The 123,474-nt window shown below is 39.6% G+C and overlaps 3 protein-coding genes and 1 long non-coding RNA gene across 8 annotated transcripts; 3 read left to right on the top strand and 1 right to left on the bottom strand.

The window, feature by feature from the left end:
* Window positions 1-4,281: 4,281 nt before the first annotated feature.
* On the top strand, window positions 4,282-34,711 carry LOC103179134 (mitogen-activated protein kinase 14). 2 transcript variants are annotated; one of them, XM_007894255.2, is made up of 12 exons: window positions 4,282-4,472; window positions 15,638-15,767; window positions 15,893-15,951; window positions 20,011-20,122; window positions 20,894-20,923; window positions 21,353-21,400; window positions 21,664-21,778; window positions 23,493-23,564; window positions 27,518-27,597; window positions 32,127-32,205; window positions 32,753-32,926; window positions 33,826-34,711. In XM_007894255.2, the coding sequence occupies exons 1-12, from the start codon at window positions 4,357-4,359 to the stop codon at window positions 33,897-33,899; spliced, it is 1,089 nt and encodes a 362-aa protein (XP_007892446.1). In that variant the 5' UTR covers window positions 4,282-4,356; the 3' UTR covers window positions 33,900-34,711. The 2 variants fall into 2 exon arrangements, with proteins under 2 accessions (XP_007892446.1, XP_007892447.1); XM_007894256.2 differs by lacking the exon at window positions 27,518-27,597 and adding an exon at window positions 28,218-28,297 and having other exon boundaries at window positions 4,292-4,472.
* Window positions 34,712-37,406: 2,695 nt separating this feature from the next.
* On the top strand, window positions 37,407-59,470 carry LOC103179136 (mitogen-activated protein kinase 13). Of its 2 annotated transcripts, XM_007894260.2 has the most exons (13): window positions 37,407-37,539; window positions 37,997-38,140; window positions 38,436-38,565; window positions 44,717-44,775; window positions 45,658-45,763; window positions 46,602-46,631; window positions 47,627-47,674; window positions 48,378-48,492; window positions 51,164-51,235; window positions 52,005-52,084; window positions 52,351-52,429; window positions 57,190-57,363; window positions 58,586-59,470. In XM_007894260.2, exons 2-13 carry the CDS (start codon window positions 38,025-38,027, stop codon window positions 58,660-58,662), a joined length of 1,086 nt encoding a protein of 361 aa, XP_007892451.1. In that variant the 5' UTR covers window positions 37,407-37,539; window positions 37,997-38,024; the 3' UTR covers window positions 58,663-59,470. The 2 variants fall into 2 exon arrangements, with proteins under 2 accessions (XP_007892451.1, XP_007892449.1); XM_007894258.2 differs by lacking the exon at window positions 37,407-37,539 and having other exon boundaries at window positions 37,726-38,140.
* Window positions 48,841-51,685, bottom strand: LOC103179135. Its single transcript, XR_487943.2, has 3 exons — window positions 51,630-51,685; window positions 50,801-50,937; window positions 48,841-48,863 (listed from the first exon to the last, which is right to left on the bottom strand). It is a non-coding gene; the product is annotated as an uncharacterized LOC103179135 (long non-coding RNA).
* Window positions 59,471-63,804: 4,334 nt separating the features above from the next.
* On the top strand, window positions 63,805-91,635 carry brpf3b (bromodomain and PHD finger containing, 3b). Of its 3 annotated transcripts, none has more exons than XM_007894262.2 (13): window positions 63,805-63,964; window positions 68,377-69,769; window positions 76,789-76,945; window positions 78,420-78,551; window positions 81,578-81,706; window positions 82,232-82,544; window positions 83,080-83,343; window positions 85,992-86,525; window positions 86,762-86,870; window positions 88,345-88,445; window positions 89,192-89,289; window positions 89,890-90,044; window positions 90,621-91,635. In XM_007894262.2, the coding sequence occupies exons 1-13, from the start codon at window positions 63,943-63,945 to the stop codon at window positions 90,802-90,804; spliced, it is 3,591 nt and encodes a 1,196-aa protein (XP_007892453.1). In that variant the 5' UTR covers window positions 63,805-63,942; the 3' UTR covers window positions 90,805-91,635. The 3 variants fall into 3 exon arrangements, with proteins under 3 accessions (XP_007892453.1, XP_007892454.1, XP_042197961.1); XM_007894263.2 differs by lacking the exon at window positions 63,805-63,964 and adding an exon at window positions 64,480-64,817; XM_042342027.1 differs by lacking the exon at window positions 63,805-63,964 and adding an exon at window positions 65,280-65,326.
* The last annotated feature ends 31,839 nt before the right edge of the window (window positions 91,636-123,474 follow it).

The following is a 123,474-nucleotide window of genomic DNA, read 5'->3' as shown; positions in this document are numbered from 1 at the left end:
GTGGAGTAAGGAAACTTGCCCAAGGTTTCGCCCTCTGCCTGGAATTGAACTCAGGTCTCTCGCTTGCGAGTGCTCTAACCACTGAGCTACAGGACTCCATCTGAATACTGAACGAGAACCATTTGAAACAGCAAAAGTTCAGTGTTGGCAGTGTACTTGGCGGGTGCTGAATTTTCTTGGCTTGGATGCCTCCCAGATGCTGATGCGTGGAATTTCCATTGGAACCAGTTGCTGGTGGTTCTCATAGTTGCTGACCTGCTCCAAGCTAAAAACGAAAGGGTGGATCTCAACCCTTGTAATCTCACTCGGAAGCTGCAAGAATAATGAATTAATGAGAGTGTGTCAGTGCAAGTAAGTGTGTGGTAAGTGTGGTAATCTACTCACTTAATCCACGACTGTCTGTGGGACACTGCTGTGCGCAATTGTCTGCCGTGTTTCGCCCCAAAAACACAGTCACTGCACTTTACAGTACATTCTGCGAAGCGATTTGAGAAGTGGGCATTGCATTTTTATAGCACCTAGACCCGTGAAACTCCTCCACATGCTTTATTGTAATCACAGTCAACTGTGTTGACTTTTTATTGTAGAAAAATGCAATAGTTAATTTGCACACAGCAAGGTTCCTCAAACAGGCGTGGAGTGCAGGAACAGCTCATCAAAGAACAAACTTCCTTCTCTTTTTGAATAGTACCGTAGAATCTTTAACGTCCACCAGAAAACAGGTAGATTTGGTTTAACATTGTATTTGAAAGGTGGCATATCTGAAGTATGACAATTCTGCGTGCCCCATGAGTGCAGCATTGCAGTGTCAACTTAGATAAACGAGCTCAAGTTCCAACATGGGCTTGAACTCACAGCCCTTTGACCCAGAGATGAGAGTACTACCCACTGGGTCAGGCTGACATCTGTTTCTTCAGTACTGAGACCAGATAATTCCAGTGAACTTGTTCTTACTTTTGAGTCACCGTATTCAAAGCGATGAATAAAATGTCAACATCAAAAGCTGTTACGTCCCCGCTGACGTAGACAAAGAAGGTCTCGGGCCACAAACAAGACGCTTTACTTTCTGAAATTCTCCGGCACTTTGGCATTAGACCTGTAAAACTCACACCTGATGATCTGGTGTTGAACATTTCTAAATAAGGGCATCCTGCACTCCAGAAAGGAATCCAGAGAGGTTGCACCAACAATACAGACCCCACTTCACTGGAAATAACTCCTTCAAAATGAACTAGTCACTATCTTCTATTCCTATTGTTTTGGGGTTAAGGAGACAGCACAATTGCAGTAATTATCTTTGGAGAACCGGGTAATCCTTTTTCAGCTTTCAAAATATCTTTGGCTTTAACTGTTCCTTTGGGACTGAGATAGAATGATTTAAACAGGTGTAGCTTTCACACAACTCCGTGTTCTGCAGAGAACAAATTGGACTAAAAATAGTACATGAAAGATGCAATAGTTTTCTTATCCAGAACCTCGGGATTTATAATAGATGTGTTTTTTTTTACAAGACATTCATTTCTGTAGTTCCCCAACTGGAATAAAGTCCCATTTGCAATTATTTAGCGTGAATAAACTGTGCAAGTAAAGGTTACAAATGCTCTCGTGGAGTCATAACATTATTCGAAGCGGTAGTTGTGTGCTGGTGATCAGGTTTATGATGATAATGCTTTGTTGATTAATGATTTAATTTAAAAGCTTACAAAAAAATAAATAATCCCAGTTTGAATATATAGTTTCCACGATATTCACTTGCATATGGAATGCCTAATAGATTGGTGGATTTCTATTGTGAAAATTGCTGAATTTTGCATACTGCATTGAAATTCAAATCGAGTTTAGATTGCTCTATCGACATTCAAGGCACAAATTAGCATACTTTTCATCGTTGCAAACAGTAAATTTCAGTGCCGCAAAGACGTACACCATACAATCTAAATGAAATATGGAATTTGAACAAGAGATATTACTGCTAAACTTTTACTCAATAGTATACAAATTGGCGGAGGCTGTACACACACAGACTCGAGAGGAAGGAGGCGAAACAACAACAAAATTACATTTATAGAGCGCCTTTCACGTCGGGAGGACGTCCCAAGGCGCTGGGACATACAGTAGGGGAGGTGAGCACGTGGAGTAAAGGAGATGCCGACAACAACTTGCATTTATATAGCGACCTTCATGCGGGGTAGCGTCCCAGAGCGTTTGGGCATACACTCCCCATGTAAAGGCATAACATGCAGGGAGTAACACAGTAAAGGAGTTGCACGCACACGCGCACACACATACAAGCGCACAAGGGTAGGAGAGCTTCTTGCACAGGGTTGCAAAGGAGTTGCATTGCATAGGGAGTGACACAGTAAAGGGATTGCATCTACAGGGAACAAGAGAGTGAGAGATTAAAGCAGCTACACGCACGCAGAGAGTTGCAAATGAATTAGGAGTGGGAGTAAGAGAGTAAAAGAGTGAGGGATTAAAGGCATGGGAGTAAGAGAGTGAGAGAGTAAAGGAGAGAATAAAGGAGTGGGAGTAAGAGAGTGAGAGATTAAAGGATTGAGAGAGTAGCATTGCACAGAGTCACAGAATAAAGGGGTTGGAGTGAGTCTTAGGGTGACAGAGTAAAAGGGTTGGAGTTAGAGAGTGAGAGAGTAAAGGAGCTGTATGTGCACATAGAAAATGAGAGAGTAAAAGGAGTTGGAGCGAGGGAGCGGGAGAGTATATGGAGTGAGAGAGTAAAACGAGTGGGAGTGAGAGAGTAAAGGAGTGGGAGTAAGGGAGTGAGAGAGTAACAGGAGTGGGAATGAGAGTAAGGGAGTGAGAAAGAAAAACGAGTGGGAGTAAGGGAATGAGAGAGTAAAGCAATGGGAGTAAGCGAGTAAAAGAGTGAGAGAATAAGGGAGTGGGAGTAAGAGAGTAAAAGAGTGAGAGAATAAAGGAGTGGGAGTAAGAGAGTGAGAGAGTAAAGGATTGAGAGAGTAAAGGAGTGAGAGTAAGAGAGCGAGCGAGTAAAGGAGTGAATAAGGGAGTGAGAGAGTAAAAGGAGTTGTGTGCAGAGATAAAGAGTTAAAGAGAGTTAGAGCTGAAGACTCAGCACAGAGAGCAGGCGGAGGGAGAGAATGAGAGGAGGGAGGGAGTGAGAGGAAGAGGGTAGGAGGGAGTGAGAGAGAAAAAGTGGGAGAGAGGAGAGAGTGAGAGGGAGTGGGAGAGAGAGTGAGGGAGGGAGTGAGAGTGAGTGACTGGGAGGGAGAGTGAGTGAGTGAGAGGGAGGGAGTGAGAGGGAAGGAGGGAGTGAGAGTGAGTGAGAGGGAGGGAGAGTGAGTGAGGGAGAGAGAGTGAGTGAGAGGGAGTGAGGGAGAGAGAGTGAGTGAGAGGGAGTGAGAGTGAGTGAGTGAGTGAGTGAGGGAAGGAGGGAGTGTGAGTGAGTGAGAGGGAAGGAGGGAGTGAGAGTGAGTGAGTGAGAGAGAGGGAGAGTGAGTGAGTGAGTGAGAGGGAGGGAGAGTGAGTGAGGGAGTGAGAGGGAGGGAGCGAGAGTGAGTGCGAGGGAGTGAGAGGGAGGGAGTGAGAGTGAGTGAGTGAGAGGGAGAGTGAGTGAGTGAGAGGGAGGGGAGGAGGGAGAGAGAGTGAGTGCGAGGGAGTGAGAGGGAGGGAGTGAGAGTGAGTGAGTGAGAGGGAGAGTGAGTGAGTGGGAGGGAGAGTGAGTGAGTGAGAGAGAGGGAGTGAGAATGAGTGGGAGGGAGTGAGGGAAGGAGGGAGTGTGAGTGAGTGAGAGGGAGGGAAGGAGGGAGAGTGAGAGGGAGTGAGTGAGAGTGAGTGAGTGAGAGGGAGGGAAGGAGGGAGAGAGTGAGGGGGCGGCCTCTCAGTCAGTACCAATGAGCCGCCGCCTCTCTCTCTCTCTCTCTCCCGTCTCTCTCCCTCTCGGCTTTAAACCCGCGGTGGCGGTTTGGCGGCGTCGTCGTCGTCGACTTTTTCCCCTGTGGAGAGATTCATACATTTTATATATATATATATATATATATTATTTTCCTGTGAGTGTGTGTGTGTGCGCTGTTTTTTTTTGGAAAAAAAACCGTCACCGACGACCGTTAAAAAATTTTTTTTTAAATTTTTTTAAAAAAAAACCGAATAATCCCTCGTGAGGAGAAGAGAAGAGAATCCGTTAGTGATTACTATTAGTAGTAGTAGTCGTCGTCGTAGTTGTTGTTGTTGTTGTTCCCCCTCCGCCCCTCACCCACCCACCCTCCCTCCCTCCCTCCCCGCCCGCCCCGGCAGGAGGAGGAGGAGGAGGGGGCGGCGGCGGCAGCAGGAGGAGCGGTCGGTCGGTCGGTCGGTCGGTACCTGAGGCCGAGGCGCGGCGCCATGTCAGACGTCAGGCCGCACTTCTACAAGCAGGAGCTCAACAAGACCATCTGGGAGGTGCCGGACCGTTACGAGAACCTCTCGCCCGTCGGCTCCGGGGCTTATGGCTCCGTCTGGTGAGTGAGGAGGGTGGGGTGAGGGGGAGGGAGGGAGGGAGTGGGGTGGCAGTGGCCACTATACCCAGGCTTCGCTAGGCCTCAGGTGGCTGGGTAGTGCTGATTGATGCTGACTACTGTTTTTAGTGATCACGAAAAAAAATATCCTGGAGGGAGAGAGAGTGTGAGTGGAGTGAGAGTGTGTGATGTGAGTGAGTGGAGAGAGTGAATGTGTGAGGAGAGTGAGTGGAGAGAGTGAATGTGTGAGGAGAGTGAGTGGAGAGAGTAAATGTGTGAAGAGAGTGAGTGGAGAGAGTGAATGTGTGAGGAGAGTGAGAGAGAGAGAGTGAATGTGTGAGGAGAGTGAGTGGAGAGAGTGAATGTGTGAGGAGAGTGAGTGGAGAGAGTGAATGTGTGAGGAGAGTGAGTGGAGAGAGAGTGAATGTGTGAGGAGAGAGTGAATGTGTGAAGAGAGTGAGTGGAGAGAGTGAATGTGTGAGGAGAGAGAGAGAGAGAGTGAATGTGTGAGGAGAGTGAGTGGAGAGAGTGAATGTGTGAGGAGAGTGAGTGGAGAGAGTGAATGTGTGAGGAGAGTGAGAGAGAGAGTGAATGTGTGAGGAGAGTGAGTGGAGAGAGAGTGAATGTGTGAGGAGAGAGTGAATGTGTGAGGAGAGAGTGAATGTGTGAGGAGAGAGTGAATGTGTGAGGAGAGAGAGAATGTGTGAGGAGAGTGAGAGAGAGAGTGAATGTGTGAGGAGAGTGAGAGTGAGAGAGAGTGAATGTGTGAGGAGAGTGAGAGTGAGAGAGAGTGAATGTGTGAGGAGAGTGAATGTGTGAGGAGAGTGAATGTGTGAGGAGAGTGAATGTGTGAGGAGAGTGAATGTGTGAGGAGAGTGAATGTGTGAGGAGAGTGAATGTGTGAGGAGAGTGAATGTGGAGAGTGAATGTGTGAGGAGAGTGAATGTGTGAGGAGAGTGAATGTGTGAGGAGAGTGAATGTGTGAGGAGAGTGAATGTGTGAGGAGAGTGAATGTGTGAGGAGAGTGAGAGAGAGTGAATGTGTGAGGAGAGTGAGAGAGAGTGAATGTGTGAGGAGAGTGAGAGAGAGTGAATGTGTGAGGAGAGTGAGAGTGAGAGAGAGAATGTGTGAGGAGAGTGAGAGTGAGAGAGAGTGAATGTGTAGTGAGAGTGAGAGGAGAGTGAATGTGTGAGGAGAGTGTGGGTGAGAGGAGAGTGAATGTGTGAGGAGAGTGAATGTGTGAGGAGAGTGAGAGTGAGAGAGAGTGAATGTGTGAGGAGAGTGAGAGTGAGAGAGAGAATGTGTGAGGAGAGTGAGAGAGAGAGAGAGAATGTGTGAGGAGAGTGTGGGTGAGAGAAAGTGAATGTGTGGTGAGAGTGAGAGGAGAGTGAATGTGTGAGGAGAGTGTGGGTGTGCTGTGTGCATACTTGTGGCTTCCACACTTCCCCCACCACCTCCTCCCTCCAGGCCAACTTTCTTTCCACAGAGTTTCTTTTCATCCTAAAACCAATTGCAATTAAGAGTCAGCAGGGGCTGTTTGCGTCTGGCTCACTTAACTTCTTGCATTATATTATCTCCAGGGTTTTCGTGCCAGTGGAAGGAGATCACTTACTGTATTTGGTGCGTGGATGCAAAAAAAAACACAACCATAGTTCAGTGGCTGAAGTTTTGGGGGTTTTCTTTTGCAAAAGTTTTGCTTATATTTAAAATAAAGCAATCCGGCTCCAGGGAGGGGGAGAGAGAGAATGGGCTATGGCCAGATTTTTACAATATTATTCATATAGAGTATTATTATATATTATATCTATGGCTTTTGACATAACCCCGTTTCCCCTGCCAATTGGTTGGTTAGTTACACAGTTTGTTTATTAGGCTTTAATGCAAAAGAAATGACAATGGCTGCATTTCGTCAGGACATTTATCGACCCAGAGGACAAACTGGATTCTGTTACGAAATCTCTGCCAATGCCTGCTATGCTGCCCTGATCTCCAACAGGAGTTGCTCAAAGTTGTGTGAGCCATTCCAGTTTCCACACGGGGGTGGGGTGGCGGGGAAGAAGCTCCCGTCAACCCTTGCCCTCAAGGGACCAGACTAAAAGATTGTTAACTTGCTTGGCGGAATGATGTGTTTACAGGGACATATGTTATTGCAACAGATGTTCTGTGGCATTAGATTAAGTGATGCTTTTTTTTCTTGTTCATTTTATATTGCTACCCGGTTTTAGAGTTTTTGCTAGTATTGAATCTTTTACAAACACCATTTACTGTGATTTAGGAAAAATGTGCATCGTTAAAGGTTGTTGGCCAATCTCGTAGGGGAAATACGATTTGAAATTTGGGGCAGTTCTTTTAATTTTTCCAAGTTGACTTATTATTTCCCAGTTTACAACGCTATATATTCTGTTGATGGACAAGGTCGCTGCAAATATACGAATATAAATATCTTTTTGGTGGCACTGGGGATCCTTTTGTTGGTTGGTTATACTTGGACCTCTGACAACAGGGCTGACTGACACTTTTGGTCTAAATGCAGGTAGAAACAGAAGTGGAAAATATACCAAGATCCACTGGATAGCTAGACCACACCTGGGGGTGGGGGAAGGAAATTGTTTCAGCAAGTACCTGCATGAAGCTTCCCAAGGAATTGGAGAAGTTCTGGGAGGTTGAGTAAATATGTGTTTACGCTTCTCGTTCCCTCCTCTCTTCAAACACTGGGGATATTCTGCGCACCACAAAATGATGCTAAACCACTCTGCAACCTTTACTGAGGAGAAGGAGGAACTGGAAGTTGGATCAGCCAAATTGCTTTGTGATGCAATTTATAATCATAATAAGTGGGGTGTAAGAAACCTATTTCAATCAAATGTGTACAAATTGCTTGTTCAATATCTGTTTGGATTGTATTCAACATGATGTGGAATGAGGGCGTGTAGATTCATCCTTAACAATTTCCAAATTCCGTGTGTTCCTCTTCTGCGACCATTTTATTGGGGGCGGTGACAGATTTGGAGAGTGGGGGCGGGTGGTGGGTGCGAGAAGTCTTGAGTGCACAGTTCCCAGTTTCTATTATACATTTCCTCATAGTTCTGTTTAAGTTTGGAGACTGATGTAGGCTTTTGGAAATGATTTTTCTGTTAAAAAAGAAATTTGGCCAAGTATCCTTCTTTGTTTGTATATCTTGGGCTTGTTCCAGAGATTTGAAATGAGACTCTTCCTGAAAAATCTTTCTCAGTTTGAAGAACTTTTGCTCAGTTTTTTTTTAATCCACACGGAGCCAGCCCTGCAAGATTGTTACAAAGTTGAGTTTATAAGATTTGCACGTGATTTGTACATGATTCATCTCTGTTTAATTTTTAAAAACGTTGTGTTTTCATGCACTAACTCTTTGAAGGAGTCAGTGAAACTGATGACAAAAAAAACATTCTCACTTTAAGGTGGAACTGATTACATGTAAACTGTTACGGTTATCATTTGTCAAAACTTAGTTCCTCATTGGTCTAAACGCAGGTTTGTGTAACTGCTTTTAGAATTATGATCTTTTGTGCTCTCCTTAAGTTAGCTTTTTGAATGATTTGAGGTAGCGTATTTGCGTTAGTTACTGAAAATGGCCTCAAAGGTTGAGGTAGTCAAATTAAGCATCAAGTATATGTTCAATCATTTTTTTGCATGTGGTTGGGCTTAGAACAGTTTATATAAGTCAGCCTTGTTGTTTAAATAATGGAACATATTGAAAAGGATATTGATCATTATTTGTAACTGATTTTTTTTAAAAATTGCAGCTGGTGGAAAGGCTACTGTTAAAAGAAACTAAATCTAAACATGACGAAAGGTTTTTTTAATGGGCGATTTCAACACGCGCTGGAATCTTTATTCTGAGATGCTAATAAATCTGTTCAATTTGTAAAACAGCTTAAAACGATGCACCTCATTTACTCATTTATTCAAATGTTAAAAGAGCAATTGTTTTTTGAAATCTGGTGTTGCACTTCTGTGCATTGCCCTAAAATCCTTCATAATGTTGTGCTTCTGATATTGCAAATTGCTGTTTTTGTTTCAGAGTACCTTTGCTGCAACACAGCTGGTTATTGACAAATGAAAAGTTGAATCACAACAATTTGCTTTTCACGTGTATAGTGCTTTTCATGTGGGAGACCGTCTCAAAGCGCTTTACAAAACAAAGTGGAAACCAGAGCTGGGAGGGCGATGTGGGGGAGGTGGCTGAAGGTGCAGTCAAAGAGAGGTATTCTGACTGGTTTTGAAAGCAGAGAGGGAAGCAAATAAGGCGGAGACATTTCAGAAGAGAGCACTGGAAAGCAGGGACAGAATGGTTGTCGATGGTGGGGTAGATGTGGGCAGGGAATAGGATCATACAAGATCGAAGAGTTAAACTGTGAAGCACTTGATGTAATGCTGTGGAGCACTTGATGTAAGGACCAATATCTTAAAGTCGATCAATTGAGATAAAAGGGAGACATTGTTGCTAGAATGGGGATGATAGGGGATCTGCCCCATTGACTGATCTGCTCATTCAAGTTTTCACTATATGCCAAGCCACTGTCATCAACAGTGGCTTGCAATATAGCGAACACACCTTCATGGCTCAGGAATTGGGCTACTGAGAACTGTTATTGAGGATCGACTCAACTGATATTCTATTGCTAGATGCTGGCATTACTTAGCTAAAGCTTATGGAGGGTAGAGTTTGGGAGGCCAATAATCCCAGCAGAGTGGGGAACTTGCCTGGAGGTGAAAAAGGCATGGATGAGGGTGTTGGGGTGATGTACAGACAGGCAGGCGATGTGGAGTTGGGGAAAATGGATTTAGTTGGAACTCCACAAATGGTTAAGTAGAGACTTGATGGTGGAACAAGACGAGGAGAAGAATAAGGTTCCTTACAGGCTCTGTGAGGTGGAGTGAGTAACCGGTGAGATTAATGTTGTTGGCCTCGAAGTTGAGGTGATTTTATGAAGCGAGCTGCAGGAGAAATAATTGTACATGCCTTAATATTGTATTATGTGCTGAATGCAATATCATCATCATTTTAAAAAAAAAAGGGTAGTTGTGTTCGTGTATGGACTTGAATAAGTGTAAATCATAATTTTTTAACATTCTTATGTGTATAAGTTTCCAGTCTACTGAGATATCTTTGCAAGCGTGCTTTTTTATACAGTTTTTTTACATTGCCAGAACCTTTTGCAATCAGTATACACATTGACAGTTTGTTGTAATCTTTTAATGATTATTTGTAATATTTGTTTTGGTCAAGGATTATGACTACTGTTAGATCAGCAGTCATGATCCTCGTTGTGCAGGAATTAATTTCATACTGTTGGTGTGTAAAATTGCTCTTGTGCTCCAATTATATTGTCAGCACCAGACCTTCTAAGTTGAGTAGTTATTTTCTGATTAAGCGCTTTGGGGCATCCTCCTGACATGAAATGAGCTATATAAATGTAAATTGTATTTGTATTGTTCAAATTGAGGAAAGCCAAGTTTTGCTAGTGATATTTTTAATTTTAATTTTAGTAGTGAATTGGGTTTTCTGTGAAATGCCTGATCAAAACTTCACCATTTTTAAAAAAAAAAATAATCGGCAGAACCTTTAAAGTTTGTACAGATCAACCAGCATATTTGTCCCTTCCCTGAGTGATAAAGTACAGCTTTGATTACACCATTTTCTAATGAAAGATTATATGTATATGAGCATATACCGTAGACATAAGAGTTTTTGTTGACAATATGGGAGATGCTTGTTAGTTCTAAGTAAATGGCTTTAGATGCTTTAGAAATGTGAATGAATGCATGTAGACCTTTGCAAATCCACACTTGTCTTTTAGAAATGGTTGTGTTTGTAACATTTGCAGTTCAATGTGGTCTCGATTTCCTTGTGATTGAGTAGCTCTGATTACACCATTTTCATTATTTGAGCAAAGTTGTGCAATGATGTGTGGTAAGTGCATTGATTACAGGGATGTGCTGTCTTCACGAACAACATGTATAGAATAGTATCCTCTTTGAACATTGCCCTGGACTGCTAATATTTCATTGCAATCCACCACAGCAAATCTGTACTGCTTGAGGCCAAAGACCATCTGGATTAGTGGTTTGTTTGGACCGGAGATCCCTTAAGGTCGATTCTCTTTAACACTAGTACATTTGAAAATAGTGATCAGTGTTTTTTGCTAAACATTAACCATTTTAAATTTTCAAAGTGACATTTAACATATGGCTGCCTGTTTGCTTGGGCTAGTTAAATACTTTTTTTTATTGTTCGTAGATCATTGATTTGCTTAATTACTGGTATTCAGATTTGTGGTGTGGACCGTATCTAAAACTAACTTGGCAAGCCGAGTAAGTGAATATTAGGATTGAAAACCTAATTTAAATGGTCTCAACGTAGGAAGAAAATGTCTAGGTTGCATCAAATTATATATTTTTAAAAAAGGTTAAAACAAAAAACAATCAAACTAAGATAACTTTTTGAAAATGTGCTTTAACAGCTATTGTATGTAAAGTACAGTACGATTGAATAGCTGTGTTGGAAATTTTATTATTGCTAAGTTACATTTCGTTAGTTCTACAGTCCGTTCTCTTTGACTGATTCTCTTTTCCCCACTCCTGCAATACTGCATGCCCCTCTCCCAAAATAACCAATACCCCTTTTCCAGTATACATCACCTCTAGACTTTATATCTAGTTCTCAGTTGGCCTTTGTAGCTCACCTCCCCAAGCTCCAACTTGTCTAGACCTCTGCATCCCATATCCTTTCCTGTACAGGTGGGAACCTGTGGGTCAGAAGATTGTGGATTAATTGCCTACATTAGGATTTTGTATTCACATTCTAGGTTGCGCTACATTGTTGGAGGTGCCAACTTTCGAATTAGATGTTAAACCGAAGCTCTGTCTGTCTTATCTGTTCAGGTGGATATTAAAGATCTCATGGTACTATTCATAAAGAGAATGGAGTTTCTCTCGGTGTCCTGGCCAACAATCCCCCAAATAAAAAATTGTCATTCACTTTCATGGCTGTTTGTGGGACATTGAGGTGCACAAACTGGCTGCCACATTCACCTACAAATGCACTCACTACACTACACAGTAAAAATCCTGTGATGCACTTTGTGAAGTCTCCTGCAGAATAATGCTTCCTCTTGCATTGTATAGTTGACAACAAATCAGATGTCTGTTGCTGTGTTTTTGGGAGGAGTGCAGACTGAGGTGGGAAGTATTCAAATGCCTTTGGACTTTTTAAGATGTCTTCTTGTCTTCTGCTATGTTCAATATCTGTTCTTAATTGCTGAGATTATTCTAAACTAGTCTGCAATTGTTTACCGTCAGATCCTCTCCAGTGGATTGAGAAAAGTCCCCTCAAGCAGTTTTGGTGCTTGAGTCATGAGCTTTGATTGCAAAGTTCTTCAAACCAGTTCTTTGAATATAAAGAACTGCTAATATCCTACATGTTCATTCCTGAAGATACTGAGTAGAAGCCTTTCAAAATATGTGGTTGACTGCATTTCACAGAGAGATTTTGTTTAACTTTTTTTTACTTGCGATTAAAAATTGTGGAACATTTTGTAGTTCAATGTACCCTTTACGTTCCAAGGCCTATTTGAGCTGGCTTCAAGGAAAGTTGGCATAAGGCTTTACATTGTGAGGAATTAGTGTTAACTGATCAACAGTTTGCTATCACAATAAGAATTAATAAATCACTCACGGCCATCATTTTTGTGAGTACCCTGAATGTTGAGGAAATACGGTAGCTTCTGCTGGAATGTAGAAAATTATTTTGTGCATGGCGAATACGATTCCCCTTATTCTTACCTCGAAATGAAGACTGTATTTAAATGTGTTGTACATGTAACCTCATGTTAGTCTAGTTTCATGCCATATCACAAATGGCTCTGAGCAAAGAGAGATTAACCGTATGCAGACCTGATATTAAATTATATTGTATTTGACTGCTCCCTTTCAGGCTTTCCCTACAGCTCTGATATTCTTGGGAATAAAAACTAGCAGATGCTCCTTCCCCAGGGTATTTCTTCATCTGGATTTTGAGAATTTACCAAAAGAAAGGGTAAATTCTGTGTAAATGCTTGTTAGGCAGTTGGAAAGAGCAGAGCTAAACTGCATGATTGTACATCCGATTTCCTTCATTGGCAATGTTTGTCCTTTGAGGAAATTACATATTTGATCCAGCAGCTCGCCAGACGCTAGTATGCGAGAATGCTAAGCACGGTATCCAACTTCACAATAAAGTTGGAATGCTGTGGAAAAAGTGAGTGCTACTCCTTTGACCTTGTGCTGAACAATGTGAGACCGCCCAGGTCAGATTTAGCAGAGATTGTGCTTTAGTCACACTGTTGGAAAGTACAGAGGATGTTTACCCTGTATTTAGCCTGGAAATCTTTGGCACTGACAAAATGTGGATGAATGTTTTTCTGCCTTGAGCGCAAAGGAATTATCTGAAAAAAAAATATTGTGGCTATTGTGGTAGAGTATAATTGAAAAAAAACATGGTTTGTCCAAGGTTCCTGTTAATCAGAGCCAGAAGTAAAACTCCATATGAGACCTTATATTAATCGTTGTATTTGATATACCGTTTTCACGTCTTATGTACATCTCAAAGCGCTTCACAGAATATACTGTAAAGTAAATTGACTGTATATTTGTGGGCGAAATGTGGCAGCCTATTGTTCACAGCGGTGTCCCACAAACAGCCATGGATTGAAATGACCAATTTTTTTTTGAGGGATTATTATTGGGCGTGTGGAGTAAGGAAACTTGCCCAAAGTTTCGCCCTGCTGGGAATTGAACCCAAGTGTCTCACTTGCAAAGTGAGTACTCTAACCACTGAGCTACAAGACTCCATGATAAGTGAGAGCTGGAATTTGCAGGGGTGACATCTCTGTCCTCTGCATACATAGTATAATACATTTTGCATTTGTTGTGATGCCTATAATGTCAAAATGTCTAAATGTTTCACAGGGAATTGTTATCAAGTATAGCAGGTGCATATTTTCAATATTTGGAACACAGTCATTTTGTACTCGGGAAGGTGCCATAAATTGTCAACGCGAATGACTAACTAAATACCTTAATATTAGAAAGATAATAATCTCAATCTTGATGTGGCCAGTGAAGAGAGAGAACATTCGAGATCTGAAGAAGTTAAGTTGGGTTGTGGAGGTTGAATAGGTTTAATAATATGCATGGAACATGTACAGCTGGATGGCTGTTCAGTGGCAAAAGTGGAAAATGGAATGACTGACGTTATTAACCATGGAAAGTGTCCAGATGACAGACAAGGATGCAATGAGCCAGACTGATTCGATCCTGGAATGCATCTCTTGGGAATGAGGTGGTTATCTTAAGTAAGGAAAGAATGACACTAACCAAATCATCACTGTCCTGCCCCATTGATAAGGTGTTCTAGAAACCTAAAGCAACTGTGCTTTGTATACTCCTTGCATGTAGCTGATTTTGTTGGGGGTCAATTTGAAGGACACATGAGTAAGGCTAATCAGATTCTATATTTAGAATTACCATCTCAACTCAGCTTTATATTAGATTGGTGATTCAACCACTTGCATTTATCAAACTACATTTGTTTTTCTTTTTCAAAATGTGCAGGAAATGCAATAATATGCTGCGTGACATTTTTGTAATCTGTCAGATTGAATTTTTTTACTATTTAGTTTCTTTAACGACCTGCATTTCTAAACCACAAAAATGCAGATTGTAGTTTAGACTGTGTTCATAATCACTGTTGAGTTGGGCGCATTATTTCCTTTTTACGTTACAAGTTTGTGTGAGCTCTACTGATGTCTGTCCCCCCCCTACAATAAAACTAACCGTACAAAATTGGTGACCTGCAGCAAACATCATTTTAATATTTGTTCCCCTCTCAGTACAGTCGTGCTACTCAAAAGTAACTTTGATTCTGTAGATGGCATTTACCTAAATCTAAGCAAACATTGGGTCTGGTGATGGAGCCACCGAGATCCATTGGCTCTTATTTACATTGTGTAAAATTAACTGCTCCATTATGATTTGAACATTATCTTAACCAAATAAGTGTTTGTTTTGCTTCCATTATGAGTCATTGCTCAACGCTAAACTTGAATAAAACAACTGGGAGATCTTGTACACAAAACTACGTTCCATGGATGAAATGCTAGTCAGTGCAGGGATTTATACAAGTGTGTAATTTTAGGTTAATTATTAAAGAATTTCAAATTACTGTTCCTAGTGGATTGAACTTGTAGTTCCCAGTTACGAGACACATAAACTAGTTTCCAGTTAAACTTAGCAATGAAACTGTTGCTTTAATTATGACATGGCATCTACTTGTAATTACTGTATTATCCCCAAGAGAAAACTGCTTTTGTGTGACATTAATTTTAAATTTTGATGTTTTTCCCATTTGTTGCAAACATGACTTTTTCTTGGTTTGAATACTAATGAACCCGTAGTGTTTAGGTGTCCTTAAGCATAATTCTTCATCTGCCTTCAATTTGCTGAGCCAATGTCAAATGGGAAACAAAGCTAATTCCAGCATCACCAGTACGAATGACTGAAAATTGTTGTCCTTGCCAGTTTGGTGAGGGTTGTACATTGCAATGAGTGGCCATGCCACATAAGTTGTCTGAGTTTCTTATCACCAGAGAAAAGAATGGGGAGGTTTTTAGAATATTTTATACTTAAGGAAAGTCTCATCATAAACTGGTATTGAAGTTTTGTTTACAATGCTATTTAAAAAGCAGATGCACAGCTAAATGATGCTTAGTTTTTTTAAAGCAATAGTAGAATTGGGCGGAAGGAAAAGGCATGATATGGGCCAGATCCGGTGGAAAGATTAAACTGCTTGGTCTGAGATCTATTCACAGATCTGGTCTGTGTAAAGGATCAACCCTTTACATCATTGAGTGAAATGAAATTTTAAAATGTATTACACAACTACTGAACACTTTATTCAATTTCAAATGCTTTTGGAAGAATTTATTTAGTAGTCGTAAAACTTTTCTTTTTGATATTTTTGTACCAATGTTGTACTGCTTGAAAACTTTACTATCTAAACATTATTTTGTTGATCTACTCTGAGCATATACAATTATACTAATGGTAACTATAATTAAACATCGTAGTTTAATGTGACTTTTGTTTTGTAGCTCGTCTTATGACACAAAAACAGGTGTTCGAGTAGCAGTGAAAAAGCTGTCCAGGCCATTTCAGTCCATTATTCATGCAAAACGAACATACAGAGAGCTACGATTGTTGAAGCATATGAAACATGAAAATGTAAGTTCCATATTGAGTGTAAGAATTGGACTGAATTCTTGCTTCCAAAATGCTTTTCTATTGGTGTTTTTAAGTAGCAGCAATTATGTACAATGAATGTACTTTAACTCTACCAATTTTCATAGGTCATTGGCCTGTTGGATGTCTTCACACCAGCAACAACTTTGGAAGAGTTTACAGATGTGTGAGTATTCCGTTTTGTGAGTGCAGATTCATTGTAGTTAGAGCCATACTGTGCACAAATTTTATTCATCGACACGTTGTTTACTCTGCTTGTTTGTGTGTGTGTGTAAACATCAAACCAATGTCAAATAGCACTGTGTGCATTTAACAGCTCATCACTCAGGATTGATGATGCATAGAAAGGGGACACTTCAATGGCGATCTGAACCCTACAATATTGTTGAATCTGTCAGTAGATGAGGAATATTAGAAATGGGTTAAAATCACTCTAGAATATTTGTTTTCAGAAACTAGTCCAGTTCAATTTACTTACTGTATAGTAAATGTCATGCTAGATTTATCTGACAGTCTTATCTTGCTAATGATAGCTTTACTGTTCCTGGCATTGTTAAATTAACAGGTTGTGCTCTTGCCACTGCTGGCTGAGATGGGTATGCAACCTGCTTTTTAGATGCTCTGGATATCAGAGAAGCTCTTCAGCGAGATAACAGTCCTGGGCACAGTCCATATTGCTGCTGGTGCCTTGGATTCCGTTCCAAAGTATCAGCTGGGTGAAATACAAGTTTCTTGTAAACCATATTCCGGATAAATCAATTCTGACTTGTCCAGAAATTTACCTGTCTAAACACCCCCTCCCAGGATGGATTCATTTAAATTTGACATCTTTGAAATACTGTATATCACTTCCAAATGTAGTTCTGAATACATTCAAACTTTTGAATTATGGAGACTGGTGGTTACACGGAGTCCTGTAGCTTAGCGGTTAGAGGACTTGCCTCACAAGCGAGAGGCCCGGGGTTCGATTCCCGGCAAGGCAAAATATTGGGCAAGTTTCCTTACTCCACACACCACCTCTGTTTACCATTGCAGTAAGTAGGTACACAGTCGATTGGCAGATCGCTTTTCCGGGGGTAATAATTCCTTTAACAAAAATAAATAAATTGGTCACTTCAATCCACGACTTTTTGTGGGGCACTGCTGTGCGCAATTAGTGCCCGCGTTTCGCCCACAAAATATATCTGCCTCAAAAATATAAGTGCCTCAACAGGACTGTAATCTCTTGATATCTTGTTGTATCATTGTGACTAAATTAAGTTCGGATGTGCTACTTCTTGCAAGATTTTATTTCAAAGGAAGTGGTTTATGGTTTTTATTTGAGCAACAACTTGGGATTTCAAATGGATATGCTTGATTAGTGGTATGGTACATTTTGGTGTCCAAGGTAAATTGTATTTTGTGTGATTAATATACAGGTAAGTGGTGAGCAACATAAATACTGTACTTTTAGGTTTTGAGTACTACAATGTGAATTTCAGCCATAAAAAGTATGAATTGTTCAGTTAAAAACATCACTGTTAGAACCGATCACTTATAACTGTTGTTTTCTTCAACTTGGAAAGTAATGAATTTGGCTCACCTTTCCTTATTGCAATGTGACCCACATGGAGGGTTTAAAAACTGTTCAGTCATAAATTTGCAGAGTTCCATGACCCAAGTAGTTTTCACTTCTGCTGTCTGGAAATGTAACCAGATCAGTATATTTGCCACCTTGTGCAATCTAAAATGTCAGTGGCTCAGTTGATAACATTCTTGCCTCTGAGCGAGAAGATTGTGGGTTCAATCTAGGTCAGTGGTTCTCAAAAAATTGTTTTTTGGGGCCTCATTGTGTGGTTGAGGTGCCAATTCTTCCTAAAAATATTTAGTTAGTATACAAAAAATAAAGGTAACATAGGCATACACACATCTCAAATTGTTCTCATTTGTTCAAATTGTTCTATGCATTTCATACATACACTTTTTTGTGGATTTGTGTACATTTAACAACTTTTTTTGCACAAAATCTTGCACAGATAGTAACAAGATTAGAACAGCCCAATAAATGAAAACACATTTTTCGATCTGTACATTTTCTGTACAAACCACATCTGAGAATTTTTTTAAAAAAAAAACGGAAACCTTGAACAGACCATAACAAGATCAGCACAAATGGGGAGAGAGGGGGTGAGGCGAAGGGATTGATGGAGAGAGAGTTCCACAACTTCGGGGCGTCGTGGCTGAAAGCACGGCCGACTGTGGTGGGATGGAGGGTGCGGGGGACAAGGAGGAGGCCAGAGCCAGTCGAGTGGAGGCAGCGGGAAGTGGTGTGAGGGTAGAGAGCAGGTTGGAGAGATGGGAGGGGGGGGGGGGGTCGTGGTGCCAGGGCGTGAAGGGATTTAAATGCAAATGTGAGCCAATGAAGTTTGACAAGGACTGGGGAAATGGACGTATGGAGTTTAGTGCATGTGACAATGCGGGCGGTTGGAGCTGTGAATTAGTTGAATATTGTGAATAATGGAGCAGGAGAGACCAGCGAAGAAGGTATTTTGAGTAGTCGAGACGGGAAGTGCTTTGTGAGCATACAAACATAAGATTAGAGCAATGATGTATAGGAAGACAACACTTCCTTAGACGTCACATTTGTGTGGTTTGCACTCATTGCAGATACAGTAAAGCTTCATCTTGATCTTGATTTAAACCTTTCCTTCCATTGCTTTGAGCATTTGATGAGTGCCCTCTGTTGGTCAGGATTGCTTTATTTTTCTATTTTCAGTCATTCTAAATTCTAATCTCCCAGCTTTCAAAAGCCAGGTGTGATTGATTAAAATCTGGGATGATGGAAAATAGTTTAGATTTCTTCTAACCACAGTAGTTTTTAAGACCAGAATAGTGAGTGATCTGTCATTCTCTGGTCTCAGTCTATTTTAACGTTTACCTTGTAGTTTGGTGACTGTATTAATAATTAAGAGTGTAGTCCTCCCCACAAAGTTTGCAACAAAAAATGTCTAATTTTTGTTTTGAGTAAAAGAAAAACTTTTTAAAGAGATCTAATTCTACAGTTGTCCCACACATAACTGAATGGAAATTTCATTACTTGGATTAATGTAGAGATTTTAATATGCAAAGACGGTTTGGTTTCAGGGTTAGAAGTAGCTTTTGGGAAGAGGAGAAAAAGTGTCCTTCCTCGTGTGAAGGGGAGGTCAGTGGTACATTGTGAGCTCACTTTAGCACAAGAATATTGGAATTATTACTTTCTTAGCAATGTTGTCAAAGTTGCCTTTGTTTAAACTCCACCCCCCCAGTGCATACACAGAATCTACCGAAACAGGCCATTACAATTTAATCACGGCTCCTGGCACTGAGTTAGCTCCACATTCTCTCCACTCTCTGTATAAACGAAGTTCCTGCCAAACTTAAAACCCTCCTATTCTATGACCTACTTTGAAAGATCTCCAGTGGTTTGATGGTGAAAGATTTAATGAGAAGTTTTGGATAAAGAAAGCCATTTGGCCCGTTTGATTTTAAAGCTACACGTTGCACTGTGGGAATATTTGTGTTTTGGAAAGGTTACTGAATTTCCTGGTTGCTCAGGTCTTGAAGATCGGTATTTGATCTCGATCCAGTTTTATGTAATGAGGGATGTTTGGTATTCTAGTCAGACTTGATGTCCAGTATTTGTGCAATTCACAAATAGCATTCAATTTTGCAACTTTGAGGCTTAAGTTCACTAACCATAGTTGGTATTTTTTTCGATTTTAAAGAGGGCATAGTAATTTGATTTCATGATGATTCAGCAAAAACTTTATACAAAGTTTAGAATTTATTTTATAGCAGATGGTGCAATCAAAAATTGTTAGCCTTTTGTTTACTGGCATTAGCTGTGATCACTATAGTGCCAGATTTGGCCAGTATTTTTATAGCTTTCTTGATATCCCACACCTTTATTAAGAATTAGGTACAAAAGTGCTTATTCAAGAGAACATTGTGCACATGCTGGATTTATTCGAAGCTTCAGCAGTGGAATTCTGTTTGAGGTGCTCAAAACGTAGCTTTTTGGCTGAACTCTGGAACTCTACCCTGCGTGAGGGGAGCTATATAAATACAAATTGTTGTTGAACTATTTGTCCCTGTATTTGTGTGTGAAAGATTCAGGGGAAATGTTTATTAGTGTTAACTTGCGCTGAGTAAGATTTGAGAGAACAGCCTTATGGTTGCAGCTTATTTGAGTTTATTTTCCTTCCAGGTACTTGGTGACTCATCTAATGGGAGCAGACCTGAACAATATAGTAAAGTGTCAGAAGCTGACGGATGACCATGTACAGTTTCTCATCTACCAGATTCTCCGGGGCCTTAAGGTAACATTGTATTTACAATGCTGAATTATTTAATTTGTATGTTTTAATAATAATAATTTTTGCATTTGATATACTGCCTTTTCACGTCTCAAAGCCCTTCACAGAATATACTGTAAAGTGTAGTGACTGTGTATTTTATGGGTGAAATGCGGGAGCCAATTTACTTTAATATGTCATGGTTTACATTCATATAAAACTAATGCTTATTGTGAAGTGTGAGTGATTTGACCAAGTGTCCTACAAATGTTCTGGGTACCCATTAAAAGGTTTCTGTGGCTGATTTTAAAGTTAGCTTGAGGATAAGATGTCTTGTAATTTCTGTGTTTTTAAACACAACCGTAACTGAGGACTATGTTTTATATTTAGAGTGCATCATCTTGATTGTTCTGATGCAATAAATGGTAGCTGCTTAATTTCAGTACATGTTTGGTATCTAGCACAATAACGTTGATCACGTCAAACAAATACCAACTTGCTCAGATTAGTTTCCAACCAATGCAATTGCATGCAAAGCTTAAAAACCCAAATTACCTTTTAAGCAGGCTTAATGAATGAACTGGGCCAATATCAGATCACCCAACCACTAGCTAAATTACTCTTAATACTTTGTAACCATATAGAATAAAACTCACCAAAAGCCTTGTGATCATAAGTGAAATTAAACTTTTTTAAAAATTATATAAAATCTTTCTCTGTTTACATGTTATCCAAATGATCTTTTACTGTGACTTAAAAACTCAGCAGTATTTAATTTTGATTTCTCTTTGACAGTATATCCATTCAGCTGGAATCATACATCGAGTAAGTACTATTATTTGCATTATGGATATGTCTAATTTGTAAGCAAGGTCGAAGAGGAATGTCTTCAGGTGAAGATGGGGAAGGAGGGGGCAAGGCAGAGGGATTGAGGGAGAGTGTTCCAGAATTTCAGGGGGTAGTGGCTGAAAGCATAGTCTCCAATGGTGGAGCGGAGGGCACGAGGGAGACAAGCAAGAGGCTGGAGCCAGTTGGGTGGAGGCGACAGGTAGTGGATTAGGGAGTAAGCAAATCGGAGAGGAAGGGATGTGGCAATCCATGAAGGGATTTGAAAACGAGTGTGAGGATGTTGAAATCAAACACATTTTTAGAGCAAGTATGTTTGAAGAAGGCCCTGTTGAAGAAAGTGCAGCAGTTCAGAGCCAAGTGTGGAAAATCACAAGGAAGATTCTGAATGTCTTGTTTTTCCGATAGGATCTGAAACCCAGCAATCTAGCAGTGAATGAAGATTGTGAATTGAAGGTATGTTCCAGAATATAAATCTTGATTACTGAACAACTTAATTAGAACTATTACTAGAATCAAAGACAATTTTATCATCTTCTGTAAGTGGTTAAATGGGGGAATATGCAAATAGTAATGGCCGCCTTCTAAAGGGATGCCTGTTGTATTGCTGATCATTTCCTTGAAGGGACGCCCCCTGATTATTGTGTCCTTATAATGAAGTTCTTATCAGTATGTTTTGGGAGTGAAAATAACCTGATATTGGGTTTCTGGCATTTTAGATCCTGGACTTTGGATTGGCCCGTCATACTGATGACGAAATGACTGGATACGTCGCCACGAGATGGTACAGGGCTCCAGAGATAATGCTGAACTGGATGCATTACAACCAAACAGGTGGGATATGAGCATAACGTATGCCCCTCAAGTGCTCTGGGACGCTACCCAGCGCGAGGGGGTGCTATATAAATGCAAGTTGTTGTCCCTCCAGGGAGAGAGTGCTCACTCCATTCCATTCCAATAAATAATTGGAATTTTCATCTATAGCTGGGAGTCAGGGAACTCTTGTTTGGTTTGGATACTCTTTAAGCATGGTGTTGAGTACCTCCATGTGTTAAACATCTGGCCAACCAAAATAATTATAATAAATTCTGCAATATTGAAAAAAAATGTTTAATACAGTATTCGTTTTAAAAACAATTATTTGCAGATCCCCTTATTAACATGGTAACATGCCTGGATTCACAGGCACCAGCAAACTCAGGGTCCCTTACCCAACTGGACATCATGTGTGTGCAATAGGTGGATCTTGCTGAACGTGATCTTACCCATACGAACATTAACACTAGGAGTTGCAGGATTGCAATTAAGAACACATCCCCCTTTAAACACACGTTTTCCAATAATTAACTTAGACTTCCTGTTCCTTGTGCCTTAATTATATACTTGTGTCCCTGGACGTGGGTTTGACTTAGATTTAATGTTCAAATCGATGCACATTAATGATGAAAAACGAGCTTCAGAATAGTTTTATAAACATGGGATTTGTTTTGTAATTCTATCTGCTGTTTACGTTCGCTATTTAGGAGTTTAGGTTAAATGGACTAAGGTGAAATGGGATTTGAATATACAATCCTGCAGCATCCTGACTATTTGGTTTGGTCAAATGTCATTTATTTATATATGAATGCAAGTTGTTGTAATAATGTTTGTAAATATTTATCAAAGCCAAATGCTTTATTGGGGCAGATCTATAGACTGAAAACACTTGATTTGAAATGTAAAGCCTTCAGATGCTTGGTGTGAATCTTTGCAGGGTTAAACATTGCTCTCCTTGATAGCAAAGAAACCTGACTATTTTAGTGAAACTCTGGCGATTTGCCATAGTTGAGATTATAATAAAGTCTGTTTTCTGGTACTGGAATAAGTGGGCAAATAATGAATGAAGGCATGAGACCCAATATACACTTAAACCCCATCTTGCCGGACTAATGTAGGGGGTGGGGAGATCTGATTTGGCGACCTGGAATTTCCGACTCAGTAGTTACAATGCTGGTAGCGAATCTATTTTCTGATCACGGGATTCAAACAATCTGAGTCAAAGTCGATATCTCTGATCACTGAAGGATGCTTGGAGAATGGCTGGTGGCAGGTACACTGAGTCCGTGGAAATTAAAATAAAAAAATTAGGTTTGAATTCCGGAAACACGACGTCCGGTAATCGTCAGTGTTTCTCGAAGGGTGAAAACTCGGCTAATCAGGCACCTCTTGCACACCTTTTCAAGTCTGCATCATTTAGGTATTTTTATAAATACCCTAATCCAGCACCACACCAACTTGTATGACTTTGAAGACTCTTACTGTCTTTACAACTGTATTTTGGGAAGGAGTCTTGTTGCCTCTACTTACCATATTCTGTATTGCATCAAAACTTAAATGTACAATGGGTTTGGAAACCATGTAGAAGTTGCACGATAAGTAACAACTGAGTCTTTTTTTAAAAAAAAATAGTTTTTGTTATTTGAGAGATTTATCGTGAGTGAAAGTGTCATTTTAAAAAAAAATGTGGACTTGGTATTAATACAAATGTCGTTCTTTCTTTATCTCCCAGTTGATATTTGGTCTGTTGGGTGCATCATGGCAGAGCTGCTGACAGGAAGGACATTGTTTCCAGGCACAGACCGTATCCTTGATTGCTCTGTTTTTAATGAATTCCAGTATCTCTAGAAAACCGGGGGAGAGGGGAGAGAGGAGGCACAAAAATGGGCATTCTTCCGGTGCGCATGTTCTCACCAATATAGATCAGCTTCATTTCCTTCAAATCGTTCATTGTAGCTTTTTAAACCAACCAAATTTGTTAAATGAATTATTGAACAGGTAAAGATGCTTTTTTTTAAAAAAAATGGAGAGCTGCTCTTTGTCTTTGCGTCCATCAAATTTACTCATTGCCAGGTGTCAAATTGACTTTGTAGCTTGTGTGTGGTCTCTCATTCGATGAGTTTTCAGAAAGTGGGGGCAATGAGAATAGCTTTCGCAATAATCCCATGTTCTGCCACAAAAGAATGTTCGAGATAGTTACCAAAAATAGAATTATTTATGTAAAATTTTTGTGGAACTGTTCATATACCTGCAGAAGCTGCCATGCCAGTCTGTTTAAATAAGTGACTGACTAAAACTTTCTTGAACAAATGAGTTGTTGAATTATCTCTCACATGATTTAAAATAAAGATTCTGGGTTCCATTTAAAATGTTAGTACAAATGTCAATTTTGCAAGAATAGTTCTCTGCTTTATCAGATTACATGGTACATTATTTTTAAAGCACATCTGCTTTTGTAGTTTGTACATTCTGTTCTCTGAATCTTGCTAGCTTCGATAGCTACAATAACCGTTCCAACTGAAACTTGCGACATATCTGACTTCTTAACATCATTACCAATTGCTTTCTATCTAAACTGTTCGTCCGGAACCCCCGACCCAACAGAAGACGTTTCTTTTATTAAAAAAAATTGTTAGACACAGTGGCGTAAAGTTAACTAATGGAATAGTCATTTTATTTTGAGGACTGTCAAAAGACCTTTTCGATTGGGAAATGTTTGTGCAGAGCATAATGATTGGTGGTAGACATACCTAAACATTTGTCTTAAGTGAGTTTTGTTGCCTTCCTTCTCCCTCCCCCACCCTTTAAACATGCAATATACTTTTGGTATTTAAGCACCAAAGTTTACACGCCACTCCTTGTTTCTACTTGTTTAAAGTAGAATTTGGGTGTGTCCCTACAAGTGAGATCAGCCTTTACTTCCATTGCAAACCAATCCAACGTATAGTTTGTTGTTCAGGCACACTGTAATTGCACAATAACATTACATAAAAAACAATGTCATAAAGAACAATGAGGAAGTTTGTTTTGATGATCAAAGCCCTGATATTTTTTTCCCAAGCGGAATTGCTTTATTGCTGGGGGGGTGGGGAGGAGTTTCCCCCCAGTTGTCATTATTCTGATCTCCTTGCTCATAATCAATCACTCAGTAACACAATTCAGACTAAAATTGCCTTGTGGAACCCAAATTTTATTCTTGCATATTTGGCCAAAATTTTCCATGAGCTCTAGTGGAAAATAACTATTGTGGAAATTCAATGCATGCTCTTAAATGCTGTTCTGTCCTTGTAACTTTGAAGTACTGTTTTGAAGATCACCTTTATGCCTGATATTTTGTACAGTCCTGGAGTTCTTTCCAAATCGCTGTAAGGAAATCTATCTGCACCTTCCATTAATGACATCAAATGTTTCACTGCATTTTTTCACTAAATGTAAAATGCTTGTTGCACTAACACAGCACTTTTGGCTTTTTCTCCTAATCATTGATATTCTATCTGGTTGTTTGCTGAATATAGTTAGCAATTTGTGGATTATCTAGATACGCTGATTCAGTATTTGCATGCCTTTCCTGTTATCGTGGTTTATTTGAAAGCTTCTCAAATTCAGTCGGTGATGGATTTTCAGGGTTCTGCAGTTTCCAAAATTGAAGTATTTTCTGCTTAAATTCAATGGGTCAGGTCTAAAGAAATTCTTTTGTGTACATAAAAATTGGAATTTAATTGTAAAATCTTGTTCGGGTTTGACAGCGACGTATGCATGAATTAATCCTATTTTGCCTTGCAATGTTTTGCAGTAAGTTGCAAACAAAAGTGCTCATCCTTTCCTCCAAACTAATGTATTTTTAGTTCAATGGTTTGTTTACTACGAAGAAAGACAACAGCTGAAGTCTCAGTTGTGTGTATTACAAATGTGGTTAAACGTGTCACATTACTCCACGTTAGAGTTTGCATGAGCCCTTCATTGTTTCTTTTAACATTCACATTTGTTTTGTCTTTTACTAACCTGTACCTGCTCAGACAAACATTTTAATGATTAGCAACTAAGCTACTTAATGCTTATGTCACAGAATATTTAACTTTGTGGGCAACCTATACGTGCACGTTTACACACACAATATCATTTGAAAATGGGCATATTTGAATGTAAAATTTCTGTGAAGTAAATTATTATAATGCAATAGCATTAAAGGTGTATACATATAATTAGAAAATGCTATGAGCAAGTAAATCTGCAAAAGGCTTGGTTAAAAATATCTTATTTAGGCTCTGTATTCTCTGCTACTTTGCTATGAATCTGGTCATTTTTGCCTGCTTATGATAACTAAAATGTCTGATAAAATATTACCCTTTGATCCATAAAATAGTACAAAAAGCCTATGTTCATAATTCTAGTATATAGTGACTGCTACTTATACAGGGATTCTATAAATTAACATCATGGTGCATAGCTTTAATAATTTCAAACTCTTGTAGTTTATATAATGAATAACCAGGGCTCCTCCTAGATCTAGTAGTAATTTAGTTGTGTCTGGGTGCATGCTGTGGAATGCTTGCACATTTTCTTGTCTCAAAGAAAAGTACTTATTTTAGGTTAACGATGAAATAAAGTGTCTGTTGCTTTGCACCCTGTTACCTACCTTACGTTTCAATAGGTCTTTGCTGGAACTTGCCATAAAGCTCAACCATCCAATGGGATTAGGTATTGTGTTTGGGAAGGGCGTGTTCAAGCCTGAGACATCTATTCCCTAAGCCTGTGTTTCATTATTAGCAATTGCTTCTTGTATTAGCAAGTCAACCTGGCTGAAGTCATTGTAAGAGCATGAGGGGCCCTGATTGGAGAGGGAAATGTAAAATCTTGGGAATAAAATGTATGTCTGACTAGGATATTTTTGTTGACAGTGGACTTAAGAGTTGTATCGATAATACAGTACGTTACAGCAAAATGTACTAAACTGGTACATTTGTAGCCAGAGAGTAAGTGTTTTCACAGATGTACGCAATGATACTGAATTGCCTTTAATATAATACAGAACATTTGTATTTGGAAAGCTTAGCAATACTAGATAAACCAAGAGATTTGATTTCTACAGATAATGGGACGCATTGATTAGGAAGTCCTGTAAATAAGAAATATGCATTGGTATAATTTTCTTCGAGTGAACAAATACATCGGTAGAGTCTATTTTTATGGGGCTTATTCTAACATTTAGATCTTAGCCGATATGTAGTGTTTAATTGATTTTTAATAAATATTTATGGAACACGGGATTGGAGTACAAGTCTTATAAAGTGTTTACCAATTTGTAATTACTGATCACATAATTACTGGACTAAAATGGATAATGTGATTAAATCTGCAGTCAAATGGAGCTCCTTCCAGGCTATGGGCTTCAGAAGCTTTATTTCTGAGCTGAAGAAGCTACTGGTACTATAGCACAGTCAGAAACTGATGCATTTAACTTTTAACTGCATTCGAAGCAAAAATACAATTTGTGTCCTTCCTCCCCACAAAAGCACCTAGTCTGTATTGTATGAAACTCCCTCCAAAATAACCAACTTAATTCATGAAAGTTGTACTTCAAAGGAGCTAACGCAAATACAGACCCTAACACCGCCGCTGGGTTGAAAACTTCACCTGGGATTCCAGCCTTGGCTCCCGATTCCTCTGCTGTTGGTATTATCTTTACAACTCTAAAAGGCAATCGACCTTTTTTGTTATAACCTGTCCCCTATGTTTTCCTTTATGTTACAATGTTAGATATTGATCAGTTGAAGCTAATAATGCAGCTCGTCGGAACACCAGGGCCAGAACTTTTGATGAAAATATCATCTGATTCTGTGAGTTTACATATTGCCTGTATTTTCCATTGACCATTCATTCCCAATAAGCCACGTTTTTTGCATCACTTTTTTTAAAAAAAAATTAAAAGCACCGAATCACAAATTTATCACATTAATTGGCACGGTTTGCTACTGAAATGTTTTTGCTGTTGTGGTTTTAGTTAACGCAGAAGCAGTATGAAGTAAATCATTGTTTACCCTAACCTCTAATGAGCCTAAAATACCAAACAAACTACCGAATGTTCTTATTACCTGTTGATTCATACTGATTTACAAGTATTTACTAAACGTAAGTTTTGGGTTGAACATCTCAAAATATTAAAAACTTATGTTTGAAATATAAAACAACCTTGTCTAACAATAAAATAACCCGCCATCAATTTATTACTAACCAGGAATTAACTGCAGCATGCTGGGTCTGTGATGGTGGCCTATTTTCCCTCCTGCATGTTTGTGCTTTTTTTTTTGCCTGCATCCTACTCTTTTTTTTTCCCCCCACCCCCCTTTCTAATATAACAACCAGCAACACATCGATTTTGATCAATTTAGTTTTTTTTTCAAAACCTTTTGATTGTCCTTTTGAAATGTGGATAAACGCCTTGACCTGGGCGTTCAAGATATTAACCAGCTTCAGCAGATCATGAGATTGACAGGAACCCCTCCAGCGTCTTTAATTAACAGGATGCCCAGTCATGAGGTGAGACAGACAGGCTACCTTTGAACGCCTTGTAGAGGAGCTCTCTTATTTTTCTCACGTACTCTTATGTAGATCAATGGACCACTTAAACAGATGCGTAGCATCAGGCTGCTTGGGATGAAGTGTCCTCATTTCCCTCTTTAGTTTTTGAATAACATGTGTAAATTAAGCTAATCCCTGTTTTTTTGGTAGTGGTGGGAAGGAGAATACTGCATTAAATGTGGTTTCAGTGCTACGGCTTGTCATACAAGCAGTTTTATGGGTCATTTCAAGGGCGTAAGTTTCCTTTAGGTATGTGTGTTATTTTACTGGTCTGTGATTGAATGATCCATTATCTAGAAAGTATCACTGAATAAAGTGAAATGTCTCCAGTTAGAATTGCAAGATACAGATTTTGAGATGCAATATATTGTACTACAGGTTTAAGTTGCAGTTTTATTGTTTGAGTCTCAGATACACAATTCAAATGTGGGTTATTTAAGTGAGAAGTCACTAACCATTGAAACAATTCAGACTATCTTCTGTGGATTTGAATTATTCCACCTTAAAACTATTACTTTTTCCCCCCCCCCTAGTGTTTTTGCAACAAAAATGGTCTGTGTGTTTCTATTTTGCGCAGAATGCCCGTGAGATTGGCACTGACTATTTTATGTAATTTTAGAGGGAGAAAATGTACGCAAAGTATTTGACGGGTCACAGTAGGTTTAGTGTTACTAGGCTACACATAACATCAAAGTACAAGTTGGAACATATTCCTTTTTTTGAAAATATGTTTTTAGTTGTTTACTTGTAGCCAACTACAGTATAAAAAACATTCCTCCTGAATTTGGAGGCACATGTGCCATTTTCTTTTCAACTTGGAAAATTAGGATTGTGATTTCAAGTACTTATAAATTTTCACAACATTTTGTCATTATTTTTGTATTATGAAAAATGGGCAATTTAACATTTCTGTGAGGAAACTTCAGTACGTACCAGTGAAAGTTCAAAACTTCAAGAAATCTGAAGATCCTGTGGACATTTCACAAACTTTTTTTAAAATTTGGTTTGTCAAAGTAATAAAAAGATTGATTATAGAAATTATTTGAATATAGTAAAATTGATGATATTGGTCAATCACTTTATGGCTCTTTGTGGGATGTTGCTATGCTCAAGTTGATTGCTTTGTTTACCTACAAATCCACAGTCACTACACTTTAAAGGAATAACTATGAAATACTTGAGAATGTGATAAACAGCTACATCAAATGCGAGGACTCTTGTTATCTTAATTCTTTCAAGTAAAAGCTGCCAGTGTGATTCAGAATGTTAGTGTACTTAATACATACAAATGTGTAAAGTAGTATTATGCTTCATAAAAAGTTATTAAAATGTGAAGAAAACCAACCTGTTAATTAGAAATTTCACAAAGCTTTTGCACAAACTGTTCTTTTGGGCCTGTGTCCTCCAGAAAATCGGTAGAAAATCTGTCTTCTTGTGGGTCTGTTTTGTGGGTAAAGGGTGGGGAATGGAGTGAATCACTGGGTCAACATTCTCTTTTAAGCCCGTGGGATGCTATTAAACTGCCTGTCTAGGCTGGGAAAAAGCCTGAGAGGACTTGGCAGTCATGAAAGAGCTTGAACAAACCCTTCCCTTGCCTTTTTGTCCTTTTAGTACTTGGCACTATCCCAATTTTCTATCACTGTAATGGAGGAATGTCTTTTGGCCCCAACCCAGTTTTCTGTCCAAGATAGCGTCCCATTTTCAAATAGGAAATGGCTATTCTGCCTTTGTGTCTGACTCCCCACAGGTTTGATCTGAAGAGAGGTGTACGGTCAGGATGCAAGAAGTATTCTGGTTCAATGTTGATTGAACTAAAAATTTTGGAAATGTGATTTTTGCTTCAGGTCCTAAAAAGAGAAATAGTTATTAAATTAAGAATCACCAGATGGTTAGTTACATGTATTCACTGTGCCTTTGCTGCTAAACAATCCCTCTAGTTCAAGTAAACCGTCTCAAAGTGAACTGATGTACACAAAATGACCTGACAGGCTGTTTATAATATGGAGTGGAAAGGACAACTTTGGCTTATTGATTCCTGACATCTCATCATCATGAAGGAAATGTTCCTTTCATTTCCTTTCATTTCTTTTTCTCACCGCCTTAAAATATTTTTCTTCCAAACTGTTGTAGAAAACCCTATTGTTAAGCTCTCCGAGACATTACCCTGCGTGAAGGGCGCTATATAAATGCAAGTTGCTGTTAGTAGTAGCAGTATTCATTTTGCCATAGACATTCCTAATGTTATTAGGTTGCATACCTGTTTTCATAACTAGTTGCAAATACTGGCTAATTCGCACTTTGTATAAGTATTGATTGGAAACTTTTGCCCATCTTATCAGTTAAATGTTACTGAATTTCTATTAATTTTATCTTCCCAGTCCGTAGTATAGACATTTACAGATTTTTAGGTATCATGCCTGGTACAGAGTCCTTTTTTAAAAGTTGTCATTTAATGTTAAAATTGTAATGATCCAACCTCCTGTGTGTGTGTGTCTTTTTCTCTCTGACTAGCTGTCCTCGCTCTGCTTAATGCCTCTGTCACTCGTTCCCTGCCCAAATAAATCATCGTTTAATGTTACAATTATATTTTGGGGAACAAATTTGCCTTACTCATAACTGGGGTGCTTCCTCCACATCACTTGTGGCTGGAAAGGAAAGAGAAATTGTATTTGTCTAATCTGCTCTGCAAATGGACAGCTTTACAACTAATACTTGTCACTTGTTGGGACTGTTTGTTGGCAAATGCAGCTCCAGTTAAGCCAAATGGCCAATTAAAATTGAGGATTATTCGCCTCGATACCAAAAAAGTATTTTGAATAGTGCCATGTAATCTTTATTGTCTTCTGAAAGTAAGCAAGGATCTCGGTTCATGTCTCAGCAGAAAGGGAGGGATATCGGTGTTTTGTTTTTTAACTTGATTAAAAAGTAGCCCATCAAACATGTTATGTGAACATTTGGTTACAAATCCCATTTGCCAATCAGTATAACAGTTCATGATTTGGGAACCCCAAGCTGACAGATACATTCCGAATCAGGAAAAATAGGTTTTAATTAAACCATGATGTTATCTGTTTTAAAGTATGCTGTTAGTTACTGGTAATTGTTTACTCCTTTGGATTAAGCTCTGTAACAAAGTGGAGATATTAATAAAGTTTAGCTGTGCCATCTGACGATTCAGTGATGGGATTCAATTTAAGTCAACATATTGGGAATTATTAATTTTACGTACACACTAATTTTTCCATTGCCCATGTGGAAAAAGAGGATTCTGGGTTATATTCTAGAAAGATTATGTAAAGATTGTGTTTTAAGTTTGCCTTAGAATTGCAGTTGGTCTGAATTTTGAGCATTGTGTGTATTGGAAATATGGATTGTTAAATGTTAGTTAGAGTAGCTGACAAGGCAGGTGTTCTGGTTGTTTTGCTTGATGCTGCACTGGCCTGATTTAACTGATAAAGGTCTTGACGTGTGTTTTGAATTTAATTTTTCAACAATCTTGCAGTATCCCTTTTCAAGTCATCTTTTTAAACTTAATCGGCTTCTCAAATTTCAAAGAAAATGAACTCCTACTGTACGATTGCAGTGATTTGTAAGATTACTGATTGTCGCATTATAAAATCCCAAATCAAAGATGGCTTTCATTTGCAATTGAAACATTTCGTCATTTTCAGTGTTGGGCTGTGAAAGGCCTTGGAAAGGTGTTACTGTAATTTGGTTTCATTACTGAGACTAAAAGATTATATTGAATAGCTAAGTGTAAAATGCTCTTTATAAACCACTTCTGCAGGCCAGAAACTACATACTGTCATTACCACAAATGCCTAAGCGAAGCTTTGAAGATGTATTCATTGGAGCTAATCCTCAGGGTAAGTACAAATCACGGTGCTGGATATTTTTGATTCAAATGCATAACCCTTATTTTTAACCCTGCTACGCCGTGTGTCGTAAGTTTTCTCACTGATTCAAGCAATCACTGTGTCTAGACTACCCTTGAATTAACTGATAGGTGTGCCCGACTGGAGGAGGTTACCTCACTCATGTTTTTCTGCCTCTTGGGAACATAGCTGAGAGCAGATTCACAATGTGGGAAATTACAAGCACAAACCTGCTTTTCACAATTCCTCTGGCAGTAGATTGATTGCATGCACCAGTTTCTGGCTTGTCACATTTTTAGTTTTGATTTTACGAACCAGAAGAGAGGGGGGTGTGTGGCGGGGAGAGAGAGGAGGCAGAAACTTGGGCAGAACGTATTAATTTAGCATACTTTGTTACGTATTGTACAAATCAACACTTAACGATCTAAAATGATCTTATGAAACTGGACTATTGAATTGACACAAAAAGCACTTTGTAATGTAACTGCAAGTTAAGGATAATGTTGTATCAGACATTTTATTGTTTGTTGCTTTACAGCTGTTGACCTTCTAGAGAAAATGCTTGTGCTGGACACAGATAAGAGGATCACAGCAGCAGAAGCTTTGGCGCATTCTTATTTTTCTCAGTATCATGACCCAGATGATGAACCTGAGGCAGACCCTTACGATCAGTCATTTGAAAGCCGAGAACTTGAAATAGAGGAATGGAAAAGTAAGAGAAACCAATATTTTGCATTTAACATTCTCGTGCAACATGTATATCGTGCAACAAAATATACGGTCAATTCACTTTACAATATATTCTGTGTAGCGCTTTGAGACGTCTTGAAGACAGGATGAGGCGCTAGCTCAAATGCAAGTATTATAATATGCAAGTAATATATTAGATGTGTTTTCGTTTGCCTTACGAAGATTTTCTGCAAATAAAATTCTCACTATTTTATCCCAAAGTTTTTTTTAAAAAAAGAAAACTAGGATTTATGTAATGCTCAAAATTGAGTCATTTTAAGGGATTGTGCATGTTTTAAAGTTTAATCTAACTTGATATTTTTAATACATGAATGCTGAAAACAAACTAGAAATCTGTATAGTTATTTTTACAGCTGCAAAAGCACTCATTTTCGGTTGGACTTCATATATCCACAACTGGGCAGAATCCGAGCAGTTTCTGAAAGCTACCAGACAATTCCTTTTGACTTACTGCTCAGGCTGGTGTACACACATCTGCTACAATGCATGAACATCGTGCAGTACCAAGGGCAACCCTGTACATAAATACGATGTTTAAATATGGAAAGGGGCTTCAAGTGAAACAAAGCAGGAATGAGATTTTTTCCCCTATTCCTCTTCATTCTCTGGAGTGTCTGTGGTTGATTGTTGTCTTGATAGAATGTTCCCATCATTGATTTGTGAGTGGAGGATTTGATAGCTGTTCATCAAATCATCTCAATATTTTCCGATCAGTAGTTCATCTTGAGCTGATGTTTGGGTGACTGCAGTTATGGAAGACTGTTTGTTTTGTGTGCTTAATGGCAATGGGTAGGTTTGTGTTTAATTTTACACTGATGTGAGAATCCTTAAATGTTTAATGCATCACTCTCTTGTCTTCAGGGTTAACGTATGAAGAAGTAGTCAGCTTTGTACCACCAGAGCTAGACTCTGAGAGTATGGACTTGGAACCATGAGAATCTTGCTTCCGTATTGAGATCTTTATATCACTTTCACTGTGAGGACTTGATTGACGGACCTTTCCAATATTATCAAGTGCCTGTCGCGGTCTTGATGACGGATTGTTTGTGGGTGAGGGCAAAAAGGAACTTTTATAACATTCTACGTCCTGCATGTTTTGCTAAATCATGGGCAATCACCAGCTTTTTGTATATTGCCATTCTCATTCACTGTGAACCCTTGAGTACCCTAACCAACTCGAACTCTTGCAAGCGCTTGTATTCAACCCGGTAAACCTTTGTGTATTTGTATGCCTTATTTTCAGAATTGCATACTATTTTAAATGTTTGACTTGTATGTACAAAAGCCACCCAAACCTAACTAAATAAATACAGGCAGTAACCTTTAGTTTTATAAAAGTACAAACGGGGTGTACATTAATTTATAAATGTATTTTCTGCTCACAGCATAAAAGGGGTGATTTTTATTTTGTGATTTCGTTTTTAAAAAAACAACTTGATTCCATTCAGCAATACTACTAAACTAAGCAAAAGCATGTATTCACTGTTTATAAGGGATTTGGAATGGGAATGTTAAATAGCACAAATTTTAAGATTGTTGGGTAAATTTACTTATATTTGTAATAAAGTGCTTCACAACTCTCATGTAAGGTTAAGTAGATGAGCTGTATAAATATACTTTATGCTGATAACTACTCCACTTGTTCATGTACCTGTAAGAATTCATTGCTGTGTGACTTACTGAGTGTGACATTGTAGTGTGACCATCCTGTAAACCATTCTGAAATAAATCCAAATGCTTTTCAAAACATAGTGGCTGAAATAATGAACAAAAATCTGTTTTGTAACCTAATGCGCTCTCCGTTTTATATCCTGCACCCATCACTGGAGTTCAGCCGTGCCTGGATCCATTCTGGGGGAAAAATAACATCTGCCTGACGCCAACCCTTGATGCCTTTCATGTCGGCTACGATAAGCATTGGATCCAACTTACCCACAGGATCTCCAGGCTCCTGTGCGCTTAAAAAGGTCAAGACCATGTGTCTCATTTGTCTTAATTTTTTTTCTCCCTGAAAAAGAATCTTTGGCATTGTTTTTTAAAATGTAATTTTGATTTTATGTCTGACAATCAATCCTAAACGTGAAGCTTTTAAAGTTGAATACAATTGTTTGGCTGCGATACTACTTGACGGTTAGTTAGTACCTGAACACTGGGGGTGAGCTACAGTCAAACAAGTCAAAACAAATGATGGATGGTGTTTCTTTGTATCAGCCCAGCCCTTTCCCAACAAGTAGCCTCCTTCCTTTGGTTTCTTGTCACAAATGGCAGCATTGGTGGGGATACAGACTGAGGCTCTATCAGATAGCTAAACATTTTGCATCTTTTATGAAAGGGTATAGGGTGCATTTTTATAGAGATGTTAATAAACTCAACATGTTCAGCAGCTTATAAGTTCTACCAATATCTGCAACTGCCCTTTCAAGATGACAACCATTTTAATACAGAGCAATTGCGTAGCAAAGCAGAAGACCAAATGATGAATTGCCATAATTCAGCACTTTCTGTATTGTTTGGGTAAGTTGTACAATCTCGTAGAAAAATAACTTCCTTTTTTTCAGGGGGAGTTGGGGGGGGGAAACGATCATCCTTTTATTACTCCCTTGGAAGTTCATCATTCTTTCCCAATCATCTTATGCCCTAAAGAATTTGAATTTCTTGCAGTATAATTGAGCTCCAGCTCTGACTTGATGAGCAATTCAAAGTGAAAGCTGACATCTAAATAAAGTCAAATTTAGAATAGCATTTCAAGCAACCGAATCAACATGTAGTATCTAACTTTTGTTTAAAATTCTACAGGTGCCTGGAATAAAGCTCAAGAATTGTGGAAAAGCTGCTAAGTAATATCCTTGGTCGCCCCACTAGGATTGACCGTATGTGTTCACAATAAATCCTTCCATAATAACTAATTACATTTGTAGAGCGCCTTTCATGTCGGCAGGACATCCCAAGGTGCCGGACAGTCGGATTTGTTCCTGAGGTGGGGATTGGGATCATGAGGGGTGGAGGGTAGGCGGGTGATCGAAGGTGCAGTCGAAGAGGAGGGTCTTGAGATGGGCCTTGAAGGAGAAGTATCAAATGAAGTGAGGTGGTTTGGGTAAAGCTCATTGTGCAGAATTCTGTTGCTTTGGATATATCCACTTCAGCATTGGAAACGACATCAGGTGAGTAGCCAGGAGGACAAGAGCCAGTGGAATAGTGCAAGACATTTTAAAAATGCACTTTACAACATATCAGAGCAAATCCTTTGAGGACTTCAAGATGTCCTCCTGATGTGGAAGGCGCTGTCATCAAATGCAAGGATTAAATGCACATGGGGTGGAGGTAGGGAGAGAGAAGAGAGAGTGAAAATGGGTGATGCTATTGTCTCAACAACAAATTACATTTATATTGCGCCTTTATAAATCTATAAATGAAGGACGTCCCAAGGTGTTGGACAATTAAGGGTCTCCACTCGAGCCATCTCATTTGAACTGAAAGGGAAGAGATTATACACGTCTTAAAATCCACCATTGCAACTTGCCAGGGGTTATATTTTATCTTTTAATCAATGGATTGAGTTCTACGCCTGAGGCCTCTGGATTGGTAGCCTAGGCAGATAAATACGGTGGAACAAATATTTAATAAAATAAAACTTGGAGCCCAACACAGATTCCAAATGTGGAAAATTAAGAAAATTGCCCGATTACAGATGCAAAAGAAAATGTCAGGTACCAGAAACTGGAAACAAAGCAACAACTTACCTGAAAGGGTGCGCTGCCACCTGGTGGCTTGTGCCAGCTTTACCTTATCCTGGGGTCAAATAAGGAAGACCGCAAATTTTCACCCCTGTTGACTTTGCAGTATATAAAGCGAGGTTGCAAACTGAGCGACAATGCTCACATCACAAAATTGTTGCATTGCAGGCTAGAATGTGGCCCTCACCGACTGATCCTTTATAGTTGCATAAAATTGGGGGAGGATAAGTTTGCAGGGCTATGGGGTGGGGGCAGGGGAGTGGGATTAATTTGGGTAGCTCTTTTCAAACAGCCGGCACAGGCACGATGGGCTGAATGACCTGTGCTGTATGATTCTATGCATCACTTTCATACAGTGAGACTGTGATATTGAGTCAGAAATACTGTACATCGGTTTGAATACATATTCTGGGTGATAGGATTCCTGCAAATCTGGGTCTACAGAGAGAGGGAAAGTTAGCCAAGCCTCGATTGCTTTTGAAAAGTGGTGTTGATTGATCAGGGTGAGAACTAAGTCAATAACCTTTATTATTTAACCATAAGAAGTCCAGAAAAATATCAGTGGTAGTTTGCACTGAGGAAAGCTCCCCAGCCAGTTTTGTTTCACTTCAAAGCAATGTGTTACAGAGATTATTATTATTATTACTACTTTGTACTGACTGAATTGAAGGCAGTGCCTTGGGACGTCTTCCCGACCTAAATGTTAAAAACAAACTGTTGGCTGCTTTTCTGACTAAAAGGAGGGGTCACCCATAAAGTAAATACATAACTGCAGCAATCACGTTTAAACTAGTCAGTGGATTTGGAGTTGCACATACAGCTGCACATACAATGGAAGAAGGTAGGTAAGGTACTAAACCTTGGTTAATTCCAACTGGCTCATTTCCCAAAAAGAAACAAGCATATAGCTATGTGCTTGGGTGAAGCTTATGTGCGCCAGCAAATTGGGGGTAAAAGCAAGCACTTATTCCTAAACCTGTTGTCGTGAGAAGGAAGGAAGGAGAGAGGGCAAGGGTCGTAATTTTTAATATTCAATGCCACTGAGTGCATGGTATACTTTTTTGTTGTTGAAGTAGACAGCCTCTGGAGGTTGAGGAACACACCCTGTTGTCTAGTTCTCTAACTGGGCAGCTCTGTTTGTGGGAGGCAGGAAATAGTATATGTTTTGGGAGATCATTATTGCACTAGTCATATTGATTATTCACCAGGTTGGGAGCTGCTGAGAGTCGCAGCAGTTCTTTTTCTTGAGAAAGAAACTCCTGTACATAGTGATCTGGATTTTTTATTTATTTACCTAGTTAGAAGACCGACACTTTGGAAAACAAGATGAGCTTTACGCGGAGAGGATTTTACCGTCATGAGATCAAGAACACGGTGTGGGACGTTCCAGACAACTACGTGAACATGACTCCCATAGGATCAGGAGCCTACGGCACTGTTTGGTAAGGTTACAGAACAGCCTTTGTCAAGGGCTGACTTCTCCAGGTCCATGTAATCACAGGCTGAACGCAGAATCTTGTGAGCAATTCCTTTGGATTTAAACTTAATTCAGCCCAGAGAAAGTAACTTGCATTAGGAGCTAGGGCAGTGGTAAAAGCTAATGAAAAGAACCTGTGTAGCCATTTTCTCATTTGAACAAAACAGAGGTGCTTCTGTACTGTACTGCAGTATACTACAATGTACTTACTATAAATATTTTCTCTTCTCCACTCCACTCTCTACTACTTTCCAAAACAGCTCAGCGACTGACAAGCGAACAGGGACCAAGGTGGCAATAAAGAAGCTGTACAGGCCGTTTCAGTCTGAGATTTATGCCAAGAGGGCTTACAGGGAGCTGAAACTTCTGAAACACATGAAGCATGAAAATGTAAGTTTCACTGAAAGAGTGTAATGGACACCACCTCCTTAATGGTGGTTTGGGAATTTGAGCAATTCATCCTTTAAAGGAAAAAAAAATACAGTCCCAAAAGTGTAATGCTGTACTTTTAAAAAAAAACTATTTTCAAACAATCAGTAAGTGGGAACCCGGTTGCTACTCGATTGGTGGATCACCTTTCGGGGGTAACAATCCCTTTTTAAAATAATAATAATTTGAATAATAATTTGGTCACTCAAGTCACAACTTTTTGTGGGACACTGCTGGTACAATTGGCTGTTGTGTTTCGCCCACAAAATGCACAATCAATTCGCTTTACAGTATATTCTGTGACTTGATACTACATCAAGTGCAAGGATTATAATTATTATTGTAAAAAATGAATTGGCCAATTATTTTATATGTAGTGCACCGAGCCTAGCTGTAGTCTTTGCATTTGATATGGCACCTATAACATCTGGAGCACTATTTGGATAATTGCTGTCATGTGTAGTGACTGTTTATAGGGAGACCAGGCAACTGATTTCCATACAGTAAAGTCTTAAAATAGCCAAAAATTGAATGTAAGCAGTCTGAGACACTACCCTGCATGAAGGGCTCTATATAAATGCAACTTGCTGTTGTTGAACAATGTATCTGGAGGATCGCTAGCTGGGTTAGTGAAAGACATTCTCTTAATGTTCATTATACTTATTTAGTTTAAGGCTACATTTATAATAATAGAATCGAGAAATGTGAGACTCTTGAAGTTGCTGCAGTTGTTATAGTTTTCTTCACTGGAATAGACAGCTCAGTTATCCTCTAATATAGAATGGCTCAGGTGGTTACAGTATTCAAACAAGCCAGTTTGGCCCAACTGCTCTATACTGGTACAGTATTTATGGTCCACATGAGCTTCCATGTCTCCTCTCCCAAACCCTATTTTTCCTTCTCTCATGCATCAGTGTTTACATAGATTTCATAGACCACACAGCATTGGAATCAGCCATTTGCTTCCACAAGTTCATGCCAGTGTTTATACTCCATAGGAGTTTCCATTCACTCCATACTCTCTCCCTTCTGTTCCCTCCCTCCTCCATGTGTTTATCTTGCTTGTAAGTATGAATCTCTTAGATCCCTTTGCTCCTCAACATCTTTTAGGCTGCTACCATCTGGGTTTATGCAGCCAACATCAAACAAATCTCGCCTAAAATATAAAATCAGTCCTATTTAAACACAGAAGGAAGCCATTGAACCCATTGAGGAAACTCATGCAGAGTATAAACACCGGCATGAACTAATGGGACTAAATGACTTGTTTCTGCACTATTGGCACTCTATGTGACTATATAATTTTGCACCTGTGCAACAGGGTGAAATGCTTAACTCTTAAAGAACCTGGTTTGTTAACATTTGGAGTTCCTATTTGCTCATTGACTTAGGAAGGTGAACCTTGAATCTTTGAAATGAGACATAAAGTAAATATATCTGGTAATCATTACAGTTCCATTGTTCTGTTACTGCATTGAAAATCAAACTCGGATCTGCATTGACTATTAGACTATTACTAATTTCCCAAGATTTTTCCTCCGATGGTTTATTTCAACTTGCACTGGTTTCCTTGACTTGCCGAAGGCTACAAACTAGAACTCTAGTTGCATGGATTATTCTCTCAAAAGCAATTCCATGTAGAATATTTTAGAGCCTCCAGCATGTAAAACACAAAGTTGGGATTAAAGGGGATGAATACAATTAGATCATAGTTTAGAGTGCATTATCCTGGTTTATATCAACCCTGACAACTGTTTCTGTAAATTTACACTGTGACATTGAAATACTGCAATTGTAATCTTTGTAAAGCTTGTTAATAATAATAATAATACTTGCATTTGATATAGCGTCATATCACGTAGTACAGCTGTCTCAAAGCGCTACATAGGATATACTGTGAAGTGGATTGACTGTGTATTTTGTGGGCTAAAACATGAAAAATGGCTCTTATTATAAATGTAGCCTTGAACTAAATTACTTACTGAAATTATAAACTTAAATGTTTTCCCTGCCATCGTTAAATCTGTTATCCCCATTAAATCACCCATTGTTTCCCAAATTCTTCAGACGTGAAGCACAATATATGTGCAAGTATTATTGTTAATAGTGAAATGAGGAAGAGGTCCTGTTGTTGTGTATGTTTGTGAGCGGTCCCAAAAATTTAACAGTGACTTGACAGGTAACATCCTCCAGTCTGCGTGGAGAATGAAACGGTCTTTAGCTGATTTTCAGCTTTACCAAAGTATCTGAAACCATTGAGTTAATACGGTGTAACAGGAAGTTAGTCATGGAGCTACATGTTGCGGCAGAACCCTTCGATGCAAGATTACATCTCTGGTTTTGTAGGAGGATTTTGCACAGAATAACTCAGCAAATCAAACTTTCTTCCTCCCTCCCTCTCCTTTTCTATATGTTTTTGGCATCAGTCTGGCTCAGTGGCAACACTCATGTCTGAGCCAGAAGGTTGTGGGTTCAAGCCCACATTCCAACAACCTATCTCTAGAATTTCCATGTGTAGGTGGGATGCATGGAATTCTCAGTTTGATTTGGATACTCTTAAACCTGGTGAGGAGCCTCTGCATGTGTCAGACACCCGGCTGACCGCAGAGAAAACCCACAACAGAACTCGTATCGTCTAGCCAGACATTCTTGGCAGCACTGGGGGAGTGTTACCATTGTTGGCGGTGCTGTTCTTTGGATGAGGCATTTAAACCGAGGTCCTGTCTGCCCGTTTAGATGCATGTTAAAGATCCCACGGCACTTTTTGAAAAAAGAAGGCAGTTCCTCCCGGGTCAAAAAAAAATGGTCGTTCACTTAATTTTGTGTTTCGCCCACAAATTATACAGTCAATTCACTTTACAGTGTGTTCTGTGAAGCACTTTGGGATGTCCTCCCGACGTGAAAAGCGCTATATCAAATGCAAGGATTATTATTATTCTGTGAAGCGCTTTGAGGTGTTTTGAAGACGTGATAAGGCGCTATATCAAATGCAAGGATTATTATTATTATTAATGGCTGCTTGTAGGACATTGCTGTGTCCAAATTGGCCTGCCATGTTAGCCTAAAAAACACAGTCACTACACCCTACAGTAAATCTGAGGCATCCTCTTGATGTGAAAGGTTGCTATCTCAAATGGAGGGATAATTATTATTATTTATTTAAATAATCTCATTTGTAGTTACATACCTTTATCACCAGGTAGAATTTGCAACAGTGCCGAACTCGCGCTATTTTTTTCTGAGATGGTGCAAAGTACACTATGGTTGTTGGGGGGGAAAAAAAAATCAAGGCTCCTTCTATTTGAAGGTAAACATGTTGCTTGATTGAGCTGATCAGAGCGAGCAAGTGCTCATTTCTGTGCTGTGGGACTGCTTTTGTCTTCTCATCTGAAAGTAATTCCTCTGTTGTACGGAATTCAGCTGTGCAACGCTGGGCAGGCCCAAATTAGTGTACTTGGTAAACGTTATCATGAAGACACGCTTGCATTCTCTCACGCTATTATTTCACTGATTCATTAACTTTTCAGTTCGTACACTTGTGTCAGCTTGGCTCACAGCCAGTAGCATTCTCGCCACTGGATCAGAAGGTTGGGGGGGGTTTCAAAGACCGCATCGGGATTCTAGCTCATAGTTTACACTGGCACTCCAAAAAGCCGACCTCTGATGAGGCATTAAACCCAGGTCCGCTTGTTAAAGATCCTCTGACATATTTCAAAAGAGGAGAGAGTTTCTTCCAGTGTCTCTGGACAACAACCCTCCAGATAAATTGATAATTCACTTAGAAACATACAACAGGAGTAGTCCGTTCAGCCGCTCGCCATTTTTAAAAGAAAAACACATTCTGTTATTGCAAGAAACGCAACTCCTAGAATTGCAGTGATTCCTTAAGAAAATAAAATTTGAAAAGCTTGTCTTAAGGAACATATGAACAGGTTTCAGTCCCTCGAGCCTGTTCTGCCATTCTATTAGTTCATGGCTGATCTGCACCTCAACTCCAATTACCCCACCCACCTCTCACTTTGCCTATATCTCATGATGTCCTGACCTAACAAAAATCTATCCACCTCATCGTGGAAAATGTGAATGGATCCAGCATCTACAAGCTTTTGGGGGTTGGGGGGATTGAGTTCCAGATTCCCACTACCCTTTGTTTGGAAAAAATGCTTCCTGATTTCACTCCTAAATGGCCTCGCTCTAATTTTAAGATGATGCCCCCTTGTTCTGGATTCCCTCACCAGAGGCAATAGTTTCTCTGTAGCTACCCTGTTGAATCCCTTTTATTATTTTTAAAAAGCTCAACCAGATCACCCCTCAACCTTCTCTTGGCTTCTTGGTAGGAAATAATACAGAACCTGGCCTTGGCTCTGTGTGTATTTTTTTTAAACAAACGAGTTTCTCCACTTTATTTGGCTCACAACAGTGACATTACAACATTACATTACCGTGGAGTCCTGTAGCTCAGTGGTTAGAGCGTTCGCTTTGCAAGCGAGAAACCTGAGTTCAATTCCAGGCAGAGGGCGAAATCTTGGGCAAGTTTCCTTACTCCACACAGAGACTAATAATAATCCCACCAAAACCAATAATAAATTGGACATTTTCAATCTACGACTGTTTGTGGGACATTGCTGTGCGCAATTGGCTGCCGCGTTCGCCCACAAATATAAGGTCAATTCACTTTACAGTGTGTTCTGTGAAGCGCTTTGGGACGTCCTCCCGACGTGAAAAGTGCTATATCAAATGCAAGGATTATTATTAGTATTATTACCAGCAGAACCAGAAGCTAAACAATGTATGGAAAGTAATGAGGTCTGGATTTGATCTTTAGTTTTATCATAAATAAGCAAACACAGAATGGTATTACACTACCAAAAAGTATAAAAAGGAAATAAAAAGACTGATCCCAAGCATGAAGCTACGAAAATTATGTTTATAGTCTGCTGTGCTTAATCTAAAATACATTTTGTTTAGTGTATGTATAAGGAAAACCCAGACTATTACTTCTAAGTCTGCCAAAACCAGAGGACAAGACTGGAAAACTGAAAATTATATTCAGAGCAGATGTTAGGAAAAAGTATTCTAAATATTTAGAATAAATGACCAAGCAAGGAAATAAAGGCAAAAACTATGGGTTGTGCTCCGTACAATTTGATGGGAAAGTTACTGGGAATATCGATGTTAGTATTCCTGGGCATAATGGCCTTTTCCCATCAAGACTGTATGTATTATTTCTGTATTATTTACTACTAATGAGTCTCTGATTCTCTCTGGAGATATGACTATTTAAAGCTTCAGTTCAGGTATCATCAAATTAACAGACACTGTTACAGGAATGCTTTGAGATGTCCTCCCAAAGTGAAAGGTGCTGTATCAAATGCAAGGATTACTATCTCGTGTTCCTGTGATCATCTGTGGTCTATGACACGGATGTAGCCATTTGCCTTTAATACAAGCTTTTATTTTTGTTACCTTGCCTATTATTACGTACACCATTCCGTCCCCAACAATTTAACCGTATGATTCTCCAAATTTTACAGAGGGATTATGCCCCCTTGTGGGAACGTGCTTATTCTTTTATGGATACTCTAATGTATAATTCAAACATTTTCCATTGGAAAGTCCTGGATGAGAGCTAACTTTCTCCAGTTGAACGTCAACAACACCGAGGCCCTCCTGATTGGCTTCCATCAGTGCCTTCGACCTCAGGCGCTACAACATCACCATCCAAGGATGCACACTCTACCTCCCTGAGCCAGTCTGGCACCTTGGCGTCTTGTTTGACCCTCAACTATCCTTTCTACCCCACATCCATGCCATGACCCGACATTGCCCAGCTCCACTACTGCCTCACCCCTCAGGCCACCAAAACCCTCATTCGTGCATTCATGTTGTCGGCCTTCCCAACTCTTCCCTCCACGAGCTGCAGATCATCCAGAACTCTGCAGCTCGCGTCCTCTCAACTCTGTGATCCCATCACCCCCACCCTCGCCCGGCTCTACAGAGGATAGAGTTCAAAATCCTCGCCTTCAAATGATGATTCGTTGTTGCTGCCCTCATCCAGATAAGTGAAGTTCATTTACTCTACTCGACTGAATATTGTACATTTCTTTTTCAGGTTATTGGTCTTCTCGATGTCTACACACCTGCCGTTACACTGGGAGGGTTTCGCAATTTGTAAGTGTTCTGGGGAATGTATAATATATATATTGTATATATATGTGTGTGTATAATATATGGCAGTGATCACAGTCCCTTTGAATTAACATCTGAAAGCCAACAACGAAGTTCAGCCACTGAGAGCAGTCACTGCTGCGCTAAAGTTCAAGTAATAGTATGTCTTTGTCCTCTTGGTCAAATCGATTCAGAATTGTTCTCCTTGTATTTGCTAACAGCTGCACTCGCAGCAATGCGCTTTGGACAGTAATGTGATTGTGTCTGCGGTTCTGCAAAGTAGAGCGTTACCGTATTCTGAGGCATCATTTTATAGTGTTAGAATTCACAGTAAATTAATCCTGCTTTGCTGTTTGCACAAACAAATTGTAAAATGGTTTCAGTTTGCGAACCACAAGCAATGATTCTGCGTGGAAAGAGAGCGCGAGTTAGCAAACGAGCTCCTAAAATTACAGTAAAATTACAAGTTAATACTTCAGGGCCGCGAATCGCATCGAGATCGAGAGAGAAACAAGGTCACTGTATATTCAGGGAGTCCAGTGGGCATTGAAGTGCGGCCTCAATCAATCAAAGCCGAGATGAGATTGCCTGCATTGAGCACCGGGCCCTGGCTTTGAGGGAATGATTTACAGGTGGAACTTCTCTACGGCAGAAAGCGATCGCAAGTGAATTTTGTTCTGTGAATGTGGTTTCCCACAACGTTTTAACTCACACCATGTTGGGTCGTTCCTGAGCTTCAGCACGAGAGCAATAAAGGATTGCGCTGACCTCACCTCACCGACAATGGCAACCATTGATTGGGAATACTTGGGGGTTAAGTTTGTTACTGCTTAAAACTTTGAGATAAAAATGCAACAAAGTCACTTGGAAATGCTTCCATTTCAGTTACCTCGTCATGCCATTTATGGATGCCGATTTGGAAAAGATTATGGGGAAATTGACGGAAGACAGAATTCAGTTCCTCGTCTACCAGATATTAAAAGGTCTCAAGGTGAGTAAACTTTTTGATTTTGTCTATTTTTTAAAAAAGAAAATAATTTGGAAAGTGAGGTAAAATAAGGCAAAAAGTTTGGAAATATTCTGAGAAACTCCAAAGGGAAATCTTTTGAAAAAGGATTATTGTTTGTAGTAGTTTTTAAAAAAAATAAAACCCAACATTTTTTGGTTACACTCTTAACGCAGCATGAAAAACGGGGTTGTGTTAATAGCGGCACCATTTTAAAATCCATTTGCTTTTCGTAAACTGATGCTACTTTCGTCTGTGACACTGTGAAGCTTTGAATCCAGTGAATTCAGATTGCCTCGCTGGCGGTATTGAGGTCTGCATTAGCGGACAAATAAAAGTCGAAGCTTCCATCACCTAATGCGTTCGACAATTCTCATTTAAGGAGTGACCTTTAGCTCTTTGGATTTCTGCTTGCTGGGCATATCATCTCTATGGGAGGATCATGAACTTCCACCCCCGTGTTTTAGGTTTCTTCCCTCTCTCTCTCCCCTTCAGAGCATCCAGCAAGCACCATTCCTGACCAAAAAGTGGTATAAACCACTCGTGAGAAACTGCAGTTTGGGAAAGAGTCCTGGAGGGAATTGTAAGGCTGAGAAAAAAAAACCATGGCGCTTAGTGTAGCACTTTGGCATCTCACTGTGCTACAGGCCTGTTCTATGTTTGCTTTACACTGCGACGACTTTAATACTGTAGTTTAATGTTTTCTGTTTGCAATTAACTCTTGTTCTGGGCCATCGGATTTCCAACAAACCAGATAAATCTACTTATGTGGTCGAGTTGCATCAATACTTGTGGTGATAAATATCTGTTTCTTCTGTTTCAGTATATTCATTCAGCTGGAATTATCCACAGGGTAAGTTATTGCTTTTGGAAAATCTGGTTTTATGTTTTATGCAAAGCCAGAAAGCAGAGAGTTAAGGGCTCTGATGTGATCGTAAAAGTTTTATAACCATCTTAAATAATCCTGTCTTTACTCCAGTGTAATTGTGGGCAACATCGAGCTAAGCCTAAAACCAATTGTGTTAAGGTGTAAACTTGGAGGTGTGACTAATGCCACGTTTTCAACTTGGGTCTGTCCAGGTTTTGAGAATCTTTTCTCGGTTTGAGAATTGCTCAATTTTGCCCCCAAACCCACTGCACTTCCTTTTTTTTTTCATTTTCCTAAAGTTAATGAAAAGAAATCCTCTACTGAATAATTACGATGTTTCCAAAATACATTGGTGAATGACGATAAATAATAATTCTCGTGTTCAATAGACTGACTGCCTTTCACGTCGGAAGAATGTCTGAAAGTGCTTCACAGGATTTCACTGTAAAGTGCAGTGACTGTGTATTTTGTAGACGAACTTCTACATTGTTTTTGCCCATATTTTACCTGTGATATTGCGAAGCTTCAAACTATCAGGAGGTTCAGCCTCACCAGATGCATTGAGGTCAGTATCAGAGGGACTGTGGGTGGGTGAAGCCAACCCAATGTAGGCGAAACATCTACAATATATACCAAATAAAGGGAAAGGTGGGAAGTCCCTATTCTGAAACTGAGACGTATTTCAATTTAACACAAATAAGAAAAATGGCAAAATTAATACTGGATTCCTTATCTGTAGAAGGAACATATAGCAAAACATTCCTCCATCAATAAACACTCTCTGGTGTATATGAAAAAATTTTGCATTCAAAGCATAATTGAAATTCTAACAATAGCTCAGAATCGGGTGTTGAGTATTGTAGATGAGAAGCTGCTCACAGGAATTGTAGGAAACAGCGTTCAGTTGCTGAAATACTCAAACTTTATTGGAAGATTTTTTATTCATGTTGTTAAACTTTTTTTTTCCCCCTTGTTCATAGGATTTAAAACCAGGTAATTTGGCTATAACTAAAGACTGTGAGTTGAAGGTAAAAATACTTTAAAAAATACTTTTTTGCTAACGGCCAACGAAGCTGTTGTCTTATTTTATTTTGATTCTCACTTGAAATTATAATTGCATTTGATGCACTGGCTTATCACATTGTCGATGTCTCAAAGTACTTCATAGGATATACTGTAAAAGTGAGGAGTGACTGTGTGTATTTTATGAGGTGTAACAAACTGTGGAAGATTTGACTACAGAGGTGACCAATGTTGTTCCACCTGTTGACCAAGAGAGGGCATGCGTATATTTGCACGTCTTCTACAACTAAGGAACGACACCATTCTCTCTCTCTGCACGTGAGGCTAACGGATCTAGTTAAAAGTCCTGCCAACCATGACGTTTATTAATGAAAGTGCAGCTCATGTACATCTATTGATGCATCATATCAATTTAAGCTGTCCCAAACTGTTCTTTATTACTTTTTTAAAAAAGATTTGAGCCCAAATCAATCAGAATCAATAATAAAAACAATAATAATCCTTGCATTTGATATAGAGCCTTATCACGTCTTCGCGACGTCTCAAAGGGAGTCACAGAATATACTGTAAAGTGGAAGTGACTGTATATTTTGTGGACGAAATGCAGCAGCCAATTGCTCACAGCAATGTCCTACAAACAGTGGTGGATTGAGTGGCCAATTTATTAGACAGCAGATCAGATTATTAAAACGTATTTGTCTGCTCCAGATCATCGACTTTGGTCTTGCCAGGCAGGCAGATCTGGAGATGACGGGGTATGTGGTCACTCGATGGTACCGTGCTCCTGAAGTCATCCTGAATTGGATGAGGTACACTCAGACTGGTACGTCTCCAGTAACTCCGACCTCTGAAAGTCATTTCACTTCCAGCTCAAAAACATTCTTATCATAACGACTGTAAAAATTGTGTTTCCCTGGATAAGTGTTCATAATGTATTTATGAGATAATAATCCTTGTACTTGATATACCACCTTTTCATGCCGTCGAAACATCTTAAAGCTCTTCACACGATTTACTGAAAAGTGTAGTGATTGTGTATCTTGTCGGCAAACATGGCAGCCAATTTACGCACAGCAATGTCCAACAAACAGCAATGAAGTTAATGACCAATTTGATCTGGAAGATTGTTGGACAGGACACTGGGAGAAACTCCCTCCTCTTCTCGAATGCTTCCGTGGGATCTTCAACATTCACCTAAACAGGCAGAAGACAGGGCAAGATTCTTTAAAGTTTCTATAAAATGTCAGTCTAAAGATTCTTCTGTTAGAGTGAATCCCAAACTGTGAGCTCAAAGTCCCAATGTGGGATTCGAACCCACACAAACTTCTGACTCAGAGGCGAGAGTGCTACCAACTAAGCCAAGCTGACACCATTTAATAGAATTGAGAAAAATAACTGCCATAGGAAAGAAAATAGTTCTCTTTCATATGTCCAGCTTCTATTGCACGTTAGGTATCAAATCATCCTGAAAATGGCATTGAGTTTACGCCATAAACCTGGTTTGAGTTGCACGATCTACACTTAATTACATTTGAGCCCCGGGGGTAACAACTAATGAGGACACAATTTGGACAGCAAATTAATTCACACTGTTTGCAGCATTGTTTAAGCGTAGGTGGTGCAAATTGATTTGGTCTCTGCTCAAAGACCATTTAAAGGACCGTTGTTAATGTTATTAAAGAGTACTTCCTCAGTGCAATTTTGGAATAGGAAGTAAAAGTCTGTCTTCTCACTGCAAAATCTAAATATAAATCTGGCTTTTAACTCTAAATCTAAATGAAAAAATCTGGCTTTTACCTTATACTTCTAAATCTGGCTTCCCACTCTAGTTGCCTGGAGTATTAAAGGGCAAAATTAAATATACTTGAACTGCAAATGCATCATACAAGTAGCATGATATCTATCAGGTTACTAAACCAGATTAAGCACCAATTATTGCCCTTTCAGTGAGGGATCATTCTCTCTTTCTGTAAATATACAAAAGTTTAATTTCTCAATTTCCGCATCCCCCCACCACCCAAAAAAAATTGGCTGTTTGTGGGACATTCCTGTGCGCAACTGACTGTAGCACTTAACCCACAAGATGCACAGTTAATCCTCTTGACCGTATATCCTGTGAAGCGCTTTGAGACGTCACGATGACATGATAAGGCGCTATGCCACATGCGTGGTGGGGTGGAGGGTAGGCAGATTAGGAGCAGTGGAAACTCGTGTGTAATATAAAATCCGACTCGGACGAGTTGGACGGATAGTCTGTTTCGTTCTGTCCACTTCATGTAACCATATACAAAAAAAATACATTTCAGGTATCTTATTTCACGATGTGCATTTATCATAATGGTAATGGTAATAGCAGATCCCCAATTACACTCTGCTTTTGAAAGTAGACACGATATTAATAGTTACAGGATAAACTAAAGAGCCTCCAGGGGCTTATTAAACCTCCCTGTTATGAACTGTTAGTGGCAGCAGAGTTTTCTAACAAACATCAGGTAGATTATCCAGTTAAAGGGGCAGGATAAGGAAAAGCTTCCAAGCGCTAACATTTTTATCTTAAATTACTATGAGTTACAAGTCCACTTTACACTTTAGTTATTTAGTAAAGCAGAATTAATTTGACTTAACTCTAGAAAATTTAAATACTGTGACTCAAAATATAACGGTCGCACTTAGGTGGTAGGACTAACAACACCAACTTGCATTTATATAGCGCCCTTCACGCAGGATAGCGTCCTGGAGCGCTTCTCTAATTTTAACAGGAAAACTAAATTCTGCATTTAAGCATGCACATCTATTCTACGAAGAAACACTCGGAAGAAATCTGATGCACTGTTAAAAAGTGCATCAACCTGTAGAGTAATTCACTTAAAATAACATTTAACAAGCTGGAGTTTACCAACAAACATCTACTCCAAACTACATGGTTTTTACATGATCTTGACTTTCCACCAAACTTGCTACGATGTTCAATCAGAGACATAATGGTAGTTTAATATTTGTGGATGATATAATTTATATTTCAGATCTCCTTTAATTTACGAAGTGGAAATTTGGTTTGGGTATCAGTTTAGCTGCATTCAAGGTCTGCCTTGCAAATAGCTGGAAAACATCCAAACTAAACTTTCCCAGACCTTTCTCAGACCCTTGTCCAAGACCTCAATTAGCTTCATGTTGACAAATGAACAGCTGGTAACTTGCATGAGTTTCTGGTGATTTTGCCCATCCTTCTTGGAATCTTATTCTTCAGGTTCCTTTGTATCACTTTGTCCTGTAGGAACACAATAAATCCAGAAACGGCAACTTTTTAAACTTCAATTTATTATAATAATCCTTTAGTTTGATCCAGTGCTGTGTCGAAATGTCTTAAAGAGCTCACAGAATTTTAGTGAAGTGTGTATTTTGAAAATCAAAATTATGTTTTTGGATTTAGATGCTTGATTTGGTGCAATTATTTCATTTGCTTTTCCTAACGGCCGTTTCCTTTCAAACTTCAGTGGATGTTTGGTCTGTTGGTTGTATTTTGGCTGAAATGATCACAGGCAAGATACTCTTCAAAGGAAAAGACTGTATCCTTATAAACGTTGACTGGGTTGTAGCTAATGTGTAATTTGGGCTATTGCTTTTTTTTGGGGTGGGGCGGGGGTATTCTGTGTTTAAGTAACTATCTTCCTTGGGGGTAAGTAAGCAAGAAAGCTAGAAAGTAAGCAAGCAGGGCTTCCTTGGAGCTGAGCTGGCTCCAAGTTGATGTATTTGGCAATGGAATATGAAATTCAAGTCAACCCTCTGTTGGCGATCACGGTAATCCAGAGCCAGACCGGTCTGCAGTGCTGCAACGAGCATGGCACATGGCCAGGACCTGGAGGGGAGCTTGGAGTAGGGATTCTTTCCATTCAGCTACTGTTAACCCTGTAAGCCAAAGCCATACTGGGAAGGGTGATACCCAAGTAATGGGAAGCTTACCTGATAGTGCTCTCAAATGGCAAGCTGCGTTGTTTCAGCTAGACTCCAGAAGTATCTCAACACACACTCCTGAGGTCCCCAACTCTCGGGTCTCGATAACCTGCGCCTGATGCTCTCCGGAATTAGATAAGCAGGACGCATCCCTCCAGTGAAAGAATGAGCATTCCATTGCAGACATGGGGAAACTTCCATGTGTAGTGGCATGCGTACGTGGAACCATCCGTCTTGTTTGGATACTGTGAAGCACGGTGATGGGTTTCCACGTGTCTCAGGCAAATGGCTGTCACAGTGAGTTGGGAAACAGTTTTATTTTAGTGAAGAATGATAATTTTTTGCTTTTGAGAGCAGTATTTGTTTCTTAACAATAAGATCCAGACCTCGATCAACTGGCACAGATCATGAAGGTAACAGGGACACCTGGGCCTGACTTTATTCAGAAACTAGATGGTCCGGAGGTAATGCAATATTTCAGACTCATTACACATCACATGTTGCACTAACTTTTGGATTACATTAGTTTATGAATAATTAACAATGGTTACATTTGTTCAGATTTCCACATTATTCATGGAGCGTTATACTTCGTATCTCGCTGTGCTCTCACTTTCTCTCTCTCTTAATTATGATGAAGTTTCTTCTATGTTAACCTGATAGTTATGCCGACATTAAGAGTGCCACTGAAATGCATCACTTATTGAAATATTTAAAACTTTTTTTTTAGGCTCGGCGCTACATCAGAACTCAGCCATACATTAAGAAAAAAGACTTTTCTTTACTTTTTTCTAATGCCAGCCCTTTAGGTAAGTTATTTGTAGGCAAAGTCAATCTAACCACAGCCTTCCTTGATTGTTAATGTTCTACCGAGTGAATATTGAAGATATGATGTGCTAATTAGCTGCTGAGCTGAATGTAACAGCGCCTTAGTTGTCGTCATCCATTGATTCACGGTAAACCATCTGATTCCTAAGATATCCCTTGTGATAATAATAATATAATAATCATTGCATTTGATATAGCACCTCACCATGTTTCAGACTGCTTCACAGGATTTCAGATGTCTCAAATGGTGCAATAAGGCACTATATCAAATTAAAGGATTATTTTTATTATTATTATTAAGTGTAGTGACTGTCTGTTTGTAGGCAATACAGCCATTAAAACAACTGAGTGACCAATTTTATTTGGGGATTGTTGGCCAGGACACCAGGAGAAACTCCTTTTCTCTTTAACATCTATCTGAACAGGCAGATCATTGAAGTCCCAATGGCATAATAGTGGACGTACTAGTGATATTTACTGGCCCTGAATGTGCAGTACCTATGGTTATATTGCCCCTACTTGACTTTGCTTGTGGACAAGACACACATCAATCACAGTTTTCACATCTCCTTGTGGACAGCTTGCAGGCTCTATTTGAGGGTGATGGATTACATGTGTATTTGCTGTACCTCCCATTCTCTCTGCACATCTAGACAGCCCTCCCCTCCTGCTCTTCTGCTAACATATCCACCAAAATATGGCAGCTAGTGATGCTTTCAGGCAGAGTTAACATCATCGTAATAATAATCCTTGCCTGCATTTGATATAGTACCGAAAACATTTTTCAAATAACCTTGCTTGTAATTACCATCAACTCTAGTGACTTTTCATGTAGATTTTACTCTGTACTATTTTTCTGTGGCGATGCCTGGAACGCTTTCTCCCTTGTTAAGCTCATGGATTCCTGGACCGACCTCCTTGGAGTTAAATACATTTGCTGTGTCCTCCTCGGCTGCTCGTAATGTTACACTGATTCCTCCTTTATGCCATTTAACAAGCTTTTAAATGATATAAATTTACCATTTTTCCTCTCCTTCACACTAAAGATTTTAACTGGAATCTGATGGGGTTAGGAATGCTCGAGATCAGCAGTAATCATGAACCATTCAACTGTTGGCACAACCTCCCCACATTCCACTCTTATGGATGTCCTACATTTTCTCTAAAATTAGTGAGCGCAGGAATGTCGGACCGTAGGTTATTTTTTTTAACACTTTCAATGACTGATCAATGCCTCTTGTATCCTATTTGTCAATACTGAATACGTTTTTATTGAAGTTAAGGTTTGTATTCATTTGGTAAAGTAAATCTTACTGTGATACTGTGCCTGACTGAGCTCTCCTAAGGCAGTGTGTTGTGTGTGTAGGGAGTGGGGGGCGAAGATGAAATCTCTTCTGAGGAATGTATGCGTCTGGTGGGAAAGGAAAGGGAGAGTCAAGAACTCTCCTAAGAGCAGTATGCCTTTGGCAGGAGGAGTGGGGGAGTGGAGGTAAAAGGTCTCATGTTTCTCACGGAGATTTTGTCTCTTGTTAGAACCTAGTAAGTTAGGGTAACTGAAAATGAGACAATTCTGCATTCAAATACGTGAAATGATCAGAACTCCAGAGGCAGGAAGGTTTTGCATTTCATTGAAATGCTCCCTTCTATTTTTAATACCTCCTTTGCCTGTCAACCAAGGTAGAAGGGTTATAAAGCGCTGGGAGACAGGTGTCTGTCAGACGATTTTATTCATGTTGTCGGTAATGAAAACATGTGGTCAGTGCCTTCATGAAACTGTAAGTATATTGCATTAATAACCAATTGACAAATGGAATAATTAGAAAATACGGTCAATCTTTTCTTTATGAAACTTGGGAGGCTCTCGTTACTTTAACCTTGGGTGCAACAACAACTTGCATTTATATAGCGCCAGAGTAGTGTCCCAGAACACTTGGGGTACACTGTTTACTGGCCTGTGATCCTGTTGCTTTGCTTTGATACGACGCAATTTTCTACACAGCCATTTTAAAAAAAGTCAAAGTTTCAAAGTTTTCTTGTTGCAGCAACCCCCGAATCGTTTCATGCAGGACCTTTTATTGCTAACAAATACAAGAATCATTCAGTCCACTGGTTTGTGCTGGTTTCAAAGCAATATCCCAGAGTTAACAGTACTTGCACGATCCACTGTACTGCGCCTCCTGTCATACATCAAACAAGACTAATTCGACTTAAGTGCCTGTTAAGGATTGTACCAGGATGCCCTCAGTAACTTTCATTGAAGAGGGAACAGAACTGGATTAGACAGCATGATTTCTCCTCTGGGACCTGAGTTAGTCAGAATCAAACTTGGGGATATAAATTGAAGAGTTCAAAGTCTTTTACAGCTGCATACATCAAAGATATAAGCAAAATATCTTTTCAAATCGAAATCTGCAACATTAAAAGACCCCTTAAAAGAATCCCATTACGACAGACTTTGTTGTAACGTGGGTACACTTATAGCAAAATTGGGGTGCAGGCCACAAAATTTACTTACCAAAAAATCCCAAATGTGCCAATGTCTGCCCGGCGCTCGCTTCAAATTGAGTTGTGAGCTTCAAAACACCGACTGGCCACAACGTGGATCATCAGGTCGCCACTAACGTTATTACTTGCACAGGGCGCAGTCAGTGACATCCATTTTAGCTTCCAGCATGTTTAAAGCGTCCGGCTTTCAGTTTTAACTGTTTTGTGCTCTGGGACGCTACCCTGCGTGAGGAGCGCTAGATGAATGCAAGACATTGTTGTTTATGGACTGAAATAACCACATTGTAAAGGAGTTGCCCTGTATTGAGTCAAATAGAGAGATCGTTGATGCATCTTTTTATGTTAATAAAAGCCGATCCTACGAAATTGGAAGCAAAACTTCTAATATTTGTACGTGTTCTCCTGGTACAAATGTTTTTAAATGTTAATTGTGATATTAGAGTACTTTGCCCTTTTAAGCCCTTACCTTTATCCCACTTGATTCTCCAAATAGCAAGTCTCCTTATCTTAAAAAAACAAGACATATCCTGGAGGGGGAAACCAAAACTATTACACAAACGGCACAAAAGAAGCCGACTTCCTCCACATATGGGCATTAGGCACTTTGAAAGTTCACATTTTCTTCTGGATCTTTTAACAAATTTCAGGCGCTTTTGGATCAACAAAGCCTTCCATTAATGTGAAATATTCATCTTAGCCAACATTCTGCCTTTGGCTCAGATCTGTGTGCTTCAATTAGCTTTATAACTACTGTGACCTCGAGCAGCCCCTCACCACATTCCTGACATTCCTCACAGTCCCGATGCCAGAACTCTGCCGAAATTGCTTTTCTAGAGATACAGTACAAATCCGTTGCTGGATTTAACTTTGCAATGGTAATCATTTGAAAATGTTCAGCTGAACTTTTTGTTTCATTGCTACTTCAGCATTTTTAACCTAAGTGCAAAATAGTGTTGTTGCAATGCATTGCGTGGGTGTTTTGAAGAGGTGGAGCTTTTCCAGTCAGATAACTTACACTTTTAATGCTTCCGCCTCAGACTTGGAAGGAAACAAAGGTAGAGATAAAAAGACTAAGTTGTTTAGAGAATTGCTGATTGTGGCGCAATGGATGGTACCCACAATCCTAAGAAAACGTGTGCAGTATTTAATAATAATCCTTTTATTTGATATAGAGCTTTTCACATCTTCTCGATGTCGCAAAGCGCTTCATAGAATATGCTGTAAAGTGAATTGACTGTATATTTGTGGGCGAAACGCGGCAGACAATTGCGCACAGCAGTGTCCCACAAACAGTCGTGGATTGAAAATGACCAATTAATTATTGTTTTGTTTTGGAGGGATTATTATCATTATTATTATTACAACTCGGGAATCCCTTATTCAGTTAACTGATAATCCTGGCGTTTGATGTAGTGCCTCAGTATGTCAGCAAAACATCGCAAAGCGCTTTACAGGGTTTACTACAGGATAAAGTGTAATGATTGTGCATTATAGGCACACATGACAATTATGTTTAAAGTTTTTAGCACGATACCAAAGGGATTAGTGTGATGTTTGTTTTTGTTTTTTGGGTGTAAACCCCAGCTCTGGTCTGAAATGCTGTACTCTGTCCAGCGCTTGGACGTCCTCTCGACGTGAAAGGCGCTATACAAATGTAATCTTGTTGTTGGTGTTATGTTTGGGAGCTCATATTTACGTTTGTAACCCTCTTGGGTAGTACTGTGCGATAGAAATGATTCATCCAACACCAGAACGATAATCAGAACCAAGAGAATTTGGTCACGGATTCAGAGTGAACATTTCATCCAGTACAAATCATATTCTCCATTCATCCTCAGGTGTGCATTACACTAACCCTTGCATTTGGTATAGTGCCTTTCATGTTGGGAGCACCTCTCAAAGCCCTTCAAAGAATTTTACTTTTAAGCATACTGTGTAATTTAGGTGTAACACGGCAGTCAATTACACACAGTAATGTCCTGCAAACTGCAATGAATATTATTTGGGGGATTATTAGCCAGGACACCGGGAGAAACTCCCTTCTTTTCAAATCATGCCATGGGATCTTTAACGTCCTCTTTACCGTCCACTTAGTATCTCATCCAAAGGATGGGGTTTTACAGATAAACCAAACCCTCAACAGGGATGTAATGATGTCAACCTTATTGATGATTTATTTGGGACTAAAAGTTTTAAAGTTCTCGTTTTTTCTAAAAATTCTTTGTTGACACACCAGCTGTGGACCTCCTGGAGAAAATGTTGGTGTTAGATTCAGACAACCGATTGTCAGCAACTGAAGCTCTGAGTCATCCTTACTTTGAGCCTTACAGAGAACCAGGGGAAGAGACTGAATCTGAGCCCTTTGATGATTCTTTAGATCATCTGAAGCTGTCGGTTGATCAATGGAAAAGTAAGTGACAATTCAATGCCAAATGACCAATTACCCTTTCTCAAAATTATTTCCTACATTATGTTAACCAGGCAGTGACAACTTAGTTTTAATTTTGCTGTATGAAATATGTTTTTTAAGGCAAATTTTGAAATGCATCATGTAGTGAAAGTGTTTCCCAGAAGGTATATTTTAGGTAAAGCCGCAAGTCATTTGATTTTGAGAGAATTTTGATATATTGACTAATACTGAAAAATTCAGAAACGTGAGAGAATCTAAAGTAATTTACACTGCCAATAAAATTGCTAGAAATAGCAGTATATTTAATTAACATGTGTTAATCTGTGAAGAAGTCCTAAGAATTCCTTGGGACCAAAATCAACAAAATCTGCTTGGCTGCATCTTTCTCCACTTCCCCCACCACCCTTACCTTGTCCTCTTTAGCCACCTTTTCTCCTTTGACACTTTCTACCCTCAAGTTTTACATAACTCACCTACCACCACCTTGGGACGTCCTCCCGATGTGAAAGGCGCTCAATAAATGGAATCTTGTTGTTGTTGTTGTTGTTCTGATGTGAAAGGCACTGCGTAAATGTAAATTCTTATCTCGCACCCAATACTGCTGAAACTCTCATCATGCCTTTATCACCTCCAAACTCAACTTTTCAAACTCCCTCCTCCCTTGCTTCACCATAGACCAGCTCCAGATCATCCAAAGCTCCACCACGTGCATACTTTCTCATACAAAACTTTGCGTACCCCTCATTCCCTCCTGTTTCTCACCAGGTTCCAATGGCTTCCAACGATCAACTTCAAGGTCCTCGTCTACAGTCCCCCGCTCAGCAAATGTGTACCTGCTGTGCTTTCCTCTGTCTCGCCACCATTGGCCGCGGAGACTTTAGCCACTCTATTTTCACCTATCAAATATCCACCCTCTCCACCTGCTTTCAAAACCCACCCAAAACCTAGCTTTTCTACCATGCCTACAGCCACCTTCTTCTTCCCTCATGTTTGACGTCTGGCACCTTCTGCAAAGCACCCCCAAGACATTACTCAATATTAATCAAGGGCACAATACAAATACAAGATGTTGCAATAGTTTTCAAACTTAACCTCCACTGATTACAATTCTGGATGTATCCAGAACTGATCAAAATGCCAGAAAGAGTTGGTCAGTTTTTGTCATCTGTTTGGTTGGTGATGCACATGGTAAAAAGCTAATGTTTCCTAATTTTGTTTTTAGGGCACACCTTTCATGCAGTGATGAGCTTTATCCCTCTTTCATGTTTAGAGGCAAGACTGAAGGAGTCTTCATTCTAGCTCACTAACAGCACAAGCCAACCTTTGAGGTAATAACATTGGAATACTGGAGAGATGGGTAGTATTCTTGAAATTACTAATACATACATGAATGTGTAAAATAGTTTTTAAAAATATATTTTATTATCCCTACTTGATAAAATTAAGTTGTTACTCTATACATTGTTCTATGTAAATGCCAAACATTGTACAAATCTCTCTGTATTGCTTGTTTTCAGTGTTGAGAAATTATTTCAACCAAATGCTTCTGCTTCTAATTAAATTCCACTGACTAGAATATTATTGATGGCTTTGCAGTGACTTTCAAACTTTTAGCCTTTTAAAGCTGGAAGTGGCTGTTAGCATTTCACAAATGCTTGTTGCACATACAATGATTCTGAACTGGTACTGTACTTGGATGTTTATAAGGTGAAATATTTGAGTAATTTCCTTGTGCAAAAATACTGCAACCTTTTGCAACATTATACCTTCCTAAAATTGTTTACTATATAAATGGAGAAGTATTGCACACAGGAGCTACAGCAAATCAGAGAGTCCGACTTGCACATGTAATGTAACATACCACAATAAATTAGGTGCAAAATTTATGTGTCCTGTCCTACTTCAAGGACTCCATTTGTTATATTTTTAGATACTCAGCCATTATTTTATTCTTGAAGAAATGTTGTAGTTTTATTGTATTTTCCATAAACATTCATTACTTATTTTAATGTTTTCCTGTGTGATAAACAAATCATTGAAATGTTCTGCATGTTGCAAAACCATAATATTCTGACTGGACTATTGTATTAAAAATAGTTGTATTGCAGGTTGTTTCTGTTGTGGCCATCTTTGCTTGGATAGAATTGTGAAAACATAACTTTTAACCTTTGCCATTATTCTAAATAAAATGGGTAAAACACATTTCTGCACATCAGTAGTCATTAGTCTTAATTTTAAGCAAGAGCAAGCATATTATAATTTACCTAAACTACTTTAAAAAAACAATGTCCAAGTATTTAGATCAAGGCTAATATAAATTTAATTCTACCTATCTAACAAATTTCAAATAGAGCTTTGATATTTAGAAAAATAAAATTGTGAACGACTAAGCAATGATACAGAAATTTATTATAATTTGTCATGTTAACATCAACCACAGAATGTCCAATTTATGATGAAGTACACGTAATCGACAATATGCATTTTCATTCATTATCTGTATAATACTCTTGCTGATCCAGCTGTCCACACACTGCAGATACAAAACAATTTACATTTATTTAGCACATTACATGTCGGCATGACACTCAGAAAGTGCTGAGATAGTACAGTTAAATGCTTTCAGAAATAAGGAACTCAATTACATTATTCAATTATTATTTTTATTATTAATAATAATTACATCACCAGAAAGACACAAGGTTTCTAAAATAGAAATGTTGTGAAATGCCAGAAGTACAATTAGCAGATATTAAATTTATAACAGAATATAACAGAGGGAAAAGAGGATCAAATGCCCTATTTCCCATACTCCACAGATCCTATGACAAGACTGAAATCTGTTATTTAAAAAGAACAAGGCCAACTTGTGACAGCTGTATTTATTCTATTAGGATCAAAGCAGTTTCATGCAGCTTAGAACAGAGAAGAAAGCCTGATTTATACTTATTCCACACTGCTTAGAATCTGACCTGAAATACAAAAGTACAATTTTACTGGTCAACCAACTAGCTGTTTAATTTGGTAATTCATTGCATAATAATAATTGGAATGCTATTGAAACATTAATGTTATTTAAAACTATTATTTTTTAATAAGTTGTACATTGTTTTATTATGGAAAGTGGCTTGTGTTTGTAGTTTTTAGACATTTCTCCAACTTTAACATTACCCCTAACTTGATACATTTTGTGGAGTGAGTGTTTGATTACAAACACATAATCAAATAATGTAAATCTTATTAAAGTGAACCATTGTGTCTCGTGTCTACCATCTGACATAACAAAAAAGCTTCTTTTGATGGTAAATACACTGCAAAATAACAGTTTAACATATCTCTCTCTATCAGTGCACAATTCAGGAGGTTGGATTCCATGTAATCCAAGTAAAAGTTTAGATTTTCCGATTTCCTTACTTAGATTCTTTGGCTTTATAGTCACCAATAGCAGATGTGAGAAACATTGCTCACTTGCAGTTTGACTGTGTCTTTATCAACAATAACAACTTGCACTTACACAGCACCCACCACACAGGGCATCGTCTCAGAGCGCTTTATCAGTCATGTTGCCGGAGAAAATATTTATTCAAAATAAAAACAAAAAGGAATAGAATTACAAATTCAACTTGCTGTTGTTCTTCAATACAATTTTTTACTTCTACAAAACTATTTGCCATTATCTTGGGTCTTCCTGTTCAACAACTACAATGCAGCCAAATAAAACACATACATAATGATGTTAAGACAAGGCAGGAAATGTATAATTATACCTGTCAGTTTCACTCCTTTCATTTACAAGATTGATGTGTTGTTTCCTCAATAAGGAAACAAACATTATTAAATACTTGCAAAGAAATTAAAGTGTATTTCATCCAAACTGAATCAGGTTGTTCTACCCTTTTGATAGTTTTGCAAAATTCTAGGATGACTTTGCTCTGGGAAACGGGAAACTGAAAGAGTCTGGGGTAATGGATAAGACTGGCAAGATAAAGAGTACTTTATAGTGGAGTCCTGTGACTCAGTGGTTAGAGCACTCGCTTTGCAAGCGAGAGACCTGAGTTCAATTCCCGGCAGGTCAGGGCGAAACCTTGGGCAAGTTTCCCTACTCCACACAGAGCCTAATAATAATCCCTCCAATACCCCAAAAAAGTAATAAATTGGTCATTTTCAATCCACGACTGTTTGTGGGACATTGCTGTGCGCAATTGGCTACTGCGTTCGCCCACAAATATAGTCACTACACTTTAGTGTGTTCTGTGCAGCGCTTTGGGACGTCCTCCCGACGTGAAAAGTGCTATATCAAATGCAAGGATTATTATTATTATTACTGTGTTTCTTTGTCTTATCAGAGTAGTGCATCTATTAATGACATAACTGGATTTTTTGTTGATTGAATTCCATGTGATGCATTTTGTATTGTTAAGTTGATAATGGAATACTTAGTTTGTTGTGGTTCACTGCTGTGTTGATAGTGACATGCTGCTCCTTCTAGTACTGGCATAAGCATTGGAATATTATCATTTACCACTTTACCCCATTGTTTGATGCATTGGTGAACAATAGGAACTTGCTTCATAAAGAAAAGTGTAAACCTATTTTGTGGTATATTGCACCAAAACATTATATTCCTCATTAACCTCCTTTCATGACTATGGTGACTAATCCTGAAGGAAATAAATGACTCAATTTAATATTTTTGGAGTTCCATTATAGAGAAGTGTAGCACAACAATTACTATCCCGAAGTTCATAAAAGGGGCTGAGACAGGATTTGGGGGAAATTGAATACCTGTAGTTTATGGTGGTGTAAATGGTTAAACTGGCTTTGATGCTGGTTGTCAATATTGAAAAGCTATCTCAATTACACATTTCAATGAACCTCATATCAACCACCATAGGTAGTCCTGGGACTTGTTGGCATTCTTAAATGAATGCCAACTCAGGCATAGTGCACTCGGGCAGTTTTATTAAGTTGAATTTCTATACAGGTATTGTGAAATTATTTATTGCAAATAAAGGATCATCATCACAACATGGCACAAGAGTGGATTCTATGAATCTAGAATCTTGATCCAATTTAGAAAAATGCTTAGTGTGATTATTGTTATAAGGCTGTATTTACTTAATTCTCGAAGGCATTAATGTTCAACTGGTTTGCTGTTATTCTTCTCAGTTTACATCATCCATATTTGATTGTCTCCGAAGCATCATTGTGTTTGCTGACTTGGATGTCCTTGTGGACTCATAAAATGTAATTTGAGATGTTTCTCACATGAAATGTACTACATAATTAAGTTAATCAGGTAACTTAGTAGAAGGAATAATTTGGAGGTTGAACAAAAGTGCTACTTAATAATTTAATTGCATTATGCAAATATTTAGTTTGGATGTGGAAGGTTTCTAAATGGCTATTTTAGATTTTTTTAATGAAAAATTACCACTTATATTAACACATTTGCAACTTTTGCAGTAACATGGTTCCAAAGTTCAACAACCATTCTGTATGGCAACTATGGAAAAAACACTTGTCAATTAATAATCCTTGCATTTGATATAGCACCTTATCATGTCTTGCCTCAAAGCACTTTGCAGCACATACTGCGAAGTGGCGTGACTGTGTATTTTGCCTGAAATCCACATTAAGTGCAGGAATGGAAATATGTGAATTGTACCTTTTGTACTTTGTGAATTAGAATAGGATAAATTACCTGGTCAAACTAGATCAGTGATAAAGGGTTATCGTTTCAATGCAACTGGATAAGGAGAACGCACTTCAAGAGATTCAATTCACACGGGGATGATTTTTGTTGAGATTTTTACATAACTTGTTTATTGATTAGCGCACGAGGACTGGAAGATAAGACTGATTTGGCCATTAACCTAAACGCGAGTTCAACTCAAAACCCGGCAAGTGCGAAACGTGTTTACCCGTTGCCTTAGAAACTAATGACCGTAAACAAACTTTGCCAACAGCTTTTTGAAGTTGGCAAACCGTTCACTGGTGAAGAGGGGCCACTCGTTTAATTGGGTCGGGGGGACGGACGACAAACATCTACCCAATATTATGCCAAAAATAAGCTTGTGCTGAGCGGATTAAGGCGAATTGCAGTGGGTGTTTTGAGTTTGAGCATTTTTGACTTGTTCTAATGGGTCAACCGCCCTCACCCCCATTTTGCACGCACACAAACGAGCCTTCCCTTGGGCGGGGGATTATTTTTTTCCTTCTTCTCCCGCTTGCCTTGGCAGCGGTTGGCACGTACCCACCTCCAATGGCAGTTACATTCTGGGAAGCGCCTTTGAGATGGTCTGGAAGACGTGATGAGGCGCTATATCAAATGCAACGACGACGACGATTATTATTATTATTATTAACAACAACAACAAGAAGCAGCCACCCACCCACCCACCCTCGTGAGGGCTGCGTGTGTGTTGAGTTGGTAGTGGGAGGGAATGAAGACGCGACAGGCGAGAAAAAAAAACACGCACACACACACACACACACGCACCCCCGTCGAAGCAGGCGAGAGAAGAGCCGCAGGAAGATGGCGGGGAAGCGAGCGAGAGAGAGAAAGAGTTGACGACGATGGGAGTGAGGAGCCGAGCAGGTGCTTTTGAGGGGTGGGTGGTGGGGGGGGGGGGAGGTGTCAGTCGCTAATCCCATCCCGGTGGGTGCAGCCGAACAACCCCAGAGCATCGATCATCGCTCGCTCGACTCAAATAGCTAACCGACTGACTCGACTCACGGATCCTGTTGCTGTGGCTGGTAAATGGCGGCTGTGTGGCTGTGGCTGCTGCTGACTGACTGACTGGACTATTGCTGCCGCCGCCGCACGGGGTTTCCGCGTCTGCTCGGGTCGTGCGCAGGGGCGTGTCCGGTCTATGATTGAAAGCGTCTTTTTCTCCCCCCCCCCTCTCTCTCTCTCTTCCCCCCCCCCTCCTCCCTCCCCCCACCACCAACCCATCCACACCCCCCCCCACCACCCTCCCTCTCTCTCTCTCTCGCGCTCTCAACCCCCCACCTCACCACCACCCCACCCCCCCCCCCGCGCTTCTCTCTCGCTCCTCTTTACCAGCGGACGAGGGTCCGCGTTTACCTCAAAGCTTCGGTTAAAACATTATTGCTAACTTCTGCCAGACCAGACTCGCCGTCTCTGCTGTCGACGTCCCGTCTCTTCAACCAACCCCCCCACTCCACCCCATCCCCCCTCTCTCTCTCTCTCTCTCGCTCTCTCTGTCTCCTCCCGCACCCCCACCGCCAACACCACCCTTCACTCACTCCCCTCGCACCAATTCCTCGGGCGGGCGGGCGCACTATGAAGCGCTCCGACCGAAAAGGACGCACTCGGAGCCAACCGATCGCCGAGGATTAATAACAATTATCGTGCGCAGGGCAGCAGGGAGCGGGCGTGGGGGGGGCAGACTTGGCTCTCCCCCCGAACCCGTTTCGCACAGAACAAGGTAATGGCCGTTTCCCCCCCCTCCTCCTCCTCTTCTCTTATTTGAACGCGAGTTCTTTTTCTCTCGCTCTCTCTCTCTCTTAGTTTGGCTGTCTCTCTCTCGCTCTCTCTCTCTTTCCTCCTCCCACCCACCCGGGGTGCGCCGCTCGCGGGCGATAACGCGCTCCGGTCAGCCGTTAGAGGTCTGTCATTAATATGCGTTGTTATGGGCAAGAGCCGCCATCTTGTTCTCCTCCCGTCGACTCTCTCCGTCCAGCCGAACCACCCCGCCGGGGGGGGGGGGGGAAAGGGGCGTGAGTGTGTTGAAAGCCCCGCCCCCGCCGCGCTCCTATTGGCCGTTCGCGCTCTCGTGGGCGTCGGGGCGACGTCAGCGCCGCCGCCGATTGGCCGCCGGAGCAGTCGGTCATTCATCAATTCGCGCCGCGCGCTGGTGAGTGTCAGTTGGCGAGGGGGGGGGGGGGGCGGGGGCAGGGGGCAGGGACGGGCCGCCGTGCCAGCGAGGAAAAAAAGGTTCTGGAACATTCTCGGATCGAGGGGGTCGCCGACCGGGATCCCCGGGAGCCTGTTACCGGGCGGGGGAAAGGTGTTGGCGGGGGAGGGCGGGGTGGTGATGGTGGGGGGGGGGGGGGGGGGCGGTGTTGTGTTGTTGCGCTGGGGACGGGAGGGGAGGGGCGGTTCATTTCAAACACGCCCCGGGACAATGATTTGCTGCAGCGACGTCAGTTACCTTTTGGCCCCTCCCCCTCCTCCCACGCTCCTCCTCCTCCCGCCCCCTCCCCCGCTTGTTCTACGTCATCGAACAGCTGAGCTCAGCGATCGGTGAAGACATGTGGACCAGAGGCGCCCCCTCCCCCCCCCCCCCCCTTCCCCTCCTCTCTCTCTCTCTCTCTCTCCCCCTATCCACACACACACACACAGAGTTACCCCCACCCCACCGACAGGGTTATCCTGCACACTGAGCAAAGAGCACCGCGTCCTCTCCCCCCAGTTCAGGCCACGTCCGCACTTTAGATGACGATGATAATAATTCGGTCAATCCCCGAGCGTCTGTGGGGGGGAGGGAGCGCTGCTGTGCGCAGTCGTCCGCCGCGTTTCGCCCGCGAAACACGCAATCGATTCGCTCCCCGGTGTGTTCTGCGAAGCCCTTCGAGGCGTCTCGAAGACGCGATGAGGCGCTGTATCCAATGCAAGGATTATTATTATTATTATTATTCTTTAGCAACCCGAAGGCAAAAAGAAGCTCAACTTTTGGAAGGAGCTGTTTTGTTTGTGTTTGTGTACTGTCACGCAAACAGTTTTGTGTTTCGTGCTTGATAACCTACTTTCCCCATGTTTCCTCCCCCCCCCCCACCCACCCACCCCATCCTTTAAATATTTGGGTATACAATTTTTTGTACATTTTCTCACAGCTGAGCTCAGGTAAACAATGGCATATAGTAGGTAGGTTTCCAATGTGTGTGTATATATATACACACACAATCGATTTTGCTGTTGTGATTCTTGTTGATTGATTGGAAAAATGACCAGGTTTAATGAATATTCTTAGCTGGCGACTAAAAAAATTGTTGTGAAATAATTCAATCGTTCTTTCGATAAACTACAATATTGAAATCGCATATTAGCAGAGCGTCTGGTTTACTGCCTCTCTGTTCCTTTAGCCTTAGGAAAAGAAAATAATTTGCATTAAGTAGTGGACAATAATCTCAATATTAAAAAAAAGTTGCACTTACAAAAATCTAACTTCAAAGTAAAGAACAACATCGATCCTATTTTAAAATTTCTGAATATAAATTTCTGTTCACTCACCCAAATAAAACTTGCAATCTTCTGATGTGAACAATTGAATGTCTAATTTACAGAAATATGGTTCAAATAACTCATGTTGTAGTACTTAAAGTTTACTGTGCATATCATGGACATATATTACTTTCATGTGATATATGGTTATAAAATAAAGGAATAGTATTGAGAGAACCTAAAATTAAAATTTTAATGATAATCTAACAAGAAGAGTTCTCAATTATGTAGCATGACCATAATTATTTTTTTTAGTTTGGAAGCAATATTCCGAGAGCTAGATAGCATCCCACTTAATTGTAAAAGGGATTGTATCATACACCATAATTGTGTGACAAAAAAAAATTGTTGAGTTGCAAGAATTTATTTACTGTAAAACAATTTGTATGTAATAAAAATAATAATAATAATTACCCTTGCCCTTCAGTTTGATATGTCAAATTTAATAAAGATTCAACTAATTTGTATAAATGGGTTTCTGAAATGCTGTAATAAATCTAGTTTTGAGTAAACTGGTAACTGTTCAGAGCAGCAACAAATTGCATTTGTCTCTCCCTTTTAATGTCGGGTGGACGTCCCAAGGAGCAGTACGCCTGCTGCTGCTAGATGAGAGAAAAAACATACGCCCATCATTTACCCGCTTACGAAAGATGTCTAGCCTTATCTGAATGGCTAATATAGTATTTAGATCCCCTAGTTCAGCCACAGCAATTAGTTAAGTAACCTTTATGTGTAATAATCATATCTTGAGCATTTTAAAATTCTGAATCTGCCACTGTTATCTCAATGCAAGTGGAACAAGCCCAGTTTTGCATTATCCTTTTAATGTAACATTTTGAATTCTGGAATGATTTGTGACTCTTTGAACTTGCTCTAAATTAACTTACTTAACCTTGCAGTCAAATACTTTTGCAATCAAAGGCCTGATATAACTTACTGGCATCTTATTTTGTTTTTCAAAAGTATCTACATTGTCTTTTCACACTTGTGGGTTCTTGTGGAATCTTGTGATATTTGGATTAATCTAACCGATTGTATGAATATGAACCGCTGGTGAGAGTTACCCAACCAGTTTTTAAAAAGTGCTCATCGTGGAATAAATTGGGCACAATACTTGCAATATTAGCAGAACAAATAGAATTTCAAATGGGCTAGTATGAACTTACTTTTGTAATAGTGATTGATGATAATCCGTACATTGGTAATAGTGCATTTCAATGTCATCAAAACATCTTGAAGCGCTTCACAGAATTTCCTGTAAAGTGTAGTGACTGTGTGTAGACAAATACTTTTCCTTGGTACCTGTGATGATGGAATAGACTGGGATAGAGTGCAATGAATATGGCTTTGGGATGTCCTGCTGGCATGAAATTTGTTGTTGTATTTGCATTAAGGATGAGTAGTAAATGCTCGTCCTCCCTAGTGGTACACACGTCTGACTGTGTTCTTATTTTAAAGAAAAAAATACCATGCTCAGCAGTTAAAAGAATACAATGATTTAACTCTAGGCATTTTCCTTTTAATATTGTATTCTTTACCAGGTTGATAAAATTCAAAACTCAGTAGAACAATATAGAAAATGACCTTTGGAGAATGGATTTCTCGCACATTATATAAGACCAGGTTCATTTACGTTTTAAATGTAACTTGATCTGTTTAAAGGGATGCATTGCATTCATTCAGTAGTAACTGTGTTGTTAAATAATAGTGACGTGTCTAATGACAGTTGTTTCTATTCTGATTGTGCTTTTACTGCTTCACAGATTGCACACATATGATGAGAAAACCCAGGAGGAGGATGAGAAATAGTTGTGGTAGACGTTCTCCATCCCCTTATGGACTTAAATGTTCACCAAGCAGAGAAACGCTGACATACGCTCAAGCGCAACGGATGGTTGAGGTGGATATTGATGGCAGACTACACAGGATTAGCATATTTGATACTTTAAAGATCATCACCGAGGATGACTTGACTGCTCAAGAAATTACAGAATGTAATAGTAACAAAGAAAACAGTGAACAGCCTCTTTTCCCTTCAAAGTCTAAAAAGACAGTGATGTGCAAAGACAAAAGGAAAGAATCTGCTTCGAAACATGCAGCTGGAGCATCTGTTGAATTACCTCAACCTTCTTTTAGAATCATTGAATATAACCCTCCCGATGCCCCACCCCTACCTTCAGCATATTACAGGTATATTGAAAAATCAGTGGAAGAACTGGATGGTGAAATTGAGTATGATATGGACGAGGAGGATTATGCGTGGCTAGAAATGATCAATGAAAAGCGCAGAAGTGTTGCGCTTGGCACAGTGTCGCAAGAGACATTTGAGTGCCTTATGGACAAGCTGGAAAAGGAATCTTACTTTGAAAGCAGGAATAAAGGTGATCCTCAAACTTTAATCGATGAAGATGCAGTTTGCTGCATTTGTATGGACGGCGAATGTCAGAATAGCAACGTGATCCTGTTTTGTGATATCTGTAACCTTGCTGTACATCAGGAGTGCTATGGAGTGCCATATATTCCAGAGGGACAGTGGCTTTGCCGATGCTGCTTGCAGTCTCCTTCCAGGCCTGTTGATTGCGCCTTGTGTCCAAACAATGGTGGTGCTTTTAAACAGACAGACGATGGTCGATGGGCTCACGTAGTTTGTGCTCTGTGGATACCAGAGGTGTGCTTTGCTAATACTGTGTTCTTAGAGCCCATAGACAGCATAGATAACATTCCTTCTGCGAGGTGGAAACTTGTTTGCTATATTTGCAAGCAGAAAGGCGCTGGAGCATCCATCCAGTGCCACAAAGCTAACTGTTACACAGCATTCCACGTGACCTGTGCTCAGCGGACTGGTTTGTACATGAAAATGGAACCAGTGCGAGAAACTAGTGCCAATGGGACAACTTTCAGTGTGCGAAAGACAGCGTATTGTGATATTCATTCCCCACCGGGGTCAGTAAAAAAGATTGTTGGGTTAAGTGACAATGACGGTGAGGAAGAAGACCAAGGCAAAGATGATGTTCGAGATGGAGATAGTCCAAGGAAAACATCGCCTAAAAAGACCAAAGTAAAATCTAAACAAAAGACAAAAAAAATCAGAAACTTTCTTGAAGAACGCCGCGCAGCAGTGCCAGTGGTGACTGTACCACAGATACCGACTCACAGGTGAGTCTTTTGGAATAAGCGATGACTATTGAAGAGGTCGTAACAGTTTATTTTGTTCTAACAAGATGCCATATAGCATAAGTTACTTTTTTTTAAAAACAATAGGAAAAACAGTCAATCATCCTGTTTTAAAGGTGTAAAATAGTTTGTGACACGTTTGTGTACAGGTTTTCCTTCAGATCATGTTTTTCAGATTCCAGAAATGTGGGCTTATTGCTGGTTATGTCCATAAAATCGATTTGAAAATTGCCTCATATTTTCCTCATGTGAGCTCAGGTGATCAGTTGTCATTTCTTTGAGAAGTACCATTCGCTACTGGACTCTTTACTTCCTTCTACATTGAATTGTACTGAAGGATGAAAAACTGAGGTTTCACCCCAGTAATATTGCAGTTTCATTCTGCTTCCAAAGGTATATGAAGTGTGTGGGGATGATGCTTCCCCTTCAAGAGCTCGGCCCACTAATCATTTGGATTTGGAGCTGTTTCTGGTTTCCCAAAAGTACAAGGTTTTTGTTATTTTCTGGTACAGCGTCTTCAATTTCAACTGACTAACCTGAAAAAGGAAATTCCCTGTTGTTTTACTAATACCAGATTAGCTCTTTTGCTGTATGCCTCACTGTATACTAAAGTTAATTTTCCACCTGATAAAACTTTTATCTCAAACACTGGTAAGGAAACTTTTCTTTAATGATAAGAAAGGTGTGCCAGTGGAATCTTAAGGCTTGCTGTTGACAGACCTTTTATTCCCCTAAGACACTTCTCGTACTAATCATTATCCCAGAAGAAATCAGATTCATTATTAGCAATTCTTAGTGCATTTCAGCTCATTAAAGAGGCTGCTTTTTGACTCAACATATTGTTTCTTGTGCTAGTTTTGAGAAAAACAACAACAACAAAAAACTTGCACTTATATAGCATCCTCCACGCAGGGTAACGTCTCTGAGCATTTGAGTGCTTTTGAGAAAAATCCGTTTTGTACCATCACTGTCTGTTTCACAGTTAGTGTCCAGTATTCCCTCTGGCATCCGTTAATTGTATTTTGCAACTGGCAATGAAGACTTAAAGGCCTATAGCCAATATTTTCTGTCTTTGGTTAGGATGATTAATGGATCAAGGCACCGGCTGAGCTGACCATCTCCAGATTGTACAATCACCTCTTGCCAAAAATTTGGGCTTCCAGTAACTTTTTACATTTTCTGATTCCTACTTGTATCCTGTATATCGTGCTCTAAGACCTGCAGTATTAGTTTCTATATTTAGGTTTGATTTCTAGATGGTACATGATACAAATGTTCAGCTGCGCAGCCATGAAACCTTATAATAATAATAATAATCCTTGCATTTGATATAGCGCCTCATCACGTCTTCAAGACGTCTCACAGAACATACTGTAAAGTGAATTGACTATATTTTGTGGGCGAAAAGTGTTGTTATCACATTGTTTCAAAAAAGTTGGCAAACGCATTGCTTAGTACCATTTGTGAGATTGTTCCTTCCTATGCTATCCTCATTTTCCTCATGTCTTACACAACTGATATCTCTAACATAGGGATGGACGTTGAGATGCTGTGCATATGCAGATCAGAACCTGCCTTTTTTTGTAAGATGTAGTTCTTTGAATCTAATGGCATGTTACGAAATAGGGTTAAAAGTCTTGAGTTCTGCTAAGAGTTCTGTTTCTACTACTGTTCATGTCTTGTCTGTTTGCTGAGCTTACCATTAATCAGGACATTTCATCCCAGCTACTCTCCTTTTCCGATTTGTTTGTCCTGCATCAGCTTGTGTGTCTCTCTTGCAATCTTACCCCTTGTATTTCTTGTTTTCCTTCTTCCTCATTTTGCTTTATTTTTAGATCTAAAAAACTATGGATACCCCAAACGAGAGGTAAGCTCTCAATGCCATTGACTTGATGGACTATAGCAGCAAAACGATTAAATTGTTAACTGTCCTGTTGCTATAATATAGGACATTAAAAAAAGTTCTAATCTGACAATGAAGACAGAAACTTTTTTTGCAGTATAAAAAGAATACACATTGAATTGTTCTGATGTGTAGAAAGTAAGCTATTTGTAGTGTGGTCAGCGTGATAAAAGTTTCAGGCTAGTTCTGTAGACTGTACAATCAGTCTTCTCCATTATTGGATCTGGTAACATATTGGGTTAAGTTTTCAAACTCAGCAAAGATATTGCCTCTCTCTTAAGGTGCTTGAATTCTGTAGATATCTGGTGGGTGACTTCCATTTTAACCATGCTGCTGTTTGAGCCAGCTGTACTTAATAACTGATGCCTTTATAAAAAAATGTTTTGCTTCTTGCAATATTGCCTCTTCCATTATTGTTGAGTTACTAAGTCCTGAACTGATTTTTTAAAAATGTTCCCTCTATCCAACTAAATAAAACTAGACTGATTTTTTTAAAATTGTTGAAAATATATAAATATTTTTTAAGTACTTCTTCCTACACAACGCAGGCACCATGTGTCCGGAAGCAGCAGATCAGTAGAGTTTTCAGTGACAACAGGACATCAAACAGGGCTCATCTGCATTTCAAAGAAGAAAAGGGAAGGAAAGCAAGAATAAAAGTTAGATTTATAAGTTCACAGACAAATCATGTACAAATAAGCAAAGGAATTTAAAGGGGGTGGCATTGGAGAGAGAAAAAGTCAGTTTACTTAGAACCATCTCACAAACCAATTGCAATTGTGAATACAAATCTTTTCGGATTACGATAACTGTCAAAAAGGCTTAAGAAATTTCTGGATTGAGCTGTATGCAAGAATTGTTCATGGTCTGTTATTCTGTTTGTAGTTGATCAGTTTCTCTATCATTCCTGTAATTGTGGTATGGGAAGCTTGCCAAAGTGCATGAAGAATTACGGATCTGATTGTTGAAGGAATATTATCCTGATAATAATTCTGTCTCTTAAATGAGATTGGCAAAGTAATCGTTAAAGCATGGAGTGAAAGAAATTAAAACTCCCAAGAATCTTAAAGAATTTGACCAAAACAAAGTTCAACTCCCAGATAATAATAATAATAATTCTTGCATTTGATATGGTGCCTTATCACATCTTCGAGATGTCTCAAAGCGCTTCACAGAATATACTGTAAAGTGAATTGACTGTATATTTTGTGGATGAAACTAGGACAACAACAACTTGCATTTATATAGTGCCCCTCACGCAGGGTAAGGTCCCAGAGCACTTGATAGTGGCGGAGCACACCGCTAAGCCTAGGAGAGGGTGAGGAAACCAGGGCACGAGGGACATGCAGAAGGCCGGAGCCAGTCGAGCGGAGGCAGCGGATTGATGGGTAAGCAGATCAGAGAGGTAGGCACACCTGCACATTATTTTGCCCACAAAATATACAGTCAATTCACTTTACATTCTGTGAAGATTCCGTGAAGCCCTTTGAGATGTCTCGAAGACGTGATAAGGCGCTATATCAAATACAAGGATCATTATTCTTATTATTGTTATCATAATCAGTGAAGGAATGGCAGATTCTGATAGTGTTCTGTTGAAACAAAGAGTCACTTAGTGGAAGAATGATTTTGAAAAGGTTGCGACTATTTTTCAAGTTTTGTTATCAGAACATTTGAGCGTTTTTTGTTTGAATACCTGTCAGTGAAAAACTCTCTATCAGAGATTGGGAATATTTATGTTAAGTAATATTCCTTTCAGGATCTTCTGGGTATTTTAGAAGGATTTGCCTTCTAATTCTATAGAACCAGGTTTCTATATTCAGAGGCTCTCATAAGGCATGTAAATAGTATATTTTGTAGCAGAAAATAAGAATTGTATTATTACAATTTAATTTACTCTGCTTTGTTTAAAAAAAACTTTCTTTTTGCATGCTTTAACCCCCACAAAAGTGATATTTAGAACTAAGTTGCTGCAACTGGTTCCCTCAAATTATGCCATCAGTATGCCATCTGTATTTTAAAAAATACTGGTTAATAAAGAAAATAAAAAGAAACAGGACGAAGATGTTAAACGATTCTTTGCATTTTAAGGTACATGTTTTTCTTCATGTACATGTTTTTCTTTGTGTTTCGCCCATAATATATGTATTATGGGCAAAAACTCAATAAGACGCTATATCAAATGCTAGGATTCATATTATTTTGTACTTCAGTTAGTTTCTTAAATAGAAATGTCATTGAAACATCACTGTATATAGGTTTCACAACTTAAAGTAGCTATTGGGGCAATGGTAATTTTACAGCGGGAATTATAAAATCTTCATGGTTGAATAAATAAATAAATGGTCATGAGGAGTGTGAAAATCATTGAGGATTTGGTGGGAAATAAAGTACGTTTCTTTAATAAAATGTTCTCAAATCAAGCATTAGTGTCATTTTTGTGTATTACCTTCAAAGTTCTGTTTTCATATCCTGAAGTTATGCTAATAGCTGTTGGATTGGTCACGGAAGAATGAAGATAATGGGATATCTCTTAGTTTGCAAACTGAGATCTGCAGAAGAACATATGGATCTATATGGGGGAGATAAAACCCATCAGACACATCAAAAATAAATGAGGCAAATTATTTTGGGGGAAATTTTATGTTTGGTTAAAAGTTCTCACTATATTTAAAAAAAGTAAATTCATCAGTTCATTTATTTATTACCCATATGTTATGGAAAATGAGTTGAAGCGAGTTTTAAGTGTCATGTTATTTATATTCATCTTATAACTCTGGCCTAATTCTTTCTACCCCTTGCATCAAACTGCACCCTCTTTGTCCCACATTATGCCATAAGTGTGAAAGAATGCTTAGGGCTGTGTTTAAATTTAGCATGCATGTGTGTGAGAATTAAATCTGTTTAGTTGAAGTTCCATTAGAAATCTGTCAAAATCGTAATGTATTTTAAGAACAATTTTGACAGATTTCCATAACTTACACCTAGGGAATTCTTATTAATCATTTAGCCTTTCCATGTAAATGCTGCACCTACAAAACTATATCATCTGCATTAACTTGGGCTATGGTCAAAATCCTCTGATTTACCCTCTTGCGTTAATACCATGAGGAAAAATTAACGTAAAATTTGGAGAAATCAGAACTGCATTGATTTTCATCCTTGCAACTGTCCTGCTCACAGTCGGCAAGCATACGTTGAAACGGCTAGAAGACGTGAAAATCGCTAAATCGTGCAAGGAATATTAATAATACTTATTAGTATACCTGGAAACAAAGTGATCTCAAGTTGAAAATTTTGTTTGTATTCCTGGTTTTCTGTTAAGATAAGGCAGCATTTGGGAAAATTAGTTTGCATAAGGCTACATTCATCTGGGAATGCCCCCCCCCCCCCCCCGGCCAGAACATTGCCTAAATGAAGCTTCATTGTAGTATTTGTTGCTGTATGATTCACGTGACACAAGGGGCTGCCAGAGGATGGCAGTAAGACTTTACCCCTAGTGTTAAGCGTTATGGGGTATTACATGAAGAAAGAGTAGGTAATAGGACTTCAGAGTCGAAATGCAAAGTTCCCTTCCCCCAGGCTCCCACACGATAATAGTTACAAAATTCTTGCTCTATTAGGAGTTCTGCAGTTTTATTCACAGTAATATTACTCCCACAAGTGAGAGACCTGGCTTTGATTCCCTGCAGGACAAAATATTGGGCAAGTTTCCTTACTCCACACGCCTCTATTTACCTCGCAGTAAGTAGAAACCTGGTTGTTTCGCCCGCAAAAATATACAGTCAATTCACTTTACAGATGTTAAAGATGCTTTGAGACATCTCAAAGACGTGATAAGGCGCTATATCAAATGGAAGGATTATTATTATTATCTGGGAGTTGAATTTGATTCAGTCAGATTCTTTAAGATTCCTGGGGTTTTAATTTCTTTCACTCTCATGTTTTAACGTTTACTTTGCCAATCTCATTTAAGAGACCATTATTATCAGGATTAAGCACTAAAGATTAGTGAACTGCATGTATTGGTGGCAGATCCACCTCATCTTGTTTGGAATGTTGTAAAGGCAGGTCTCCCCATTTTCTGGGTATCCTAAAGTGTCATTTAGAGTTTCACTTGTCTCAGGAAATCGCAATGCTGTGGTTTTATCCAAAACTTTTTACATTTACCTGAAAGTATCATCTGGTAGGTAAAGCAGGGACCGACTTGAAGATGCCAGTACTACGATTCCTACCACCAGTTCTCATTTTTTTAATGTGGATGTTGAATGAAAAATGTTATTTGTTTCCTCTCCCTTTCTATTCTATGGCTTGAAGCGGCTCATAACAATGCGGCCTTCCTATAGAATTCTAGCATTGCTACACTTACTTGTCTCAGTGGTGCTAGTATTATCGTCCATAACAACAGCATGACTGACTGCACCACCCATGTAAAACGTGAATTTCTTAAATAAGTAAGTATCTTTAGGTGAATATCTTTACTACGATTTCAACATCCTATTTGTAAGTAGATGTTAAGCATCTTTCAAAGAATGAAGATCATGCCTATGGTATTTATATTCTAGAAGTAAAGAGCACATCATTTCAGGGCTTGTGCAATTTACATTTGTGCAAGACATGAGACATTACAGAAGATCAAGTGAAGAGCTGCAGATGTTTTAAGTGATGTGATGCTGACAGGCAGTTATTTTCCACTTTCACAACCTTTCCAATGATATGTGGAACAGATTAAGGCTTCAAGCTTATAATTAAAAAGTAGTTTGGATTCTAATGGGGGGAGGGCAAATCGTTTGCCTATATTTTCCCTCGCTATTTTAAAAATGTACATTGATATGATGTAAAAATGTTTTTACATGCTACTGTATTTCTGTTATATTTTCTTGGTCACGTCACTGTTTCTAACTTGCCTGACTCTTGCCTTGCCTCAAATACATGCATGTTAAGTAACCAAGGAGACAGGGGATAAAACAGCAAGATGTACCAGAAGAGTTTAAAAAAGCGTCAAAAAATACTGGACACTTACCTTAGTACTGAAATGTACCACACAATCTATATATAGTCATTTTGTAATGTTGTGCATCCCTTTGTTTCTCAACAGGTTAAATAAAATCTGCAGTCGGCTGTCTATTCAAAGGAAAACCCAGTTTATGCAAAGGCTGCACAATTACTGGATATTGAAACGGCAGTCACGCAATGGTGTTCCCCTCCTGCGACGATTACATTCACATTTACAGTCGCACAGAAACGCAGAGCAGGTAAAATCAACGCAAAACTTTTACTAACTTCCCTTGGTACTTTAGAAGCTTGTAAATGACAGGCACTATTTTAATGCAATCCAGATAGGAAGTAAGTGGTAGTCGTATTAGTATGGATGCTATGGGATTTGGAAATCAGCCTTCAATCTAGTATGTTATTTGTCTGCCAGTTCTTTGTTTTTAATCTAATTTGTTGCCCTGAGGCTATTTGCATGACTTTGCTGTGTTATCGTTTAGCCCGTTTCAATATTCCAATCATGGAAATAAAATAAAAGTGTGTCATCAGTATGAGTGAGCTACTAATGCTGACTTGTATTCTATTCATACTTATCATTCACAATTTGTTTCAGAAGCAGTTCAATAATGGTAATTTTTTGATGAACTGGTGAAGTTGCCAACAAATTATAAGTAAGCAGCTTGGAGGTGCTCACATGGGAATGCTATGTTGAAGAGACCGAAAATTGAAGATGAAAAGTATGAATTGAATGCCTGTTCAGAGGGCAGTATAGTCTTTTATTTCAAAGGTCTTTGTGTTCAGTGCTCAGCTTAGTGTTGCAGTCAAAGCTGGATTTACTAGTGGCACTTATTGCCAATAATGAATTTGTAGCATAGGCAGGAGGTTTGCATTTTTTTCGTTGTGGCCATTGTGGGATTTGACTCCTTCTGTGGGTAAATTGTGGCTTTGGCAAGGTTTTAGAGAAAGGCTCACCAATACAATTGGGGTTGTATTTAACTTAAAAACACTGTTGCCAGAAGTTGAATGAAGGTGTAAATCTAGCAGTATAACAAACAATTTTTTTGTTAATGTGTTAGTATTCCGAGATATGTTCTTTTAACAGTAGATCATTTTACAGGCTGATTTCAAAATCTATCCGCGTATAATAAAGCAACAGTCACTCTTAAGATGTTTTCTTTAGTCCTGTTTTCAAAAAGCGTTCCTACAAAATTTCAGCCTTGTTTGGATGAAATTATTTTCTCATCCTTTTTTCTGATGTTTAAGTTTGTGTGTTCTACCTCTGGAGTTAAGGAGAATGCAAAAATAAACTCATAAAATATACAGTCAGTTCACTTTACAGTATATCCTGTGAAGTGCTTTGAGAGTCTCGGAAGACATGGTAAGGCACTATATCAAATGGAAGGATTATTATTATTATAAAGTAGAATTGTAATTGCCTGCCTTGGCAGTTAACCACGACACCAACACATTGAAATTGAGAGAATTAATGGTTAAAATCTTTCTACTGGGCTCAGTACATTGTTAGCGTTGCTGCTGTTGCTTTGGAAGGTGTACCTGTGTCACACGATGACCTGAAAACCAAACAGTGCATTTTAGCTCTCATTCTTGTCAATTTGTTGTATTGGGTTTCATCAGATGTACTTCCCAGAGTGGTAACCCTCTGTTCTCAGTTGCTATCTTTTAATTATGTTGCTGCTGTGTTCGTTTGTTTAATGTCCTTTTTTGTTAACTTCACAGAAGGAACAGGATGAAAAGAACAGTGCAGTAAAAGAACAATTGAAATACTGGCAAAAACTGAGGCACGATTTGGAAAGAGCTCGTCTGCTTGTGGAACTTATTCGCAAGAGAGAGAAGCTCAAGAGAGAAGAGGTAACAGCTTTATTTTTACATGTTGGGTTATTAAAAGAGCCGTAAGAGCTAACTTACTTCAGCTTTGGTGATGGCAGAATCCCTACTAATGTGATTATACCACCAGTAACGTTTTTGGTAAAGTGACATAAATTTAACATGGAAATGAGTATCATTTCTTTTACCCGACCACAGAAGTTGCACATGGGTGTGAACTGCACAGTCAAGTACAGTGGCCAGATTTTGTATGGTTCAAGAATGCCACTTGCCTTCACATAATATCATCTTCTTTCCTCTCCTAGTTCTAGAGTTTGTTACTGGTAATAATAATTATTATTATTATTATTATTATTATTGTTACTGGTAGACATTTAAGCGTACGGTAATATTTGTGTTCCCCAAGCTATTAACGGCCAAAGTTTGTTTGGTCACAGTGACCTTTTACTTTCCCCCAGTCTGAATGTGAATCTTGCTTTCTCCTGGCCTTTAATTCCTTGCAACCCAGAGTTTTGATGTAGATCATGATGTTTTAGCCAGCAAAACTCTGGGTAGGTATCCCAAGAATAATGCTGGTTACATTTGTTTTAGTCCTCCTAGCATATAGCTGTTAACGTACATCTATCAAAATGGTTTGGACATTTAATTTAGGGATTTTACTGAAGTTGATGTATCTCTGATTTATTGATTCGTAGTGTGACACATGTTAGATCTTCTTTGAGTCGTGGTTACAATTTATTTTTCTTTTCATCCCCCAAACATAAGAATTCATTCCATAATTCACTAGCGTTCATGCCATACAGGTCATGCTGCCAATTAACATGACTTTGAGAAATGGGAGTTCAGAGAGCAACTCCTCAAATTCTTTTGCACTATGCCACGTTTCTAAACAGAATTATACATTGCGGTTGCTGAAATGTAGACTATTGTTTCCGTGCATGGAGCAGACCTGTTGCTAAATGGATTGCAGCTGAATCATTTTGGACAACATGAGGGGAATATCGCTGCAGCAGTTCACTGTTCAGGTGCAGACAGTCTCTCCTCACAACATCTACAGATGCAACAACAGCAGCAAAATTACATTTGCATAGCGCCTTTCACGTCGGGAGGATGGCTAGGCTGCTTGTGCTGGTAATCTGTAAGCAACTCTTAAAAAATGTAAAAATGATTTTAGGGAATCGATATCCATTATCATTTTAAAGTGTAATGGAAACTTCTTTCCTAATTTAAGTTTTTTAAAAAAAAACTCTTTCTACCCCATTAAAAACAAATGTGGAAAACCTGCTTTCAAATTAAGACAGAAAATGTATCTTATATTTTAAGACGGTGAGGATTGCCAGACCTTTGACGTTTTCTATCTCGCTCACCCATCTAGAACTCGAGGACTATAGTCCTATGGCCATTAAGCTATTATGCTATTTTTTTGAAAAAATTACTTTCAAACTCTCATCAGTGTTTTCTGCAATAATTTGATCTGGTTGAGCTAGGGGGCTTTCAGAAAGGTTTCACATCATCTGCAACAGACCATCTATTACATAAAATTTTAGGATTAGCCATCACAGCAAAATGGGAAATTTGCAAGGAACAAATATTTTGAGACCACTTAGATTCCACACAAAACTGAACGCTGAAATGCACTTAATTGTGTTGTTTATGCCTCTGCTGTACTTATATTAAGCGATAATTATATTGTGATTGAATTGGGATTTCCATGCCTCAAATGTCCCTAGTCAATCAAGAGATAATCATTGCTTAATTCATAACCACGTAAACAATACAATTAAAGCAAACCCAAGATTAAGCAATAATAAAGCAGCATAACAAAGCAGTACTGCACCTGGACTAAATTAATCTGAGATACTCCTTTCCTTGCCAGATGATTATTCTTGCTCAAGATCATTTCCTGGAGGCAATGCTATATTATAAATCTAATGGAGCCATTAGCATGCTCTTGCCAGTACTGTTTATTAGATCCCGCAAAGCAATGGGATATTAAATAAATATTACCCCCCAAATTTCATTTTTTATATAGTTACTTTGAACAAATTTAGTACAAATACACTGTGTAGAGAGATATAGCACCACTTTTCATAAAATGTACTCTCTACAGTCATTTTCCCAATTAGTGTTTTCTTACTATATTTTCACTCCCTGTATATGTGACTGTACCATGAAAATTTAAGCATGATTGAGTAGGAATGCATACACCAATGTATTTGCATCTGCATTGATTGATCACATGAACAACACTGGATCACCAATTAAAGTTGGAAATTATAGGGAAACCTATACCAACCTTCTACCAACCTACCCTCTCCCTCTGCTCGGCAGGCACTGGCCTGCTTCATGTCCCCTATCCTCCCCATCCCACCATCAGTACTGGGACCTTCAGCCTTTCTGCCCCACTCTGTGGAACTCCCACCTTGGAATCCCTTTGCCTTGCCTTGCCTCTTTCAAAGACCATCTGAAGATTCAAGACTTTCCTCTTTGACCGTGCCTTCAGTCATCTTCCCACCTCTACTCCCAACTCTCCCAAATCCAACCCCCAGCTTGGACGCAAACTTCTGACTGTCCAGAACCTAGTGATGTCCTCCCAACGTGAAAGGCGCTATATAAATGCAATTGGTTGTTGTTGAAACCTTGTTATTTCCAGGTTCAATGTCTCACTACCTACCTTATAAAGACATGTTCAAAAGTAGCTGAACTCTGGTTTATTAGGTAGCTGCTGACATAATGTCTGTCCTGCGTGCGTGCGTGCATACATAGGAAGCGTGGCTGACGTCATTTCTCTTGCAAAGTGATGTAAGCGGTACTTCCTAGTTAGAGCACACCTGCACATCACAAAGTTGCGTTTGTGGCGACCTGGAAGTCAGGGCGTTTTTTTTGGGTGTAGTTAACACGCTAAGAGAGCCTGCTTTTTGGTACTTGAGAGGATGAAGCGTGTTCTTTCACAAAACTCCAAGAGAGAAGTGTTGCCAAGTAAATATCTAGAAGTAAGCCTTATTATAATTCCTTCACCACTAACATACTATGAATGAATTATTCTCCAGGTCAAAGTGCAGCAAGTTGCCTTGGAGTTGCAGCTTACCCCCTTTATTGTCTTTTTAAGACAAATTTTGGATCAACTTCAGGACAAAGATCAAGCAAATATATTTGCACAACCGGTAAACCTCAAAGAGGTAAGGCCTATTTAGCCAGGATGCAAGTAATATATATTATATCATGTAATGACTTTGCATATTTTATATGAAATGCTTTATTTTTCATATTTTTAAACGTTTGGTAATTACCAACATTGCAATTCAAGCAAAAAAATTATTCACCAGGTAAAGAGGGAAGCATGGGATAATTTTGTAATTTGTAATCTTTACATCAGAAAACCATTAATATAGGCAAAGGTAATCTCATCAACGAATCAATAAGAATTATAACAGAATAAGTTCAACCAGATATAGTCATAATGGCAACACATCTCTTCAGGAGATACGGTTGGAATATAAGAATCAACAGAAATGGATAGAACATAGAAGATGTTACACAAGATATTTTGAGAATTCTTTAATGTATAGGGTTTGGGAATGGGGTTGTAGGATGGGAGGGAGTTTCTTCCCTGAACAACAACTTGCATTTATATAGTGCGCCCCCACCCTATCCCTTAGAAGTATTTAATGGACACTTTCTTACCGACGCTTTTGTTTTTCAAGGTTCCGGATTATTTAGAATTTATTACACATCCTATGGACTTTTCCACCATGAGGAAGAAACTAGAAACTCATTGTTACAAATCGCTGGATGAATTTGAAACCGATTTTAACCTAGTTATCAACAACTGCTTGAGATATAATGCAAAAGAGACTATATTCTACCGGGCAGCGGTGCGGTTGAGAGATCAAGGAGGCTCCATACTAAGATGCTCTCGGCGTCAAGGGGAAAACACTGGGTACGACTACGAAACTGGAATGCATCTACCTGAATCGCCAAATTCAGCGGACTTCTACCGCTTCTCCTGGGAGGATGGTAGGCATTGTGACACCGCAGATTGTTTTAGACTGAAATTGCTATTTTCATTTGAGATATTGTTTAAGGCTGCTCATTATTCTAGCAACCTCTCCGCTCTCCGACCAACCTCTCCGCTCAGCAGGCTCCGGCTTGCTTCACGTCCCCCGCCTTGCCGACCCACTATTGGCGGGTGGGCTTTCAGCCACTCTGCCCTCACCGTCTGGAACTCCATCCCACAATCCCTCCGCCTCGCTCCCTCCCTTGCCTACTTCAAGACCTGTCTCAGGACCCTCTTCTTCATCCATGCCTTCGGTCATCCTCCTACCCCTACCCTCCCCTACCCCTACTGATCCCAACCACCAGCTTGGGTGTGGTTCCCTGATTGCCCAGCACCTTGGAATTTCTTCTGACATGAAAGGCGCGATACAAATGTAATTTGTTGTTGTTATTATTGTAGAGTTGAATTTTGACATGCTCCTTTGATAAAAGCTAGACTAAGGAAGGAAGTAAATATTATTTTTCGATTCATTTTATGTTTCTGGTTTGTTTTTAGTGGATAACATCTTGATACCAGAGAACAGAGCTCACATGTCACTGGAAAACCAGCTGAAGGAATTACTAGATAAACTGGACATTACATGTACCATGAAGTCGAGTGGAGCCCGATCAAAGCGAGTCAGATTGCTGAGGCGAGAGATCAACAGCATCAGGCACAAACTGGGACAACAACAGCTACACAACGGCAGCTACTCTGAATTGTTACGGGAAGATAATGAGAAACCACTGGCTGAAGGCAACGAGGATAGTGTTGAAAGAGGTATGATACATTTTGTTGTGCATCTCAATGTATTAAAAAGTAACATTATAGTAGGGCATGAGTTGGTAAATACTTTAAATACTTTAAAAATACATTTAAATTAACCTCCACTATAATCACTGTCATGTCAACGTGAGTTAGTCTTTTTTTTAACCATATTTCAACACTATGTTGTAAAACTATGTAGTTAAATAGTTTGTCCTCCGGATGAGATGTTACATCAAGGTCATGTTTGCCTGCTCAGATGGATGTTAAAGATCCTATGGTACGATTTGAAAAGAGTTTTTGTGTCCTGGTCAACAATACCCCAGATAAGATTGGTCATTCCCTGATTTAAAATCTTGATACTGCACAAAGGTATTTTGTTTTTTGGCTCCAAAGTTTCATAATATCTCCATAATTGAGATACTAAGGAGTATTTAACATCTAGGTATACAGATTAGGGTATTAAAATGCATTTCTATCCGGGTAAGCTGTGTGCATGAAATCACATTTGGTATAACCTTGCTAAAATGAGGTGATCCAAGCATTTTCATTGATGATACAGTGGAAACTCACTACTATAATCAGCAATGTCCCTCGTGCCCTCTGTTCCACCAAATTTGGCCGCTCTTTCAGCCACTACTCTCCGAAACTCTGGAACACTCTTCCTCTATCCCTCCGCCTTTCCCCTTCCTTCCCCATTTCAGTTCGCGCCTGAAGACCTTCTTATTCGACCGTTCCTACGGTCACCTCCCCCTCCCCCACCCCCTCCGGCTCGGCTTCGTGTTCCGCCACTGAGCTCTGGAACGCTACTCTGCGTGAGAGGCGCTATATTGTTGTTCTAGTAAACAACAGAGGGGTTTTGACCACCTTAGTGGGTTGACGTCTCTAGTGAGTTTGCATTACTCTACTATATATATCGTAATGTTGAAATGAAAACGACAGCAAAAAAGAATCATATTGGGAAGTTGACCGCACCAGTAGAATGACCGTATGCTGCGTTTCCATTTCATGACGGTTATAACCGCTTGAAAAGAAAAGCACTTTACTATTTTAATCTGCCAGTTGCATGGTGATTTTTGTTCATAATGAAAGACGTACAAGACACATCAATATTGCTTTTGTTGTTGCTAAATTGCTTCCTGATTCTAATCCGAATTGTGAGGTGGGCGAGAAACTCAGTTGCAGTAGATTCCGGAAGGTTTGTGAGTTTGCTCATTATTGGATTCTCTGGCTGTTTACATGAAAGTGTTAGATTGTGACTAATCTGCTTGCCGCTGCTCTGTCATCCCATTTCATGCTCTGTTGGTAACATAGATTTTGCAGTTCAGTAGGAAAGACCAGATTATTTCCTAATTTAAATACGATTTCCGAAAATTAAGTTACACTTCCATATTAGGTGGTGATTATATGTAATGGTCAATTAAATAGCAGCGGGGGGGTAAATTAACCACTTTAAAAATGGATGTTCCACACGTGCATAATCACGTTAATCACCGAGGACATTCATTAAGAATATTATGATTCAGAGTAACTCTTCACCTTAATGTGGATCATGATCTTTGCAGTTTTTTTAAACATACTCATGAAAATTGGTCACTCAATCTATGACTGTTTGTGGAACACTGCTGTGTGCAATTGGCTGCTGCGTTTCGCCCACAAAATATATAGTCAATTTACTTCACGGTATATTCTGTGAAGCGCTTTGTGGGATCTCAAAGGCGTGATAAGGTGCTATAGCAAATGCAAGGATTATTATTATAAGAGTTTTTGGACCATAGTACAACACAGATTACATGTTTCTTACAGAATTATATGCAGAATCAAGGAATAGGAGAGAATGGGAGGGAGTAAGGAATGGGTGGAGATTCGTGTGGAAACAATTCTAGCGTAGACTAATTAGGCCAAATGGCCTGTTTCCGTGCTGGGAATCTATGTAGAAACATATCTTGAGTTTGCACTATTCTGTGCATTTTCCTAGCTATCCCAAGTTTGAGGTCCTGTAAGGACCATTGGTGTTTCTAAGTAAGTTGTGGGGACTGGAACACTGCTTATTTCTCCCAGTGCCTTCGCCTTGCTTCCTCCCTCTCCTCCTTCAAGGCCGGTCTCAAAACCTTTCTCTTTGACCGAGCCTTCAGCTCCCCTCTCGACTCTCTTCCCCCTTCTCGCTCCCTCCCTTCCCTCCCCTCACCCTGACCATTTCCCCCCTCCTCGCTCCCTCCCCTCCCCTGACCATTTCCCCCCTGCTCGGGTCATGACCCAACTGTGCAGCGCCTTGGGACGCCCTCCTGACGTGAAAGGCGCTTTATAAATGGAATCTTGTTGTTGTTGTTGTTGTGTTTCGGTGGCTGACCTCTCTGACTGTTAGCTGATCTGAGTTTCTCTTTGGCACCTGGTTTAGGGTTGTAGAGTTTTATTAATAACTGGAAATCGAGTAATGTTTGCTCTTTAATTTAAATTTGATAAAATATGTGCATGTGAGTTTCACCTAATCCAATCTATTATGATTTAGAAGGATTTTAGCACCCTGATAAATATGAGTATGACATTGTACTGATTTTTCAAAGTGGTTTGATTTGAAATTCACTCTGTTAACATTTTTGGCATGTACGTTTGATTAAAGTGGAATGTGAATGTAAATTTTAAACTTTTTTTTTCCTCCACAGAGGATTCAAAGTCTTCCCTGCCACCTACACTGGAGCCAACAGGACCTGCCCCATCACCGTCAGGTTCTGAAACCCACACAGATCCTCCTACCCTCAAACCTGTGAGTGAGGGCAGGGCACACAGCAGACCGCACAAACGGATTAAGTCTGACAGTGAAGTCCTGAACAAAAAAACACTACAAAAAGATGGCCTTGGCGCACAGACACTCCAGCATCTCCTCAGTGATAGCGCTGTCAATGGCCTCGCTCTCCCTACCTCAGACACAGCAACGCAGTCAGTCAGTGAAGTGGGCAGGCGGACCTCTGTCCTCTTCAGGAAGGCCAAGAACGGAGTCAAGTTACAGAAGGGATCTGGTCAGCCTGTGGAGAATGGAGATAGCCAGCACCAAACAGAACAGTTGGCATTGAACACTTCTCCGCCAGGGACTCTTTCGAAACTACAGAGTTTACGTCAATCGAGGAAGAGGCCGCAGAGCCTAAGCTGTAGCTCAGATAGTGAAAGTGAGAAGTCTCCATGCACGCCTACAGAATTAGGTAATAGTTCTACCTTGTTTTTCTCCCCACAGTTCTGTTCTGCAACAATTGATCCTCCAAGGATGGCTAAATAGTACAAATCATGAACTTCTTTCTGTACAGTCACTGTCAGTGGTGTTTTATTATCTAGCCATAGTAGAGCAAAGCAGTCTGTTGGCTTTTAAAGAAATCTATATATCTGTATTTCATTGAAGGAATCAATTATTTTGTTAAAATGTTATATCTTTGCTGTACAGGGCTTTCAAACGGCTTTGGCAAACACGCCCCATTGTCAAACGTAGAGAGCTGTTCAGACTCCGAGTGCAGCTCCAGTCTCGGAAGCCATGGGGCATTCGACAATAACAGGTAAATAACAAGGCACAAATAACAGCCTATTTCATCATGAAGCTTCATTAAATGCATGTTATTTCTCGGGAACTGTGAGGATCAATAGATTGTCTGTTCACCTCTGGATTTCTGTGTGTAGCATACATACGTGGATCCCAGCCTAATGTGGATTCTCTTAAGCATGGTGATGGATTTCTGCTTGTGTCACACACTCGGCTGACTTAAAAAAAAAACTGTGGGATTTGGGTTGAATTTGAGCTGAACAGTTACATTTTTTATTACTTTCTCTCTTGGCTATTAGGATCCTAAGTGAAATATAGGGAACCTTAATGTGATAGTTGGGAGATCTCCTGCATAAAATGTTGCCACTAAATTACCTGAGAGGTTCTATACCTATTAAGAGTACGAGAATATGTTAAGCAGGCTATAAAAATTGTTTCTCACTTCTCTCACGTTTATGACTACACCAAATCCCCGAAGAATAATTAGGTATTAAATTCATGGTGCGATTCTGTGCCATTGTGGAGTCCTGTAGCTCAGTGGTTAGAGCGCTCGCCTTGCAAGCGAGAGGAGCTGAGTTCAATTCCCAGCAGGGCGAAAAGTTGGACAAGTTTCCTTACTCCACATGCCTCTGTTTATCTAGCATTAAGAACCTGGTTATAATAATAATTATAAAAATAAAATAAAATAAAAAAAAATTGGTCACTTAATCTACGAATGTTTGTGGGACAGTGCTTTGTACAATTGGCTGCTGTGTTTCACCCACAAAACACTTTACAGTGTATCCTGTGAAGCGCTTTTGAGATGTTTCGAAGACGTGATAAGGCGCAATATCAACTGCAAGGATTGTTATTATTATCATAACCTGATTGCAGCTTGAAATCCTTGATTGAGTTGACCTAGGCATCAAGTGTGTGATTTGTAATATGAATTACAACCAATTTTAAAATGCTTGTAAATTGATTTAGTTCCATACAGCAACTTATTACTAATAAACTTGTCCTATTCAGTCCTTCTGGCAACTCTCTGACTTAGTGGGATAAATACAGTACAGGGCAACTCTCTGACTTAGTATTGAACAGAAATGGCTGAGGCTGAGGTTCGGTTTTATTTCTGTACATCAGGCAACAGTAAATTCAAAGGTGGATTCATAGATGTATTCTCAGATATCTGGAAACACGATTTTATTATTTCCGCAGTCTGGGACCATGAGTTTATCAGAATATTTATCAGAATATTTTCCATGCTGGCCCACAGGCACTAAATTCAATCTACCACCATTTGATGAATATTGTACTTTCATCACCTGGTCAGTGGACGTTGTATGACTAGCAAATTGATTTAATATTAGTGGATTGAGTAATATTAATTACTCATAAGCAAACAGGTGTAAATTCTAAAATAAGGTTGTTGTTTTCTTGCCTCTACAAATGTGATAGTTATTTTCTATTCTGTGCTGAATTTAATTTAATCTTGTATTTCCTCATCCAAGTGGCTTGTCTCCCCCCAAACGTAGTCGAGGAAAGCCAGCTCTTGCTCGTCCACACTTGCTCGACAATGGGGACGGATTGTGTGGAGATTATAGTACTTCAGGTATGTTGTGTATAACTTCAGAACTTTGATTCCCAGCCTAATCAACAGCAGGGATAGATTCAGCAGTGAGGAGTGCATGCATGTACAACTGCTGATCATAATTGAGTTTAATGTCTCACCCTAATTGTGTTGACTTGTATCGGAGCCCATCAACACATCATAGCATAACATTTGGCAGGACTTTTTACACACCAAACAAATCTGTTTATTTCCTCAGTTAAATTTGGCGAAGTGTATGTAATGCTATTTTAAAATATGACCTTGAAACATACACTTCATACCATATTATTGTTGTAAAAGCAATAATTGCCTGTTTTTAAAGCAATTTAAATTGATGATTTTAATGAATAATTCAATTCACGACTGTTTGTGGGACCATGCTGTGCGCAATTGGTTGCCATGTTTCGCCAATAAAATACACAGTCAATCCACTTTGGAATATGTTCTGTGAAGAGCTTTGAGACGTCTCAGGATGGGATAATAATCCCTCCAAAACCAAAAACAATAATAAATTGGTCATTTCAATCTACGACTGTTTGTGGGACATTGCTGTGCGCAATTGGCTGCCGCGTTCGCCCACAAATATACAGTCAATTCACTTTACAGTGTGTTCTGTGAAGCGCTTTGGGACGTCTTCCCGACGTGAAAAGCGCTATATCAAATGCAAGGATTATTATAAGGCGCTGTATCGAATGCTATTATTATCATTAAAATCACAAATAAATATTTTGCATTTATTTACGTAGGACGAGGAGTTTGGACACCCTTTGAGAATGATGCTATCTTGGAGCCATTGGAATTAGTGTGGGCCAAATGTAGAGGGTACCCTTCCTATCCAGCACTGGTAAGCTTAATTATAATTAATTATAATTAATTAACTACTTCCCAACTATAAGCTTTTGAAAGTGGAGCACAGCATGTTTGCCTTCCTCAAAACAACGGTTGCCTAAATCAAAATCATTGTTGGGTCCAGTAATAATTTGGTCCTTGCACAGTATTGAAATTCATCCGTAACGTCAGAACCGTTGAAACCCGAGGACCCTTAACAATTCACGTTTTATGTCATTGGTTTGTTCTGACATTTTTGGAGCATTTTAAATTTTTTCATGACACACAGCGCTAATTATTCAGATTTTATGTAGCTCATTTTGGAAAGTGAAACATAAGGCACAATTTTATTTTGTTGAGTTTATCACCTAAACAATACAGTCATTTTCCATTTAGTCTTATAACTTTTGCTTGCTGTAATTAAAAGATGTCATTGATGTGGATGAATGAAAATGATTTTGAAGCAGATTTCTATACTGTTTAGTTTTGCATTGCTAATCATCCGGATCAACTTGGTGCATTTGCTTTCCCATATCTCAGTTTTGTATATAATTGTGTGTTCAACTGAATGTTATTTTCTTTCTAATTTATCTTCTGCAATATTCTTATTTTATAGATCATCGATCCCCACATGCCTCGGGATGGCCTGTATCACAATGGGGTCCCTATACCTGTACCTCCAATGGATGTAATAAAACTAGGGGAACAGATGCAGGCGGAAGCTGGAGAGAAGCTTTATCTCGTTTTGTTTTTTGATAACAAAAGAACCTGGTAAGTGGGGGTGGGGGGCAGAAGCCCGATCCTGAAGTAAACAATTTTGTATCTGTGGACGCTCACCTTCCTTTACCTCTGCTTCTGTTCTTACGAGCTCAGCTCTGTGCAAAATGAAGAGTCGCCATTTAGTGTATGTGACCTATAGCATTTGAAAATGCAAGTTGTAAGTTAAGTGTAGTGACTGTATTCGTAGGCGAATGTGGCAGTCAATTTGCGGACAGCAAAAGGTCAGGAAGTGAGCAATCAATTTATGTGGAGGATTGTTGGCGCAGGAAACCAGGAGAAACTCCCCTTTTTTTGATTAGTGCCTTGGAATCTTTCTTCATCTTCTGATGAAGATTTGTTGGCCCACATTTATGCACATAAAATAGTCTTTACAATATATCCTATGAAGCGCTTTGAGACGTCTTGAAGACATGATGAAGCGCTGTATCGAATGCAAGGATTATTATTATTATTATTATAATAACAAAATTGCAAGCCCAACTGCATCACTCACCAGCATTACAGAAGTGAAATAATTAAATCTGGTCCAGTAAATGTCTGTAACCTCTGAATGTGTTCCATCAACAGGCAGTGGCTTCCCCGCACAAAATTACTTCCTCTCGGTATCGATGACACGGTGGACAAATTGAAAATGATGGAAGGGCGTAAATCGAGCATCCGAAAATCTGTTCAAATTGCTTACGACCGTGCGATGATCCACCTGAGCAGAGTACGTGGAGAACACGGTTTTCTCACCTCAAACTACATGTGACTGTTTTTTTTAAAAGAAACCAAAGTTGCGGAAGGAGATTGTACAACGTGACATCAGGCGTCAGACGAAGATCCTTAATTTCTCCTCATTGTGTAAAAAAAACTAAATTACTTTTCTTTTTTTGTTTTTCATACTTTGGAGCAGATCGCCGAAAAGCCTCTGTCACTGCCAATTCTGAAATGGCCTTTCTTTGACTCGTTCTTTTTACGTTTATTCATTTAAACCTAGATCATGCTTTAGATCTCCCCAGTACAAATCCTGTTCATAGTGTTTATAATGCCTTTTGTGCGGAAGTCAAGGGGGAAAAAAAAATACGTGTACATAACTGTATTATATTGTTAAACACTAAATTATTTAAGGCTGCAGATCTCAAAATCTTTAGCTTCTCTGTGATGGTAATGGGTTTTGTACGCACACACTGTAATTTATTTGAGAAACAATACCATTTGACGTTTGAAAGTACTTGTTATGACAAAATGCAGTGGACTTGTGAGCTGTGTATACTGTGTAGTACAAGTTTAAAACATTTTTATTATTACATTTTATGATTTAGTTTTTAATGTATTCAGGCTGTTATATCAATGATGTTGACATACCTAGGGACCTAACAATTAGCTGTGTGTCCACTGTGAAACACAAGATGTTCATGTTGTATTTATTGTAGAAAGTAAGATTATTTGCTTTCTAGAACCGTTTATAAGAAGCTGTAATGGTCGAGAGAAGGAATTATGAGAATTGACACTTGCAAACTGTACTTTTACCTCTGATCTATTACAGTCCAACTATCTGAGGGTATATTTTCTCCTGAGAATTAAATGTGATGAACTAGAAGCTATAGTTTCTGATTTCTAGTGGCTAAGCTCCTTTTGTCAGCTTTCAAACTAGGCCAGTTTCATTAATTGTTAGGATTTTCAATTTGCCGTTCCTGCCCAAGTGGGAGCTGTTCTTGTCAGTCTCATGTCAATCAAATCATCACAAAGGAGCACTTGTGGTAGAGGGTCACAATGATAACACCAACATCCCTCTTGTGAGTTTAAAAAAAAGCTGCTGAACTGATTTCTTTTGGAAAAAAATGCCTGCAATATAATGTTTAATTCTTGATTTAACAATGATAATAATAACACTAATCTCTGCATTTGATATAGCGCCTTTACACGTCTTCAAGGCGTTTCACAGAATATATTGTAAAGTGGATTGACTGTATTTTGTGGGCAAAATGCAAAATGTGGGCAAACAAATCTTCATCAGAAGATGAAAAAAGTAAATTGACATCATATGCCTCCACTCGGCCAGTATCTTTGCTCCTGAATACTCAGTTACCGAGTCAATAACTTAAAACCTCCGTACCAGATTGTGTTGTCTCATCAAAATAGGTTTCTTTCAGAAAGAGACATTTGGAACATCCTGTTCCCTCAGCCCAAAGAGAACATTTGTCATATCAGTTTCAAAACTTCTTGCAATGAAATTACAAATGGAGCTTCTCGAAACATTAAAATATATTTGTACTGTGCCCAAACTGACCAAATGTATGGTGCTAGAGTACAATGCACAGTTGAAAACTAGGCACAAACATTGAAATATCACAGATGTAATTTAAGACAAAGATTATTTGGGTTTGCATCATATATTTGGTAATTGAATACTTACCTTATAATGATAATGCACATCCAAATATTCGCACGTTTTTCAATGAGATTCACAATCTTTATTTTTGTGAGTATTTTTCTAGAGAGGGGAGTTTTTTTCCTGGTCTTCTGGCCTACAATCCCCCAGAAAGAAAATTGCTGGTAATGCTTCCTCCCCCGCGTCCCCAAACAATCACTTGTTATAAACAAAAACCTGTTATAATTGTTCAGTTGGATTGTGATTGAAAATGGGGGAAATTTACTCTCAGAAAGTTGTGTTGGTGTAGGAATTGTACTGGGGCTCACATCTGACCTAGAGGAGTTACAATCCGCATGAAAGAGCCACAGTAAAGTGTGCAGCTAAACGATCGCAGAATGACAAACACCACTCCCCACTGTGTTCCTTCGAGTTTTCTGAAGTATGGTTACTAGGGAACATTCAGCTGAAATCCAGCGAGAGCCTTTGCCTCGAGCAGTGTAGCAGCAGTGATCTGTAGTGCAACTGATAAGATGCCAGATTAGACCTCATGAATATTTGTGCCACTTTTTATACGGTAATTTTAGTGTTGGTGCTGTATGGACAGTAACCTGATATTAAAATTGCAGTGTGCCTTCTCCATGGCCTGATTGGGTAAAGTTTGCACCACCTGTCAAACACAATACTCAAGACTGAGAGGGATAGCTATTTGTTAGGTCAGGGTGTTAAGGGATAATGGGGTAAGGGCGGGTAATTGGATTTGAGGTACAGATCAGCCATGATCTTATAGAATGGCTGAACAGGCTCGAGATACTGAATGGCTGTTTCTGTGTTTCTAAAACCACATAACAACAATTTGCATTTATGTAGGGCCTTTACCTGGGGTAGCATCTTGGTGTTTGAACAGTGCTCCGTAGCTTGACGCCGAGCTAGAGCGAGTAGGGCATTGAGATTGAAAAGGAAGGTCTTCAGGTCTGATCTGGTGACCCACAAGGAAGAGGCAAAGCGGAAGGACTGAGGCAGAGCGTTCCATAGTTTTTGGTGCTGAAGCTACAGCTCAGAAGGTTGAACGTTTGATTCTTGGTCCGTGCTGAGTTGGCAGCAATTGGAAAGACTTAAAGATAGTCCCTTAAAAGTTACTGGATGATTCAAGTGACCAGCTCGTTAATGACATTTAAAGCTAAGCAGTTCACCACTGCAAATGAGCTCAGTTGCACATGTAGAGAATGTTTCAACCCACACACCCTCTCCATTGTAATTTCCAGCATGATGCTCCATCCAACATGAAACCAGCAGAAAGGTATGCTTTAACTTAAAAGATTATATTGTGACTCGCATTGGGATGACTGCAAATAACCGACGCGCCTGAACTCGCCATTCTTTTCCTTGGTTAAAGAAAATCATCAGTGGAGACGAGTAGGTATGCTCTGTGCTCGTTTTCATTTGAGGAATGATTCATTGCACCCGGTCGACTAGGTTTCTATGGAAAAGCAATATTGCTCTCTACCAGTAGATGGCTGCATTGTTCTGCTGTTGTGCCAAGACGGGAATGAGAGTTCCGAATAAAAATTCCTAAGAACTTGTGCTCCATCCTTAAGATATCCCTTTGATGTTACTTAATATACACGTGGAAAAGCACTATTTTCCTTGGTGTACTTCAGTGTGATGGAGAACTGCTTTCATACAGATTCTGTGTTTTGCCAAGGAGCAGTGTTGGGAAGCAATCAGTGACACATTAATAAGGCTTATACAATCATCTCACACTGTAAAGTTTGCCAGATATCAACACGCCAACAATGTGTCACCTTAAGGCAGCAATGATTAAACATAGTCCCTACTATAGCTAAGCAGTCGGTTAAGGTAATTGGATTATTTTTTAGTAAATGACACCCTCGGAAACCCATCACAATGCTTAAGTGTATAAAAATGTCAAAGCATTGAGAGCTCTGCATGTCTATAGGTTCAATTTGTCTGGCACGAAGTTTGTAACTCTCTCTCTCCCTAGAAGAATGTGCCCTGTTTACCTAATCCCAGAGAATTTAGATGTAGGTTGTCAAGAGCCAAGTCTTGGGTGACCCCAGGATATAGAATACACTTGGATATTGCTGGAATTTAATCAGAGTAGCAAAGCACTGGTAAGCTTCCTGTTGCTTGTCTTGTTAGGACCACCTCAGCTGTTGGGACTTTGGCTTGCAGTTATCAGGAACCAATTGGGAAGAATCCATGGCCCCAGCGATTGAATGGTCTGGGCCTCAAAGTCCCAACAATAAACCAGGCCAGCTGGTTCATTGTCAACAGTGCCCTCGAAAAACTGGATCTGTCTAGCTCATGTAACAGAAAGCTGAGATTGACGCAGAAAAGTAATTAAATTTTATCCGCCATTGCTTTCTAGCAATTTAGAGCCAACTAAGTCCCCAAGCTTGCCTTGCGCGATTACGACTCACCAATTAAACCTGAATTGACACAGGAGCTTGAGTTTGAAAGCCTTCAGAGCCTGTATGCAGCGCGTGAGTGAACAATGCCGTACAAATGTATGTTGTTGTTGTTATTCTTAGTGTTTGCAAATCTCCTGAAATGCATTGTATCAACAGCCTGTTGTGAACGCCGGTGAACCTGAGCAGTTTAGGTAACAGATAAAACGTAACAGATTTGCAGTAATCCCGTCTGAAACCACATTCATCTTATTATCACCAATAGTAGTGTAGACCTGCTGCAAAATAATCCTCTTTCCCAACATCTCTTGACAATATCTGCTCACCTATAACAGAGGGAATGCCTGATGTGCTGTGTGTGTGTGTGTGCATGGGGGATGATCTCAGCTAACTTTCTACGTTGCAAGAAAATGGATTAACGTTTAACTGTGGTCTTAATTCCTAGATGCAAGGATTAAGATGGACATGTCACTTTAGGAATTATTACCAAGGAAGCAAAAGGGAAAATGATTTGAGGGCATGTGTGAATATACTACGCTGAGTGTCAGTTGGGCTCAGTGGATAGCACTCGCGCCTATGAGACCACCATCGGTGGTCGGGCCTTCAGCCTCTCAGCCTCCACCCTTTGGAACTCCGTCCCACATTCCCTTCGCCTGGCTCCCTCCCTTGCTCTAAGGCACATCTCAAGACCCTCCTCTTCGACCACACCTTTGGGGACTCTCCTACCTCTACCCTCCCCACCCTCTACCCTCCCTGAGCCCAACCTTCTGCTCGGATCCAAATCCCTGACTGTCCAGGGTCTCGGGATGTCCTCCCGATGTGAAAGGCACCAGCGATACGAAATGTCAAAAGGTTTACTAATATTACGCCAGGAGTGAGTGTGCCTGTCATTTTGGTGACGGAGGCATCGGGATGTTTACTGTTTCTCTTCAATGCTATTTGAAGTAACTCTTTAATAAGTCGTACATCTCTACACTGCCCTTGGTCTCCTGATGAGCAGGGTGGTGGCTTTCACGGCTTTACGTTGAGGGAAATCAAGCAAGGTAACAGAGAGGTCGGTCTTTTGCCTTTCTTACCAGTGCAAACGTATGCTGTTAACGTATCCTTAAGCTTTTGGAAGGAGTCAGGATTTCAAGCCTTGCTGTGTCAAGTATGAGAAAAACTCTCACTACAAAGTTATTGAAACTACACACAGTTGTAGGTCATTTTTGTACAGCTCTGCTATCGACTGAAGCAGCCAGCCGCATTCGTGAATTTAATGGAATTTAATCCTTTGAGATAGAGGCCAGAGCACTATGTAATGTTTCTGCCTTGTTATTTTTGACATGGAAACTGCTGAATTTGAACCCAGTTGTCAGGCTCTGAATCCGACTGTGTCTTTATCAGGGTTTTTAGTGAACGGTCGCCCGCTGCATTATGGTAAACAGGATTGCTGGAATGCGTTAGTTTGTGTTCAATAATTGAAGGTGCTGTGTTGAATCTGATCCTCTTAATTACTGACACGCGAGGTGAGTTGTGGCGGCAGAGATATAGCAATTTGCTGGAAGCGGTGTGCGATGGCATACCAAGAAAAGCCTCATTATTGTCTTCCCTTGGGATTAGCGGCAAAGGATTTAGAAGGATGTGATGTGAAAGAATCCAATGAAGAATATTGGAACTGTGATTCTTCAATTTTGTTAAGAAAAAGACTATTCTTACCCTCAAAACCCATACCAGTTCAATAATTATCACTTAGTTGAAAAGATCTCCAAATCATGGTATTTAAATATAACTAGTCATATAGATTCCTTTACTTATGATATCCCTACAAATTAGTCTATCAGCACTGATATGGCCTCAGCTGAATAGCACAGGTTGCAATTTTGCTCTCCCTGAATTTAACCTTCTTGCTCCCTGCCCCCACACCCTTCCCATTTTCATTCTTAGGCTTATTTGTGGCTCCTTAAGATCAGAACCTGGTTTAAGGGCTGCTCTACGTTAGTGATAGATCCGCTGTCAACTTTAACCTCATCTCACTTGACACAATCGCATTACAGATATATGGGCAGAGAGATCTCTGCTTTGATAATCGTGTAAAAATTGAAATATACAACCATGTAATCACAGCATCGAAGGGGCACATTCAACCACTGAATAGGCCTGCTCTTTCGTCCACAAAATATACAATCAATTCACTTTGCAGTATATTCTGAGAAGCGCTTTGAGATGTCGGAACGACTTGATAACCACTATATAAAGGCAAGGATTATTATTATTATTTGCTTTTTGGAAAAATTGAACGGGAAAAGTATCACCATCAAATGCCTCTTTATTGTTAAAATGAAAATAAGATTTTTTTGCAGTGTTTTTCCGATTTATAATGCCTGCGCTTAGGAACATTTACCTTTCAATCAGATGTAGCAATGGCATCCTTCAGGGAAAAAGGCTGGAAGGTGTTAATAAGCTTGACAGTGTGAAAAATGAACGACTCGAGGGTAAGTTAGAGAACCTTGAGTTACGGACAGCAGTTACTGACAACAAATCAGCTCAAACACATCAATGGATGTAATGACTCCTACACTACAAACATGCCTGTTTATATATTAAAGTGAATCATGAATTCTCTGAGCAATTTGTCTGAAATAATGACAGTAAGATTCCTTCTTCAAGTGCTTTGGGTTATAATAATGGAGAAATAGATTTTTTTTTCACATTGGTTAAATAATTGATTTCAAGTAATGTATTGCAAAATAAAACGGAGACACTTTTAATTTGCTGCAAGGCAGTGGGGAAAATAAACATAGGCAATGAAATACTGGAGCCTAAGCTTAAATAAATACCATGATTTACAACTAAACCAGAAACCTTTAACAGCTGGGGTAACCGATTTGCTACATGCACAGTAATGTGGTAATTTCAGAGCTACGTTTTCTGTTCAAATCTGTGCACATGAGACATCTGCAGCTAATTAATAACTAATTTCTCATTTGGCAATTCAAAGCCCAAATTCTACTTTAAGATTGGTGTCCGCGAGGCAAGCAAATGGAAGCCCGATCAGAATCTCTGTTAGCTCATTTGAACATCATAATAATCCTTGGATTTGATATGACACTTTTCAAAGTGCTTCGCAAGATTTACTGCAAAGTGTCATTTTTGGAGGTAAACATGGCAGTGAATTTTCCTCACAGCCATGTCCCGCAAACAGTCATGAATTTACTGTTGTAAAACAGTCATGAAGATTGAGCAATTTTATCTTGGGGATTTGTTGGCCAGGACATAGGGAGAAACTCCCTTTTATTATAGTGCCATAGGATCTTTAATGTATTTACAGTTTAACAAATAACTACATTTTCGAGTTCCACTTTCAGGGAGTAAAAGCAGTTTAGGTAAATGTTAAATCCGTTATTGGTTACTAAGTGAACCAATAAGGCTCAAGGGGCAAAATGTTCGATTTTAATCCGGGTGACCCTCCGGCTTTGAAACTAATACTAATAAATGTAATGCTTGGATTAGGTTTATTTTTGCAAAAAATTGAATTTTATGGACATTGAATGATTATTTTTACATTAGTTCACTCCACATAAATTCCCAATCGTTCAAAACCCTAGAATAAAAATGTGCTAAACCTCTTTCAGTCTCTCCCCTTCCCATATTATGTGAAATTTCTGATCTGACCACAGTACGTTTTCCAACTTTTCATGTTTTTAAGTGATCGGGACATTCAAGAGTTGGCAATCTGGCACACAAGCTTGTCTCTTGCAGACTAACAATTTCAAGTGAGCGATTTATGCTTTGTGTCAATTTAATGATTTAATTTAGACTTAGTTGAATCTCGTGTGATTAAAAAGGTTGAAGTATTAAAAAAGTTGTTTTTTTTATCCTAGTAATTCTGATTCAGGCATAACGTTTCTTCCCAAATAAATTTCATGAGGGTTTAACTGTGCTGTGACATGGAGTTACTGTGCGTGACTAATAAATCCTGTTTTTTTGTTTACCAGGATTCTCTAAGGGAATTGGAAAATATTAAAAGGAGAGCGAAGGAAGAATTATTTTTTTAGCAGCTTCAGCAGGGCAAGAAAAAAAATTACCAAGGTGATCCATGATTAAAATGCTTCTTTGGAGCAAGCCAAACTAGCCTTGTCTGCCAAACATCAAAGTTATTTCAATGCTGTTTTTTGAAGGGACTGAACTTGCTCAGCCTGGCTCAGTTGGTAGCACTTTTACCTCTTTGAACTCGTAGAGGTGAAGCTGACACCCCATTGCAGTGCTGTATTTTTGGAGTTGCCGTTTTTTTGGGTGAGACGTTAAACCGAGGTGCCATCTGGGAGTTCGTGTGCACGTTAATGATCCCACTGCACGATTGGAAGAGAAAGGAATTTCTCTTGGTGTCCTGGCAACAACCACCCCCCCCCCCCCGCCCCCCGAGATAAAATTGATCATTCATTTCATGGCTGTTTATGGGACATTGCTGTGAACAAATTGGTCTTGTACGTCTCATCGTTAAACATACATTTTTTTAAGCACACTTAGGCCAGGGAATAACCACTTGAAAATGTTATTCCCCTTAAGAATATCTCCCAAATCATTTCCCTGTCGTGATCATCAGCATCGATTTATTTAGCCAAATAATTTTTAAATAAAAATCAAAGGATATTGAAGAGCAGATGAACGCTGTGCCTTTGTTGTTTGAAAGCTCTCTCGATGATGTGATTCCCTGTGTATGTATCACCAACCTGGCATTTGCACTCAGTAACAGTGGTTTGGTGTGAAAATGTGCAGAAATGTCCTGAAATTAACGGTTCTTAAACATTTATCTTTTGGTGCTTAATCGCACAAGCTCCTGCTGCGTAAAAAAATGTGGTCGTGCTGTGGTGCTCCAAGTCTCTATCAGTGTTATATAAAACCTTGCCAATTTACTGGCAACCTCTGAGTCACTTAACATTGGCTCCCGTCCTTGTTGGCAAACCAGTAATATGCTTAATAATAGTTTTGTTGGCTAGATTGCCTGAGGAAAGCATTGAGCATTTAACCTTTAGTCAATTTAAAAATGTGTTAATGATATTTCGGACAGCAGTGTTAACAGCATCACAGAGTTGCAACAATTATCGAGATACTTGTTTTTGAGTTTTGTTCCAAACCTTACGTGCACAGTAAATAGCGAGGAGCTCCATCGCATTGTTCCCAAATATTTATACTGTATGATGGTAATAATAATAATAATCCTTGCATTTGATTTAACGCCTTATCACGTCTTCGAGACGTCTCAAAGCGCTTCACAGAATACTGTAAAGTGAAGTGACTATATTTTGTGGGCGAAACCCAGCAGCCAAATGCGCACAGCCATGTCCCACAAATAGTTGTGGATTGAGTGACCAAATTATTATTATTAATTAATAATTATTACTTCAGTTCACACAGAATTGTGAAATTTTTTTAATTAGACTGCATAATTCAGTTTCTGACCTTGCTCTACTTGCTACCTGTTGCATTCTCCCTGGGTGGGGTGGTGGTAAGGGGGAAGATAAGAGGGGTCACTTTGGGGTTCAGATGGCTCGAGAGTGAGATTCACTGGAGGCTGACATTCTTCCCGCTTGGCTTCTGATAACCCTACAAGTCAAAACCCTATTTGGAACAGGTGAAGCACAATGCAGTGATAAACTGCACAGTCTTAGCTGATTAAACTCCCAACAGGGGTCCCAGTTCACACTCCCCAAACCTTGGCTCTTGGTAACCTACACCTAAATTCCCCAGGATGAGGAGAGCCAGGTACAACCCTCTGGGGAGAGAGAGTACACATTCCATACTAACTAAATGGAAACCATACATATCTGGAACTCTCAATGGTTAAGGTTCAAAACCTCTTAATCACGTTGGTGAGTTTTCACGTGTGTCAGATACACGGCTGATAATCTAGCTTCAAGGTGACCCCACTTTACCTTATGGAGGACAGTCACTAGTTTGGTCCATTACATAATGATAAGGATATTGAGACCAAACTTTGAAAGGTTTAAATGAGTGGAGCCATTTGAAAATAAACAGGAGAAATTAATCCAATAGCCTTTTCTTGTTTGATGCTGTCCTGCAAAATCCCGTTTAGACCAAATCATTTGAATCAGATTGGAATACTGTTGTCTATAGGACTATAGTGTAAATTTAATCTCTTTACAGATTGCCTGATAATATTCCTGCTATTAAAATAATAATAATCCTTGCATTTGACATAGAGCCTTATCTCATCTCAAATACCAGCATGTGTGTATTTTGGGGGTAAAACAATTGTCATCTACTCTTAATTGATTAGCTCTTTATTCGGAGCGAATCAACCTTAAGACATGATTATTCATGTTATAACCGTGTGCCGATACTGGCCAATGTTTTTAAGCGATGAACCGCTGGCGTTTTATTCACATTTCCGCACAAGGAAAGCTGCACCTGGGCCTTTATGTTATTTACACTGGCGAGCTCCTGAGGAGAGGATAAATCATTCTCCCGATTAGAAACTGCACACTCCAGATCCCCACTGTTTAAGTACTCATTGATGAATGGTTATAATTAATGCTCACTGCAATTATGGAAATTGTAGGAAGATACAACATACAGATGATAAACATTGGCAGTGTCTTCAGCCAAGAACCAGTGGACCAATCCTATGCTTTGCAAGAGACATACAGGTCGCGAAATAAATACTGGAGTATTTCCAACTTCAAAGTTTTTATGTAGCTGGTCTAGCATTGAGCAAACATGACGATTTGCTACATAAATTGTCTTCTATACTGCAGCCCACACTTAGGATTCAAATCGGAATACATTCGTAATCATTTGCAAATGTTTGACTAGTGTTGCAAATGTTTGCAAAATATTTAATCTCTTATTGTTGGCATCTAATTTTGTGTAATTACCCGGTGTAAGTGATCAAATATCCGTTCATTTCTTTGAAGCCTTTAATTCTGATCCGATTAAGCGCCCTGAGGCGCTATATAAATGCAAGTTGTTGCTGTTGATTCTGCTCAAAGCTGTGCTACAAAGGGATTTAGACAGATTAAGTGAGTGAACAAAGAGGGTAAATGTTAAAATTAGAGCTGGTCCATTTAGGAGTGAAATTAGGAGGCAGTTTTTCATCCAAAGGGTATTGGAAATCTGAAACTCTCTCCCCCAAAAGACTGTGGGCGCTGGATCCATTCACATTTTCAAGACTGAGCTGGATAGATATTTGTTAAGTCAGGGTATCAAGGGATATGGGGCGAGGACGGATAATTGGAGTTGAGGTACAGGTCAGCCGTGATCTAATAGAATGATGGAACAGGCTCAAGGGGCTGAATGGTCTACTCCCGTTTTATGTTTCTATGTGTGAAGCACTTTGAGGCAGCCTTCTGACGTGAAAGGCGCTATATAAATGTATGTTGTTGTGGATTCGGGATTAAAATGAAGGATGTTTTCTTCTCTATGCTTTGAAGTTCTAAATAATTTAAAGTGCAGCTGAACTTTTATTACATTAAGAGTCTTTCTATCAAAAAAACATATTTCTAATGTACTCCATTAACATGGGTTCAAAAAATATAGGCAACACATGATTAATGCTATATTCTATCTTTAATGAAAATTAATACTCTTGGCTTCATGAAGTTACAAAATACTGTAGGTGGAAATAGGATTGAATTCTGAAACAATTTAAATCCTCCACTCCTATAAATTGGATCCTGTCTCTTTCATAATGACTTGGCTCTTTTAGATGCTTCACCTGAAATTAAACAAAAAAAACCTTGAAATGAATGATATAGTTTCAGAATTCATTTCAGAAGCAATGATCAGCCGCACAAAAATAGATCATCTGACCTTTTCCCATTAATAAAGTCAATTTCTGAAAGATTACCAAGGGTAATCTTGTATTGATTTTGTTTTATTTTAGAACCTATACCAAGCATTCTATCTGTTAAATGTTTTTTTTCAGCTGTATAAATGATTATATCAAAATGTCTTTACATGGTATTTACTTAACCTCTTTTCTATTTACTTATTTTTGAGACACTTATTTTTTGCATGAAAGGCATAATATAAATATTATCCCATTTGTCTGCTTAGATATCTGTTCTTATTTGTTGTCAAACAATGTTCTTCAGATAGAAGGTAAAATAGTCTGATTTATTCGTCGAAACATGTCAATCCCCCAGGTGAAATTGATCATTGGCTGTTTGTGAGAAATGCTGTGAGCAATTTTTCTGCCGCATTGGCCTACAAATACAGTCACTACACTTTACAGCAAATCCTGTGAAGTGTTCTGAAATGTAATCTCAAAGTGAAAGGCGCTATATCAAATGCAAAGGTTATTATTTATTATTATAACTGAAAAGTCCATGTTAATATTTATAGGACTTGGCAAGTATACTTTAATTTGCTAATTTATGAAGTCTGGTAATTAGATTTAATTTATTTATTGTGGTTCAATTAACCGCAAACTTGATTTTCTGCTTCTTTTCTGTACAAAACTCCGATGGCACATTTATTTTGTGAGCCAGGTGAAATTATTAATTATTTTAATCTTATTGAATTAAATGTGCATATTGTTCACAAAACAGATTCTCCTTTCGGTTTCAAATAGCATAAACAACAACAACAACAAGATTACATTTGTATAGCGCCTTTCAGGTCGGGAGGACGTCCCAAGGTGCTGAAACCTAACAAGGTAGGGTGGTCTTGGCTGGACAAGTGACAGGAAGCTTTGCAGACAGTACTCTTGATGGCAAGTTATGCAGTTTTAGTATAACTATTGAAACCACAACTGTTGTGAAGTGCTTGATGTCATGTTTATGTTTTTGGACGCTCTATCAAGCGTTATTATTTATTAGGTACAATATAAGATGCAAGGATCATTATTATAAAGTAAAGTTAAATAACGGAATTTACTTGCTGTATGTGCATGTATCACTTTTTCAACAACAATGAGATTATCACTGCAATGCTATTCGTACTCTTAATATAAATGAATTAATATAAAAGTGTGAGACAACACTTGGCCACAGTCGTCAATAATGCTTTTCATTGCTCTTTGCAAATCTTCTAGATTTCCAACAGATGTCATGAGAGGCATATGGTAGTTTTCTGCCTTGTGCTGGAATACTCTGTTAGGAATATGAGTTGAATAAAATACCTCTCTTACCCTCTTAACTAGTATTTATTGCCCTTCTTTAAACCTGGGATCCACCTGCTCAGTTATAATAATAATAATCCTTGCATTTGATATAGCGCTTTTCACGTCGGGAGGACGTCCCAAAGCGCTTCACAGAACACACTGTAAAGTGAATTGACTGTATATTTGTGGGCGAACATTATATTCAGTGAATGTGGTGGAATACTTTATGGGACAGGAGTTCCAGAGAATCTCACACAAACTGGCTGCTGCGTTCACCTACAAAATACAGAGTCACTACAATTTACAGTAAATCTCATTCAGCCCCTTGAGAAGTCCTCCCAACGTGAAAGGCGCTGTATCAAATGCAAGGATTATTTATTGTTTACTGTCACAATACTCGTTTTTTTTTAAACTGGGGGCTTAGGGAGGGGCCTTCCCATGAGAAAATGTAGGAAATCTGTGTCACTTGTCTTGCTGTGAATGTACAATAGTTTCACTTCCGCTTCTAAAGAAACCCTCTCTCCCCTATCTACTCCTCAATCCTCTTCTGACCTGAACTTCCCGGTACTTATCTCAAAGTCTGATTGAGCAGATCCCTCAGTCTCCATCCCGCAGTCCCTCCGTCTCGCCCCCTCCCTCGCCACCTCCTCTTCGACCGTGCTTTCGCTCTCCCTGCTTCACACCCCGCTCCCTCCACCCTCCTCCACCCCGACCTCCAGCTCGGGTCCGTAACTCTGTCTGTCCAGCGCCTTGGGTTGTCCTCCCGATGTGAAAGGTGCTATACAAATGTAATTTTGTTGTTGTTGTTGTTTGCTTCTGCATCTCCATTGGAAAAGAATTGGGATACGATTCCACGAGTTAAACACTCTCTCTTGATTGCTTTCATCTTTTCTCTCTTCTCCGCTCCACAGTTCTAAAGCCCCAGCCTCCCACAAGTATCTCAATAGTCATTTATTTTGAGCCTTACATGCAGTGATGGGGCTTGGAAAAGACCCTTCAGCCCAATGGGGAAGTGTCTTCAGGTTAGTCATCGATTATTAGGAATCACTGTCAAGCCCACTCCTTAACTCCTTATTATACTCTGCCACCAGCTAACTACTCAACACAACCTGGGGATTGAATCTGGACCTTTTCATTTCATGTCTGTCCAACTGTTTCCCTCTCAATTAGTTCAGAAACAATATGGAGAGCCTCATAAATGTCCCTCAATAACTGAGAGTGCTCCATCATTCGCTCCCCGTTTGGTTGAATGGCAAATTTGCTTCCATATTCATTGGTAAATGAAAGCTGAGCTAAGATTAAAGAGTAACAGAATGAACATCAAATGGGTCGTAATCTTTAACCCTCTGCAGGAAAGCCCTCATTGCTGCTGTAATAGTAATTCCCTTTCGAGTCAGTGTTGTGAGTATTTGGATAGGATGAACTCATTATTTGTGGTACCCATAATGATCTCTTTTTTAAAGCAACACACCCTGCAAAAGAAAAGGAAATCGTCGCCAGTAGGAAAATCACCTTGACTTTCAATATGAAGCGACTAAAAATGGAACCAATTGCTCTATAGATTTCTTTCTTCCACATTATGTTCGCACACTGCTCCATTAAACTCGATGGTTACTCGCAAGGGTAATGTGTTCATGCCTGTTATAAAAATTCAGATCCAGTTCATTGCCAAAGCCAAAGGGTTTGACATCCCAGTTGGAGTCTTGACAAAATCCTATCTCTATTTTTTCCCCCTTTCTGTCTTGCATGTATAAGTTCACCGATACAGCCAAAAGCAGTTGGGCTCCTATGGATTTGTAGATCGCATGTGGATTAGTTGATAAAATCAAATGCTGTACAGCTTCAGATTAATAGCTGAAACTTGCCATAGGCAAAGGAGCAGAAGCTACACAACAGAGAAGGCAAATCTTGTAAGGTCAAGGAATATAGCTTGTTAAGGTTTATTAACCATTTTAAGTGGCAAATGTAGAAGGACATAAACAGCTAATTAGATGTGAACTTGGAGGAGAAACCAATCCTCCTTTTTAATAAAAAATCTCTGGTTAAAAGAAGATTCACTGCCTTTTACGTAAGTACATGCTTGTAAAAGAGACCAAGAAAACAAGTCCTGGACTTGTCTCATTGAAAAATGAAAGGTTTTCTCCAACCTTAAAGATCTTCCACACATTTGGAACAATACACAGAAGCAATACATTTGGCTACTTATAATAAAAAATAATAATCTTTGCATTTGACATAAGTGCTTTTCACGTATTCTAGACGTCTCAAAATGCTTCACAAAATATATTGTAAAGTGAATTGACCGTATATTTATGGGCGAAACGCAGCAGCCAATTGCGCACAGCAGTGTCCCACAAACAGTCGTGGATTGAAGTGACCAATTTCTTTTCTTTTTCTTGAGGGATTATTATCAAGCGTGTGGAGTAAGGAAACTTGTCCAAGGTTACGCCCTGCCGAGAATCGAACCCTGGTCTCTCGCTTGCGAGGCGAGTGCTCTAATCACTGAACTACAGGACTACTTGTCAACCCAATACTTTTTTATCCATTTTTTTGGCGTAAGTGCTGGTAAAGAGAAAAAAAGAAGCACATTTGGAAAAAATTCAAAAAAGTCACATATGAAAAATCCTGAACATTAATAACTTATTCATTTGAATTTTTAATCTGGTCCCGTTTGCTCGTGTTAATTGCAAGGCTCTGTAAACTGTCCAATGAATTAAATGTAATGTGTGTGTGAGTGTGTACAGTATAATATGTTTAGACTAAATTTGTAGGACTCAAGGGAATGATCTGACTGAGAGGGCAAATAGCAACGTAAGACCATTCATGATTCCTTTCCTCCTTATAATTAGATTGAAAATATTAAAAATGGACTTTTAGATTTTTCGCCTCTTTCAAAATGGATTTTTAAAATGACTTTCTCACAGTGTAGAAGTACAAAAAGAATTATATATCACTGAGGTCCCACTGTGACCGTCTCAGGCTCCATCTACAATTCTCAGATAACCTGAAAGTGCACAATAACGTCTTTGAGACCAGTGACCCATGTGGCTCCTGACAATCCATTGGATAGTTCTCTCCTTTAAACAAAGAGAAGAACGCTCCTTCTTTTCATTCAAAGACAATATGGCTGAATAAACCAATTCATTTTTAAAGTGTAATTCCAGATTGCAGCATTGGAATTTCTCTTGATGCAGATACTTCAAGTTGTCTTTACAATGTAAAATCTAACCCAAATGCCTTTCTAAGCCAATATGCCAGGACAAATCCGTTTTGCTGTGCATTTGACCGATCATTATGATTGGCAAGTTTCAGCACTCAGCCTCGAAGGTTAACTCTTCCCAGTTTAATGTATGCTATTTCCTACGACTTGGAACAAAAGCATACATTCTTTTACCCTTAAATTGAATCCGATAACTTCAGTTCTGAATTCCGGGCTGGTGATAAGCGGAGGTTTCAGACAGGGAAAGAAAGGGATGAATAGAATGGGGTTGAAAAAAACAGGAAATGCTGTTCTTCCACATTAACTTTGATAAGAGAATAACTTCTGAATAGCTGTCATATTTGATGCACAATAAAAAGTAAGGAATATTAATGTGAACCATTTGGGAGTTCCTGTCGCTGATAAAATTAATTACTTCGAAGATTCCTTTTGTGGCAATGTACGCTTGAGTTGACATAATCTTTCTGCCATTGCAATGGTTATCTGAGCTGCTCTTGGAAATTGCCCACTTAATCTGCAAGAGCAATGTTGGATGCTAATAATAATAATAATAAACCTTGCGTTTTATATAGCGCCTTATCATGTCTTCGAGACGTCTCAAAGCATTTCACAGAATATACTGTAAATGTAATTGGGTGGAAGAATCATACTGCTTCCGTTGAAGCTGAAAATAACTTTCATTAAAAACCGCATTTGTTTTCCAGCAGAGACTTTGTAATTCCATCTGAGGTTTCTTTTTGCATCGTCCTGTATATTATGTTGCAAAAAAAATTGATTGCAATGAATCGAGAGTGATCATTCTTAAAAAAGAAGCGAAGGTGCTATATTTTCAGCTGTTTTAATTGGGATGTTCACATTAAAATTATCTATTAGATTATCATTCAACCGATCACCCTCTGCCTTTAATGACTGGGAATAAATTTGTGTCCAAGAGTGTCCCATTAACCAAATTCACATTGTCATATAACTTGTATTAAAGACAAAACAGGTGTCTGTTTCTTTCTCTCTTCCAGTCGCTCACTTGCACATATTTTGTGTCAGTCAGAAGAACAAACCATGGAGGCACAGATTTTTTGATGCTAATGCCACATAATAATTGAGCTGTGCATGCTAGCTGTGAGACGTGTTGCGATAACAATTCGTCCAGCAATTAACTTGGTGGCATGTCATTTGCAATGCGGCAACATCAGTAAAATCTCTTTTTAAGATGTTAAAGTAAAAACATTCCTGGGAAGGGGCTCAATTCGAAAGGTTTTTCCAGAAAAATCTTAGAAAACTGACATTCTCTGCCCCCACACGCTTTGGTGAGTACGAGCCAAGTCCTAACCCACACATGTTGAGCTCCAGAAAGTTAAATTATGGTTCGGAGAGGGTTTTTTTGAAGTTAATTTGGATAGACTGCACTTAAACCGTTTTGCTAGTTCACTTGCACTCTCTTAATACCTGCTGGCATAATTTATAAGCGTTACGAAACCCCTTGATCTGAACAGAAAGCAGAACACAATGCATAAAAGCTAATGCAGTACGTGAATGATGTGAGAATTGAATGGGAGATGCACACAAACAGGACTGCATTGCCACTTCATCACTGATCTAAGATGTAAAGGTTAAAAGTTAAATTAATAACAGCTCCTCCACCCAAATACAAGTCGTTTGACTTACAGCATTTTGGTTCCTCTGTTACGAGGACCATTTTGATCAGTTTCTAACAATAAGGGAACATGACAAGAAGTTGTGAAGGGCAATTTCGAGGATTGACACCTGAAAGTATCTCTATTCACACAGGGTAATTAACAGTCAGAACGGTTGACAAGGGAGGGCGATGAGAGGCCAAGGATGATTGACTCCTTTAAGAAACGATTTGATGCTGTAAATGGGGAAACAGCAAAGTGAGTGTTATGGACATATGAAATCAAATGGGCCAAAGTGTCTGATTCAACTATAGCTCTCACGACCTTGTCACGTCAGGGATGGACAACTTGTGGTCCACGGGGCACATTACACATGCCTAAAATAGCCACAAGCTGGTCATTACACAGAGCAATAAAGCACCAGCTATGAATGAATTGCTGGCTTAAATCCGTTGTTGACTGTATTTTAAACCTTACCTGTCCGAGCGAACAGGAACTGCTTTAACACAAATAATAAGCACTTTAAAGAATTACTTCTCCCCTTGTCTTTGGAAAGTTCAATAGAGTATTTACAACCGTACAGTCGTTGCTTTGGCATCGTTTGACATCATTTTCAGTGGTCTATATACAAGAACTGTAACAATAATAATAATCCTTGCATTCGATATAGCAACGTATCATGTTTTCGAGATGTCTCAAAGCGCTTCACAGATTACACTGTAAATTGAATTGACTGTATATTTTGTGGGCGAAACGTGGCAGCCCACAGCAAACAGTCGTGGATTGAAGTGACCAATTTATTGTTATTTTTTTTTGGAAGGGATTAATACACAAACAACAGCAAGAGACATCTTGTGTTTGCCTTCTCCGTTTACAAATTCCTCACAAAATTGGTAGAACCCAATTATCTCCGCAGCGATATGTGGTTGCCAAGTCACTGCTCTGCGAATCTCCCGGCTGAAATGTAAACGCAGCCTACTTTTGATGGATGAGTGCTGATTCAGAAGCTGGTCTGAAGGGTACTCCCTCGAGAGGTTATTAAGGAGCTTTGCACTCCTGCCTCTGGTTAAATGGCAGTTTGCAGAGTCTAACCCCAGTCATGAGACACCTGACAGTTCTGCTTAAACAGCAGCAACTGAGAATATGTTCAAAGGTTTCATTGCCAGCAAATAATAAAAAAAAGTAATTCCTTACCTTTACGTGAGACCCTTAAAGGTCCATTGATCGATTTTTGGACTTTGAAGAAACTGCATTAATTTTTTTAGGGATTGCACACGGTAATAATTCATTTACATAGTTGCCCATTATCGTTAATACTACTGTCACTTTTCTTGAGAAATTCCAATTCTTCACTTCTGTTCAATTCAGATCCAGTGTCACACACAATTCAATATTCGTTCGCAAACACCGTTGCTTTTGTATCCCAACTCAGCAACATTTTAAGGCAGAATTGTTTGTGGGACGCTGCTGTGCGCAATTGGATACCGCGTTTGGACCACAAGACACACAAGTCAACTCGCTTTGCAGTGCATCCTGTGAAGCGCATTGAGACGTCTCAACAACGTGAGGAGGCGCCATATCAAATGCAAGGATTACTTTTATTATAGAATTATATTGTCGGAATGGGGTTGAGGGAGTTGGGCGTCAGTTCAATCACTAATGTGTGATATTCACTGTAGAAGTGTGAGGACTTGCAAATGACTGACTGTGTGAAATGGCAAACAACAACAACAACTTGGGCGGCGTCTCAGAGCGCTTAACAATGGTGGAACCCGAGGCCGAGCCAGGGGGAGGGCGAAGGTGACCGTAGGCGCGGTTGAAAAGGAAGGTCTTTAGGTGCGACCTAAAGATGGGGAAAGGGGGGATGGGGCGAAGAGAAGGGTTTGAGGGAGGGAGTTCCAAAGTTTTGGGGTAGTGACTGAAGGCAAAGCATACACCAGATGTTGTTTTCAGATTTCTCTGCATCGACGGTCCTCAGTAGCAGAGCATCAATCTACCGCTCCACTGTAAACAGACAAGAAAGACACAATTCATTTTCCTTTCTTGAAACGTTTCTGAACACCAAGCTTATCCCTTCAGACGAGCGACGCGCTGAATTTTGTGCCGCGTTTCGCCCACAAAACAAACAGTCGATTCGCTTTGCGGTGTATCTTGCGAGGCGCTCTGAGACGCTCTGAGGCATGATATCAAATGCAAGGATTATTATTATTATTCATTATTTTGGAACTGACGCAAAGATATTGAAGGATTCGCAATAGAAGCGCAGCAGTGTGGGCAGTGAGGCACCCAGTTGCTTTGTAGTTTGACGTTTTTCTAACATCCACTCAACCTCATTTCCCTTCGCTGTTTTCTTGTTCAATGTACTTTTCTCATTCCAGGGAGCCAAGTGCTGCCTCTGCAAATACTTGTTCATATTTGATCTCTGCCAGTTTACTTCTGGAGCGGAGTTCCCATGGGTCAATGTGTCATACTTCCAGTTACTGAAAAGAGTCCCTGTTTATTAATCTCCCGAGGCCTTATTAACAAATCCAGTTACGATGTGCTGCAATTTAGTTCCCCCAGTGTTTGTCTTGGATCCAACAATACAAAATCTAAGGCTTGTTGAAACATCTGTTGTGCAAATAGCAGGAACATTCAGCTGCTCTCTTGTGTGTGGGTGAGTTGGGTGGATCTGAATCCAATAGATGAGGAAATGTTAAGTGGGAGTCTTAACTTTTCAAGTGAGGAATGGCTCTATCTTTCTTACTTGTCATTCCAAATCCGTCTTCTCATTCCTAATCTAAATCCCTCAAAATATTAATGGAATAAATTTACACAATCAACAGACTGTGATATTTAATCAGTTATATATTTTCCGAATTTCATATTCCAACAATGGTTAGTAAAACATTCCCAGTGAAAGTTGATGAGCATTATTTAACCTACGCATTGTTTAACCAGTTACAGATGATGATCTACAAAAACTTATAGGGTAAATTAGCAGTATTTCATAGATATTCATTGTGATAATTATCGCTGATTGCTAACCTGTGCTAATAGATAATTATTACAAGGAAATAATTTGTAACTGTTTTGTGATTTATCCTAAACAGCAATATTATTCTTCAAAATTATTGATTGACTTTCTATCAGCTGGGTATCTTATACATAACTAAATAATAATAATCATAATAATTTGGGCACTCAGTCTATGACTGTTTGTGGGACATTGCTGTCCACAATTGGCTGCCGTGTTTCGCCCACAAAAATATGCAGTCAATTCACTTTACAGTATCTTCTGTGAAGCGCTTCGAGACGTCTCGAAGACGTGATAAGGCACTTTATCGAATGCAAGGATTATCATTATATTATTACCTGTAGAATCCCATTGCCGTGCTCCAGAGGTTCTGGTTCCAGCTACCTCGATCTCTCTGTATTGCAATTTCTAAATGTTAATTCTGAATATGCCAAGACAATTCAGAGTGGCTAAAGCCAAGGTACTTTATACACTACTCAGTGCACTGGGGGTATTGCTGGAATGTAACCTACTAAACCGATGAACTGGCGAGCTTTCCATTGCTTATGCAATGAATCGTGTTACACATTGGAGTATTGTCTTGCAGGGTTATAATAGTAACCCTTGCATTTGATATAGCGCCTTATCACGTCATCAAGACATCTTGAGCAGTTCGCAGGATATAAAGTGTAAAGTGGATTGACTTTGTATTTTATGGTCGAAATGGGGGAAGCCAATTAGCTAGCACACAGGAATGTCCCAAAAGCAGCCATGGAGTGAGTGAGTGACCAATTTTTTGGGGGAGGTTTTGCGTGCCAGGTAACGGGAGAGTGTCTGCCTAGCGAGCCGGGTTGCCACACTAGGAGGCAAGTGGGAAGAATACTTTTGTGGTTTACATTCCCACAAATTCAAACGATTGGAGGCAGATTCAACGACGGAGAGGAGCAGACTAGATTCAATAAATAAGAATGGAACCTAGAATTCATCTATTCTTCAGAAACTTTGCAATAAGTAATGGGTCTCGAGTGACATTTAACACTATTGGCAGGAATCTAACTTCATCAATGCACAACCTGCGCCACTCAAATACAGAGTGTACGCATTCGAAATTTGCCTCAATATTATTTCTTTTCTCCTATACAAATACTCACAAGGTAGTAAGAACTGCTTGTTACACACTCCTAACCTTTTGAATATGAATTGTGTCTGGTGCAGATGCCAGTCTTTTGATATTGAAATAGAATTTCAGAGCCGTGTAATCTCTTTAGCCCGAACAGGGCTGTGTGATACTGAAATGTATTGCTTAAGACTCTGATCAGATCAAAGCCTTTTTTTTTTGTGTGTCCTGTGATGCCTGTTCTATTCATGATTCCCCCACCCACTTAAAAAAAAATCCCCACTGACGACTGCCTTTCCCAGCTGTGCCTATCCATCAGCAAACAGATATTGGCTGTAATGATGTGCACCACTATCTTGAAGAAGAGATGAGGGTTTAATGTGTTCTAGATATTCCTGGAGTATACTTGGGGTAAACTGGACTATGTTCTCAAATGTTAAGTAGATACACTTTAATTATTTGTTGTGCAATAATGCTATTGTTATGAAGATGCTACAGTATTAGCTTGCGGTGTGAGGAGATGAACAACAAAAAGTTAATCACTTTCTGCTCTCTGCCTCTTCCGAGGGTGGGGGAGTTTATCATTGCGCTCCGCCAGAATTCAAGGGAGGACCGTTTGAGTCAAACTTGCAGCATTTCAGTATTAATCAAAGATCCGAAGGAAATGTGTGTGTGTGTGTGTATGTGTGGGTGTGTGTGTGCGGACAGACTTGAGTCTGCTGTATCTCCTCTCTGCAGGAGAGCTCTGTTTTGGGTTTTTCGGCACTGCCTGTCAATCTGTTCCTCAAGCTGCCGTTCACCTCAAGTCTGTCTCTCGAGCTTGCTGCTCTAATTTCTCCATGACATTCGTTAAAGCTTCGACTGCCAGGGGCTCACTGACAAATGAACTGGTTAAAAACAATACCTTACATTTCATGTGGCAAAGTCAATGCACAAACTCACGCAGAGTGATGATAAGACATGGAAACAGCCACTGTGCCCAACTACTCTGTACTGATGTATATACATCAGACCCCACTCCTCCTATTCCCCTCATTCATACCCTGATCCATGCAACAAGTTTTCTCTTAAATAGATTGATGTAAGCGCTCCGAGATGCTGCCCCATGTGAAGCGCAGTATATAAATGCAAGTTGTTGTTGATGATGATGATGTGTTTGAAGGCAGTCCTCCAGATAAAATTGGATTATTCACTTTAAGACTGTTTGTGGGACGTTACTGCGTGTGAACGGGTTGCTGGTTTTGCCTGCAAATACACAGTCACTACATTTTGCAGTGAATCCTGTGAAGCTGGTTGAGGTGCTTGGATGACATGATAAGGCGCTATCTCAAAGGCAAAGCTTATTATTATTGTTATTATAAATCATCACAGTTATCAACTGCTTTAGCTACAAGTCAGCTTCCGGCACTGTAGCAGTTGTCAGTGACTGAACAGGTTAGGCGGAAGTCAGCACTGGGAGGCTTGCGAAATACATGAAGGCGAGTAACACTGCTAAAGAAAACAGGGTTTCTAAGCATTCACTGTAACCAGTTGTGCATGAACCAAGTCTGGAACACGGGCTGTGTTTGCAAAGAAAATGTAATTTTTAGAATAAGCTATAAAATTAATATCTACAAACATAATTTCCTAGGGCTGTTAATGGTGTTTGCACGCGTGGGTGAACAGGCCAATAAATGGAAAACCTNAAAAAAAATCCTTGATGCTAAAAGGTCTCATTGAACTGACACTTATCAGTGAAGTGCTCGTTCGAGGTTTAACAGTCAACAACATTCGAGGAACCTAATTTATTCAATAACTGAATAACTGTTAGTGACTTGCTGCCATGGTTACTCTTGACCTTGGATCAAAGACTACGTCGGAATAAAATGGTTTTTAGATTGAATTGTGTTGTGTGAGTTGCAGATCTGCTCATAATTGGACTCAAATAGGAGAGTCTGAAAAATAAACTGTAATATGTAGGGGGAGCAGATTCCGAGGACTCTTTGTGCACTTGACACATTCAGAGGAAGTCCATTACACAAATCTCCTAATATTGCCAATTTGGTACAGTGGATCTGTCTATCTGTTGGTTCCAGTAGAAAATCTAGAAGAAAACTTAATTTGTGGGATTCCTAAACTTGTTCCTAAACTTATTCGTTAGCACCACGAGCGGTTGGAGGGAAGGGCAACAGAGCAAGAGTTCCCGGGGAAGACCGTACTTTCAGCCAGTAAGCCCCAAAGCTCTGGGACTCTCTCCCTCAATCCCTCTGCCTTGCCGCCTCCCACCCCCCCCCCCCCCTCCCCCCGCCTGAAGACCTCCCTTCTTGATCGTACTTACAGTCATTTCCCTCTCCCCTCCCTTTCCCTTAGCTCGGGGTCAGACTCTGCCACTGTCAAGTGCTCCAGGACACTACCCCATGTGAGTGCGGGGGGGGGGGGGGGGGGTGGCTATATAAATGTGAATTGTTGTTGTTGTTGAATGATGAGGGAACTAGGGAGGAAATTTGAGAAAGAGGGGAAACTGGAAGTGGGAGGAAAGAGGACATCAAATTCAAGGTTATTAATGGGATACGTTTTCACTCCAATGTTGGGGGAGGAAAAACCCAAACTAATACATGTTTCACTACAAGAAAAATGAACCTTACAATTCAAAATCTACAAGAATGATTCAGAGCAGCCTGGATCAATCTAAGTGTGTAGCCCTTGGGTTCAAATCAATGAAAGAACAATGCTGAGTAGAAGGATTCTGTTTAAATTCTGTGGTGTCAGTGATTCCTGTAGCTACAGGTAGGGAAAAAATACAAAGCGCTTGAAGTTATTCATCATAACTTCTGTTTCTACGTGTTGCTGGTTCCAGTCACACAACTTCAGACGCTTACAAACTCCTGGGGGATAAGATTCTATGCCAATATTGCCAAAAGAACTAATTTAGCTTAAATAATGAGCAAAAGAACAAGCTTGACATATTTCTTAGATACTTCTTTCACACATGTCAGGTTAGGCAGCCGAGAATAAATGGGATCGGGCCCAAAAGCCACTAATGCCAACTGGGCAGTCAGCCCAATCATTTTGCTAATGGGGATAAGACCAGTGGATGTGTACAAACTAAGTTAACCTTGTCAGGATCACAGTTGTACCAGATTAGAGAACTGGACGGCCGAACACTCAGCATTTGAATTGGACATCCAGTACCAGTTCAATTCCATATTGGTCCAAGCAGATGCCAGTCCCAGCAGTCTTTTTTCCCCCAAATTCTATTCAATACCTATTCAAATAAATAGATAAATAATAACAATTTGGTCACTCAATCCACGACTGTTTGTGGGACACATCTGTGCGTAATTGGCTGCCGCGTTTCACCCACAAAGCACAGTCAATTCACTTTACAGTATATTCTGTGAAGCGCTTTGAGACATCCTGAAGATGTGATAAGCCTCGAGAGAGGCTTGTGAATGATTGACGGCTGCTGATTTGCATTGGCACCTTCGACTGAATGAGACTGGTATCTCAGATCATTAAAGGCTTGAAATGGCACCTCTGAAATGGGACAATTTCTAGTGGGCTTCCATATAAAGAAACCAAGCTGGATCTCTTGGTAACCAGAGGCAGATTGCATTGATGCAATGGGCCTTTTTTCGTCTAGCATTTCTTATGGTCTAATATGTTCTTAATGCATTGGGAACTCTGGTCTGAAAGTAGATCTGACATGTTGTTGTTGTTTTGTTGTTGTTGGAAATTTCTCATACATTAGACCCAGTGTCTGCTCTAACTTGTCATGCTAGGCACTGAGATTTTCTTCAATCCTGGGTCATGAGATTGTGAATATCATAAGACTGAAGTCAAAGCATTTTCCCTGAATCCAGAATGGTGATCAAAACCTACTTTCCAACACATCCCAGATACTTTGTTTTTCATGAATTTTGACACAGTTGGCAGGAGGAGATACATGTTTATAATTATTAGGATCTGATTTGAATGCTTCTTGTGGTAGGAACATTGATTCCTGCATTCTACCACCACAATTAACATTTGAAATAGATCAGCCTCAAGGAGCTACTACCTTAGGTAGGGCTTTGAGAATTCTACCTTTGCTCAGAGGGCCTGTATTTATGAAAGAATTTAACAACATGGAGATTAATAGGCTGTTTTCACTTGTTGGTGAGTGCACCCTTTCCTTAGCTATACATTTGTTCATGAATATTTAAGCACTGAGATATTCTGAAAAATAATGATCTGCTGTCTTATACCTTGGTCTTAAGAGGCTCCTTGCCCATGTCAAATTATGCAGATCTTCTGATTATTGTCTCTTCTGCCAGAACTTTTAACAGCTGTTGCTTAAATCTTGGTTAAGGAACTTTTTTGTTGCTTTTTTTTTTACACACTGAATGTAATGGCCAGAGGAGCTGACAGAATGGAATATTATATGAGGGATGTAAAAGCTTTATATCCGGAACAAGTACAGCTGAAGGTACTGTAAACGTCCTTTACTGAGCATAAGATCACATTCCCAAGATTCAGTGAAGCAGTCAGGCTGATTTGCATCACATGAGGCTTCATTGCACATCATACCAGTCCACTTCTTTCCCCCTACACACATACACACATATACGCCATTCTACTGTGCTTCTCTGCATACGCAATTCATTCTAATTAACAAACATCTGAACCAAAGCCAACGTGCGGCTCAATAGCAAACAAAAGCACCTGTGAAATTCTTGGAACAGTCTGTAAGTTATTAACTAAATGACTAGTGTTCCTAAATTTCAAAACTGCCAGTGGCGGTGTACCATTAGGTCAGGAGCTGTTTAATTAATCACCATGAATAGGAAATGATTTTTTGGCTTGAGATTAATTTCGGAATGAAAATGCCAACTATCTTGGGGGAATATCGCAGCAGGAGCATGCATAAAGATCCTTTAGTTGTTCCATGAACCATGAACAGTTCTGACTTCCACAATGAACATCAAGAGAAATCGTGAGACATCAAGCCTTTTAGTGTCATTATCTTGCCTTTTTACTGCAAGATAACTGCCTGCCTTACATGAGAATAGCCAAAAAAACCTTCTTTTAAAGTTATCTTGAAAAACATTATGATGGAAATCCCATATAAAAGGCCCCTAGCTTCAAAGCCTTGCATGCAGCAGCCATGAGAATAAATTCAACGACAAGCGATTTAAACGATTCACATTCAGAAAATCTGAATAGCTAATGGCCTTTGTGACTTTGCTTTCTCCAGCTGGATCAGGGTAATATTTCCTTTACGCGAAAAAAAAAATCACACTCACGGCCTGACCCTCACACCTCCCCACTCTCGCCCGGCTCCACTGGCTCCCCATCCCCCAAAGGATAGAATTCAAAATCCTCGTCCTCGCCTTCAAAGCCCTCCACGGCCTTACTCCTTCCTACCTCTGTGACCTGCTGACCCGTATCAACCTGTCTGCTCCCTCCGCTCAGCAGGCTCCGGCCTCGCCCACCATCCGCGGTCGGGCTTTCAGCCTCTCTGCCCCCACCTTCGGAACTCCATCCCACTTCTCTTTCGATGGAACGCTCGGGATTGGGAATACACTGTGTGGCAAACTGGAAATACTGCAGAGCGACGCCTTGGAATTCTGACGCTCCACGTCAGAGAGTATTCCCATTAATTCCGTAACTTTCATCATGCAGGTGGCAGCGCTGCGAGGAGAATATTCAATTATTATGGGTTATGTCCCAGTGTGCCGCGCACCATCTGTAGATAGCTGTGGAACAGACCAGTTATCCGTGAGCAGATGTACTTGCAGCAGGGCACCACCATCCTGGTTTGTAGTCCCCCCTGGTTACACGCACTCTGTATTGACCATCCACAACATCTGGCTCGGCCAAGCCCAGTTTACAACACGGGGGCATGGCCTGTGCGTAGACTGCTATGGGCTGCTTCCCCTGTAAGTTGTTTGCACCAAAGCAGTTGACCGTGAATGAAAAGGCACTGCATCCCTTCAAAAGTGAGGTCTGAATTCTGCAACCTTTCCTGGACTCCTGTAGAATGTTGGTTAGAGCGCGCCTCGCAAGTGAGAGGACCCGGGTTCAATTCCCAGGCAGGCGAAACCTTAGGTAAGTTTCCTTACTCCGCACACTTCTGTTTACCCAACAGTAAGTTGAAGTCAGAGCTGTTCGTGGCTCATGGAACCCTGTTGTTGGTCGATTGGCGGATGACTCTCCAGGGGTAATAATCCCTTCAAAAAAATACAATAAAAGATAATTTGGTCACTGAATTCACCACTGTTTGTGGGCTGCTGGGTTTCTCCAACAAATTCACTTTACAGTATATTCTGTGAGGAGCTTTGAGACGTCTCAACAACCTGATAAGGAGCTGTATCAAATGCAAGGATTATCATTATTATTATTAAGAAAACTGCACGTGAATTGCATCAGTACATTGCGCAACTCTGTTACCCTTTGTGTCTCCATTGTGCCTAATCTGCTCCGAAGAATAAAATGAAATGCTATTTTATGAGGAACGCCTCCTTCCTACAAAACAGATAACCAACAATCAAGGAAACGAATGTTTAAAGCACGCATTGATTAACATTCATCAACAAGGCTTACTCAAACGAGCAAACCGTGAAGCCTTTACACCTTTGCGTATGTTGCCTTTACCGTAAAGTGAATATTTAAGCTTCACTGTGGCCAAACCGCAGAGTGAAGCACGAGCTCGTTTAGTATGGATCAGGCCCACTCAGCCTCAAAAGTCCTGACTAAAATCAATATTTAATTTATTTAGTTGTCAGCAAGAAGAAAAAAAATGAATTGGCATTTTACATTTTAAAGTTTAGTCATGAATTACAGAGTACAATGCAATTTGGGACAAATGATTTGCCTCAAGTGAAAATGGGTATTTATTTGGATTCCTGCAATGATGCTCAATCAACCTCACAGTCACAATTCTTTGAGAGCGTATTAACAGGTTTCTGCAGAGTCGGAATCATCATCCATCATCTTTGAAAGCATCCCCCATACTGGAATAATTTTAGTTCAGAAGAAAGTTTCTGCAGATTATCGGATACCCTTTGTTGCAAAATCAATCTCTCTCGATCTCTGACCGCACACAGAATCCCTGCTGTCAAATAGAGATTTGCTTATCGGGCAGCGCTGTTTAAGAAAATAATTTTGACATTTTTGTAGCCTACAAAGAAGTTTAGTTTTAAAACATTTTCTTCACTCTATCAGTGATTCCAATGTGTTCCAAGAAGCTCATTCGTGGGTTTTTGATTTGTTTTTTCCCTGCAAATACCCCGTTCGGTACATTTCGAACCGTGACTGATTTTATTTTCGGTCAAGGTCTCGAGACCTTGCGTGCTCTCGAGTCTGCAGGCACTTCAACATAAATTCATTTTGTTTTCCCCTTTTCCCCTCGCGTATTTTAGGATTTTCAATCTATTTTTTCTCTCCACGAGGAAAATATTTTTTGTCTTAGTCACAAGAGACCTTGGAAGTCCAATCAAATTGAACTGGTTCTTCGTACCGATATAGATTTCCTTAAGTGGAGGAGAAAGAGGTAGCTGGGTAGTTGATTCTGTCTGAGTCAACCAGCTTGAGTTCAAGGTCCTGGACTAACAAAACGGGGTTTAAGAGGAACTTCTTCAAGCACAGGGTGGTGAGAATGTGGAACTCACTGTCGCAAGCTGTGATTGAAGCAAAAAGCTTCAACCACAGCTTTTTCGCCCACAAAATACACAATCAATTCACATTACAGTGTAATCTGTGAGGCGCTTTGAGGTGTCTCGACCCTGTGATGAGGTGCTATTTCAAATGCAAAGATTATAATAACTTATTTAAGAGGAAATATATACATATATAAAGGAGAAAGGAATGTAGGGGAATAGGAGGAGTGGAGACTCACACAGAGTATGGACATCAAGATAGACAAGGTGGCCTGAATTTGGCCTATTTTTGTGATTATCGTTCTAAGCAATGCTATTCAGTTTCTAACTAATTTCTAACTCTTCTCTCCCCAAAACTGTTTCAGGTAATGCTCTAAATTAATATTTGGTTGTTTATTACTGTGCGATTATTGTCATTGCAAACGTGAGAACATTTTTTAAAATTGTGTTACAGGAAGATTTTGGTCGTCTTCTTTCAACGTTTTTTAAAAATAAAACATATTTTTAACCAAAAAGAATACAATTAAGGAAACATTGCATTTCCCACACTTCATTACTTCAGCTGCTTGAAGTTGTCTCTCTTTGCCCCTATCATCTGCACACTCTTAATCACTTCTACAGAGTTTTTTTTTGATTAGACTAGTGTCTGACACATACGGTAATCCATCACCATGCTTAAGAGTATCCAAAACCAAATTGAGAGTTCGCCTTGGAATTTCAACATTTATTTTAGTTGTTTTGCCCATTGTTTCTCAATTCTTTTAAAAAAAAGCCAAATAGACAGTATCTGCGATGAGTGAGTGTACTCTCGATCTTAGCATCCCAGGTGACTAAGCCATATCCTTTCAGATCACAAAAAACTTGAATTTGGGATTAATTCTGTGCTCGTGGGAATCGAAAGAATAATCTCTTCGTCTTTCTATGATTTTTTAACAGTCTCCATGCACAGGATAGAGTGCTGATCCCTTTCCGTTAACACCAGGGTCTCTAATTTTTTACTAAAGCATTCTACACGTGGGACAATTGATATTATTACCCCCAAACTGGACTTCAATATCTTCCATTATTTCCCCGTTTGGTTTAACAGCTGAGTAGCTGCTGCAACAACAACAAAAAAGGTTTCTCCATTTGACCCTCTCCCTTTTACATGATTGTCTACAATGTACAACGTGCCCTCTTTATTAGGTGTAGCTCAAACCAGCTGGAAGGAAAAACCTCGATGGACCAAAAATCACTGTATCTCTGCTCTTTGAGTTCCAACTTGTTCCAAACAGCTGGTTGCCTAAATCCTGTCCTAATCAGTTGCAGTAGAATTGAGAGCTTTTGATGAAAATGATTAATAATAATCCCTGCACTTGATATTGCGATTTTCAGGTTGGGAGAAACTCTCAAAGTGCTTCACAGGATTTTACCTTAGCGTGTTGTGACTGTACATTTTGTAGGCGAGCCTGTCAGCGAATTTGCGCACAGCAACGTCCTGCAAAACAGCTTGATGTTGGCAATCTGATATGAGTGTGAAATTCTAGAAAGTTAATCTGGAAATCAGCATTTTATGATCAGATCCTGGAGATGATGAGGTGCGATAGAGAGTTAGACTGCATGAAACAGTTGTCAGAAGAACATTTCAGCCGTTGTCGGAACAAGATGGGTGTTTAGATGACATTATTCAGACATGGTTCCTTCAGCCTTGAGTGAAGATATCTTAGAGATACGGGACCTTATTGAGATACATAACATTTTTAAAACGGCATTAAAAAAGTAAACCCAGAACCATAATAGAGTATGACTTTTCCCTTCTCTGATTGATGGTCGATTGTTCCGTGTCTATAGAGCATCTGATCAAGTTTCTTGTTTGTATGGTTGATCTTTAGTAAAAAAAAATACATTTATAAGCAAATGTTAGAATGCGCATTTCCTTCTTCTATATGCCTGAAATAGGCAGCTCTTATTTTAACAACAGCCTTTTTGTCTTTCTAAAAAAAAGCCACATGTAGCTTAATTGGAATAAATTTTCAGTGTCTACAATATAGTTGGCAGAAAGCAATACCTATCCTGTTGATTAAAAGCTTTGGTTTGCGGTTTCAACATTAATTCAGTGTGTGGGAACTGTTATTTTTGCTGAGTATATTCAGCTGCTCAAATATATCATTCGAATATTCACCATTAACATTTGGCAAACAATATGCAAGAAAAAAAAGACAATTTTGCCTACTGCAGGAAGGAAGATGGATTTCTGCGGCGCAGGAAACAATGTTTGAGGCTGTTGATTGAAGATTTTTTTTTTACTTTCTTCATAGTGCCAAAACAATGGCCTTTGATTCAGGCATTTCTCAAAATGTTGAAGAGAAAATTGGTTGTTGCGTGACTTGAATAGTCTACTTTAAAAGGTTTGAAAGAGATTATTTTTCAGAAAATATGTTATAATAATAATCCTTGCATTTGATATAGAGTGGAGTCCTGTAGCTCAGTGGTTAGAGCACTTGTCTTGCAAGCGAGACACCCGGGTTCAATTCCAGGCAGAGCGAAACCTTGGGCAAGATTCCTTACTCCACACAGAGCCTAATAATAATCCCTCCAAACAAACAAAACAATAATAAATTGGTCATTTTCAATGTGATGTGATAAGGCGCTATATAATAATAATAATCCTTGCATTTGATATAGTGCTCTTTCAGACATCTCAAAGCGCTTCACAGAATATACTGTAAAGTGAATTGGCTGTATATTTGTGGGTGAAACGCGGCAGCCAATTGCGCACAGCAGTGTCCCACAAATGGTTGTGGATTGAGCGACCAAATTAGCATTCTTATTTTTTTTGAAGGGATTATTACCCCTGGAAATCGATCTGCCAATCGACTAACAACTGCATTCCCACTAGGTAAACAGAGGCTTGTGGTGTGAGGAAACTTGCCTGAGGTTTCGCCCAGCATGGGAATCAAAGCCTGGTT

The sequence above is a fragment of the Callorhinchus milii genome, unplaced genomic scaffold (genome assembly GCF_018977255.1).
Source record: "Callorhinchus milii isolate IMCB2004 unplaced genomic scaffold, IMCB_Cmil_1.0 Scaffold19, whole genome shotgun sequence".
Classification (NCBI taxonomy): domain Eukaryota; kingdom Metazoa; phylum Chordata; class Chondrichthyes; order Chimaeriformes; family Callorhinchidae; genus Callorhinchus; species Callorhinchus milii.
This window is presented reverse-complemented; position numbering and strand designations above follow the sequence as displayed.

What these genes read in the sequence shown, in the direction of transcription:
- LOC103179134 (XM_007894255.2), top strand. Translation starts at nt 4,357, where the DNA reads ATGTCAGACGTCAGGCCGCACTTCTACAAGCAGGAGCTCAACAAGACC. An exon ending in AGATTCTCCGGGGCCTTAAG is followed by an intron (nt 20,123 to 20,893) that starts GTAACATTGTAT and finishes TCTCTTTGACAG; the next exon opens with TATATCCATTCAGCTGGAAT. An exon ending in ATTGTTTCCAGGCACAGACC is followed by an intron (nt 23,565 to 27,517) that starts GTATCCTTGATT and finishes TTACAATGTTAG; the next exon opens with ATATTGATCAGTTGAAGCTA.
- LOC103179136 (XM_007894260.2), top strand. Translation starts at nt 38,025, where the DNA reads ATGAGCTTTACGCGGAGAGGATTTTACCGTCATGAGATCAAGAACACG. An exon ending in CTAAAGACTGTGAGTTGAAG is followed by an intron (nt 47,675 to 48,377) that starts GTAAAAATACTT and finishes TGTCTGCTCCAG; the next exon opens with ATCATCGACTTTGGTCTTGC. An exon ending in ACTCTTCAAAGGAAAAGACT is followed by an intron (nt 51,236 to 52,004) that starts GTATCCTTATAA and finishes AATAAGATCCAG; the next exon opens with ACCTCGATCAACTGGCACAG.
- brpf3b (XM_007894262.2), top strand. Translation starts at nt 63,943, where the DNA reads ATGGGAGTGAGGAGCCGAGCAG. An exon ending in CGAGGATAGTGTTGAAAGAG is followed by an intron (nt 83,344 to 85,991) that starts GTATGATACATT and finishes TTTCCTCCACAG; the next exon opens with AGGATTCAAAGTCTTCCCTG. An exon ending in ACCCTTCCTATCCAGCACTG is followed by an intron (nt 89,290 to 89,889) that starts GTAAGCTTAATT and finishes CTTATTTTATAG; the next exon opens with ATCATCGATCCCCACATGCC.